General features: G+C 40.6%; 1 protein-coding gene across 1 annotated transcript; it reads left to right on the forward strand.

Annotated features, from left to right (window-relative positions):
* The first annotated feature begins 27,427 nt into the window (after positions 1 to 27,427).
* LOC127449623 (BMP/retinoic acid-inducible neural-specific protein 3-like) lies at positions 27,428 to 111,191 on the forward strand. Its single transcript, XM_051713145.1, has 8 exons — positions 27,428 to 27,902; positions 28,329 to 28,603; positions 61,479 to 61,666; positions 64,675 to 64,859; positions 102,417 to 102,522; positions 102,874 to 103,110; positions 105,376 to 105,598; positions 109,144 to 111,191. Exons 2-8 carry the CDS (start codon positions 28,374 to 28,376, stop codon positions 110,252 to 110,254), a joined length of 2,280 nt encoding a protein of 759 aa, XP_051569105.1. The 5' UTR covers positions 27,428 to 27,902; positions 28,329 to 28,373; the 3' UTR covers positions 110,255 to 111,191.
* Positions 111,192 to 144,179: the final 32,988 nt, after the last annotated feature.

Raw genomic sequence — 144,179 nt, forward strand, 5'->3', positions numbered from 1 at the left:
ACAGACCCCCTTTGATGCCCCCTGACTGCCTATTTTTGGGATTGGCCACCCCTCCAAGGACTTCGATTGGCTGACCACGGGAGTGGGTCCGGGAGGGGCGGGGCTGTCCATGAACAGCCTATTCTGCCCCCTTACCACCTAAGTGACACCAATGCCCCCCGAGGTCAGAAGACCATCCCCGACCACCCCCTGCATACACGGACACCTTAAGACGTATAATAACATATTTTTAATAAAATAACACATTTATATGACTCTACGAGTCCCCGTGAACAATATGCAACCTTTGTAACCTCAAAATTCCTCTGTCCATGAACAACTTAAATTTTTGAATGTGATAGGTTGTATATGGGATGTCCAGATCTCAGTTTCTGGATGACATTGGAAGCTGAAACTCACAGTCCTCTTCTTGTCTTGGTGTCCCCATTCCATGGTGTGAATTTCAAAAAGATTGGAGAAACTTGAAAATTCAGCAAAAAAAAAAAAAAAAAAAAAAAAAACCTCAAAAGAGTTTTTTTGGTCGAAATTTTTGACTTTCTCTAATCTTCTTCATATTTGCACCATGAATAGAGGATGATGTGACAAGCATAGAAATATAAGTTTCAGCCTCCTATGTTATCCAGAAGCTGAGATTTGGACATCCCATGTACAACCTATCCTATTAAAAAATGGACAGAGTAATTTTGAAGTTTTGATGGATGAACATGCAGCAGGATGAAGTGCAGAGCCACCTAAATAGGTTTTTTATTAGATTAAATGATTATGGAGCTTTAAAAACATCTGTCCACAGACCACCTACGTGGAGCCTGTAAAATCAGTTGCAGGTGGGATGCTGTTTTGGACAGAGTTTTTTAGCTATGGTCTCCCAAGTACAACTTATTTGATGGGCCTCAGATAGGTATTACATGTACAATGAAATTAACAAGAGACATTTAATTCATTTATTCATATTTATTGACAAAACAACATGTATAATGCTCAGGACACACCATTTAACATATTTATGCAATTTGCAACTCATAAAAATGCCTATTTTACATAAATGTGTTTGTTCACGGAGAGCCTATCTTGTGCCTGTCAAATAAGTTGTACCTGGGTTTGCCCTATGTGAATCAGTCAAAATGCACTTAAATGTGGTGCAAACATCTTGGGGCTTCGAATACCTCATTGATAGGCCTTCACCAACAACATATTAAAATTTCATTTCCCTCAGAGTTTGGCAAATACTTAAAAAAGTTCACCAAATATATTCATGAAAAATAATGTTCACATGTTGTTCACATTCCATCCAATTAAGCATTTATCAAGGTCCTACAGAATTCAAACTTAGCACACATGTTAATGGACCCCTGATGAGACATAGATTTCAAATTTGGGTTGTTTTGACCATTTAGAGTGCTGTACATGAAAAGCCTATGGAAATTAATGGAATAAGTTGCTCATGTAACTCGTTCCCGTCTCACACCCTGATGTCCGACGGACCCCAGAATTTTGCATGGAAAATGACTGTCCACGGACCACCTATGTGGTGGCCTTGAAATAGATTGCACGCAGGCACTTCCTGTGTGACCTGGTGACAATAACCTTAAATTTGATGCTAAGACCTAGGGGCTTTGAATACTTCATCTTTGGGCCCTCATAAACAAAGTATTAAAAATTTGTGTCTCTCACCGATTGGGAAGTACTTAAAAAAAATCAAGAAAAATATTCTGGAGAAATAAATGTCATTTTAGGTGTACAAGTCAGCCAGTTAAGCATTTACCGAACTCATTCAGACTTCAAACTTGCACACTGTCTAAGGGCCCCCTGAGAAGCTATAGATTTCAAATTGGAGTCATTTGGAGCTTTCTGAGGGGTGTCCACGAAACACCAATAGAAATGAATGGAATAAGTTGCTTGTGGGATGCACTGTAGCATTACTCCATGAGGTTCTACAGACCCCAAATTTCAAATGCTGACACGTCGAGTGCCCCTTATCGACATAATAAGAGGACTAAGGCCTAGGATGCAAAAAAGTATTTTTCATTATTTTCAATAGATCTCTCTGCCTGTCATAGAACTCTATGAGACAGACTGCCTGAGAGGCCTAAATGCACCAGTACATTCATCAGATAATTTATAGTTATTAGGATGAGTTTTGGGATTACACCACATGCAAGGTGCTCAGGGCTTCCCATTGAACACGTTTACATAACCCACAAGTCTTGAAAATGTTGATTTTTCATGAAAAATGACTGTCCACGGACCACCTATTTGGCGGCCTTGAAACAGATTGCACGTGGGCACTTACTGTTTGACTTGGTGAAAATAACCTTAAATTTAATGCTAAGACCTAGGTGCTTCGAATACTTCATCTTTGAGCCCTCATAAACAAAGTTTTAAAAATTCGTGTCTCTCACCATTTGGGAAGTACTTAAAAAAAATCAAGAAAAATATTCATTTTAGGTGCACAAGTCAGCCAATTAAGCACTTAACTCATTCAGACTTAAAACTTTACACACTGTCTAAAGGGCCCCTGAGAAGCTATAGATTTCAAATTGGAGTCATTTGGAGCTTTCTGAGGGGTGTCCATGAAACACCTATAGAAATGAATGGAATAAGTTGCTCATGGGATGCGCCCTGGCAGAGTGAAGATCACTGGGAAGACTAGTAGGTAAGGGGACAAAATGACACTCTGTGGACACTTATAATGGAGCTTATGGGGAGTGGACACTAGGAGACTGGTGGACACCCCCCGTATGCCCGTTCTAACTCCAGAGCACCTCTAGTGTTGTCCATACAGTGCCTTTGACCTCTTGGCCCTGCATTCCAAGAGTAAGGGGGAAGATGCCAACTCATAACTTATATAGCATGCATGGGGGATCCAAATCCAACCTATGATCCATCGCACCTACTATTCAACCAATGGCAGCTTAAACTAATGGGAAAATTTCCATGAACCACCTAGTTTCCCTTCCACTCGGCAGGGAATAAAACAGAGACCGCATGCTCACACAAAGACAGACATGGGCGGATAATGCCACAGTCCCATCAGACCAAAACCCAGGCAGACAAAGTGCCGGGAACCATGACACATACTTCGCTTAAGGTGTATGTGTGTGTGATTATTAATATCAGATGGCCCCTCCCTCATTCTCAGGGCACAACCTAAGGAGTTTCACCTTAACAGTAAAATAATTATCCAAATGCACCATTCAATAAATTAGAAATATGTAAATTGGAGGGAGCTGGTCATCTGATTAACCTGAAGGATTCACGAGTTTTGGAATCCATTTCCAAAACACAGTTGTAATAACATGAGTTTTATTTACAAAAAGATAAACAAGAATAATGAACAAAACCTACAAAATGGTACTGATATGCTAAAAGATCAAATAAATGAATAGGTAAATAAAGTGCATAGGATGGAAAGATGTAAGTGGTTGAATTGGATGTAGTAATGGCAAAGTTTGATTATTATCTTATGAAAGATAAATTGATGTTTCTCTGTTAATTAATAAGGTGAAAACCTTATTCCTAATTAAACAAATAATGCAAAGATTATTTGCAAAACATCTGATACATGTAATCTAAAGAACATTAGAAAATCATAAACTGATAGTATACACTAATGCCAAGGTCTCTAGAAAGAGGTTTAGTAATGATATTTACGTTCTCCTTGGTCGATTGATGAGTTCAGTGATAGCGATGTCTTCCACTGGAGCTCAGGGCCACGTTAACAGCCTTGGACACAAAGGAGCTGAGGAATGCTGATCTCCTGGAAGCGCCAAGAGGGTTCTTGCAATCTGGAACACACAGATATACAGGTGATTCATCACCTAGAACATGCAGATGCACGAAACTTGAAGAGAGGGTTTGCTCACCAGAGCTTAACCTAGTCACTGTAGTTATCTCCCTGGTATAGGGATTCTGAACTTGCCATTGCAATAGTCTCTTGTAGAGAGACTTGGTACTTGGTCAATCTTCTTCTGTCTCTTGGATGGAGACTAAGAACATTGGATGATCTGTTATCCTCTCTCTAATGGAGTGAGACTTAGCACGTTGGTTGGTTTGTATTCTGTTACATCTCCTACCACTCAGGCCAGAGATTCAGAATGTTCATTATTATTCTATTATTGCCTCTCTCGTAGAGTGAGACCAGAACGGAGAAGTGTTATTATTCTGTTATTGCTCCCAAACTCGAACAGCCGGGAATGAAGGTGTGGCTGTTGCAAGGATGGTTTATACCTTCCTGATGAGGAGGAGATTTCAGTTTGGTGCCTTCCTGTTTCAGGGTTATGATTGGCTGCTGACATTGGAGGGGGGCCACACAGTGTGGCTCACCTTCCCTTCTCTGTGTGGAACATTTGCATATTTTAAAGTACATAGTTAGAACAATGTATTTAATGTCTCATCTATGCATTGTTCTTTTTCCAAACCTCTTCAAAAATACTCTTGGCATTTTTCTGAAGATATAGAGACTAAACATGATATTGAAAGATTAAATATTATGCATGCATTAATTTATACCACCATAGTTCAGTTTGTGTGAATTATTGTGCTAATTGAACAACTGCAATTTACATAAACAGGTCTGTGAACAAACATGGAGTGGATATGTTGCAGCTGGTGTCCATGTTAGGAATAAAAGTTTGTGCATAAAGATTTGTCTTTGTGGCTTCTTTGTTTCAGCTCTTGCTACATGGTAAGTTAATGCTGCTTCTAGAGGTCTAGAAGAATTTTATGATCCTTCTCACCTCTGGCCTTAGGATGGGGGGTTTGAGAGGTTGCTAAGAAACCACTCATGGGCCAATGAAAAGTCTTTTCCAACGTGTTGGAAGGTCTTTCCTGCCTCGTGAGGGAGGTCTGGCAGTTGACCGAGCAGCTTATCTGATGGCTGTGCTTGACATTTGTTTGTGTTGGTCCTGCCACGATCCAATCAAAATGGAGCAAATTTTCTTTGCCTTGAAAGTTAGAGAGGGGCTCTGCCATAAACTGGCTCATGGAATGTCATCTGGTCCGACTGTTCACCACACAGTAATGACTCTTAAGACATATATGTTTGTAATTGTTTTATGAAACAGAAAGACAATTAGGGGCCGGTGTATAAGAGCCATTTTCAATGTGTCTAATTATTTGTGTTTATTTTATAATTACATTTGAAATTTTTAATCAAAGTAACAGGATAACAAGTGTAATTTGTTTTAAATTTATGTTTTTTGGTCTTTTTCTTTCAAGCTTATGTAAGTAATGACATTTCTGTTTCTCACTGGTCACTGCCTGTTTGAACTAACCAGTATATTGAAGTTGTAATGGATCTGTACAGTTGGTTTTTTGAAGTGATGATGAGATGTAGGGAAACAGTTTTCTTACAGTTAAGGTATTATATTAAGTTTTTAATTTTATTTTTTGGTACTTCGTTACCTCAGGTTTTTAATGTCATGGTACTTCGGAGCTTTTAAGTGCTCTGTGCCTTTGTATGAAATGTAAGGAGAAATTTGCAAGAACAAAAGAAAGAAGAACAGTTGCCTTACTCATTCGGTATTTGGGAGTACAGGTTACAAGGAATTATTGGATTTTCTTGTATATTCTTCTTTCTTTTTTTGTGTTTAATAAATATTTCAACTTTCGTTTTATGTACTTTGGCTTGTGCACTCTTTATGACCAGTAAGATATGTTTCGACATCAACCTAATAGTGGCAAGGAAAGGATGCTTTGGACCTTGGCACTACAATACATTCATCATGATATGATAACTTTATGGTACATTTCTGTGTACTATTTTGATGCTCTTTTTGATTGGAAATGTGTTTAACTGCAGTACAGTCATTCACAAGCTGCACATGCTGGCACTGAATTTCATAAAGACATTTTTTATCATTGGCCAATGATAAGATTCAATGTTGTTTCATTTGTTTGTGGGTGAAAATTCCATTTCATCCAGCTTTTTTGCTTTCTGTGTTGTAAAGCATCCCAAACTACCAACAGATAGTTTGATAATTACTGATTGCAGAGCCTTTTTTTGCTAGATGTACACTTGGTAGAAAACAGCATAGATGGTAGCCCCTAGAGTTTACTTAAGGTCCATTCTCACAGATAACTGGCTCTCAAACTTCATGTGCATCATTACGTGTTTACCTGAGCGATGAAGCATATTGTAATACAAAAGAGTATTCCAATGAGGATGAGTGTTATAAAACCTTTGGATCACCCTTGCAATATTGTGTGTTTTAAAATCACAATATGCACACAATCTGTTAAATATTCAATTGTTTTATTTTGTCTTTGGCTCCATGGTACACAATGTCGAGCTAAACATTGAAAGTGAATGCTGGCAGACTGTTTATTGACAGATATTTTTTTTTAAGACAGATGGCAAAGACAAACCAAGGTTCAAACTGAGATCTCTTTAAACCTTCATTTAATTAACAAGCCAGTCTTTTGGCATGCTTTCACAATTGTTTGAGAAGATTATGGTATTGTCAGGGTTTGTGTAGGGATGAGGCGAGAGAGAGGATCCAAATGCAGCTCTTTTAATGATCAACAAACCGAAGAAGGAGATAACTCATCAAAGAAGGTAAACATAAACTCAACAGCAGTATGCTGGCTTACAACACTCTACATACAAACAAGAACCAACCAGCGAACAAGAGGGCACATATACACACAAGGGCTAACAAGACGGAGAGGAACATCTGTGATACAATTAGGACAGGAGAACAGACAAAACAGAGGAAAAACTTCAAAATAAGAGTCTCTTGGGGGAAAACATAGGAATGATGTGACAGGTATTTACATTTTTATCTTTATTCAAGAAGAAATATTTGATCAGCTATTTAAAAATTTACTTATAATGTCATACAGTATGTATCCATTGCTTTATTTTAGTAAGAAGAAATTATAAATAAATAAGCAAATAATTAAATGAAACAAAGTGTCATTTATAAGATTGCACATCAACTGAATTGTGCATGGCAGAAAAGTAAAAACTAGGATCAGTCCGCAATCAAAGACTGCCTGGAAACTGGTAACAGGAACACAGATGGAGATAACACTCCAGCCGACACTCTTAGATTCAGTGTTCCTAACAAGGGCAGCAAAAACCTTAAATAAATATTCCTATGTCTACAGTATGTCACATGCCTGTATTCTAGTTTACTGTATGCCTAACAATACATATTAGTTATGTGGTGGTATAAATGAAATACATATATTAAATTACTGAGCTATTTTATATTTTCAGACTGCTGTCCACCAGGTTCACTGCTTGGACTGTGCCATTTATCAAGCAACTACTACAATCCATTGTGGTGTGATATGCCATTTTCCATCAATGACCTGTAAAATCTGTTCACTCCCCAGACACATGCCACAAAGTCCTTTTTAGTCCACCTTATTCAAGCAAAAAGTCACGCCATGAGTAAGGCGGAAAAATACTGTTGCCTCTGAACCATGACAGAATCTAATATCAAGATGGGTCTATTTTGAGGGCAAAACATCTCACAAATAATGCATCTCCTCATTGGTTTTATTACAAAAACATACCACTAGCAAATGACCTGAGGTCTGGAATCACAATGCTCCCCATTTTATTTTTATTACATTTATATACACCACCTGCCTAATATTGTGTAGGTCCCCCTTGTGCCGCCAAAACAGTGCCAACCCACATCTCAGAATAGCATTCTGAGATGCTATTATTCAAACCACAATTGTACGGGGCGGTTATCCAAGTTACCGTAGACTTTGTCAATTCGAACCAGTCTGGCCATTCTCTCATCAACAAAGCATTTCCGTCCACAGAACTGCCGCTCACTGGATGTTTTTTGTTTTTGCCACAATTCGGAGTAATTTCTAGAGACTGTTGTGTGTGAAAATCCCAGGAGATCAGCAATTACAGAAATACTCAAATCAGCCCATCTGGCACCAACGATCATGCCACGGTCCAAATCACTGAGATCACATTTTTCCTCATTCTGATGGTTGATGTGAACATTAACTGAAGCTCGTGACCCGTATCTGCATGATTTTAGGCACTGCACTGCTGCCACACGATTGGCTGATTAGATAATAGCATGGATAATTGTTGGTGCTAGACATGCTGGTTTGAGTATTTCTGTAACTGCTGATCTCCTGGGATTTTCTCATACAACAGTCTTTATAATTTACTCCAAATGGTGCCAAAAACAAAAAAACATCCAGTGAGCGGATATATGTGTATATATATATTTCCCACAAGAAATTGTTTTGTTAAAAGAATGAAGTTGTTTTCATTTCTTTCTTTAATTGTATTGCTTTCCATTAAGCTATCTTATTCAATATTAGTAAGATATTATATCATCTTAAACAAAGAGGGTTATATCATCAGATGCAGAGGTGGGCAGAGTAGCCAAAAACTGTACTCAAGTAAAAGTACAATTACTTTAAAAAATATTTACTCAAGTAGAAGTAAAAGTATTAACATAAATAATTACTTGAGTAAGAGTAAGAAAGTATCCAATTAAAAGAGTACTCAAGTAGTTAGTAACTCATTACTTTCACAAATGACATAATGGATGTTAACTCCCCTATATTATTACATGATACACATATAACATGTATTACAGAATTATTATTATTATTATTAATGAAAATTTTGTCATCATTTACCATCATGTTGTTCCAAACCCGTATGAGTTTCTTTCTTCCATGCAACACAATAAGGAGATATTAGAAAGTATGTTTGCCTGAGTCACTATTTACTTTCAGTGAATGTTTTTTTTCTCCATATTTTGAACATGAATGGTGACTGAGACTATCAGTCCCTAACATTCTGTCTAACATATTTTGTGTTCCACATAATACAAAGGGTCACACGGGTTTGGAACAACATGAGGGTAGGGAAATGATGACAGAATATTAAATTATGGCTGAGCTATCAATTTAAAGGGATAGTTCACCCAAAAATGAAAAGTCATATGTATGACTTCCTTTCTTCTGCAGAACACAAATTAAGATTTTTAGAAGAATATTTTAGCTCCGTAGGACAAAATTTTGATGTTCCAAAAAGCACATAAAGGTAGCATAAAAGTAATCCATAAGACTCCAGTAGTTAAATCCATATCTTCAGAGGTGATATGATAGGTGTGGGTGAGAAACAGATCAATATTTGTCATTTATTGCTAGACATTCTTCTGTGAATCACGAGAAAACACAAGAAGAAGAATGTGAAGGTGATCTGTTTCTCTGTTTCTCATCCACACCTATCACCTCGCTTCTAAAGATGCTGACTTATGTGATTTTGTTTAGCTTTAAAATGTTGCCACCCATTCACTTGAATTGTATGGACCTACAGAGCTGAGAAATTCTTCTAAAAATCTTCATTTGAGCTCAGCAGATGAAAGAAAGTCATACACATCTGGGATGGCATGAGGATGAGTAAATAATGAGAATATTTTAATTTTGGGGTGAACTATCCCTTTAAGGGCTCTTGTCAGATCTGGATGAATTTGTCAATAAGAAGAGAGGTTTGGAAACACTTCTAGTAATTATTACAGTGAAAATGTGAAAATGTCCCACAAGGACATTATATATAATGCTGAAATATAAACCAAAGCAAGATCATGCTTTATTAATGCCTACTTTCACTATTTCATAGCTTTTAAAGTCCTGCGTGGATTCTTATTTCAGTGTAGTTACAGTTTTCAGTATCTAAATAATATAGATCATTAGTTCTGTACAGCAGTACCACCGCTTTCTAAATGCAGAGTACACAGCCTAGTGTGTAGGGCACCAACCCCGGTCGTGGAACACTTGCTGTGTCTGAAACCACCCCCTATCCACTATATAATGCACTAATGTCCGCCACTTTGTAGGAGTGTCTGAATTCTGAGTGAGCCACTCATTCCCTACATTTGTTCACTCATTCTTACCCACAATGCACTCTAATTTCGAGTGTACATTTGATGTACACACGACCACAGTTAATTGCCCACAGTCCACAACGGGGAACACGTACCAGCTGGGAGTTTACTGCTTCCTTCACTCCAGCAATGTTTTATTTCATGCTGAATGTATTAAATAATTTTTTGACAAATCATTTCTTGATTTCTTGACATAATAACATCTAGAGAGGCAAAACATGTTTACTCTTTATATTAATATACAGTATATATTAAAAATGACAAATAGAATGAAGATTTATTTTATTAATATATTATTTAATAAGAATAACAAGTAAGGCCCAAGTATTTTAAAAGTTCATATGTGACGTTGTTTCTGTGACAGCCCCAGAGCTCCGACACTCGGTGTATACATCAGCATCCCAATTCACTCATTCATTTCATTCACTCACTGCTGAGATATAGTACACTAACTGCCATTCACTATATAGGAATTAGTGAATGAGTGAACGAGTAAACGATTTCGGACACAGCCACTCTCTTCGCCATATCATCGCCTCACGCCCACACATCTCTCACGCGTGTGCCTCGCGCCCCTCGCTGTGCAAATGCAGAAATTTGTCTGTTCGCACTCCAGTTGTCAATCACGCGAATGACAGAGCAAAAGGCATTTACACTTAACTTGTAATTTATACAGTTAATCTGCCCGAAGTAGCTGCAACAGTTTCCAGTAAATGCATAAATACTGCTCATGACATGCGGGACAAAGTGCACTGATATATTGCTGCATTGATTTTAAAATGTACACTTAAAAACTGATGTCATAAGAGCCCAGTTACATTATCACCCTGACAATGACAATCACATTACACAGAAAAGCCCGTGTTAGCATTAGAGCCAAAACTTACCTCAGCGTGCTGCCTTAAGCTGAAGCTGAGATTTTAATTTTGAAATATCAGCTTGTCTTGGTGTTAAATGAAGGCATTGCATGACAAAACTATTCTTTTTTTCACTGTGCGGAGCGAAGACATTGTTTCAATTTGAAGAGTTTGATGCTGCAGCAGTGATGACTTGAGTGACAGTCTGTGTCAGCAGAGCGCAGCTGTGTGAACTTTCGCTCTCGTAAAAGTCCCATTCAATAATCTCTCAATAAATTACACATTAACTAAAATTAAACCCATTAATGTAATGACAGGAACACCACCCATTGTAAAGAAGTAAAAGTAAAAAAATGTCATTAGAAATTTACTTGAGTGAGAGTAAAAAGCACCTACATTTAAACCTACTCTTAAAAGTACAAAAGTTTTTTTCAAAAAGTTACTCAAGTAAATGTAACAGAGTAAATGTAGCGCATTTCTACCCACCTCTGGGCAGATGGGAGAAAACAATAAAACAAACACATTGATAAAGAACATCTTGTTATCTCTTTTTTAATATGGGAATATTAAGTTGTTTGTAAATTATAGAACAATATAATATAATGAAATCAATTAGACATATAGGAGGGTTACCACAATTTGAGAGACAATATTATTGGCGTCACAAGGGGGACCTACACAATATTAGGCAGGTGGTGTCTTTTCCAGCCCAACATTAAAATATAATGTAGCCTATGCACTAATTAATTTTATGTGTTTTCTGTAAAAACATACTCATGCAACTCATAAAGGGATTTAACCCAAAGAACATAATTAAATTGAAAATAATGGAATAATAACTCTTTGGCTTTAAATGTGTATTATACGCTGAACAAAATGAAATATTATATTAAACACATTGGCACATTGGCATTTATACAAACCCATTATTTTTATCTTTATAGGAAACTTTACAGGAATCTAATGTTTGCAAGCTAGCTGTTAAACAAGCCACTTGCAAACTCCCAATGTTGTGGACTGATTTATGAGCCTGCACGTTGACCATGTGGCACTGAGGAAGTTAATGTTTTTTTTTTTTTTTTCAGACATCATCATTAGACATTTCTAACCATAGCAATGGTGCTTGTTTCTGTGGAACAAAGATCATATGTCAGAGTCATTAGAGAAGGAGAGCATGACTCTGGCTTGGTCTCATCACTATTCGGGTGATTCATACAGCCAGTACAGACTGACACTTCAGCTACACATGCAGTGGCCAAGACAAAAGCCTCACCTGCTGCTTATGGCACTTAATAGTACTTGATAGCTTTTTTTGCCAATATCCTACATTAATGACATAAACATCAGCTTTCACCTTGATCCACAAACACTGAATACGTAGCTAATATGTAATGCTCTTCTACAAGCAAATTATGAACGCAAGTGCAGAACTGTTTGCAGGAGTGCATTTTCCTTGCCTGCAATTATATTGTCCAAAGATCTCTCATGTTTTCACAGTCTAACATATTTACAGGAGACACATTGTAGGAGAGTGAGTAGGAGAGAGAGAGAGAAATGGGGAAAGAACAAATAAGCATTATGCATCCAACCAGATATGGACTGTGTGAGGAGAACGCAAAAATACTCTGCCATACTCAGCTGTCAAGATTCCATCGAATTAAAATATTAGCTTTAGTTTCCTTCCTAGATTAGTCTCCACCACAAAGACACATATTTGACACCATCCAGTCTGTGTTTAAAGTGAATATTTACCTGTTGTAATGACTTTCTGTCAATGTATTGATAAATGTGATCTCACACACTACCACAAAAGATCTCAGCTCCGCCTACAGCAGATTGGCTTTAAAGAGTGCTGTCTCAGCTTTGTCAGGCAGCTGTTTTCTACATGATCCACTGATGCACTGCTGGTCCTGTGGATGGCTCCTTACTATTCACAACATCTGAAAACATCTCGCCAGCAATGGCATCTCTCACCCTCTCACTGAGAGGACTTGTTTTGATTTTTTCTTTGATGTCTTCCCCTTTCTTCCAGAGACTGCCCATTTCCTCACACGGTCGATCACAGAGAACCAATTGGAAGCCAGTGCCTGACTGTTTCTGCTCGTTCTAGTCTTTAAAATAATTGTCAGCTTCATCAGTTCAATGCACTCCCTTTGACAATTGGTTTTGTGAAAAAAAGTGCCAGATTAATTGTAACAAGTTCACAAGGAGGGGAAAGGAGGAAGCGGGAGACGGTGAAATCCAACTCAACTCAAAAGGTAATTTTATTTTTCATTCAAAACTCACTTTTCAGGAGACTTTAATAAACATGCTTTCCAAAAATGATGGAGTATTTTAAGTTGTTTCCGCTGTTATTCAGAAAAAATCCAGCAGGACACGTCGGCGCATCTGTCGACCCCAGAGGGTTAATAATTCCCGAACAACTTTTTTTTTGTACTCAGGTAATCAGTAGGGATGACTGCATACCACTACCCCTGGGGTTGCTCTGCCCCATCCATTCATATAACCTCATAATCGACTTCCCCGACTCGCCGTGTGACCTCAAAGGGCCCTTGCCACTTTGCAAGTAATTTAGACCTTGATATAGGTAGTAATACAAGGACTTTATCTCCCTGTGTAAATTCCTATAGTCGAGCTCCCACTATATAGCCAGGACTGATGTTCTTGAGCCTGTAGCAAATTCTCCTGTTATAGCTGGCCCAATGTGTGGTGTTTTGCTCTCAGGTCAAGGGCGTATTAAATGTAGTTTTTGCTGTATGGTCCCTCCTCCCAATTTTCCCTCACTACATCTGACACCGCGAGGCTTATGCTCATACAATAATTCAAATGAGGTGAACCCCATGGAGACTTGCGGGACCTCTCAAACTGCGAATAACAGGGGTTCAAGCCACTTATCCCAATTCCAAGCATCTTCATGCACAAACATAGGAATCATGTCTTTCATGGTTTGATTAAACCGTTCGGCCATGCCATCCATTTGTGGGTGATACATGCTTGTCCAAATCGATTTAATACCCAATAATTCGTACAGCTCGTGTAGTGTACGTGACATAAATGTAGTGCCCTGTTCAGTGAGGATTTCTTTCGGAATCCCCACCAGGGAGGTGATTCTGAAGATATCGTGTTGCGTAATACACCAGGACCAACACAAAGCGATGCCCATGTGCCATCCGTTCTAATGGCCTGACGAGGTCCATGCCAATTCTTTCTATGGGAACCTTGATCAATGGAAGGGGGCGCAATGGCACTTTTGGGGTGGCCACAAGATTCACCAGCTGACAACCATGGCATGCTGCACACCACCTGCGAACATCCCTGTGAATGCCCGGCCAGTAGAAACGGGCCATCAGACGGTTTAGTGTTTTTTCCAGTCCCAAGTGACCCGCCATCATATTATAAAGAGCCGTCTGGAATAACATTCAGACTTCACACCCACACCCAGGGCAGCAGATTCACCAGCCTGTGGGGGAGAGCAGAGAGGGTTAGGGAATGCCAGCGGGATGAACGGTACACAGGACCGGGGAACCAGTTTGGGGAAAGAAATTCCCTTTTTCCAGGGAACAGGAACAGGATGGGAGGAAGGGGAGAGAAGAGAAGGAGGGGCAACAGGGGAGAGAGGGAAGGATCTTGGGGCTCACTGACTCCTGAATGCACCACCATATGATCCTCTGCCAGCTGGATGGCCATTTAGAATGATGCCGGGTGATGGCACTGGACCCACTCTGCAGTCCCTCTCGTAAGCCGAGCGATAAACTGCTCCAGTACCACCAGATCATTTACAGTGTCGGTGTTGTGTTGCTCAGCCAGCAACCACCTCTGGCAGGTGTCCCAGAGCTGCTGGGCAAAGGCAAACATGCGGCCATGCTCACCAAGGGTCAGTGATCAGAAGCATTGCTGCTGTTTCTCTGGTGTCCAGCCGACAGGAGGTTCTCTGCTGGTAACTACTGCACCATGAGTTGGGCCTCCCCAGACAGTAGTGGTAAAAAGTGGACCGCCCACTGGGTGCTTGGCCAACCTCTTGCCCCCACCGTCCGCTCAAAGATCTCCAAGAAGGCCTCCGGTTCATCTTGGGCCCCCATCTTGACAAGAGAACATGGGCCAGGGCGGTCGCGGGGTCCGGGGTTGCAGCAAGATCCAGAGCACCTGCCGGTCCTCCGCTTGGTCCTGGATAAGCGCAATGACCCGCTGCTCCTGCTCTGTGCGCAGCTCGAGGAGGGCCTGATGCTGTGACTGGTGGATACTGGCGAGGGTCTTGAAGACTTCCTCCAGTGGTGAGGCATCCATGGTGACGTTCTTCCTCCTTAAATCCAGAGTTTCGGAACCAGTGTAACAAGTTCACAAGGAGGGGAAAGGAGGAAGCAGGAGACCGTGAAATCCAACTCAAAAGGTAATTTTGTTTTTCAGTCAAAACTCGCTTTTCAGCGGACTTTAATAAACACACTCTCTGGGTGTGTGTGCATGTGCTCTCTCTCTCTCTGGCATATGGCTTGCTCTTAAATCCCTCTCCAACTCTCTCTGCAATGACAAGCAGCTGTTAGAATAATCAGTGACAGGTGATGATCCATTACATTCTCATCTCTCGCTCTCCATTCACAAGCTGGCGCTCAACCACGCCCCAACCTCCACATAAATATATTGAGTTTAACAAGAATTAGAACGTGGAATACAGCTGAGCTGCTTGCATTCAAAACAATATGCAAAATATTAAAGGGATAGTTCACCCAAAAATGAAAATTCTCTCATTATTTTCTCACCCTCATGATATCCCAGGTGTGCATGACTTTCTGTCTTCACCAGAACACATTTGAAGAAATATAGAAAAATATCTTTGCTCAGTAGGTCCTTATAATGCAAGTGAATATTGATTTCTCTTTTAAAGCTCCAACAATCACAGACAGTCAGCATAAACGTCATTGATACGATTCCAGTGGTTAAATTAATGTCTTCTAAAGCGATACGATCACTTTTGGTGTGAAAAAAAGATAAATATTTAAGTACTTTTTTACTATAATCCAACACTTCACGAGAGGGTGGAGCCCAAGCGGTCTCTCATGTGACATATTCATGTTGCCATGGATACAGATGTAATCTCACATTCTCCACTCGGTTGAGACGTCCAGGTGAGCACACAAATGCACCATTGTGAGTAAAGAAACAGATCAATACAGATCTAAACCAAAACCAACCAAAATACTGTGCAGCGTTCCACCTCACTTGTAAACAGCACTGCTCTTCCGGCTGTGATGCACTTGCATAGTTCTCATGTGTATAAAATGCCAGTGTGATTATGTCACACGTGTGTACTGTTGCTCACCGGAGGCATGATTTAGAGTTGAAAAAAAGTACTTAAATATTTATCTTTTTTTCACCATAAGTGATTATGTTGCTTTAGAAGACATTAATTTAACAGCTGGTGTCATATGGATGAAGTTTATGCTGACTGTCTGTGATTTTTGGAGCTTCAAAGGAGAAATCTCCATTCACTTACATTTTAAGGACCTACTGAGCTAAAATATTTTCTATTATATTATATTCTTCAAATGTGTTCTGGTGAAGAAAGAAAGTTGGGATATCATGAGGGTGAGTAAATAATGAAAGAATTTTCATTTTTGGGTGAAATATACTTTTAAGTCAACATCTATCTGGATTTATATTTTTTATTTTTGGGGTGGGTTTTGGAGGGGGGGGGTTCTGTTTTGTTTTTATGTAGATCTTAAACTAAAGTTTGGGAGGAGCTTGCTCATCTGATCTGTCAATCAACCTGTAGGCTACAGAAAACTGTAAGCCACCATTTACCTCACTCTAACGGCAATCTTTCTGGCATCCCTCCATCTCCCCATCTCCATCCTCAATCTTCCAAGAGTTCCTGCCCAAGAGTTCCTGCTGTATACTGTATATATATATATATATATATATATATATATATATATATATATATATATATATATATATATATATACAGTACTGTGCAAACGTCTTAAGACATAAGATAAACATAAGATGTTTCACAAAAGCATTTGTCTTAAGATGGTTATTTATATCTTCAGCTTTAGTGTGTCAATAGGAAATATAAATGTTAGACTCCCAAACATTACTTTTGCAAATAGAAAAGATTAGAATAGAAGAACAGGGAGCCCTGCAACAGATGTCATGGCCCCCACAAAGACCCCCACTGAACATCTGTAACGTTGGCTGGCAACAAGGTAAACGAAGAGATGATGATGAAGTGCGATGATCCCAAGTGCAGTTTATTTACATAAATGTGAAATGCAGAAACCGTGAACAGTAAACATAAACATGAACTAAACTAGACTTGACATAACTTGACTTGACTTGACATAACATAACTTGACATAACTTGACCTGACTTGACTTGACTACCAAACAACGTTACAACACACAATACTCAACAATGGACAATGGCAAACATGAGGGCTAAATACTTGGACTTGGGAGAACACATGACAGTGATAACCAATGAACACACAGAACTCTAAACAAGATAACGAGACTGCATAAAAGCTAATGAAACAATGAACCAATGGGGACAAGACACAAGAACATGGGAAACACATGACAAGGTCAAATGACAATGAAACAGGAACAAACATGGTATGGAACTATTTTACCATAATAAAAGACATGAACAAAAACACATAAAACCATGACATATCCCCCCCAATAAAAACAAAAACACAGAGTTCCAAAGGGAGCTGGGGGGGAGGGGGGGACCATGGCGACTTGACATGGTTACATGGCATGACATGGGAACATGGTATGGTAGGATCCTGACTTGGCCCTGGTAGGCGTGGATGCTGACTCGTTGGCCATGGCAGGCGTGAGTGCTGGATCGTGGAGCAGAGGCGGGCCTGGACCATTGAGCAAAGGCTTGCTAGTGACATGGCATGGAGCAGTCTGGGGCTTGGCTGAGATATGGCATGGAGCAGGCCGAGGCATGGCTGTGACATGGCACAGAGCAGGCTGAGGCGTGGCTGTGACATGGCATGGAGCAGACTCAGGCGTGGCTGTGACATGGCATGGAACTGACTCTGGAGTGGCTGTGACATGGCATGGAGCTCACTCTGGTGTGGCTGTGACATGGCATGGAGCTGACTCTGGCGTGGCTGTGACATGGCATGGAGCTGAATCTGGCATGGCTGTGACATGCATGGAGCTGAATCTGGCATGGCTGTGGCATGGCATGAAGCTGACACTGGCATGGCTGTGACATGGCGCAGACTCAGGTGTTCATGACGTGGGTCCCTGGCTCGTCGACCATGACGTGGGACCCTGGCTCGTCGACAATGACGTGGGACGCTGGCTCGTCGACCATGACGTGGGACCCTGGCTCATCGACAATGACGTGGGACGCTGGCTCGTCGACCATGACGTGGGACGCTGGCTCGGCGACCATGACGTGGGACGCTGGCTCGTCGGCCATGACGTGGGACGCTGGCTCGGCGGCCATGACATGGGACTCTGGCTCGGTGGCCATGACGTGGGACTCTGGCTCGGTGGCAATGACGTGGAACTCTGGCTCGGTAAATTGAGTCAAGCTGTAGGTATTCCGGCCATCTGGCATCAAGGAGGAGATTGGTTCATTCAGCCCAATGCGAAAACAGTCCTTGAGGACAATCTCATCAAAATCGACCCTGCTGGCCAGTGCACAAAAGACCTCAACATATTCCTCAATGAAAAGGCCTTCCTGACATAGACGAAGTAACCGAACCGCTGGGTTCATCTTGGTGGGTCGAGTATTCTGTAACGTTGGCTGGCAACAAGGTAAACGAAGAGACGATGATGAAGGGCGATGATCCTAAGTGCAGTTTATTTACATAAACGTGTAATACAGAAACTGTGAACAGTAAACATAAACTTGATCTAAACTAGACTTGACATAACTTGACTTGACTTGACTTGACATAACATAACTTGACCTGCCTTGACTTGACTACCAAACAATGTTACAACACACAATACTCAACAATGGACAATGGCAAACATGAGGGCTAAATTCTTGACACATGACAATTATAATGAACACACAGAACTCTAAACAAGAAAACGAGACTGCATACAAGCTAATGAAACAATGAACCAATGGCGACAAGACACAAGAACATGGGAAACACATGACAAGATCACATGACAATGAAACTGGAACAAACATGGCATGGAACTATTTTACCAAAATAAAAAACATGAACAAAAACACATAAAACCATGACAACATCGTGTCAGTCTGAGATTACATAAAGAGACAGAAGCAATTGAGACAGCCTAAAAAGATAGAAGAACTGTGGCAAATTCTAAAAAAGCTTGGAACATCCTATCTGCCAACAACCAAGAAAAACTGTGTCCAGGTGTACCTAGGAGAATTGGTGCTGTTTTAAATTCAAAGGTGGTCACACCGAATATTGATTTCGCTTTTTTTATGTTTACTGGACTTTGTATGACATTAGGTGATAAATGAAAACTATTTATGTCATTATTTTTTGAAGACATCCTCACTATGAAACATTTTTCACAAGTGCCTAAAACTTTTGCACAGTACTGTATATATAAATATATATATATATATATATATATATATATATATATATTAGTACTGTGCAAAAGTTTTAGGCACTTAAGATGTTTCACAAAAACATTTGTCTTAAGATGGTTATTTATATCTTCAGCTTTAGTGTGTCAACAGGATAAATATATTTTAGACTCCCAAACATTACTTTTGCAAATAGATAAGATTAGAATAGAAGAACAGGGCACTCTGCAAGAGATGGCACTGCCCCCACAGAGCTCCCCACTGAACATAGAGTCAGTCTGGGATTACATGAAGGAGACAGAAGCAATTGAGACAGCCTAAATAGATAGAAGAAATGTGGTGGATTCTCCAAGAAGCTTGGTATATCCTCTTTGCTAACAACCAAGAAAAACTGTGTCCAGGTGTACCTAGGAGAACTGGGGCTGTTTTAAAGGCAAAGGTGGCCTCACCAAATATTGATTTAGCTTTTTTATGTTTACTGAACTTTGTATGATGTTAACTGATAAATGAAAACTATTTATGGCATTATTTTTTGAAGACATCCTCACTATGCAACATTTTTCACAAGTACCTAAAACTTTTGGATAGTACTGTATATACATATATATATATATATATATATATATATATATATATATATATATCAGTGGCGATTTATCGGGGCCAGCAAAGCCTTCTCTGCTGGCCTAACATGCCAAATAAATAAATATTTTTCATCCTTTCATTCTCAATCACCTTTTTGCCTATGTATTTTTAATCGCTTTCCACTCTTAATTAATCTATAAACAAATAGAGAAAAACAAAAAGTTTATCCAGTCAGAATTTATTCCTTGATGATTACAAGCAAAGTGTGACAACTGTTTCACAAATCGCATGCCGGAAGCCAAGCTCGTTAGCAGAAGCAGCGCATGAGTTTGAGCTCCACCCACTCAGGCCTTCAGAATTTCTACAGAATCCCTCAACACTGCAAATGAATGAGCAACTAAAGTCAGATTGTCAGATTCGTCAGCCAATCAGATTGATTTATTTGTTCTTGGTGTGTGTGACCTTTAGGATATGTCCCTGTCAAGGCCTTCTAGCTGTATGTAATTCAAGAGCAAAAAACACGAGATCTTACTGAGTAGTTATGAGTAAATCCATGATCCTTATGGATTTAAAAACACAAGATGTTCTGCATGACCGTGTGATTGTTCGTGCCTGACGGGCTGGGTTGAGTATATCTGTAACTGCTGATCTCCTGGGATTTTCACACACAACAGTCTCTAGAATTTACTCTGAATGGTGCCAAAAACAAAAAAAACATCCAGTGGGTGGCAGTCCTGTGGATGGAAATGCCTTGTTGATGAGAGAGGTCAACAGAGGATGGCCAGACTGGTTCAAACTGACAAAGTCTATGGCGCTGTTTTGGCGGCACGAAGGGAACCTACTGTGATGAGACAAGAGAGGAATGAGGATCTAAATGCAGCCTTTTAATAAAATAAAGGTAAACCAGGTAACTCAGAACATAATGAAACAAAACACAGGGAACAAAGCACAGCATAATACAGATGAAGACTGACAAAAAAAACAGGGGAAAACTAGGGCTTAAATACACAAGGGAACGAGGAACACCTGGGGAAACAATCAGGGGAAAACCAATCATGAAAAGAAAATACAAAGGACTACAAAACTAACAGGAAACAGGAACAGGGAACTAAACCAGAATTTCAACATAAGTCAAAACAAACAACAGGGAATATGTGACAGAGCCCCCCTTTTAAGGAGTGGATTCCAGACCCTCCAAAAAACAAAACAAAAACAAATTGTCCATGGGGTGTGGGGGAAAAAACAGGTAGTTCTGGGGTGGCACAAGGGGAGCAGAGGAACAAGGCAAAGTCAGGGAGGCTTGAAACCAAGGCGGAGCCGGAGGGATGGAGAGCCAGGGCGACGCTGCAAGCTCGGAGGACCAAGTAGACCAGAGCAGATCAGGCGGGTGGCCAGGAGACCAGAGCAGATCAGATCAGATCAGGCGGATGGCCAGGAGACCAGAGCAGATCAGGCGGACGGCCAGGAGACCAAGGAAATGACCTCAAGATGGGGACTGGGTCAGGAGTCCTGGGAGGCGGCTGCAGGACAGGGACAGGCGGTGTAGGAGGAGTCTCTGGGGGAGTGGGAGGAGCCACTGGGGAAATAGTCTCTGGGGGCAGAGCTGCTGGGGAAATAGTCTCTGGGGGCGGAGCTGTGGAAGACTCTGGGGGCAGAGCGAGGCTGGCAATGCTGGCTCTGGGACGGTTGAGGCTGGCAACTCATTGGCCGTGGCAGGCGTGGGCGTTGGCTCATTGATCGTGGCAGGCGTGGGCACTGGCTCGTTGACCGTGGCAGGCGGTCTGTCGGTCTGTGGAGGCAGGGGTGTGATTGAGCGCCGATCTGTGAAGAGTGAGGTCCGGGAAAGCTGAGTGGTTAAGGATTTACACCTGTGCTAACACCTGTTTGTGTTCCCAGTGAGCTGTGACACGGAGATAAAAGGGGATGAGACAGCAGCAGATGAGAGAGAGAGACGAGCTTCAAGCTGTGTGTGTGATTTGGGAAGTGTTCTGCTGAAAAGCGAGGATTTTTGTTAAATAAAGACTATCTTATTAGAACAAAGTACGCCGTCTCCTGCTTCCTAATTCCCTGGAATTAAGGGATTTGCTACAATGGTGCTGAAACCGGGAATGAGGAAGATCGCCATCATGGAGTCCTCACCGCTCGCCAAGATCGTCAAAACCCTCGCTTGCATCCACCAGATACAACATCAGGCCCTCCTGGAGCTGCGGTTGAAACAGAAAAATGGTTCCAGGCCCTGATGCAAGCCCAGGCGGAGGACCGACAGGTCCAGATCCAGAGCTTGCTGCCACAGGGGTGTACTCCAGCAGTGACCTGACCACGCTTGCTGTGCCTCAGATCATGCTGGCGAAAATGGGACCACAGGATGACACTGAAGCCTTCATAGAATTTTCGAGCATGCCGCAGAGGGGTCGAGGTGGTCCCGTGCGCAGTGGGTGGTCCGTCTGTTGCCACTGTTGTTGGGGGAGGTTCAGCTTGCGGCACAACAGTTACCTGTCACAAGTCTGATGGAGTACTCGGACCTGAAACGAGCCATCCTGCAATAGCACTGTCAGTGCTTCTGGGCGCTCGGTGAGTTTGGCCACCTGTTTGCCTTCGCCCAACAGCTCCGTGATGCATGTCAGAGGTGGTTGCTGGCTGAGAATGGTGGCACCGATGGAATCGGTGCTGGAGCAGTTTGTCAACTGTCATCCAAATGGAACAGCGGAGTGGGTCCAGTGCCATCGTCCGGCATCGCTGGAAGAGGCCATCCAGCTGGCAGAGGACCACTTGGTGGCATACCTGGGAAACAGCAAATCCTTTTCTTTCTCTTCCTCTCTCTCTTCCCGTTCCCCATCCCATACTGTTCCTGTCCCTACCTCCCAGCGACAGGGGGCCATTTTCCTGAAGCCGGCTCCCCGGACCTGGGGGGTTTATTTTACTCCTAACCCCTTTGTTTCTGTTCCCCCTCCCTGCCAGGTTGGTAAATCCGGGGCTGCAGCTGTGCAGGTAAGATCTGGGACACATCCAGGATCAATGTCTGTTGATGGATGTGGGGCCATGGGTCCAGGTTCCTGACACATCACAAGCCACCCCTGATTGAGCAGGGACGTACCGTATACCAGTGAATATCCAAGGGGGTACATATCAAAGCCTTGGTTGATTTGGGTTGTAATCAGACTTTGATTCACCAAAGCTTGGCTCAAGGTGAGGCTTTGGATATAGCAAAATGAGGTGTGTGCATGGGGACATACATGAATACCCTTTAGTGCCCCTCTGCCCTTTCCTCCCTCCTGCTGAAGCAAACATGAGACAAGTCTCTCAGGCACATTATTAATGAAATTAATTGATGGTCAAAAGCTTTAGCTCAGTGTTGCGCTCTCCTATCCCTACTTTTCAATTATTAAAGATAGGTTGTATCAAGTGACGTAGCATGCTCAATCAAAAGCAGATACAACCCAGTTGTTAATCCCGAAAAGCTGCCGGGAAATGGTCTTCCAGGCGGCTCATTATAATACAATGGTGGGACATTTAGGGCAAGATAAGACACTGAACCATCTCATGGCCCATTTGTATTGGCCGGGAATTCGGGGGGATGTACGCAGGTGGTGTGCTGCATGTCACGAATTTCAGTTGGTGAATCCACCAGCCACTCCAAAAGCACCATTGCGCCCTCTTCCGTTGATCGAGGTCCCCTTCGAAAGAATTGCCATGGACCTTGTCAGGCCATTAGAACGGACGGCACAGGGCATCGCTTTGTATTAGTCTTGGTGGATTATACAATGCGATACCCTGAAGCAGTGCCCCTGCGCAACATTTCAGCACACAGTGTTGCAGAGGCACTCTTTAACATTATCTCCCAAGTTGGGATCCCGAAGAGATCCTAACTGATCTGGGCACCTCATTAATGTCACGTACACTCCGCGAACTTTATGAACTACTGGGGATTATGTCGATCCGCACCAGTTTACCATCCTCAGATGGATGGCCTGGTCGAGCAATTTAATTGGACCCTTAAAAATATGGTTCTGATGTTCGTACATGAAGACGCATTAAATTGGGAGAAGTGGCTAGAACCACTGTTATTTGCAGTACAAGAGGTCCCACAAGCCTCCACGGGTGTTCCCACTTTGAATTACTTTACGGCCACAAGCCTCGGGTCATCCTAGATCTTCTGAGGGAAAATTGGGAGGAGGGACCTTCAGAGAGTAAGAATGAAATTCAATATGTTCTGGACCTGAGAGCAAAACTCCACACATTGAGGCAACTAACACAGGAGAATTTGCTTCAGGCCCAGGAACGACAGTCCAGGTTGTATAACAGGGGCACTCAGCTATGGGAATTCTCACCGGGAGATAAGGTCCAAGTCAATGAGGCTGCCAGGTTGCAAAAGGAGTTTTCTGACCACCACATTGAGATGACTCCAGGAGTGTTGGTACATTCCCACCCCTATCGGTTACCAGAACACAAGAAAAAAGTGGCCCAGGAAGAACTCACGTCCATGCTCGATATGGGTGTGACCGAGGAGTCCCACAGTGACTGGGCCAGCCCAGTGGTTTTGGTACTGAAGTCTGACGGGATGGTCTGGTTTTGTGTGGACTGTAGAAAAGTTATTGTGGTGTCTAAATTCGACGCATACCGAATGTCTCGTATTGACAAACTGTTGATCGGTTAGGTGCTGCTCACTTTTATTCGACACTGGATTTAACAAAGGGATATTGGCAGACCCCCTTGACTCCCATGTCCTGAGAAACAGCATTTTCCACTCTGTTTGGATTACAACTAATTCATTACCCTTCCGTTCGGTTTGTTTGGGGCCCCAACTATGTTTCAGTGACTCATGGACAAAATTCTCTGCCCGCACACTGCATATGCTGCTGCCTACCTGGATGATATTATTATTTATAGCAATGATTGGCAGAGGCATATCCAGCATCTGAAGGCCATCCTGAGATCGCTGAGATGGGCAGGACTCAAAGCGAATCCTAGGAAGTGTGCAATTGGATGGGTGCAAGTACGGTATCTAGGTTTCTACATGGGTCATGGACAAGTTCATCCCCAAATTGATAAAACAGCAGCTATTGTGGCTTGTCCAAGACGCATGATCAAAATGGAGGTGAGACAGTTCCTGGGGCTGGCTTGCTATTAACATAGGTTTGTACCTAAATATTCGGATGTCATCTGCCAGCTGACTGATCTCACTTAAAAGGGAACACCAGACCTGGTCCAGTGGATGAAGCCGTGCCAACAGGTGTTTACACAAGTGAAAGTAGCACTCTGTGGCAGACCACTCTTGCATTCCCCTGACTTCTCTCTCCATTTTTTGTTACAGACGGACGCATCAAACAGGGGGTTGGGGGCTGTATTATCCCAGGTAGTGGAGGGGGAGAAGAGCCCCGTGCTGTACATTAGTCTGAAGCTCTCGGTGCGAGAGATGAAGTACAGCACGATAGAGAAAGAGTGCTTGGCCATCAAATTGGCGGTCCTCACCCTCCAGTACTACCTGCTTGGGAGGGCCTTCACCCTCTGTTCGGATCACTCCCTGCTGCAATGGCTCCACCGCATGAAGGATACCAGCGTGTGGATCACTCGTTGGTATCTGACACTTCAGCCCTTTAAATTTGAGGTGGTCCACAGGCTGGGGGCGCAGATGGCTGTGGCCAATTTTCTCTCTCGGAATGGGAGGGAAGTCGGTAGCAGGCCGGACGGGCCCCAGCCTGAGTCGGGCAGTGGGGGTATGTGGAGGTGGGGGTGAGATCGAGTACCAATCTGTGGAGAGTGTGGTCCGGGAAAGCTGAGTGGTGAAGGATTTACACCTGTGCTAACACCTGTTTGTATTCCCAGTGAGCTGTGACACAGAGATAAAAGGGGAGGAGACAGCGGCAGACAAGAGAGAGAGAGCCGAGCTTCAAGCTGTGAGTGTGATTTGGGAAGTGTTCCACTAAAAAGCGAGGATGTTTGTTAAATAAAGACTGTCTTATTGGAACAAAGTACATCGTCTCCAGCTCCCTCATTCCCTGGAACTAAGGAATTTGCTACACGGCCATATCTGGAATGCTCTTGGGAGGCTATTTCCAGTCATGCCAGTGCAGCTCCCATCTACTTGAATGGGGGAACACCGAAATCTCAAAAACGGTTGGTCAAGATTACGATCAAAGAACATATTTCAAATTAGCAACAAAATTTGATAATATTGGAATCATAAATTGTGCTTCTTTACCTCAGATTACGTTAAAACATATGCGCATGCCATTCTCGAGTTGATTGACAGGTGATGTCTTTATCTAAAAGGTGATTGGCTCTTTTACCTGTAAGGTGGGACTTCCTTTCTACATCTGTTGGCCGTTGGGCACTAGAGCTTCTTGGTTAGGAGTTCCAATTTCTCACATTCATTTAAATAGAAGTGGCCCATCTCTGCTAAATAGTCTCTTGACTGTATCGAGACAACATCATATATACTGTGTTTCAGAAAATATGAGGGGAGAAAAAAAGCCCTGCATCTCTGATCTTCAGGGAAGTTCACCTGGGTACAGCAGGAAGACTAAAAAGTTTTTGAGGCTATCAAACAAAATATTTTTATGTGCACTTGAGGTAAATGAGACTTAAAGTGGTTATACTGTATATTCACAACAGTTTTTTAAATAAATTATATTTAATTACATTTTCTTTTCTTTTTTTTTGTTTCTGTTATATATTTACTGTTATAGGCCTATATACTTTATATAGTTTTCACATAAACTCATGAAAACTGATGTGCAGTTATGTATATGTCTGGCCCTCAATGAAGAACACCACCTGGCTAGTGGCCCCTGGGTAATTTGAGTCTGTGACACCTGCTATAGTTTGAAAAACCATACAATGATATAAAATGTGGTTCTTTATGTCTGAAATGTTGATTTCTGCATGCTTTGTCTAAAAGACAATGACTTTTAACCAGTGTCAGAAAGAAGCATTAATCTTGATGATTTTTGATTATTGATGATCTTAAATGATTTTCAGTGGCATTATATACCTTTGTAAGGGCAGTTGTTCTCATAAAGGTAAACATACTGTACTGTATGCCACAAAATGTTTTGTAAGTTTGTGTCAGATACTTATTTAAAATAATAATAATAAATATTAAATGTTAATAAAAACATACAAACAGGAATTTTTGCTTCAACATTTGAAATATCTGGAGCATTTTATTTTATTTTTTTTTGTCCCAAGCCAGGTTAATTTCTAACCCTGTTTTTAACCATTCATCATGATCAGTGATCCTGGAGTGCTTTAAGTATGTTATAATCTAATTAACCACTGATATTGGTGTCAAACACGAGCCTTCTAAGGATATTGCTGTTCCAATATTATTTCTGATTCATAAAGATACTGCTTTATTCACATCATCCTTCAAATAAGTTTCAATTGATTTTCTTAACCAGCACAATATGTGCAAACACATTTTGACCCTGACAAAGTACATTCTCTCATCACCGAAACCCCGCCCAATCTCGCTCTCGAACAGGAGTGGAGGAGGTTTGTCTCTGAAATATATTGGATATTTTTATGGTGTATGGGAAGTGTCGGGTTTGAGCATCTGACATACGCGCAGTTGTACGGAGTGGACCTCTGGAGTCTACAGTTATTTAGTGTTTCTTGGACGCCGGGTTAAATTAATATAACGACCGAGAGGGAAAATGCACTTAAATCTCGCCGTTAAATGGGAATGCTTCACCGTAACTTCCAAATCATAAGAAACATACCTGCCTTGAGAGAAAAGAGTGAAGACAGAGCGACCGCTTCTCCTCGTGTTAGTTTTTCCCGCTGTACACCGGGATTATATGGCACTAGACATTTGGAAATATCCTTGGTTGTAGAGGCAGAGTTGGATGCTGTTTCCAGATGCTGTTCTCGCTTCTGCGATGATGTTTAAAACAAGTTGAACTGAACCAAACCAAACCCTCAGAAGTCACCCTCACTAATATCAGCTTATTGTTTGCGTTTACGGTCAGTTATCTTTCATTGCAAAACAGTAAACGTTGACCGACGTGGTAAAACATCGGACACCTGGACCAGGTAAACTAACTATAATTCAAGTACAAATAGTCAAACGCATCTCTATGTTACTATAGTCGAAGAGCCGCGTGAAACTCAGTTGTGTTGATAAGAAGAATATGTTTCTGACCAGTTTAGAAAGAAAATTGAGTTTTTACTTGAATAAAGCCAATTAATTTAGATGTTGTGAAATGAAACACATTTTTATGTTACCTGTCAAAACATTTAAAAATATAGTTTAATATGCCTACACATAATATATATATATATATATATATATATATATATATATATATATATATATATATATATATATATATAAAATATTATTATTATTATTATTATTTTGGTCTGTTTTTATAAATTAAACCATTAACTGTGTTCAGCTGTGTTGGCTGAAAAGAAGCGACTTCACTTCTATTCACTGTATTGTTTTTGCTATTTCAGAGGGCGAGGAAAGTTTGGAGAGAATGTCGAGTCGCAGGGTGAAGCATGAGCTGCCAATGTACTGATTTGAGACTGCCGTATCTGATGATTCAATGGGTGTGTGTTGTACTATCCCTTCACTGCTGGGTTGTAGCCCCTGTGGCAGCCTCTCACAATGCCGCTGGTCCATTTGGGTGGCTCCTTTCAGATAAAGGGCCTTTTCATCACTCACAGGAATTCGCTGAATTCGTGGAGCGCTATCAACAAGGCTTCACAACCAAATACAAGATTTACAGGTGAGTTGCTTAATGAATTCTGTCATTCATCACCAGTGATGTGCTGAATGTGTTGTACATTTGCATGGTGTGTAGAATATATGATGGTTTTTCATTTACTTGCACACAGGATTCTGTGTGACAAGAAGTCGATGGGTAACTTTAATGGAGGCTGGTTCATTTGTTTTCAGGTGTGATGCAAAGAATAGAATAGAATTGCTTAGTTGCCTAATGGCTTGAATGGTTGAAATTGTTGTAGCTACAGCTATGCAACATACATGAGACAGTGTGTGAATATACAAAGGTGCAGATATAAAATATGCAATATATATATATATATATATATATATATATATATATATATATTAGTGTGTGTGTGTGTGTGTGTGTGTGTGTGTGTGTGTGTATTTATTTGGGCTGTCAATCGATTTAAATATTTAATCAAATTAATTACATGGTGTGCAGATGAGTAAATCATTGAAAAGACAATACAAAAATTGGCATTAGAAAACAATATAATGTTTATTCCCATATTATCGAACATAAGCTTATTATTGGCCTACAGGCCACAGCAATCCATTTTGCAATTGAATTTGTCAATCTGTCCGAGATAGATTTATTATAAGGGCTTGTCAAAGGACACGTCAGTGTACACGTGTCAGACGTAAGCTTTTGGAGCGTCTCGCTTTGGTTGTGTTGCGTCATAGACAATGTTTTTTAGGTCGCAGTGTCAAGTTTAACGTAGTTTGAAACTTAGAAAAACATATCTTGAGATCCCTGCATTCGAATTTGCACTCCATCAAGCTGTGTTTGAACACCAAAAACTTGTTCTCATTTTGGGCTGTCTCTTCGCTGTCTGCTGTGCGTTTGTTCTCTGTATAAGAGAAACAGCTGGAGTTTCGCTTACTGCCTCCTGGAGAAAACAGGTGACACTTCAAGCTTTAATTGCTCCGATGGTAGAAATATTCCTTATTACTTTCTGGGGACATGATTAATTGCTTTAAATATTTGAACGCGTTATTTTTTATATAATTAATTGCACTGAATTAACGCGTTAAATCGACAGCCCTAATATATACAGATATATACAGTACATGCATAGACAGATAGACAGACTCCAGACAATTATGGACCAATTGTTAGAATGTTTCTAATATTCTAGCATGCTACTGATATGCTGTGTAAACATGGACAATATACCTACCTGGTCTCCTTTATACACATTCCTATTCCAACATTTTTGCTAAATTATATTTGCATGGCTCGTTGTACATTTAATACGTCCATACGGCAGTTTTCTGGGGAAATAAGCACAAGAGGTGCTACCAAATTGCAAGTAAAGTTAAATCAGTTAAAAATCACTTACTTCTTGCCCTGTTCTTCAGCTTGTGACATCCAAACACTTTTACTATAGTGCATGACTTGTAAGGTGATACAGTTTAATGTTTTCATTACATAGTCAACTACATTTACAAGCTGTTTCAAGTGCAATCATATTGTGCGATAGCTTTACCGATAGAGCTTTGCACTTGCGACACAAATGTTTGTGATGTCCTGAAGAGTGTGCGAGTCAACAACACGTGAGCAGAAAGTGTCATAGAAGCACCACAAAATGATGTGGTTGCTTCAGCAATTGCGTTTTTTACGGGTATGTTGCATTTGCATTTTAATGACACTATCGGTTAGGTTTAAGTTTTTGGGTAGGGAGGTCGGTTTTGTTGATTTAAAACTCAATAGAGCATTAACCTTAACAACCCCATCTGTTTGGGAGAAAATATGACTCGCATTTCACTTTGGAACTCCCAGAATAAAAAGTAAACACGTAATATCATATTGCAAAAATGTCGCCACAGTCATGTAATTTGACAGCATGCTAGCTTTTGGAAAGAAGTAACAAGTTCAAAGTGTAGAAACTTTTAATGCCAGGTTATTACTTGCAGCTCAAGTGAGGTGAGGTGTTGAGACAGATTGTGCTGAGTTAGAGCTGCGGGTTAGATGAAGTGATAAGTGGCCCAAAAGGGGAGGAGAGAAAACAGGGAAGGAGTTGGCTGAACTGAGCCTGACTGACATGCTCATTTGGCAGGGCCGTTGGACCATGCTGCCAGGCACAGATGGAGATGGCAACATTGGGGTTAGTCAGACGCTCTCTCCTCAACATACGTGTGGATCTGTGAATGCTCCACTGGCTCTGTTTTTTCTAGAGACAGTCAGACAGAGGATAGGAGTCAAAAAGAAGTGCAGTTGTGCTTTCTCAATGTCAGATCTCCCCCTGCTGGTGGAATTTGGCAGCCTATGTGCATGTGTGTGCGTGTGCGTTGATGTGTGTGTTGGTACATGATTTCACTTTGCATGCTAGGCAGGAATGCTCTCACAACATCCCTTGTGCCTGAATGATTTTAAGTGCGTTGCTCTCATACTGGCAGTACGGAGAGGGACAGGTTTGCTTCTAGATCTGAGTTGAGAGAGAATCAATTCTGCTTCCTGGCCCCTTAACACACTTTGCCTTGTAAGAGAGACATTTGAGAAAAGATAATGATGTGTGACATTGGAACAGTTATATACACCGATCAGCCACAACATTAAAACCACCTGCCTAATATTGTGTAGGTCCCCCTCGTGCCAAAACTCGTATGATATTACTGGTAAAGGTGTCAGAATGGGCAATTTAAAAGAATAGTTCACAATGATATTCTTCTCACCACAGTTGTACAGAGCTGCTATCTGAGTTACCATAGACTTTGTCAGTTTGAACCAGTCTGGCCATTCTCTGTTGACCTCTCTCATCAACAAGGCATTTCCATCTGCAGAACTGCCCCTCACTGGATGTTTTTTTTGTTTTTGGCACCATTCGGAGAACATTCTAGAGAACTGACAAAGTCTACGGTAACTCAGATAACTGCTCTGTACAATTGTGGTGAGAAGAATAGCATCTGAGAATGCTATTCTGAGATGAGGGTTGGTGCAGTTTTGGCAGCACGAGGGGGACCTACACAATATTAGGCAGGTAGTTTTAATGTTGTGGCTGATTGGTGTATGTCAGGTGTCAGATATTCATAATCTCTGCTCGGGTTTTTTTATAGACTTATTTGAAAACAGTAATGCACTGTGGTATTGGTTTGCACCTTTTGCTTTTATATTCATTAAGTCAGACTTGAGTATCAGCTGCTCTATTGGGTGAATCTACTAGATTCTTTATATGTCTGCTATGCATATTGAGCTGGTGTACATCCCATCTGCAGTGTGGTTGTAACATTTGTCAGGGTAATCAATTCTGCAAAAATTATTCTTGCTGAATTTCTTGCTGCAAAATTGGACATCATCAACACCTGCAATATGTGTTCCTGTAACTCAACTGTAGAGCCTGTCACTGTAGCTATGCCTAAGGTGGGTTTGGTTTTCAAGGAATACACATACAAATAAAATGTATTCCTTGAATGCATTGCAATTTTTTGGTGCATTTGTGGAAACGCACCTCTCTTTTTAAGAATACAGAACTTAGAATATTTGTGGTAATAGGAAAGTTGGGTAGGCAGTGACATACATTGAAGGTACATTTGTGTCAGATGTTACATTCTCATTCTCCCCATTTACCATCGCCAAAGGTTGAACAGAGCCGAAGGGTGTAGTGAAAACTGAGTAGTGTCTATCCTCCCTGTCAGATGCATGAAAGAAATCTCATAAAACACCAGACATATGCTGCCTGACAAGTGTGCTATGAGAGGGTTTTGCACGGGAGGATGGGTGGGTGAGGCGGACAAGTCGATGGCAGCAGAAAGGTTGCCGGTGCAGAGACGTTCTCGCTTACAAGCGGTGCTGTTCCTCCCGGAGATGCTAATGGCAAAGCTCCTCGAGCACAAGGTGACAGCAATTGTCGGCTTAGCGAAAGCTGTGTGAGTAACAATGAGGATAAGCTGTAATTCTCCCACGCAAACCTTGCCTTGCTGAAGTTTTCCTGTGCTCTGGAATGTGCGGTGATGTATAAACCTGCAAGTTAAAGGGCTCTGTGATACTTTTCACATAAGAATTAGGCAGGACAAGTGTACTTGCATTTCTTCAAAGAATTAACAGTTTTATGCAAATGTGAATACATTTTACTTTAGCTGCTCTCATGTCAGAGACCCCAATGATGTTTATGTTAAAACAACAATTGTGAAATTAAACTGTTATTTCCATTTTTATTATAAGTCTTTTAATATAATCCTCTGACCAAATCAAAAGCTCTAACATTCTGTTGTCACAAAATAGACATGCATTTTTCAGAAGTGTAACTGGTATCCATTCTATTGATGTTGTTTTCTTTTTGGGATCAATTTGACCCCACCTTTGTAAAACAAATACAATAAAAACATATTAAACAACTGGCAGGAGTGTACTGCTCCAGTGTGAACACTGTAAAAAAAAAGAAAAAAAAAGAAAAGTAAAACAAAACGTAAAATGTCCAGCAGCAAAAGTTGCCAAACAGTCACCATAAAATTACAGTAAAATACTATACTTAATTCAACAATGAATTACTGTAAAATTACAGCTTTTCCCTGTATATATTCTTTGTAATTTTATGGCCAAATTTTAGTAGAATTACACATTTTTATTGTTAGAAAACATCTCTAAAATGTAATAAAATCAAGGAAATACTGCATAAATACAATTAAAGCCCACAATTTGAAGGTTGCTATCTTTTAAATAACAGCAGAATTATGTTGTTTCATATAATTATTCAATCAATCTACAACATGCGCCTGTCAAAGTACACAGGTTCATAAAATAGAGAAATATTATTTAAATTAACAGTCTGTTTTTTTAAATCTTATTAAAAAAAATTCAAGAGAGGTAATCTGTCAATAAATGTTCTAAACCTATAAATTTACAGTGGATAACCGTTAAATATTGGTTGACCTGCCTACAAACTATTACGATGTACTGTTTATCCATGAGATCTCACTGTTACAGCACTGGTTTCTATTGGTTAAATACAGAAAAATAATGTAAAATTACATGTAATTAACCATATATAAAAGTTTATGGTTGGTGTGTTCACAGATCTAAGCTTTTATTTTATGTGATCATTCAGTATATTCACAGAAATTCATAGAAAATAATCCATTAAATATGCAACATTACTTCAAATTACATCTTCAAATTATAGGTTTTATACAGGAATCAATATGCTTAATTATGTGAACATTTTACTTCAGCAGATAAAAGAATGGTGTACTTTAATTTTACATAAATACATACCAACCAATACACTATTGCTCTTTTAAAGCAATGTGAAGCTATTGGCCAGAACAATAAAAGCGCAACAACAATACATGCTTTCAATCTTTTATTTTGACAGTTGAAATTCAACAATCATGACAACTGAACCTACCATTCAAAATAAACACCAAACGGAAGCAAAGAAATGGTTACTGTGGATCTTTACAATCGTGCTTCTAAGGTTTTAAAGATTTATAATAATGTGTATCTAAAATATAAACAATAATGTGAATAACGGCACTAATTACCTTCTATATAATTCTCAATTTATCTGTAGTATGGACTGTATCAGTATACATTTATTAAAAGATTCAGATTAGGATTGCATGGGGAAAATATTATTTGGACATGGTGGTACTGCCATGTAGGGGTGGGAATTTGGGGCAATCTCAAGATTCAGTTTGATTCCGATTCTTGGTGTTACAATTAGATTTAAATCGATTCTTAATTCACAACTCAAAACAATTCGATTAAATAAAAAGAGCACTGTGTGTCAAACCCGACTCCCTCTGCCCACTGAGCTGCAAATGAAGCATTAAGCTGCTCTTGATGAGAGACATTGTCTGACTAACAGAAAAAAATAGCGTAGTTACATACATACACACACACACATATACATATATATATATAGTTGTGCTCAAAAGTTTACATACCCTGGCAGAAATTGTGAAATTTTGGCATTGATTTTGAAAATATGACTGATCATGTAAAACATTTTTTTTAAAGTATATTCTATAGTCTTTTATTTAAGGATAGTGATCATATGAAGCCATATATTATCACATAGTTGTTTGGCTCCTTTTTAAATCATAATGAAAACAGAAATCACCCAAATGGCCCTGATCAAAAGTTTACATACCCTTGAATGTTTGGCCTTGTTATACAGACACACAAGGTGACACACACAGGTTTAAATGGCAATTAAAGGTTAATTTCCCCTCAACTGTGGCTTTTTAAATTGCAATTAGTGTCTGTGTATAAATAGTCAATGAGTTTCTTAGCTCTCACGTGGATGCACTGAGCAGGCTAGATACTGAGCAATGGGGAGCAGAAAAGAACTGTCAAAAGATTAACAAGGTAATGGAACTTTATAAAGATGGAAAAGGATATAAAAAGTTATCCAAAGCCTTGAAAATGCCAGTCAGTACAGTACTGTTCAATCACCTATTAAGAAGTGGAAAATTCGGGGATCTCTTGATACCAAGCCAAGGTCAGGTAGACCAAGAAAGATTTCAGCCACAGCTGCCAGAAGAATTGTTCAGGATACAAAGAAAAACCCACAGGTAACCTCAGGAGAAATACAGGCTGCTCTGGAAAAAAGATGGTGTGGTTGTTTCAAGGAGCACAATACGACGATACTTGAACAAAAATGAGCTGCATGGTTGAGCTGCCAGAAAGAAGCCTTTACTGTGCCAATGCAACAAAAAAGCCCCGTTACAATATGCCTGACAACACCTTGACACGCCTCACAGATTCTTGCACACTGTAATTTGGAGTGACGAGACCAAAATAGAGCTTTATGGTCATAACCATAAGCTGTGTTGGACAACGACAATTTTGTCCAATCACAACACAACTGTTTGCTGACCTCATTTTCTGTGGTTTACAATAAAGTTGTATTCTGCCAAATATAAGATGATATTACAATTTACCACATTTTTTTTAGAGAGGGGTAACTAATTACTTAAAGCTAGGGTGTGTAATCCAGAGAGGCTAGCAGTTAGCAAACTAGATTTGAAAGCATAGAGCCCGCCCTCGCTTCAGAGGTGTCTCCAAAGCCACGCCTCCTCTATCACACATGAACACATACACACACACAGAGCAGAGTCTAAGCGCCAGGAGGAGAGATGTGTTGGTGGAATCGATCACAACGGTTTCAGATTACCTCGTGTAAAAAAAAATTAAAAAATCATTTTACACCGTAGCTGCTGTTAGCGTTGAGAGAATTCGTAAATGTACACAAACTACATGAGCTAAATACTTCATTACATTAACAAAATATATAAAAAACAAATCAAACCATGTAATTACCTGTCCAAAAGAAAAACAGCAACCATGGCATCATTTTCAGACCCTTTGAGTCCCGCAGTTGCCTCCAGCATGGAAAAGCAATGCCAATGTTAATTCTGCTTTTAGCATGCTCTTGATCCAGACATTTTTTCATTGTAGAAGTTTCTAACACTGTCTTTCTTTTCTTGTTTCCTTTTACTGGTGGTTAAGGAGGAATATGAGGTAGCTGTGGTTCGCCTTCCATTCTCGCGCTTGCTCTGCACAGCGTCAAGGAACCCAAGCTGATGACATGTGATTGTCTGCGCGAGCAAGTTGCGCGGCGGTATACAAATATAGATTGACAGACAGGAAGGACATCCTATCATTACATTCGGACCGAATGCAATGATTGGTCACTCATTTTTTTAGTCCTGTCCCTTCCACAGAATATATATATATATATATATATATATATATATATATATATATATATATATATATATATATATTTATTTATTTATTATTATTATTTTTTAATTATTGATTGCTATCAGGATGTGAAGAGACTTTCAACCAGTATAACAAAAAAAATTCTGGAAAAGATTGCACACCCTTGCTTTAACAGTTTGATATTATAAAATTATTTGAATCAAAATATCCTTTATTATTTTATTCCCGGTGGGTGTTTCTGTGTGCGTATGAAGGACCAGTGCATTATAATAAAAACAAGTATTGTGCTAGAGTGTAGAGATTAAAATATCCCTGTCCAAATATATTTTTACTTTTAAATCATTGATATTTGACCATAAATCCAGGTTTGGTCAAATGCAGATGTTAAGCTACTGTTTTTGGTTAAATGTAATGTCTTTGTTTATGTGGAACTTAAATTTACCATGCATTTAATGTTAGAAAACGGAAAATTACTAAGTTGCAGTTGTCGTATTTTTTTATTACACTGTAATGGTAGTCATTTTATAGAACAGTTCTGTAAAATTGATTTTCATCAATTTTTATTATGTGTTTATTACTTAAAATTTACAGCAAACATGCGTAAAAAACAAAAATTCTGTGTTTTTAAATAAATGCGCACAGAGCAGGAAAAATTTAAAAAAATTATTTATTGGTCAGTGTTTTTACACTGATATCTACTAAATTAACATAAAAAAAATTGTACAGTCATGTTATAAAACAGTGGATTCTTATAATTTAAATTTACATACTTTGTACTTTTACAGCAGATTTATTGAAAAACTTGGTTTTTATGTATTTTACAGGTATATTCTCTTATTATGAAAAAGAATTGCTTAATTAGTAATTATCTCGGTGTACAAGTCTGTACATATCTGGACTGTAAAAAGAAGACATTGTTTTTATAGGCCAATGATAAAAGATCTGATTGTACAATTATTACTGCTTTTTTTGTATCAAACATATATACAACCATAGCCCATACCCAGGCTATGTAATACCTGATAAAGCCTATATACCGGATGTGAAATAAATTAAGTTCTAAATTGAGAAAGCTTTCAAAGGGGTTAAACATTTTTTTAATTTAATTATTAAGTATTCTTTAAAAATTATAAGTCATATGTGTTTTTTTTTTTTATTTTTTATGCTTGAAGCATTAAAGGTTAGCTATTAGCCTCCGGCCTCTCCAGCATTCTAATAGCATTATACAGAAAAATGTTTAGCATAATGACAGTAATGTCTGAAGATTTTCCATAAAAGCCTCAGACCAGTGATTGCTCAATTAGTGACACTAATTTGTGCAATTTTAGAGGGATATTTAACTTAATGCAGTCATGTGTGTATTGTGTACAGGACATTGCTGACAGCTGGGTTCTGTATAAATTCTTTGAACTGCTCTTATCAAACAGATATCTCAGTGTTGGCCTGGAAATCAAACCAGAGCAAAGACTGTGACGTTCACTGGTGTGGAATTTCAAATTAAACACATGAAGGGCTTCCGGTATGGCATATTTGACAAGTTTTCCTATTCATGGCATAAAAAGGTTGCATTGCACACCACTTCTTTGCTGTTTTATTCCTTTTGCCCTCATTATATTTTACCAATAATATGCTATAAATGTCAGTGTCAAGGACAATTTAATGTAAAGGAATGAAAATTCTGTCATTATTAACTCACCTTGTAATCCAAGTCCAAATGCTGTTGTAGGATCTTCACAAAGATCTTTTCCATACAACAACAGTTATATGAAGCTGCGGCTTCATAAAGCTGTGGTTTTCAAAGTGCACACACGTTATATGGACTACTTCTATGTTCCTTTTATAGTGTTTTTTTGTCCGTTTTGGAACTTGACAGCCTGTGATCATTATGATCTATGTGAAGAGCCTTCAAAATTATCCATATTTTTACCACACACACATACACACACACACAAAAAAGAAGAACGGCATATTTGGAATGATATAAGGATGAGAAACTAATGACAGAATTGTTTGGGTGAACTATTCTTTTAAATTGCCCATTCTGACACCGTTACCAGTAAAGTAAAAAGAAGTAAATCTTATGACACTCGGTTGACATCCAAATTAAGAAAAGTTTTGACTATACAATAAATAAAGCTATTAAAATTAGAGTTCTTATATCGGTAGACTACTTTTACTGTACAAACTGTCTTTTAAATGAGCATTGAACCATCTTTACTGTCTTAAAATTATGCATTTAGAACTAGTAACCTTAGGCAAAACCAGGCCAGATCACACATAGTGGAATAAAAGAGTTAGAGATGGTGGGAAATAGCAAAGAGAGGGGGAGAGAGAGATTGGTAGAGGGAAAGGGAGAGAGAGATATCAGGGTTGTGGCATCAGGCCCTAGCTAATCGTCTCATTATTTATGTTTCAAGACATTCATATCCCCAGAGTATGCTTGCACTTGCATTGGAAACAAAACCAAGGACAAAACACCTACTGGCTGCTCGGTCATTGCTATGGTAGATTGTTTTCCTGGTTCAGTTTATCAGGGCCTGGGCTCGAATCTGAGAGATGAGCTGTTTGACTTCCTTATGGTAATTGAATGATGAAAGCATGCAGAAGTGCTTGTGTTCAGTCATATCTCACAACTGACAGGAGTGATGATAACTTGGGCTCTGATGACTCAATGTTCTAATATGAAGAAATAGTCTTTAAATAAATAGTAAGTGCCCTCTGTTGACCAGTTATTTCTAATTTTAGGTCCTGAAAGATTCTCAAAGTCCTGCAGTAAATAACTCTTGCAGTGGAGTGAGACCCTAATGAGCATTTTTATATCAGAATACTGTTGGCATGAAGATGTGTTTGATAAGCACGACTAATTAGGTGTAGCCTGAGCTGTCAATTTGCTTCAGGTTAGTCCTAAATTGATAATCAAGTTAAGACCACAATATAAAAACAGCTGGTTGCTGGCAGTATCACCCTGAGATTTTTTATGAAAAACAATATTGAAAAGCAGGTTTTCTTTCTTAATACTATTAATTTAAAATGACTTAATTGTATTATATTAAGATGGAATAAAATCTTAATTGCTGAAGTTGTAATACTGCTGTTGCCCCAGACACACATGGCTTGAAATCAAAGCAATGTGTTTAACTCCAAAAACCCTTTGACCCACTTTTTGTAAACTTGTGAAATCTCCACATAAATCTCATTGTTAATTCTTGAAATCTGTCAATTTTATTTCATTGAAATTCAAACATGTTTCCTAAAACGTTGCCTAAACCTGATTCATTCTTATTAAAGGGATAGTTCTGTCATATGTTACTCACTCTTATATTGTTCCAAACCTTTATTACTTTCTTTCTTCCATGGATCACAGAAGGAAATGTTAGGCAGAATGCCAGTCACCAGTCACTTTTATGGCATCAATTGTATGTACAATGAAAGTGAATTGTAAATAAAGTTTATTCTGCCTAACCTCCTTTTATGTTCCATGGAAGAAAGAAAGTCATAAGGGTCTGGAACAACATGAGGGTGAGTAAATGAAAATGTTCACTTTTGGGTGAACTATTCCTTTAAGGAAGATTGAATGAAACCGTAACCTGGATGTTTCATAGATAATGTTTCCTCCTAGAGTACAGTATAATGTAACTGGTCTCATTTGCTTTTTGATTGACACTCTTGGTCTCCCTTTGGCTTCAGACTGTTCTACTGGAGCATGTTTTCACTGCTGACTCCGTGTAGCCGTACGTCTCTGTGGGGAAGCCTGGCAGGTAGTTCTTCAATATGCCTTCTCCTGCTGTGAGGCTCCAGCTTGGGCCCAGTGGTGGATTAGCCTCCAGCTCCATCCATAACTGTCCATCAAGAACTTTTGCTCTAACACTTTGTCTCTTTTCCCCTCAGTTTGTCTCTCTGTCTACGTTTACACGCAACAAAATTATCCATTAATAATCTGATTGATAGCTCAATCGGATTTAAAAGTCTTAAACACATCAATCAAAATGATCAGATTAAGGTCAATCCGAATTAATTTTCTATCTGATTGATAGGGGTGTAGACCCATAATAATCCATTAAATAGAAGAATATTAGCCATGTAAACTTTTGTATCTGAATACTTTCTCAATCAGATTCCAAGATACCTTGTGCTCATTTACAGTGCAGTGGTGTGCTTGTTAATTACACTATACTCATTGCAGGAACTAATTTATACAAACCAACAACAACACACATTATTAAGGGTATGGTGATCACCCTGAATATTCCGCAGAGCACATATTTTCTTTCATGGCATCGCATAAAGCAAAAAAAGGATGTTGTGTTATTCTTAATAAACTATTTAAACGGAGTTCACGTGACGCCATGCTAGAGACAGACGTGTGAGACACGAGCTCTGCGAACTCTGCAAGTTTTTTCATTATTTTCATGTTGTGAAATCATATAGTTGGTGCCTTAATGTATCCCTTTTGCAAAATCCTGATTTCCAACAAATGTTAAAGACTGAAATCAATGTTTATATGGAGAACAACTGGTCCTCAGTATCCTCTGTGGGCATGGCTTGGGAGGCACTTAAGGCGGTTCTTAGGGGTCGGATCATACAGTATGCCTCCTTTATCAAAAAATCCAAAGCACGAGAACTTGTGGAGTTGGAAGGAAATATTAAAAGTGCCGAGGCAGAGCTGAAGCGCCATATGTCATCTGATGGTCTCAGAGAATTGACCCGATTGAAATACAGGTATAATACTATTTTGTCGCAGAAAGTGGAGTTTTGGTTGTTCAGGGCAAGACAGTCATACTTTGAGTCAGGGGACAAAGCAGGGAAGCTTTTGGCTAGATATATAAACAGAGAGAGTCTTTTTCTACCATTCCCTCAGTGAAATCTGCTGGTGGTGAAATATTTACCTCAGCCATTGATATTAATAATGCTTTTAAAGAATTCTATCTTGATCTCTATAGTTCCACGTCCACTGATGAAGATATTAGAAACTTTGTGGAACCATTAAAACTCCCTAAACTGACGAATGAGCAAAAACTCTTGATTCTGAGATAACCTTGGAGGAACTTGACGAGGTAATTAAGTCCTTACCTACAGGAAAGGCACCGGGGCCAGATGGTTTTGCACTGAATTTTTTAGATCTTATGCTACAGAACTGGCTCCACTTTTGTTAGAAGTTTATACTGAATCATTAAAGAATGGAAAGCTTCCGCCAACCATGACACAAGCCCGGATCAGTCTGATTCTTAAAAAGGACAAGGATCCAAGCGAGTGTAAAAGTTACCGTCCAATTTCCCTGATCCAGCTAGATGTTAAAATTCTGGCTAAAATTTTGGCTAACCGATTAAGTAAGGTTATGACATCTCTTACACATATAGATCATGTGGTCAGTAGCGAATGATCAGTCTCCGGTCGCTGCCATCTCACTTGACGCCGAAAAGACGTTTGATATGGTAGAATGGGATTATCTTTTTAAGATTTTGGAAATGTATGGGTTTGGGAGTACTTTTATTGGTTGGATCAAGTTACTTTATAGACACCCTGTAGCAGTGGTACAAACAAATGGATTAATTTCAGATTATTTTACTCTGGATAGGGGCACCCGTCAGGGTTGCCCTCTTTCCCCATTATTGTTCTGTCTTGCCCTGGAACCATTAGCAGCCGCAATAAGAAAAGATGATGATTTTCCAGGGGTGATTGCGGGAGGTGTGGCGCATAAGCTTCTGCTTTATGCAGATGATATTTTATTATACGTCTCTGACCCCACTAGATCTATGCCTTGCCTCCACAGAATTATTAATTCCTTTTCCAAGTTCTCAGGATACAAAGTCAACTGGTCTAAATCCGAAGCTTTGGCTTTGACAGCGTACTGTCCAGTAACGGCCTTCCAGCCAGGCGCCTTCCAGTGGCCCAAACAGGGCATTAAGTATTTGGGCATTTTATTCCCAACAAATTTGTCTGATTTAGTCAGGATTAATTTTGACCCTTTAATAAAACGGTTTTCGAGTGATGTAGTCAGGTGGGCTTGCTACAGTCTCTCCCGGTAGATGTCCCCCTCTCTTATTTCAAGCAATTTGATAGCATAGCGAAGTCTTTCATTTGGAGTGGTAAGCGCCCCAGACTACATTTCAATAAATTACATAGGCCGATTGACAAAGGTGGGCTAGGCCTACCCAAGATTCTGTTTTATTATTATGCATTCGGTCTCAGACATTTGGCTCATTGGTCGCTTCCACCTGAAAGAACCCCTCCCTGGTTCTGCATTGAACAAGAACTTCTTGCCCCTATTTTGCCATTGCACAGACTTTCCATCAAACTGAATAGAGAACTTCACACCCCATTATTTCACATTTACACTCAGTATGGACAAAAGTGTCCGGAGTGTTTAATTCAGATATTTATCTAAATGTTGTCTCGAGCCTATGGCTAAACCCCAAACTATGCATTAATAAGTCCCCTTTTTGTTGGTCTGAGTGGATTGTGAGGGGGGTTAATACACTCGGTGATCTTTACGAGAGTGGTGTGATGAGATCCTTTGAAAATCTGGTTCAATATTTTGGGATCCCCAGATCTCAGTTTTTTAGGTATCGTCAGTTACGCCATTTGCTCTGTACTATTTTTGGGAATAGCATACACCCCCCTAAAGCAGCAGAAACTCTAGGAGAGTTGATTTCTGCTTTTGGAAAGGGCCATGAGGCATCAGTGTATTACTCCTTATTAATTCAGAGTCTGGGGGAAAGAGTCTCAACCACTCTCAAGAGATTATGGGAGAAAGATTTAAACCTGGAATTGGAGGAGAGAGAATGGGCTAGGATTTTAAAAAACATAAAAACTACATCGAGAGATGCAAGGGTGCGCCTTATACAATTCAAGATTTTACATCGGTTCTATTGGACCCCCTCTAAATTGTATAGGCTTGGTCTTAAAGACTCACCCACCTGCTGGCGATGCCAATCAGAGGAAGGAGACATGGCCCATGTTTTTTGGTGGTGCGCTGAGATTCAGGAATTTTGGTTGAAGGTACAGAGTGTTCTGTGTGATGTGTTGGGCATTCGGATTTCGTTTTGTCCCAGACTTTGTGTTTTGGGTGATGGGGTGGTCATCGACGTAGGTGATAAATACATAAAAAATTGGGTCCTCACCAGTGCGATGATAGGCAGGCAGATTGTTTTAAGGGGTTGGAAGTCGGTGGGAGCACCCTCAATTCGGGAGTGATGCGAGGAGATGGGAAGGGTGGCAGCCTTCGAAGAGGTAACATGTAGGAGGCTGGGGATATGGGAGTCTTTTATTGGGAAATGGGGTGGATATTTGACGTTTTTGGGGGGCTCTCGCAGTGGGTCTGTGGAGAGAGAAGTATAGTTTAGAGTTGTATTTTTATTATAGGTGTGTATGTATGTGTGTATATATATATATATATGTATATGTATGTATGTATGTATATGTGTATGTATGTATATATGTATGTGTATGTATGTGTGTGTGTGTATGTATATATATATATATATATATATATATATATATATATATATATATATATATATATATATATATTATTCTCTATAAATGTGTGTACTTATGTAAGACCACTGGGATGTTCATTTGGGGTCGGGTTCTTGATTGGGGAGGGGAAGTAGTGGGAGTTAATGTTGAATCATTATATATATGTTTTGTTTTTCTTTGTTTTGAAAATTAATAAAAACGTTAATCACTAATAAACTATTTAAACAGCAGGTGCGGCTTTACTGCGTTTTGTGTTCCATTGCATGTACACAACTTTATTTACTTCCTGACATCGTAATCATCATTTCTAAAGAATTTCTACTTTGCCGTTGTAAAAGTTGATACTGCATGATAGATAAGGAAATTAAATGTTATGTTTAACAAGAGATGATGCAACACTGTAAAAAAAAATGTAGACCTCTTCAACTCAAAATTTTTTAGTGACTTGTTGCATCTAAATTTTTTAATTGGCTCAATGACAGTTCTATGAATTTAATGTTCTCTATTGCGGCAACAGTCTTTTAACATTGGCTCAATCCGAAAGTATCTGTTGAGCCAATGGAAAACATCTTATTTTGGTCCAGTTACATATTTTGAGTTGAAGTAGCCATATTTTTTTTGGTTCACCTAATCATAAAATTAATAATATTGATATCAAATTGTTTCATTCTCACTGTACCAATGGAAAAAATAAATAAATAAAAAAATGCAATCTATGAAAAACAATATCTCCTTTTAACAAACACTTTATTAACATATCACCTGCATAATAGAATAATGTTTGGGGACAATAATTCACCTTAGATTATAGAAAGAGAAAAAACACTTGAAAGAAAATTTTTTTACAATTATTGCAATTATGTTGTTTACATTCAAGACGGAATATATGAGCAGCTTATGAGAGGTAGGTGCATCAAATTGCTCCATACACTTTAAACATAATATACATTTGAAAACATTGGACAAATACTTGCAGAACTGCTGGCAGCGCATCTTACCAAAGAAATTGCAGCATAATCATGAAACTGAAATAACTGCGACCAAAAAAAAAAAAAAAAAAAGAATACATAGTACATATATTTTAAGTCCTTGTTATCCTCTATCCAAAGAAGATAATGAACGCATTGGTAAAGTCTCAAAAATAGTACTTAACCATCTGTTATTCCCAATGCAACATTGACCGCATTGGAGAATGATCTTGATGTTGATGGAAATGTTGTTGTTCACCACTTCAAGTATTGCCATTTTTGTGCTGCTTGTGTGGTTCTTCCATGCCTCAGTACTCTGTAGAATGCATAAAAATCTGTGTTAATACTGAGTCTACATAATGAATAAAGCCAGAAAAGCCAGTCTTAAGTAACACAGTACACACACACACACACACACACACACACACACTGTAACACTTGGGACATTTGCCCTAACGGCCACTAGAGGTCGCTAGGAGGAATAAGACTTTTAGTTTGAAGTTTTGTTTTGGTTGTGTCTCTGTTCTCTGTGTTCCCGTGATTAATGCCAGCTGTGTCTTGTTACCCTTGTTAAGTGTTGTGTATATAATGCCCTCATGTTACCTTTGTCTTGGTTAGTTCTTTTCCTTCATGGATGTAACTGTTTGTTCTGTGGTCGTGTTTTGAGTTCATTGTTTATTTCTTTGTTTATTTTTATTAAAAAGCCTGCACAGAGATCCTCCTCTCGCCTCGTTCCTGCAGATGTTACAGACACACACGCATGCATGCATGTATGTGTGTGTGTATATATATATATATATATATATATATATAAGTAACGATCCGACCATAGAGCTCATGACTCAGTGTTTTAAACGGTCTCAACGCGGCTCTGATTGACCCACTCCACACGTGCTCCATGTCAAATTTGATCTCAATTTGGTTTGCTTATTTTTTGCAGACTTAACAATATTTAACACAGATGTGGAATGAGACCAAAACCAATGCTTGACAACTCACTGAAACTAAAAATTGCTTCCGATTTACTCAAAAAAGAAGCCTCGATAGTTTAAATTGGACCACAGATGGCGCATCAAATTGAAGAAACTATGACAGAAATGCCTATTGCGGGGTAAATTTGAACATTTGATGAAAACATTTAATCACAGGCTCCTGGCAGAAGACAATGGGATTCATTTAGCGATGAAAATGCTACCATGAAACCATTGAGAGGATGAAATCATCGTAATTATGCAAAATATAATGTCAAATGTATGCACTGGGTGAGTATAAAATGTTTGGAGAGCGAACCACACGAAAATTCAGCAGGCCTACAGATGTTTTTTTTTCAGAGGATTTCTCTGGTCTGCCTAACTTATGTTAAAGGTACAGAATGAGAACTGCAGTTAGATCAAACAAGGTACTCAATACTTAACGCTCATTTTATGAAACTCGGGATGATGTTCTTTCTTTTCTTTTGGGACCGATGTTCGTTTTCGGCCTTCGGCACTGCTCACCCTCTCCACCCAGCACCAGTCTCCACCGACCGCGCCATTTCCAATGTACAAATGTTGTTTTCTCAGGCGCATACGTAGACTTTTTTTAAGCATTCTATGATTTGCTCGGCCAAAATAACATTTTCAGTTCAACTTGACATATTAACTGAACACATTTAAATGTTTACGGTGAATATATATTTATCATTTTAATGGACAATTTTAAGCTGCTATCACCATAATACATATTTCTGTTTTGGGGCAATTATTTGCATGTCTTTTATTGAGCCAACATTTATTTTTCCATTTTTTCCATTTTTTACAGTGAAACTGAACACATTAGTAGCCTAAAATCCTCCTCAAAACTCATGTGTTAAATTATTTACCCCTGGTTGGTAAGACATAGGGTTCAATTTTCATGAGTGCACAAAGCGCAGAGATGCACACTACGACCATATGCAATGTCTTATCCAATTATCTTGAGAGCGCTAATTCAAAGTGCAATTTTCGTGCCTATGCAAAGCGGGCTTGGTTGGGAGTGTTTGCGCAATCTGTGGGTGCATGCGAGCAAACTGTGGGTGTATTGTTTGGTAATGAAGTGGCGCAAAGCACAATTTGCTATTTTCCTGAGAAATAGGTCATAACGCTAAGACCACGTCTCATTTCAGCAAAAAGTTTAAACTCAGTTGCTGCATTTGCAGTTTGGAGTATAAAAATATAGTGGAACATCAAATTAGTTCCCTGACATTCATTGTCATAGCCTTTTAATGAAACAAAAATGTATGAGAATTGTGTTATCTATAGGGCTATCTATATGTTTCTACAATAATGAAAACAATTAATAATACTTCTCTATCATTTAATGGAACCTACATCCAAATTCTGATGAGAATCATATTTTCTATGTGTATAAAAGGAGCATGTCACTGTCATATAAATATGACAGTGACATTGTCATATTTATATGACTGTGGATGTAGTTCATCATGGATGCAGTTAATGCACAAAATAACCTATTAACCTATATCAATAGCCTGTTAACAGTAATAATTTTAGACTAAGTTTTAGACATATTGATATCATACAATAGTAGAATTGACTTAAGTAAAAGTTAAAGTAGTTCATGAGAAAAATACATAAGTAAAAGTAATATTACTTAAGTATTAAAAGTACAGTAAATTGCAACAATTACGGCACAGCTAATTATACCCATGGCAACTTAGTTGAATGCCGGTGCCATGCTGGAGTCTATATTAGGAGGAGTTAACTCAAGAACTGCTGTGACCAATTCAGTCAGCAAGTAAATGTACTACTCATCTGGCACAAAATAGCAAAGTAAGCAATAAGAATTAATGATGCGTTTATAACATGAATGATTGTATTTATAAGATGAGCGCAAATGAATGGCACCACAAAGTTTTAATTATCATTGGGATTTTCTTGGAGCCCCAGAGTTGAGGGTGTGTCAATTAAAAAAATCATGGAAAGAATCAATCAAATATAATACATATTTTACTTGTGGATTTTTACTGTATAGTTTAGATTGTGCATTTTTCTACCATTGATGAAGAATAAAGCTTGCCAGACAATAAGACTTATTTAGCTGGTTTATGAGGTGACAGGCTTGTGCAAAAAAGCAACATTCCCTATCTGTCACTCACTCGACGTTGGTGTCGATGTAGTGACACTAGGGGTCACTCTTGGGAGCCCGAGACACCTCTGGTCTTTGATAAAAGGCCAATGAAAATTGGCGAGTGGTATTTGCATGCCACTCCCCCGAACATACGGGTATAAAAGGAGCTGGTATGCAACCACTCATTCAGATTTTCTCTTCGGAGCCGAACGGTCATGCTCATTGAGCTGAATAGCACTGTTCATTCACCTCTGCTGGATCTGACGGCGCATTTCAGCGGCTTCTCCCTCCTCTGCACTGGTGCACTGCAGAGAACGCCCCTGGGCGCTTCGGCAGAAAAACTAGAGAGTATATTTTCTGAAAGAGCATTTTTCTCCTCTAAAAGAGTATATATTTCTCTAAAAGAGCGCACACACGGAACGTTTTTTTAAAGACGCGTCTTTTTAAAGATGCCTTTCCGTTCGTGTGTTATTCCTGGTTGCGGTCGATTTCTCTCAACTTCGGATGGTCATGATCGCTGTCTTTCGTGTCTGGGCGCGACCCACACGGAGGCAGCGTTTATGAATGGCTCATGTTCTCACTGCGAGAACATGACCATGGCAACGTTGCGGTCGCGGCTTGCTTTTGTAAGAAAGCAAGCCACCCCAGCGGCTCCCCGCCTTGGTCCTCCTACCTACGGGTTTGAGGTCAGCGCGGCTGGCGCTGGGGGCGATTTGGGGACCTCAATGGGATCGCCTCCGCCGGGTATCCCCCGCGGACCTCCCATTCCCCAGCACGCTCGTCTGCCCCAATCGGGCTTCCGGATGAGTTCGCCGGCTCGTCGCACGGCGAGTCTGGCTTCTCGTTCGAGGCCCGCGAAGATGATGAGCTTTCGAGCGCAGCGTCGGAGAGCGGGCTTGTCCAGTCGGACGCAGAAGCCTCAGCTGGGCTTCCCCCTTCGGGGACGGTCGCCCAGTTACAGGCCGACGCCGAAATGACGGACATGCTTTCCCGGGCGGCTGCGAGCGTCGGGCTAGAGTGGAACCCTCCGCTCTCCCCTGAACCCTCGCGGCTTGATGATTGGTTTCTGGGCTCGCGGCGCCGCTCAGACCGGCCGCGCCCCGCTCCAGTGCCATTCTTCCCGGAGGTGCATGAGGAGCTGACGAAGTCGTGGGAGGCACCTTTTACTGCCCGAACCCGACTCCGCAGTTCCCCCGCTCTCACTACCCTCGATGGCGGGGCGGCCAGGGGCTATACGGCGATTCCCCCGGTGGATAAGGCGCTCGCAGTGCACTTATGCCCGCAGAGCGCCGCCACCTGGCGTGGACGCCCTAAGCTCCCCTCCAAGCCCTGTAGGCTCACGTCATCCCTGACGGCCAAGGCCTACAGTGCTGCTGGACAAGCCGCCTCTGCCCTGCACGCCATGGCTCTCCTGCAGGTCCACCAAGCCAAGGCACTGAAAGAACTGCACGAGGGTAGTTCCGCCCCAGATTTGATGCAGGAACTGCGCTCGGCGACCGACCTCGCCCTCCGGGCGACGAAGGTCACAGCGCGGTCTCTTGGGCGGACGATGGCCACACTAGTGGTCCAGGAGCGCCACCTGTGGCTCAACCTGGTCGAGATGGGCGAGGCCGACAAGACACGGTTCATTGCTGCCCCCATTTCCCAGGCGGGCCTATTTGGCGACACCGTTGAGGACTTTGCCCAGCAGTTCTCGACGGTAAAGCAGCAGACGGAGGCAATCCGGCACATCCTGCCCAGGCGCGGCTCAAGACCCCGCACCCCGTCTGCTCGTCGCCAAGGGCGTCCCCCTGCGGTGACTGCACTGGCTCCGCCGCAGCCCGCCCCTCCGGCCCAGCCCCGGCGTGGAGCCCACCGCAGGAAGCCGACGCCACCCGTCTCTCAGCCGGCACCGAAGAACCCACGGAGGTCTTCGAGGCGCCCCTGAGACGGACAACCCAGGGACGAGGGAACCCACTCACCTGGAGCTGGTAGAAAGACCACTCCATCCCCCGGTGGAGGGCCGGGTGGAAAATCTTTTGTTGCCTTTTCGTTTGATTTCGCCGTACGCCCAAGTGGCTGCGGTACCCAACAGTTCAACAAAAGAGCGGCTTCCTTCCTCCCTGGGTCACATACCCGCTGTGTATGGTCGTCACCACGACTACTGTCCACGGGCTTTGTCTTGCAGGATTGGCGCTCCAGCGGTGCCCTTTTCGCCCCTGAGCGCCCAGCTGTGGCACAAATCCACCCCCGATGTGACAGCCTCCACGGGTCGCGAGGACAGGCCTCTTCCTCCCCCGTCCCAGGCTGTTCCGGGGGTGGTCACAAGGAGCCAGGTAAGTGCTTCGATGTCCCTAGACTCAGCACGGCCACGGCGTGCTGTGGCACCTCGCGCTCCGCCCCGCCGCGAGGCCCCACCTGCCGGTACGTCCGACGACGTTGTCCCCTTGGTTCCCCTCGCACGGAATTTGGACGCATGGCTTGCACTTCCCAATCCGTCGCGGTGGTTGATCCGGACCGTCCGACTCGGCTACGCGATTCAGTTCGCCAGGCGCCCGCCCAGGTTCAGCGGTACTCACTTCACCTTCGTCAAGGGCGAAAACGCTGTTACTCTGCGCGCGGAAATCGCTACCCTCCTACGGAAGGGCGCGATAGAACCTGTCCCTCCAGCCGAGGTGAAGAAAGGGTTTTACAGCCCCTACTTCATCGTACCGAAGAAAGGCGGTGGGTTGCGGCCAATCTTGGACCTGCGAGTACTGAACCGGGCTTTACACAGACTCCCGTTTTTAGATGCTGATGCAAAGACTCATTTTGGCGAGCGTCCGGCATCAGGATTGGTTCGCAGCGGTAGACCTGAAGGACGCGTACTTTCACGTCTCGATCCTTCCTCGACACAGACCCTTCCTGCGGTTCGCGTTCGAGGGTTGGGCGTATCAGTACAAAGTCCTCCCTTTCGGCCTGTCCCTGTCTCCTCGCGTCTTTACGAAGATCGCAGAGGCTGCCCTTGCCCCGTTAAGGGAGGTAGGCATTCGCATTCTCAATTATCTCGACGACTGGCTAATCTTAGCTCACTCTCGAGACGTGTTATGCGCATACAGGGACCTGGTGCTCTCGCACCTCAGCCGACTAGGGCTTCGGGTCAACTGGGAAAAGAGCAAGCTCCTCCCGGTTCAGAGCATCTCTTTTCTCGGTTTGGAGTTGGACTCAGTCTCTCTGACGGCGCGCCTTACGAACGAGCGTGCCCAGTCGGTGCTGGCCTGTTTGAAGGCATTCAAACAGAAAACAGCGGTTCCACTGAAACTTTTTCAGAGGCTCCTGGGGCATATGGCATCCTCGGCGGTGGCCACCCCGCTCGGGTTGATGCATATGAGGCCGCTTCAGCACTGGCTCCAGTCTCGAGTCCCGAGATGGGCATGGCGCCACGGGACACACCGCGTGGCCATTACACCGGTCTGTCACCGTCTTTTTAGCCCTTGGACCGACATCTCATTTCTACGAGCAGGTGTTCCTCTAGAACTGGTCTCCAGGTGCATCGTGGTCACGACAGACGCCTCCAAGACGGGCTGGGGCGCTGTTTGCAACGGGCACGCAGCCACCGGCCTCTGGACGGGTCCGCGGCTGCGTTGGCACATCAACTGCCTCGAGTTACTGGCAATTCTGCTCGCCCTGCGGAGGTTCCGGCCGTTGATCCAGGGCAAGCACGTGCTAGTTCGGACAGACAGCACGGCAGCGGTAGCATATGTCAACCGCCAAGGCGGTCTGCGCTCCCGCTGTATGTCACAACTCGCCCGCCGTCTCCTCCTCCGGAGTCAGCAGCACCTCAAGTCGCTGCGAGCCACTCATATCCCGGGCAACCTCAACGTTACGGCGGACGTGCTGTCACGGCAGGTTTCCCGCAGGGGAGAGTGGAGACTCCACCCCCAGGTGGTCCAGCTGATTTGGAGTCGATTCGGTCAGGCTCAGGTGGACCTGTTCGCCTCCCAAGAATCCTCCCACTGCCCGCTCTGGTACGCCCTCACCGAGGCTCCTCTCGGCATAGACGCATTGGCACACAGCTGGCCCCCTGGCATTCGCAAATACGCATTTCCCCCAGTGAGCCTACTTGCACAGACACTGTGCAAAGTCAGGGAGGACGAGGAGCAGGTCATCCTGGTAGCGCCCTACTGGCCCACCCAGACATGGTTCTCGGACCTCACGCTCCTTGCGACAGCTCCCCCCTGGCAAATTCCCCTGAGGAAGGACCTTCTTTCTCAGGGACAGGGCACCCTCTGGCACCCGCGCCCAGACCTCTGGGATCTCCATGTCTGGCCCCTGGACGGGACGCGGAAGACCTAGGTGGCCTACCACCCGCGGTGGTAGACACGATCACTCAGTCTAGGGCCCCCTCTACGAGGCGCCTGTATGCCTTGAAGTGGTCTCTGTTCGCTAAGTGGTGTTCTTCTCGACACGAAGACCCCCAGAGATGCGCAGTCGGATCAGTGCTTTCCTTCCTGCAGGAGAGGTTGGAAGGGAGGCTGTCCCCTTCCACTTTGAAGGTGTACGTTGCTGCCATAGCAGCACACCACGATGCAGTTGATGGTAGGTCCTTAGGGAAGCACGATCTGATCATCAGGTTCCTAAGAGGCGCTAGGAGGCTGAATCCCTCCAGATCGCTCTTCGTTCCCTCATGGGACCTCTCCGTAGTTCTTCAGGGCCTACAGAGAGCCCCCTTTGAGCCTTTGCAGTCAGTCGAGCTGAAGGCACTCTCCCTGAAGACTGCCCTCCTGACTGCGCTCACTTCCATCAAGAGGGTAGGTGACCTGCAAGCGTTCTCTATCAGCGAAACGTGCCTAGAGTTCGGTCTGGGTTATTCTCACGTAATCCTGAGACCCCGACCGGGTTATGTGCCCAAGGTTCCCACCACTCCTTTTAGGGACCAGGTGGTGAACCTGCAAGCGCTGCCCCAGGAGGAGGCAGACCCAGCCCTGGCGTTGCTGTGTCCGGTGCGCGCTTTGCGCATCTATTTGGATCGCACGCAGAGCTTTAGACTCTCTGAGCAGCTCTTTGTCTGCTTCGGTGCACAGCGGAAAGGAAGCGCTGTCTCCAAGCAGAGGATCGCCCACTGGCTCGTTGATGCCATATCTATGGCATATCTCGCCCAAGACATGCCGCCCCCGGTAGGGCTACGGGCCCATTCTACCAGGGGTGTAGCGGCTTCTTGGGCCCTGGCCAGAGGTGCCTCTCTAACAGACATTTGTAGAGCAGCGGGCTGGGCAACACCCAACACTTTTGCAAGGTTCTACAACCTCCGGGTGGAACCGGTTTCGTCCCAGGTAGTGGCACGCAACACAAGCGGATAAGCCCGGGATAGCCGGCCGGGTGTATCGCTTGCACATAGCGCCTCCCACCTCCTTTTGAGCTGAAGACGTGCACTGTTAATTCCCAGTAGTGTTCACAAAAGTTGTTCCCTGGTTGATTTCCTCCGAGCCCTGTGGCAGTCGAGTCTTCGGAGAAACTCACTGCCGGCCCAGTACACGCGCTATCTAAGAGCCCGGTGCTGGGGTAGGTGCTCCGCATGTGGCGGTTCCCTGTAAGGCTAACCCCATGCGATCTATATCTTCCGCTAGCTCGTTTCCCTGCTGGCAAACGGCGTCTTCCTTGGGCAGAGCCCCTCTGCCCCAGTCTCCATGTTGTAGTACCTCCTCCCCCATTGGGCAGGATCTACCTTGAAGGCTCTCCACATGGTTGGAAAGACCATGTGATGTATTCTTCCACTTAAATATCCCCCCCTCTTGGGGCGAGGTGTGGTCTCCGCGGTGTCCTCCCCTTGGGAGGGACACCCCCCGACTAGTGACAGATAGGGAACGTCATGGTTACTGGTGTAACCTCCGTTCCCTGATGGAGGGAACGAGACGTTGGTCCCTCCTGCCACAACGCTGAACTACCCGCTGAAATGGCCGGACCTTATATCGGCTCCTCAGCGTAAAACCTGAATGAGTGGTTGCATACCAGCTCCTTTTATACCCGTATGTTCGGGGGAGTGGCATGCAAATACCACTCGCCAATTTTCATTGGCCTTTTATCAAAGACCAGAGGTGTCTCGGGCTCCCAAGAGTGACCCCTAGTGTCACTACATCGACACCAACGTCTCGTTCCCTCCATCAGGGAACGGAGGTTACACCAGTAACCATGACGTTTACCATCAGTATATGTGGCCACACAACAATGATAAAATGAGATATATAAAGCATAAATTAAGAGTATTAAACTACATGAATACTCGTTATCTTGTTGCATTGGTGCTAAAAAAGTGAAAAAGACAAATTTAGGAAATTTCAAAATGAGCCTATTCTTTTTTTTTTTTTTTACTAAAATCACTTTGAACACAAATTATATTGCAATTCTAACCACGTTAGTATGAATTTCCCGGGGTGGCTTGAACGCAGAATAACCCACAATATAACTGAAACAATCTTTATACTTGTTGTGTTTAACATACAGTTGAAGCCAGAAGTTTACATACACCTTAGCCAAATACATTTAAACTCAGTTATTCATAATTCCTGACATTTAATCGTAGATAACATTCCCTGTCTTAGGTCAGTTAGGATCACTACTTTATTTTAAGAATGTGACATGTCAGAATGATTGTGGAGAGAATTATTTATTTCAGCTTTTATATCTTTCATCACATTCCCAGTGGGTCAGAAGTTTACATTCACTTTGTTAGTATTTGGTAGCATTGCCTTTGAATTGTTTAACTTGGGTCAAAGATTTTAGGTAGCCTTCCACAAGCTTCTCACAACAAGTTGCTGGAATTTTGGCCCATTCCTCCAGACAGAACTGGTGTAACTGAGTCACGTTTGTAGGCCTCCTTGCTCGCACACACTTTTTCAGTTCTGCCCAGAAATCGGATTGAGGTCAGGGCTTTGTGATGGCCACTCCAATACCTTGACTTTGTTGTCCATAAGCCATTTTGCCACAACTTTGGAGGTATGCTTGGGGTCATTGTCCATTTGGAAGACCCATTTGCGACCGAGCTTTAACTTCCTGGCTGATGTCTTGAGATGTTGCTTCAATATATCCACAGAATTTTCCTTCCTCATAATGCCATCTATTTTGTGAAGTGTACCAGTCCCTCCTGCAGCAAAGCACCCCCACAACATGATGCTGCCACCCCCATGCTTCACGGTTGGGATGGTATTCTTCGGCTTGCAAGCTTCACCATTTTTCCTCCAAGCATAACGATGGTCATTATGGCCAAACAGTTCAATTTTTGTTTCATCAGACCAGAGGACATTTCTCCAAAAAGTATGATCTTTGTCCCCATGTGTACTTGCAAACTGCAGTCTTGCTATGGAAGTTATGGAGCAGTGGCTTCTTCCTTGCTGTGCAGCCTTTCAGGTTATATCGACATAGGACTCGTTTTACTGTGGATATAGGTACTTGTCTACCTGTTTCCTCCGGCATCTTCACAAGGTCCTTTTGCTGTTGTTCTGGGATTGATTTGCACTTTTCGCACCAAACTACGTTCATCTCTAGGAGAAAGAATGCGTCTCCTTCCTGAGCGGTATGATGGCTGCGTGTTCCCATGGTGTTTATAGTCACGTACTATTGTTTGTACAGATGAACGTGGTACCTTCAGGTGTTTGGAAATTGCTTCCAAGAATGAACCAGACTTGTGGGGGTCTTGGCTGATTTCTTTTGATTTTCCCATGATGTCAAGCAAAGAGGCACTGAGTTTGAAGGTAGGCCTTAAAATACATCCACAGGTACACCTCCAGTTGACTTCAATTAGCCTATCAGAAGCTAACTGCCTAAAGGCATGCCATCATTTTCTGGAATTTTCCAAGCTGCTTAAAGGCACAGTTAGTGTATTTAAACCTCTGACAAACTGGAATTGTGAAATAATCAATTAAAAGTGAAACAATCTGTCTGTAAACAATTGTTGGAAAAAGTACAGGTGTCATGCACAAAGTAGATGTCCTAAACGACTTGCCAAAACTATAGTTTGCTAATATGAAATCTGTGGAGTGGTTAAAAAATGAGTTTTAATGACTTCAACCTAAGTGTATGTAAACTTCTGACTTCAACAGTATGTGAATTTGACATATGATTGATATGAAAAAAAATAAATAAAAACGGTCCATAACATTGAAACTTTGGAACATTGAAGGAGGAACCTGAGCTATATAAGGAACCAGAATAGAGACTTGTGGGTGGGCTCTTTTCATTTGGGCCAGTAAGCAACCACCTGGTAACCAGCCACCCTAGCAACTGCATAGCAGTGTTCTAAAAACACAGAGAACAACTTAGCAACAGCATAGCAACAACTTGGCAACCTTCCAGAACACACTAGCAAACACATATATTGTAGGAATGCGCTAAAGCGCAGATCACCTTGGCAACTGCGTAGCATACACCAGCAACCACCCAGAACACCCTAGTAACCATGCAATAGCAAAAAGCACTGAGAGCACCTTAGCAACCACCCAGAAACATCCTTGTTTTGCTTAGGAAAGCACCATTCACATCTTCTTGAGAAAATTATTCTCCTGTTACTATCTGTTTCAGGTAAAACGAGTTTCTTAAATGTTATTGTTAAACAATTTCATGAGCACATATGATCATTATATAATACACATCATACCTTGGTTAAATATAAAAGGTAACCGCATTGGTGGGAAATGGCCAAGAAAGGCGGAAGACTAATCACATAATTTCATTATGTAACAACGTTCGTAATGTTTAAGCCAAAATGCATCAAATTAATTCAAAATCAAAACACAGAGTAAAACTTATGTGAGCGTTTTCTCCTCTCCTGTGAAGACGTTGCAACAAGCGTTCCTTGTGATTTTGATTCAGATTCATGATTCATAAAATGAATCATTCAGATCACTTTTTGAATCTTTTTGACCTATTCAAAGGAATCCAATGAAAAAGATTAGACTCAAATGATTTTTTTCACAAATCAGACAGCACTATTGCGGATCCACATGCAATTTACACGTACAGCTGTATTATTATTATTATTTTTTTTTTTGCTGTGTTCAGTCGTAAAAGTAATGAAAGGCTCAGGAGGAATTTATTATTATAGTAAAATTATTAGTTTTCTCTTTAAAACAAAAAGTACAGTAACAAAGTACATGTACTTCATTACTATACACCTCTGATCCAGATATGCCTGTGGTTATATTGGAGGAGGAATGGGCAGGAGGCAAATATGGTTAAGCCAGACAGGATGTTAGATGCTGCTCTTTGTTTGCAGAGTAAAGTGAGTAACAAAAGAAAAACACTTATTTTTAGATATCTCAACAAAGCAAAAATGGCAATTATGCACTGGTGGCGTGCTCGCGGTGGATTTCTCAGCCTTTCTCAGCCTTTTTTTCAGAAAACAATGACTGACTCTCTTCGCATGTGCAGAAATTTTGTTCGGAATACATGTAATGCACATGTAAACCAATATTTATATCTGTTGGCAAAGTTTAGGCTAAATATAAACAGTACATTTGGAATCTGCAGTTTTTTGCTTTTCAAATTATTTCTTAAATGGCCTTGCGGGCCATTATAATGGTATTGCGGGCCTTATACGGCCCTGAGGTGTGATGTTCCCCACCCCTGATTTAGATAAATACACATTTTTAGATAGATAAATAATAAAAGTCATCCTTTATTATTTAGATAAATAATGATTTGTAGTTAATACACACATTTACATTCTGAACCAGATAGATAGATTACAGTATACAGTTACAATGTCGGATTCAGTTCATATTTTGAACTGTGTAACATTGAATCAGATTAAGAATCAAAATGAGCTTTATTGCCAAGTGTTCTCACGTACACAAGGAATTTTTTTTGGTGATAGGAGAAACAAGTTCACACAGAACATTACAGTGAGACACAGAATATAAAACAAAGTAAGAGTATAAATAGACATACAAATAATAGGACATTTAGCAGAATGGCGTATGTACATGTGCAAGTGGTAATGTATGTGCCAAGGTAGGGATATGTATAGTTATTGAATTAAATATGTGAATTTACATATGTACATGAGATATTATTTACATTATTGCACTATGGGGGAGTCCTGAGGCAGTTTAATTGTTCATGAGGAAAATGGCCTGAGGGTAAAAACTTGTTGTGCCAGGATGTCCTGACACTCAGTGCTCTGTAGTGCTGACCATAGGGCAACAGTTCTAAGAGGGATTGGGTAGGGTGTGTGGGGTCCAGAGTGATTATACCTGCACGTTTCCTCACTCTGGAGATGTACAGGTATTGGAGGGTGGGCAGGGGGGCACCAATAATCCACTCAGCAGTCCTGACTGTTCATTGTAGTTTCCTTCTGTCTGATTTGGTGGCTGAACCAAACCAGACAGTTATTGATGTACACAGGACAGACTCAATGATGGCCGAGTACAACTGTCAGCAGCTCCTGTGCCAGGTTGAACTTCCTCAGCTGGCAAAGGAAGTACAACCTCTGCTGAGCCTTCTTCACAATGGAGTCTATATGGGTGTCCCACTTCAGGTCCTGAGAGATGGGGGGGGGGATTTCTTCTGAAGTCCACTATCATCTCCACTGTTTTGAGTGTGTTCAGCTCAAGGTTGTTGTTACTGCACCAGACAACCAGCTGATCAACCTGCCGTATGTATGCAGACTCGTCACCCGTCGCGGATGAGGCCGATGATCGTGGTGTCATCTGCAAACTTCAGGAGCTTGACATTGGGGTCTTTTGCAGTGCAGTCATTCATGTACAGGGAGAAGAGCAGTGGAGATAGAACACATCCCTGAGGAGCACCAGTGCTAATAGTGAGGGTCCCGGATGTAAGTTTCCCCAGTCTCACTAGCTGCTGCCTATCTGTCATAAAGCTGGTGATCCATCGACAGATTGGGGTGGGCACAGAGAGCTGGGTCAGTTTGTTGAGAGATCAGGCATGATGGTATTGAAGGCTGAACTGAAGTCCACAAATAGGATCCTTGCATAAGTCCCAGGTCTGTCGAGGTGTTGCAGGATATAATGCAGTCTCATATTGACAGCATCATCCACTGACCTGTTTGCTTGGTAAGCAAACTGAAGGGGGTCCAGCAGGGGTCCAGTGATGTCCTTCAGATAGGCCAAAACCAGTCTCTCAAACAACTTCATGACCACAGACGTGAGAGTGACAGGTCTGTAGTCATTAAGTCCTGTGATTTTATGTTTTTTGGGGACCGGAATGATGGTGGAGCATTTGAAGCAGCAGGGAACTTCACACTGCTCCAGTGATCTATTGAAGATCTGTGCCTACTTTCAGACAGGCAGGTGGAACACCGTCTGGGCCTGAAGCTTTCCTAGTCTTTTGTTTCCCAGATCATAAGTGCAGATTGAGTAGCAGGAGGGTGGTTCCAGGAGGTGTTAGTGTGTGTGAGAAGTGAAGATCAGAGCGGGGGAGGGGTGTGAGACTGGGCTTTTCAAACCTGCAGTAAAACACATTCAGTTCATTAGCCATTAGTTGACTCTCTGTGAGGTGTCTTGTACTTGGTGATGCTTTTTAGGCCTTTCCACACAGATGCAGGATCGTTGGCTGGATTTTTTTTTGTTTTTTTGGCTTTTCAGAGTAGCTTCTTTTAGCCACTCTGATTTCCTTAGTAAGTGTGTTCCTGGCCTGGTTGTACAATATTTTATCCCCACTTCTGTAAGCATCCTCTTTGGTATGATGAAGCTGTCAACCATGGTTTATCATAATTTAAAAAAAAAAATTCCTAGTAGGGATGCACATATCCTCACAGAAACTGATATATGATGTCACAGTATCTGTGAGCTCGTTTAGCTCTGTGTCTGCAGCCTCAAAAACACTCCAATCAGTGCAGTCAAAGCAGGCTTGTAGTTCCAGCTCTGCTTCATTGGTCCATGTCTTAATCCTTAAAACAGGCTTAGCTGATTTTAGTTTCTGCTTGTAGATTGGGAGGAGATGAACCAGACACTGATTAGTGAGTCCTAAAGCTGCACATGGGTAGAGTGATAAGCATCCTTTACAGTGGTGTAGCAGTGGTCCAATATATTTATTTCTCTGGTGGGGTATGTGATTTGTTGTTTGTATTTTAGCAATTCACGGGTGAGGTTAGCTTTATTAAAATCTCCCAGAATAATAATAAGTGAGTCGGGGTGTTGTTGCTCCATGTCTGTGATCTGATCAGCCAGCTGTTGCAGTGCTGCATTCATGCACGTTTGTGGCGGGATGTACACACTCACCAGAATAAATGAAGAAAACATCTGTGGTGAGTAGAAATGCTTACAGTTGATGAAGAGCGCCTCTATATTAGCACAGCACATCTTCTTCAACGCTGTTACATCTGTACACCAACATTCGTTGATGTAAAGGCATGTTCCACTGCCTCTCATTTTCCCTGATAACTCCACGATGCGATCCGCTCTGTACAGCTGAAAACCTGGCAGATGTAACGTGCTGTCTGGTATGACTTCATTCAGCCAGGTTTCTGTTAAACACAGAGCAGCAGAGTTAGAAAAGTCCTTATTTGTTTGAGTGAGCAGAAGCAGTTCATCTGTTTTGTTGGCGAGGGAGCGGACATTCGCCAGATGAATACTCGGCAGTGAAGTCCTAAAGCCGCACTGACGAAGCTTCACAAGTGCGCCGGTGCACTACCCTCGCTTGCTTCTCTTGGAGCACTTGTAGAGCACCGCTGTGCCTCCAAATAAGATGTCTAATAAAACGTCTGAATTATCAAACACCGGAAAAAAATTATCAGGTATGCTCTGCCGAATATTCAGCAGTTCATCCCTGGTGAAACTGATCGGGAAAGAGTGACAAAAAATATGACAAACAAACAAAAGTAACAAAAATGCTAGAGAGCTCCACACCGAAGCAACCACCTGCAGCACCATCTTGCTTTCCATTGTAACATAAATGTAATGTTTTTAATGTAATTAATGGCGTGTTAACTTTGGAAGCCCTAATATACTTACATGTTATACACACTGGTGAATGTGACAATCCATCATTTAGAACTTTTATTACTTTATCAAGTTCAGTTCAGAATGTTAAAGGTTAAATAAGGAACATGTCATTGTATTGTGCTGAGCAGCTGTTACTGTAAATGGAAGACAGAAAAGAGATACTGGCAGCTTGATTTTCTCAAACAAAATTACAGCTGTTCTCATGTAACAGACGCCTCTTTCCTTTTGTCCATGAAAGTAGCATGCCATTGCCCCTTATTACTCCCAGTCAACCGTTTTTCAATGCAAAATTCACTCAAAATAACCTCAGATTTCACCATTATGCACAGGACAAGAGCTTTGACAGCAGGCCAGATAAATTCATAAAGCTAAAGTTGAAAATGTGTGAAAAAAAAAAAAAGGGATGCAAAACATTATTTGAATTGAAGACACAGGGGTCATGCAGTCATCGCATTTTATCCTCAGCAGGTCTTAACTGAATATGCGCCTTCACGCACTCAAGCTGCATGAAGGTTTCACAGACCTCTCTTTAAACTGAGGTTTTTTTGTTTTGTTTGGGGAATACAGAACACCAATTTCAGAGGCTCTAAATTTACAGCATCTAGCACTGGACCAGACTTTGATACAAACTCTCCCAGCAGTTCAGGATTCACCCTCCTGTGCCCATTGTGGCTGAGATAAAGGACATTTCCAAATAGAGTGTATGTGTGTGTTTTTGTTGTGACCTTGCAGAGAGTTTGGGCGCTGGAAAGTGAACAGCTTGGCTCTGGAGAGAGAGGACAATGGCGTGGTTCTACCGCTCGATCCAGAGTTCATGCAGGCCATTAGACATCTGGGCCACCGACCCACCCTCAGTGCCATTACCGAGAACATCATCAGAAAATATGGCACACACTTTCTGCTTACAGCTACACTTGGAGGTACTTGAGTAGAACTGCTTGTTTATTTCTAAGAATATAATTTACATAGTAGAGTTTTGATTATTTAGGATGAACTTCCAGTTTAAATTGTATAATTGGTGTACAAACTATGAAATTTTTATTTATACATACACATATACTGTGTGTATATATACTGTATATATTAGGCATGTAATATCTAAATGTCTATTAATATATATATATATATATATATATATATATAGTATATTTATAGTACATAAATGCCAATGCAGAGCTCTAAGTAACTTAAACAACAGCACTACATTTATTTTGTTTGATTGTTGAGAAAAAATAGTATGAACTCACAATTTTATGTTTTTTTGAGAAAATAAGTTTGTCTACACTCGTCATTTATATTTGTATAGCACTTTCACAATACACATATTTTTAAAGCAGCTTTATAGAAAATCATGTCTTGTCTGAAAGCCCACTGTGAACAAGCTGAAGTGACTATAACAAGGAAAAAATTCCTTTCAATGTTATTAGTGGTAAAAAAAAAAATAAAAATAAAAAAAAAAAAACTGGAGAGGACCCTGACCTCTGGTTTTACGATGTATGCACATAATCCAATATTATTTTGCAGCTAAAGCAAAAACCGATCGGCACACGTAATTTGTTTTGCCCTCTTCCCCGTGTCACTTTGCATGCAAACTTTACCAGCATTATTACCGGCTTATAACATGTGCGCAAGTGTGGTTTTTAAAGCTGTTTACATTTCTAAGTCATAACCAGATAATTATAAGTCTTATGTAATCATGGGTTTCTTACATTGTCGGTTTTTTGATAAGCTTTTTTTTTTTATAGTCATGACTCATAACTTATGAGCGTCTTGCTGTGCATGTCACGCTCAAGTGTCGGCTGGGAGAGGCGGCTGTTAAACTCACTGCTGCTGTTTCTGCTTCACAAATCCACAGATTTGTGCTGTGTTGTCGGTGTAAATAAAATGACATGTTTGATGTTCTGTAGCACTGACACTGTTGTTTGGCAAATTCGACAAGCTGTACTGCTAAAGTACAATCTACTTGCCGTTTGTCTTCGATCTGCTCGATCAGCGCCACCCCTCTGGGGAGGAGACTGTTCTGCAGCTCTCAATACTGCACTGCTTAGTTTTAGTTAAACAAACACATAATAGTGTGTGTATCATACGATACATATATTATTGTATAGTGAGCGTCGTATCGAACGATACAATACGATACAATATATTTTTTACACCCCTAATATATATACACTGATCAGCCACAACATTAAAACCACCTGCCTAATATTGTGTAGGTCCCACTCATGCCACCAAAACAGCGCCAACCAGCATCTCAGAATAGCATTCTGAGATTATATTCTTCTCACCACAATTGTGCAGAACGGTTATCTGAGTTACCACAGACTTTGTCAGTTCAAACCAGTCTGGCCATTTTCTTTTGATCTCTCTCATCAACTAGGCATTTCCATCTACAGAACTGCCGCTCACTGGATGTTTTTTGGTTTTGGCACCATCCTGAGTGAACTCTAGAGCAGGGGTCGGCAACTTGTTTGACATGGAGTGCCATTTTTTGTTTTCCTGGTAAATGGAATCTTAAATATTTCTTATATTATGTCTTTGTAATCATGTAATCACTACTACGCAAGCAACAGCGAGAGAGGAGCAGGCTATTTTATTTATATGATGTTTTTTGCACCTGCATTCCAATCTACATCTTGATGTAATCCTTCCTCATGATCACGCAGCATTTTCATCAGCTGAATGGGAGTGTGACGAGATTCGTGCTGTGCGTGCAAGCCATTCGCTCATCACAAGCCGATCAACTATTTTAGCCCTTTTCAGTGAATTGCACCTGCAAAACGTGTGACATTAGATTTCCAACCCCTGTTCTAGAGACTGTTGTGCATGAAAATCACAGGAGATCAGCAGTTACAAAAATACTCAAACCAGCCTGTCTGGCACCAACAATCATCCATGCGATTATCTAATCAGCCAATAGTGTGGCAGCAGTGCAGTGCATAAAATCATGCAGATATGGGTCAGGAGCTTCAGTTAATGTTCACATCAACCATCTCAATGGGGAAAAAATGTGATCTTAGTGATTTGGACCGTGGCAAGATAGTCGGTGCCAGATATGCTGGTTTGAGTATTTCTGTAACTGCTGATCTCCTGGGATTTTTATGCACAACAGTCTCTAGAACAGTCTTTATAATTTACAGCAATTCTATGGATGGAAATGCCTTGTTGATGAGAAAGGTCAGCAGAGAATGGCCAGACTGGTTCGAACTGACAAAGTCTACAGTAACTCAGATAACAGCTATGTACTTCTGTGGTGAGAAGAATGCTATTCTGAGATGCGGGTTGGCGCTGTTTTGGTGGCACGAGGGGGACCTACACAATATTATGCAGGTGGTTTTAATGTTGTGGCTGATATATATATTAGTTTTCATGCACCATTGCTGTTTTAGAAATATCTGCAGTCAGCCATGATTACTTTACTTTGTATTACTTTGAGTCTTTTTATGAGTGTGTGTGATATTAACTTATTTTTCAAAAGTACTATTCATTTTTCAATGTGTAAAATGTTTTTAATATGGGAAAAACAAATTCTGAGTGCACCTTTAATTGGGCAATTAACTCTAATGCATATTCATAGTTAGAAACATAATGAAAATATCCACATTGCATAAATGTTCATGAATGTACATGTATTACTGATCTGTTAAGCATTAAATGTAAAGTTTGTTAATGAACTATTAATGGCAATTTTTTTCATAATATATTTCACTATAAGTGTTAATGATTAATTTATAGAATATGAAAAAAAAATATTCTTTGCTTTATTAATTTTCCCTCTTTTATTCACACCATCTATCCTGTATTCCAGAATTCTACTAAATATATAAACCCCTTGCTTTGCTCGTCTTATCATAATCACAAAGAGCACTGTTTTTTTCCCGAGCATTCCTTCCCCTCACCCTGTTATGTTGCATTGGCCTGGTTACAGGTGAAGAAGCTTTGACTATATTTGTGGACAAGAGGAGGCTAAGCCGGACGGCAGACCTGACTAACTCAAATGGTACGGCTGTGACTCTGGAGGCCCTCCACCAGCTGGCTGCCTCCTACTTCATAGACAGAGAGAGCACTCTGCGAAAACTGCACCACCTCCAGATCGCTTCCACTGCCATCAAGGTAACCCTGTGGCCTAGATGCGCACAGACCTGGGGACCTGACCCCGCATTTGAGTGCTTATTTATGGAAAGGAGCTTGAGTGGAACTTGGCTGTTTCTATTGTTTTGCAGCTGCATCATTTGGAGATATAGAGAAGCTGGGTTAAATGTATAGTATGAGAGTCACAGCAGTATTTTTCCCTTCACATTTGTTCATGTACGTTTTGGTAGTGTGATGATGAGGTATTAATGATGAATAACAGGTTTGAATAGTGTGTATGTGCATGGAGAAACATACAGTATATCATATACTGTGGGGAGCAAAATCTGAGACCATTGTTTTCTAGAATTTAACACCAGCCCCCTACATAGCGATTAAATCACTTGGATAGGCGACCAAATTTCACGCTATGCGAATAAAATATGTATTTTATTAGCCACTGGTGAGTAAGTATTCAGATTATACTAGCCAGAGCTTGAGTTGTGTAGCGATGAAGAAGAACGTGAGTGCCGCAATTCTTTTACTGAATAAGAAGCCGGTGATTAGGTAATTGTATGCAATAAAAAATCTATGAAATTCTAAACAGTGACAACAGCCTGTTAGGGGTTCAAGCCCGAAGGGCTGAAACCCTATTGTATTTGTCAGGATTTTTATTGTTATTAGGGGTCCAAGCACCGCTGGAACCCTAGTGTAATTGTACTGATTTTCTTCTTCTTCTTCTTCTTCTTTTTCTTCTTTTTTTTCTGCCATAAATGTGTCTGGGCGTCAGAGATCGTAAGTCGTGGAGACACTAAACTTGGCAGGATGATCCCAAATCACCCCCCCCCCCCCCCCCCCACACACACTACTCAGGTGCACAAACACACACCCATCTACACACGACCCTAGGCGTCGCTATAATAAACATTTTTAAGTTTTGACTCATATCTCTGCTACCCTAAGGGTTAGAATCAAAATTATTTTTCCTCTGACTCCTTGAGTCAGAACAGGGTCAGAACAAAACCTATATTTGGGCCTATTTGTCTCTTGGTCAAAGAGGTCTGTGAAAAAAAAAACAAACAAAAAAAACAGCCACCGGGTGACGCTATCGCGTTTTACATGAATGTAAATTGTTGAGTATTGTGCGGTTTGTCCCAAAGACAAACATTGTTCATATTATATGATACATCTCTTTCTGAACAACTTTGCCTCAAGAACCATTGTTGTAAATGAAATAATTCATAAAATATTTGAGTTTATTTGAAAAAACTATTTTTGCGAACTGTTCCTAGGTTTTTCAGCCGACAGCAACAAAACCTGTACAGGAAGACTCTTTGCACAGCCAAGATCAATCATTATAAAACATTTTTGAACTGTTTGTTTGTCATGGCTATGACAAGGTAATTAAAAAACGAAAACTTATAAACGAGAAACACGATTATCATCAAGCTTTGTACACATATACAACATGTTATTCTTTAGATGTGTGCAAAACTTGGTTGGACAGTAGGTGGCGCTATAACAGTTATGAATGTTATAAAGCCCATATATTTATGGTTCCGTACCTGATGGTTATGAACATAATGACATTTTATCACTGTTTTTGGTGATATCTGACAATAGGCACATATGTAATTGATTTATTCATTAATTATTAATCTGCTTCAGTGGCTTGAACCCTGAGAATTGCTGCTTGCAGCTATATTTATCATTATTATTATTATTATTATTATTATTATTGTGCCTTAAAAGTGTCAGTAAGTCATAACTACTCATGCACTCACACACACATCCGCCAAACACTGGGTGACGCTAAAATAAGCACAGCATTTGTGTTCATATCTCTGCAACCGTAAGGACTAGAATCTAAATTCCTTTTATTCCTTGAGTCAAGCCCTAAAAAACATATATCCAATTTAATTTCCGTCTACAATTTTTTTTCCGGCAATTTGAATTTTTTGAAAAACATACTTTTTTGAACTCCTCCTAGACCATTAGTCCGATTGACACGAAATTTGGTATACATCATCTGAAGACCCCCCCTGACAAAAAGTTATCAAAAGAATCTTGATACCTGAAATCGTGTAAAAGATATTAACGATACAATTCCTTCAGTTTAACGCGATTTGAGTAACGTGACGTAAACGAAAGTGGCTGCCAACAGCCAATCAAATTTCAGCACTTTATAACTTGTATTGAGAATGGCCGAGGATTATGGAAATTACTATACACAAGCAAGGTGTCAACTTGAAGCAGTATATCAAATGGTGGTGCTATAATTAGCTAATTCGCGTTTTTGCTCATAACTCTGTAACCATATAGGCTACAATACAATTTGTAGCTTCTCTGAATCCACCAGTGCCCCCTAAAGATATGGTCACATTGATTTCCATTCCCGCAAGAAAATGTATTTATAAAAAATATTTTTTTGAAAAACCTACTTTTTCGAACTCGCTGTAGGCCATTTGTCTGATTTGCACAAAACTTGGTATAAAAAATCTACAGAACCTCCAGCCAAAAAATTATAAAAGGAATTTTGATTTGTCAGATCATTCTGAAGATATAATCGAATACATTTTGGGCTGTGGCCCATAATAACTAATTGGCCTGCATCTAATTTTCAAACTTAGCAAAACTTAAAAACATGGAAAAAGGAACATTCTGAGGTCAACTGCAAAACTTCATCAATTTGGCAGTGCTATAACAGAAGAAATAGCTATTTTTGCAACTACATTTTTAATCAATTAAAAATATGGAGAAAGACTGTTTTACTGTTTGTCCACCAGAGGGAGCCACAGGACAAAAAATGTCTTTAAAGAATACTTACAGTTATATTGTGCCATTCAGCCACTCCTTGTAAATCAGATAAATAAATTATTAAATTAACAGCTTTTTTCTTAATTTCCTCTTTGGAAGATTAGCTTCTGTTGTTCTTATTTGTCAGTCGCTTTGGATAAAAGCATCTGCTTAATGAAGATAGAAAGGTAATAAGCATACATAAGGCTATAGATATTCTTGAAAACAAAGGCTGAGGGATAGATTTAAACCCTATTCGGACAGGATTTGTTTTATATGTGGATATGGGGGAATTTAATAATTACCAGAGCTTCAATAATTTAAATTTCTTGTCATGTCACCAATTTTATTTAGACTTATTACAGTGTGCGCGTTCACGCGCAAAAATACAACATGTTTTTTCTACTATAAAACGGCCTGTAATTATAAGCCTTGGTGATATTAATAGCCTGTGAATTGACACGTTGGTAAAAAGTCTGTAAATCAGCACTTTTCAGGTATGTTGGTTAACATACAGAAAAAGACACCAGAAAATGAAAGATGCTGCTGAGTTCACTCCACAGACATACGTAAGATTCCGAGTTGGGCTTTCTGTGTCATTATTCAAAACTGTTTGCATGCATATGACCAAAGTAAGTTCATAGTTGTTGCTTCTACCCCGAATACAATTTAAAGGAGTAGTTCACCCAAAAATGAAAAATTTTGGCCATCCAAGATGTATCTGAGTTTCTTTCTTCATCAAACAGAATTTAGGATTTTTAGGATTTCATTTCAGGCCTCCTCCTTTAAACAATGCAAGTGAATGTACTCCATTTTTTGTCAGTCCAAAATGCATATTTAGGGTGCATCAAAATAATCCACACGACTCCAGCTGACAAATAATATTCTTCTGAACTCAAACAATTGATTATTTTTAGAAACAAAACAATACTTATATACTTTTTAACTACAAATGTTCGCTTCCGTACATATCTGTGATGCGCGCTCATGAGAGGGATGACGTAAGCTCGTTGGTAAAGTCACGCATCACGTGGAGGAGGAGGCAGGAAGCGTGTCATTGTTTACAAGAGGAGCGCTGTACAAAAGTTTAATTGTCTTTGCTGTAGATTTGTATTTTTATAAGTGTATTGTTCAAAATGGTCATTGTATCCTGGATGCTTCAACCTTCAGAAACCCCAAAGAAAATGCACAGTGGGAAAAATATAAACTTTTCATCGATTGCTTATATGATCTTGAGCGTTTGAAGCTCTGGCTTATCACGCTGAACCTGGATATCAGTACACCCCTACATTCTCTCAAATATTGGAGGGTGTGCAGTGAACATTTTACCCCTGAGGATTTCAGACCATCGAAAGAAACAAAGGGTCGATATCTGAATTCATTGGCTGTGCCCGTACAGTTTTTCCAGCGAACTCGGGTATGTGTGAAAACGTTGTCATTGTCACGCCTCCCTCGGGCTCTGCACCTCCCTCAGCGCTCCGCTTCTCATCACCCGATTTCTAATTCACCACACCTGCACTCAATTCACTCGCTCATCACTGCCTGCATAGATACTGTAACTCACCTTCACGCCACTTCACTGTTTCACTGTGTAAACCCTGTAAATCTCAGTAAACGCTCTTGCACTTGGTATCACTAACTACAACTTATGTGGCTTGAATTCCTGACAGTCATATAGCCTATATATTTCTGCTAAAGAAAAAGCACAAGTAGATAACGCAACGGCATTGCTCCAAATTAAAGGATGGTTATTTACTGCAGTAATGTTTTTTTTTTATTTATTATTATTTGGAAATTATTATTATTTTTATTTTTTATTTTATATTGTTTTGAAATTGTTTTGGACTGTTTTGGTTTGTAAACGGTGCTTGGTCTGTGCAAGTTTCTCTTGTAAACAATGATGCGCTTCCTGCCATCTCCTCCACGTAATGCGTGACTTACCAACAAGCTTACGTCATCCCTCTCATGAGCGCGCGTCACAGAGATGTACGGAAGTGAACATTTGTAGTTAAAAAGTATATAAGTATTGTTTTGTTTCTAAACATAATCAGTCGTTTGGGTTCAGAAGAAATGTATTTGTTGACTGGAGTTGTGTGGATTATTTTGATGCACCCTAAATATGCATTTTGGAGTACATTCACTTGCATTGTTTAAAGGAGGAGGCCTGAAATGAAATCCTAAAAATGTTTAATTCTGTTTTGATGAAGAAAGAAACTCAGGGGCCTGGGTAGCTCAGTGGTAAAGATGCTGGCTTCCACCCCTGGAGTTCACTAGTTTGCTTGTTTGAATCCCAGGGTGTGCTGAGTGACTCCAGCCAGGTCTCCTAAGCAATCAAATTGGCCCGGTTGCTAGGGAGGGTAGAGTCACATGGGGTAACCTCCTCGTGGTCGCTATAATGTGGTTCGTTCTCAGTGGGGCGCATGGTGAGTTGAGGCATGAAGCCTCCACATGCGCTATGTCTCCGTGGCAACACGCTCAACAAACCATGTGATAAGATGTGCATGTTGACGGTCTCAGATGCGGAGGCAGCTGGGATTTGTCCTCCACCACCCGGATTAAGGTGAATCACTACGCGACCACAAGGACTTAAAAAGCACATTGGGAATTGGGCATTCCAAATTGGGAGAAAAAAAAAAAAAGAAAGAAACTCAGATACATCTTGGATGGCCTGAGGGTGAGTAAATTACCAGCAAATTTTTATTTTTGGGTGAACTATTCCTTTAATATTTTAATATTGCGATTGTAGACTGTGTGTATCAACCACATGCCATTCGGCTTCTAATGAAACTAATTCGTTCACAAACTCACGCATTTAGGCATAGTAACGGGAGAGTTTATTCGTAATATGTCAACAAACGGCATGAAAGATTGCACTGATTTACACAACAGGGAAAAACAGCTGAAAATACAATGAGACAGTGGTTCGGGAGACGTGGGTGATGTTTTTATTTTCTAATAAGTTTTTGTCTGCTTCTTCCCAATGTCTTTCAGTCCTCTTTCACTCTCTGTTTCATTGGCTGTTGTTTGTTGCAGATCTCTCGCTTGTCGGCATGAGTGCGCACATCTGACGTCTCGTCAGACAAATTTCAAGTAGCGCCCGGCCGATTTATCGGTCGGCCGGTATTAGCCTTTTACAGATATATTGGTATCGGCGTACATGTTTACCGATATGCACAGATATGAAAACATTTTTTCAGAACATATAATGCAGAAAACACTGCTTTAGAATTGGTGTCATAATGTAGTTTGTCCAGCAGAGTGCGCTCCGACTCCACTGTTTACAGAGCTGAGCTGACGGTGGTTCTGGTGACGGTGGTTCTGCAGACAGTTCGGAGTTAAGCAGTGCGGTTTTAAGCGGTGTGGAGTTAAGTGGTGTCTTCATGATAAGTTGCTAACTAGTTTGTGAAATACATACTAGAAAGTTAATAAACAATGACCCCATCATTTTCCCTTTTCATTATAACTAATATAACATTAACCCTGTCCCTGACAACCATGTCACTCATGTTTATCACATCTGTTTGTTATGTTAGCCAGCTATAGTTTGTCAGAGCATCTTTTTGCAGCTCAGCAGACAATGGTTTGGTGGTGGATTGAGTCTGCTGAGTGTTGATTTCAGGCTACTTTGGTGAGACACAATGCTGGAAAGTAAATAAAGTCCATCTTTTGCTCTCCGTGACAACGAGCTTACAGCTAACTAGCTAACCACGTAGCTACTTTCATTGCTTGTCAGCTGAGTGGAAGCTAATGTGTAAACATGTATTCACCAAACTGTTTTGTTCAGGATTCGCAGTTTGGTACCCCCTTCAACCGAACAATTCCAGTCGTTGCATTTACAAAATGTAATATTTAAAAGTCTGGTTTTCCACCGTTGAAAGTTTCCCCTGAACATGTATAGCAGAATATGGTGTAACACCACTGCTGCTGTTTATCTGTTGACACGGCAGGTGTAAATGCTTCTTGTTTTACAGCCTGCCCCTAATTGACTGGCAGTATTAAAATAGTCAGCATTTGACTGATACTAAACAGTACTACTGATGTTTCTTTAGCTATTTATTTTATTTTTATTTATTCTTTATTTAAATGGTCAGCAACTGACTGATACTGAACATACAGTACTGATGTTTATTTAGCTATTTATTTTATTTAAATTTATTCTTTATTTAAATGGTCAGCAACTGAATAATACTAAACAGTACTGATGTTTATTTAGCTATAATTTTAATTGATTCTTTATTTAAATGGTCAGCCATTGACTGATACTAAAAATACAGTACTGATTTTTATTTAGCTATTTGTTGTATTTTAATTGATTATTTAAATGATCAGCAACTGACTGATGCTGAACATACAGTACTGATGTTTATTTAGCTATTTATAGTATTTTTATTTATTCTTTATTTAAATGGTCAGCAACTGACTGATACTAAACATACCGTACTGATTTTTATTTAGCTATAATTTTAATTTATTCTTTATTTAAATGGTCAGCAACTGACTGATACTGAACATACAGTATTGATTTTTATTTAGCTATAATTTTAATTTATTCTTTATATGGTCAGCAACTGACTGATACTGAACATACAGTACTGATGTTTATTTAGCTATTTATTGTATTTTTATTTATTCTTTATTTTCTCAGTGTTCATTTCTAGAATTTGTTGACAGTGTATAATATTAATGTCAAATATTTGAATATTTGTAAAAATATTTGTTTAAGAAAGCAGCCTTCTGAGTACCTTTGCATAGTCATATCAGTGCAAAATCGGTGCACAATCCACATAGAAAAGGACTGTTTTCATTCCAGCTCAAAAATTTGCTATATCGGCCACCATATCGGTAATCAGTGAATTTTTCCCCTCTAAAATCGGTATCAGTCTCAAAAATCCCATATCGGTCGGGCTCTAATTTCAAGCAGGTGATACTTATACTAGCAGAGTAAACAGATGGACCAGCGCATACGAGATGCTTGATAGATCTTTTTCAAATAATAATCCCACTATTTGTGCCGCTTTTCCATCACCTGTGGTGAAGATAAGAGTAACTGACATCTGTACTCTCACAGAAGCAGATATCTCATGGACCAACAACCTCTAGTTATAGTTAAAATACATTTTACATTCTGAGGAAACATGTTAAATATCATGAATTTCTGATGAAAAGGGGGCTAACAGCAAATTTTAAATGATCAGGCATTTCAACTGACAGATGATGGCTGTAATACTACAGGATATGAAGTCCTTTAGATGGCTGAATAACTTGTATTTATTTGAAAAACTATGGTACACTGAAAATGTCTTCTGAGTTTTATATAATTAGTTTACAAAGAAATCTGCCATCTCCAAAATGCTTGTAGATAATCAAATGTCCCCTTAATTTTAATAAATGCTAAAAATATTGAAAACATATTTGTCAAGTTGCCAGACATAATTAAATATATTGTTGTCCAATTAAAATGAAGAGACAATATTATATGTTTATTTGAATAAAATACATAAATTATATATATATATATATATATATATATATATATATATATATATATATTATATTTCTATAAAGACACTTATTTAGTGTTGTGATAAGAATAATAAAAAACACATATGTGCCTAAGTACAAGCATATAAGTGTTCACGAAAAGAGCAAATTATCATGTAACCTCACCAGCCCATAAGCAGCGGCAGTCACTTGCTTTATCATTATATGTACTATTTGTGTATCTGTGTGGTAATGTTTGATGCTTTTGTGATGCGTTTTTTTTTCTCTTATTTTGTCTATGCAGCAACATGAAGTCCACAACAAATTTCCCTTCGGGGACAATAAATTGTACTTTAATTTTAATTGCTGCACTGACCTTTGAGTAGTAGGCTAATCCTAGTTTACTGTACTCTTTCTAGCACGTTGTCTGCAGTATTATGACTCTTTGGTACTATTGTTGCACTGTCATATTACTGTACTATTATTTGCACAAATGTTATTATACGAGTAAAATAATTTTTGCAGGCCCACATAACATGTAAGCATTCTGCAACAATCAACATTTCATTATGTTCTTCTTAATCTGATGTATGTTACCTTTTCTGTTTTTAAATATTTTCCAACATTTGCAATATTGTGAGATAACACCTAGAAGTGAGCTGTATGCAATGATTATATCAATATGTAAATTGCTTTCTATATAGCTATGCTTATGATGCTTAATTCTTGCTGAGTTTTGCTGAATTCTTGCTGATTCTTGAATTCAATTTATGGTGCCTAAATTATCTACTGGATTACAGGGCCGGAACCCCCAATTATCGGATATGGCCAAATTGTCCCCCTCAATAATTGATATCCTTGTAATGGAAAATGTACTTTTACTCACTCATTTACTCACCCTTATGTTGTTCAAAACCCATATGCTGTTACTTTTTCTGGGAACATAAAAATAGATATTTTAAGCAGCTTTATTCCATATAATAACAGTTTATAGTGAGCAGGAGCTGTCAAGCTTCATAAAGGACAAACACTATAAATCGTTATTAAAGGTTCAGTGTAAAGACATCACAACAGTAATCCATATGACTTGTGCACTTTATTCCAAGCATTCTGGGGCCATAGAAAAGCTTAGTGTTGTATGGACTACTTTTATGGTATTTTCATGATGATTTTTTTCCTCTTTGGATCTTGACAGCAGTGGTCAATATGAAGTGTTTTTATATGTAAAAGAGCTTCATTAGGATTCTTGAAGAAAAGATTGTGTTAAGATTCTATGGGGGAAAAACAATGAGGGACAACTTGAGGACAGTAAATAATTTTGTGTAATTTCTTTTTGCTAGCCAGCTGATGTCATGTCATTTTATAAATACATCTGTCAGAGCCACGAATTGAACTTGGGTCTCTGGCACAAGAGTCTTAATTTCTACCACTGAGCCACAGAAGGGAGTTGAACCCAATAGTCAGACGTGCTCTTAAAAGAACTCAGAAGAGTTTATTAACAAAAATAGCAAAAGAGTACAAAAGCAATTTCTTACTGACAATCACAAAAAACAGAAAAATCTTTAGTCCAGAAAAGGATCCGAAAGGAGGAAAAAATAATCTCCAAAAAACTCAGGAAAAAGACATCAAAAAACAGCAAAAAATAAACACGGGGTAAGAACAAACCAAAAGGCTTACAAAATTTAGTACTTGGAACTAGAGCAGACTTACGGCAGTAACTGGCTAGGAACATCAATAACCAAGCAAAGAAACAAAGGAAGTGATGAACTTAAATACACAGTCCAGAACGAGGCACAGGTGAAAACAATAACACATGATAAAATGGTGGGAAACTGAAATGAAACACAATGAGGGCCTCTAGTGGCCAAAATAAAACATTAAAGCAAAAAACTCTGACAACATCAGTGATGAAAATAAATTAAATTATACTTGTATTTTCTTTGATACAGCACAAAAAAGTAAGAAAAGATGACTGAAACAACACCGTGTCTGCTAGTAATGCAGACACGGTGTTTGTCTTGTACTGTGTGAACTTAAAACATAATTTAAGACCAAAAATTATCAAATGTTGGTCGCATTTAAAAAAACTTTAACGCCTTTATTCAGAAAATTATTACATTTTACCGCATTTACTATTTTAAAGGACCGAGGACACCCGCGACCCCCCCACCCCCAAAATGGTTTGGTCCCCCCCAATGTTCAAGACATGGTTACGGCCTTGCTGCATTATCTGTTCATGTCTCTAAGACTATCTATTTGGTGTTTTATGCACAACAGTAAGCAGTTTCATATGTTTAACCAATGTACAAAAACACAAATGCTGTGTACCCAGTTGAGCTGATAATATATTTGTTAAAGTGTTTACATGGTTGTAGTTTCAGTTCTATAAAAATGTTGCACATTAGAGATTAAACACAACAGTTCACAAAAACACATAGTTTTATAAGTTAGAGGGCCACATATGTTTATTATAAAAATACATATTTGTCTAAAAAGAAGTGCTTGTGGACTTACAAAGTTTTGAACTGCAGATTGGAAATTCACATTTGATTGAAATGGACCTATTGGATCATATAACTGGACGTTGGAGAGCGAGAGCATTCTACCCTGCTCCGTTTGAATTTCTACTGCAATCTGTCACACACAGCATTAAAGAGCATGAACAAAACATTTATTGTTTGATTTCATGATAAAAGTGACAAATTGAAAACTGAAACTAAAATTGTGTTTCTAAAAAATCTACTTCTCACTCAAATGATGGAGCATATCACATTTGTGGAAATGTTACTGTATCTGGTGCTGTTCAGTGCTTCAATTCTGCATCAATTGTCTGCAGAAAATAATGAGACCAGATACTGGTTTCTAAAGTCAAATTTGGCTTGTTTATTGGCTGCTGCGGATCTGTGTGGGTTTCTATTAATGTATTGTCCTGTGAACAGTCTGAAGTTCAACGCAGACTGACAACAAGCAAAACCAAAGAAGAAAGCGAATGGCTTCAGCAAGTGCTTTTGAACATCTGTTGTCAACATAATTTTTTTTAAATAAAAGTCCCACATTGAATAAACTAATTTTGAAATTAATATGAACATGAATTACATTGTTAAAATAAAGAAAAGTAAATAAATTAAAAGTAATACAAAATAAAATATTTTACTACACTTTTAGGATATCAAATAATGTGGTGAAATTGGCTTTATATTCATATGCTCAGAAAAAATAAATTTTAAAATCTGCTACATAGCTAATGGTAAAACTGTTTATACACAGTCTATATGCAATTTGGAGCAAAACACATTTATATTTGTGATCTCTGGGATAGATGGTCCTTTTTTATTCTATTAAACACCAGTTTATTTGGGAAGTGGGGGTTCCGGTGTTCTTCATGCTTCTATGACATCATCATAGCAATATTGTATCGCATATCACATTTTTCAACAACTTATCGCATTTTTCCTCAATATTGTGCTGCCCTAGAGCTAAGGATTTTTTATATACGATTTTTCATCATACAGTAAATACAATGTCTTATCACCTGTTCTTGTCTTTTGATTTTCAAACTATTTTTTGTCTGGCTTGTCAGGACCAAGTTGTTTGATGGCCAATTTGTCTGAATTTGCAATAGAAATGACACAGTGTTACAAGTTTATCAATAGCGGTTGCCATGTTTGCAATCTGTGAGACTGTTGGTTTGATACTTAATTATGGGCAGACTCATTTCTGGCCCATTGCATCTCAATGAGGGCTTGTTGCAATATCATACAAAATGTAACAGAGTTTTCAGATAAATTATTTCCGACTTTAAAAAATTATTCGAGGCCTGATTTTCAATTCATATTTCAGCATTTTGAACACGTTGTGGGTTAAAAAATTCCATTATTGGAAATTTATAGTATGGATCTAGGTTTTCAAATGGATGAATATTTAGGTGGCCTACCTGCCTATATGGATGAGCCACGCCTGTGTATACAGTAATAAAAGACCCTCTCCTCGATTCACATTCATTGTGCATATCATAAGAGAATTTATAGTGAAACAAGACTTAAACATTGATCTGTTTCTCACCCACATCTATCATTTTGCTTCTAAAGATATGGATTTAACCACTTGAGTCCTATGGATTAATTTTATGCTGCCTTTATGTGCTTTTTGCAGCTTCAGAATTTTGGTACGCAATTCACTTTTCAACAAATTTAATTTAGGCGCGATCTATTCTGTCAATACGTATTATTTGGCATCCACTGAATAATTTCTGTCAATTCTGATTATTTTGGTCATCTCTCCACATGTGCTTGGACCCCGATGATTGCCGCTTGCGGATATATTTATTATTATTATTATTATTCTCCCCTTAAACTGATCTTGCAGACCAAACCGCGAGGCCAAGAGACATGAACCTTTGGGGAATGGTAGTAGTCACACAACTTAGACATACACATGTTCTTACCCTGATCGACCAATAGGTGGTGCTATAACAAAGGCAAAAACTCTGGCCACAACTCTGCAACCGAAAGGGCTAGAATCAAAATTCCTTTTTTCCTCTGAATCTTTGAGTCAAGCCCTAAAAAATGTATATCTCCGATTTCATTTCCGTTTAGAATTTTAGACCGTTAGTCCGATCAGCACGAAATTTGGTATACATCATCTACAGATTCCCCTGACAAAAATATATCAAAATAATTTTGATACATTAAGTCTTTCCAAAGATATTAACGATACAATTCCTTCGGTTTAACGCGATTTGAGTAATTGATCAATATTTACTCAACGCAAACACCAAACTTAACCAAATTCAATATACCTAGTCAACAGGACGTTTAGAAGATGTCAGCAAAGTTTTGTACAATTCCTCCAATAGGGGGCGATACAACTAAAAAACTGTTATAACTTTGCAGCAGTTTGAGCGACAAAGTTCAAATTAAATATGCATCTTCTGTGGTTCAAATGCTAACATATTCTTAAAAAAATCAATTCGTCAAATGAACAAAAATGGCCACCAACAGCCAATCAAATTTCAGCACCTTATAACTTATTTTGTGAATGGCCGAGGTTTATGGAAATCACTATACACAAGCAGGGTGTCAACTCGAAGCCACATATACAATTTTGTGACAATCGGCCACATGGTGGCACTAATTTGTGTTTTTGCTAATAACTCCGGAACGGTATAGACTACTGTTGAGCCTCATGTACTCAGATAAGAGACAAAGGCAGGCCTATACACAGTCATAAAGCCTGACTGCGGCCTGTAGGAACACTAGAAGCCTCACAGCCACAACAACGGTGCCAAAATAAAACAAAGGGAGTCCGAAACAGACTACAGATCCCATGAAGCCTTGCTCACTTTACACCTATGTGTGAAATAGGATCGAACTCTCAACTCCTACTGGATGAAACGCATGACAGAACACGTCCCCCAGCCATGATGTCATCGAGAGTATAAAAACCTCTGAGATCTTAATAAGCTTTGCTTCCATCGACAGTATTCATCTAGTTGCATCCTTGCTGCTCTCAGGTGTAGCCTCGCTGCCCAAGGAAGTAACGTACGTACCAGAACTTTGGCCATACAATCTCCGTCTCGCTGAATGAGCTGACATTTTTCCGTGTTCCACCGAGCACGCTAATGGGTCTGAAGGAGACCGCTGAGCAATCCGCGTCTCACCCATTTGCCTGCAGAAATGAAGAAAGAAGATATCTCTTCCCTCTTCAACCAATGCGACTTTCTGATTTATCCGCCAGCCTGCCAAGAATCAGCCACCGTACCGCCCGCTGACAGAGCGAGTAAACGGCCTCCTGTCATCACCCAAGCCTCGAGGAACCGAGTCGGAGTCAAACGATGGACGAACACACATTCTACCCGTGTCCTCACACGACTCAAGTAAGAGGTTTACGTCTGGGCAGAGATATATTATTATAGTGTGTTATTCTTGTGTATCAATGTTATTGCTTGTACAGTTTATGGACTGCCGAGTCTGCTCATTGCTGCTAATTATACTCAAGGTATTATTGTAACTTACTGTTACCATGAATGAGATTTGCTGTGTCGTCATCCAACCACGTTGGACTCTTTGTACATTTCCGCCATCGTGGGTGAGACCGGCACACTGAGTTTATCCATTAAAGAACCAACCACCATGGCGGATGGACTACGAGCCGCTCACTGCGTCTCTGAGTGATAAAATACCAGTTGCCTTCTCTCCCACGATCGCTAAAACCTTCTTCGGTGCCGTCACTCTGTTCTCTCTCTCTCGTACTAACCACACACAACCCCTCACAAACACACCCGCACACACATTTGGTGAGCAGATAACTTGGCGATAGAGCCCAGCTTTGTCCCTATGTTCTTGTACCAGCAAAGAATCGTTAAATGGGCAGACACCATTAACCAGCCTCTCCGCCCACATTCCCGGCCACATTCTCTGGCCGGAAACCCCACGTGACACACACTCCACGAGAGCCATGTCTGCCAATTTGTACACCCCCCTTCTTTCCTTACGCACACACATACACCCATTCTCACACATACACACACACATACACACTCTCATGCATTATAGGCTTATTTGTTACCATATCTAATCATGTTACTGTTTAGTTTGTAGTTGTAAGTCGGAAGTTTATCGACTGCATTGTATTATTATTAATTGATAATCTTTAAAGAGAAGTGTTTAGGTATTGTTCTGCATGCACTTGTGTCAAGGGCTGGCAGGGGATGTCAGTGCTCGGATTCAAGCCTTCATTGTTTACCTTTTGAATGTCGATGTTCTCCGGACGTCAACTTTCCTAAGAGAACTATCCTATATCGAGACTGCTATACTGTCTGGTTATTAGTCCCTGATTCCAGGGTGGTGTCCTGGCGATATTAATCCTTATTAATATGCTATTGATTTTGATAATTGATAGTTAACTTTGATGACTGTTGATTTGAAGGATTAATAAGCTAATGTTAATTATAATTAATGTTCTATTGATTTTAATAATTAATAATTATCTTTGATAATAATTAATATTCTATTGATTTTGATAATTGATAGTTATCTTTGATGACTGTTGATTTAAATGATTAAAAAGCTAATGTTAATTCTAATCAATGTTCTATTGATTTTAATAATTAATAATTATCTTTGATAATTATAAATTATTGCTAATAACCAAACCCGCTCCTGAACGAAGTGCCCAAAAACTACAATAAAATTTTGTAGCTGAATCCACCAGTGCCCTCCAATGATATGGTCACATGGATTTCCATTTTCTCAAGAAAACTTTATCATATATATTTTTTGGAAAATCTGACTTCCTCTAACTCGTCCTAGGCCGTTTTCCCAATTTGCACGAAACTTGGCATACATAATCTACAGACCCTCCTTACAAAAATGTATCAAAAGGATTTTGATATGTTGAATCATTCCGAAGATTTAAACAAATATATTTTGGGGCTTAGCTTACAATGACTAATTAGCTTGTGTCTTGTGAGTGCAATTTTCAAACTTAACAAAACTTTGTACACGTAGACAAGAGAACACTCTGAGATTACATGCCGAGTAACATTCAGTTTCAAAGATAGGGGGCGCTATAACTTAAGAAAATAATTATGCAACTGTGTTCAAAGCAGTTGAATAAACTCCAGAACAGTATATGGTAAAAAAAAAAAAATATATATATATATATATATATATATATATATATATATATATATATATATATATGTATATGTGTGTGTGTGTGAATCCATCAGTGCTAGGCTGTTTGCCCAATTCACATAAATTACACAAAAGGTTATCAAAATAATTTTGATATGTCAAATCATTCAGAAGATATTAGCTGATAGGTTTTTGCATGTGGCCTGTTATGACTAATTGACTCATATCTTGTGAGCACAATTTTTAAATTTAACAAAACTTAATATTCTTGCACAAAAGAACATGTTGAGGTAACATGCAAAACTTCATCAATTTGCCAGCACTATAACAGAAGAAATAGCTATTTTTACTACTGCATGTTTAGCAGTTAGAAATATAGACAGGCTGTTTTACTGTTTGTCCACCAGAATTCCACAGAAATTCTAACATACTGTATTTTGCCACAGCCCCTGTAAATCAGATAATCTTTTGAAGACCATTATGTGCCGCCATCTGACTGTCATTAAATTGTTGCAGGGATTACATAATGGGTAAACATTCCGTGCATCTTAATTCAGCTCATTTTTAACATGCTTAGTGATTTATCACTGATTTAACATGTAAATCTCAGTTATGGATTAACTTGCAGCTGAGGTCATATAAATATTAAATTGACCTACAATTAAACATGAATAGCTTTGTAAGAGAACAGTGAATATGCCGTCAGCCCTCTGAGAAACATTTATCATATTATTTATATTTATTTTGAACTGATTTATCTTTAATATCAGTTGTTTCTCCTAGACAACAATGAGATTAATTGGAGAGCAAATGGAGACTTTCTTTAAAGTCTTCTGCTTCTCTGGTGTTTCTCTTGAGAAAAAGACCCTAGCAATATTACGTGTCTCCTCTAGAGTATTAGACGATATCTCAGCAACATCTCAAACTGTGCACAGATTTGCAAAGATGTCAAAGTCTGCAATCAAAATTGAAAGATTTCAGCATGAACTCAAGCATTTCTAATCAAAGACTAAATTATCTGAGCTTTGCTGTACACATAAGCTTTATAGCTCTTTGCCCTTACTTTTTGTCAGTGATCATTTGTGTCTGTTTATTTCTCCTAAGGAATTTTAAGAGAAACAAATGAAAAAAAAAGTTGATACATAAAATTAAGTGAAGGTTCGGGAGGAACCTGCCCATCTAATCAACTAATTAGCTGTAGAATATATATGCCACTGCTTACCTCTCCCTGGTGACAGTCAAGTCATTTTTATTTGTATAGCGCTTTTCACAACACAAATTGTTTCAAAGCAGCTTTACAGAAAATCATGCATTAACAGAAAATTAAACTGTAATATCTATTAAGTCATAGAGTCATCATTGTGTAATTGTAAATTGTGTATAAAACAAATTAAATAATAATTGTATTTAGAACCCCAGTGAACAAGCCGAAGGCGACTGTGGCAAGGAACAAAAAACTCCATAAGATGTTGGTTAATGGAGAAAACCTTGGGAGAAACCAGGCTCACTGTGGGGGCCAGTTCACCATGAATATAATGCCAGTATTACTTATTTATGTGCAGTGCAAGTCATGGTTTAAAATTAGTAAAATAAGTAAGTGCAAAGGGCCAGTGTTTAAACAAAGATTTTGTATGAACTGTAAGATTAATGAGTAATGTCTTTGAAGTCCATTCTGGATTAACTGCAGAAGTTTATATAGATGCATTGTCCTTTGTTAGTTGGCTGATGAAGGCTTTTGTTGGCAATTAATTGATAGTCTATGTATTCCATTTCAGGGGTGTATTCCATCATTAGACCAACGTGATTCAGGCAGAAATGTGTGAGTTGCATTGCAGTTCGACCGGCTGGTCATTTCGGTGAGGTCTATCCTAAGTCAAAGGTTCAGGCAGTGGCATATGAAGTATCCCATGTCTTATGGTTGGAGTTGGCATAAGTTCATCCTCTGAAGTCCATTGTAATAGAACGAAGTGATGTCTGTCTGGCATCGGCTGCATTTAGTCATCATCACTCAGAGACACGTAGCAGTGGAGTCTGACACCAAGCAGAAATGGAGCTGGATCTGGCCGGTTCTGGTGACCTCGGAATAGGAATCCCGAGGTTGAGACAGGGATACAAATAGAATAATATTAGCGTAGATGCCATTCAATTTTATAGTAAAAGTTATAGATCATGATAAATGTTTCTGGTTCCGGCAAACCTAACTAAAGCAGCCTAACTGTGAGTTGATGGATAAATTAGGTGTATGCCTGGCTAAATAGATGAGTTTTTAGTCTATACTTTAACTCAGTGAGTGTGTCTGCATCCTGAACAGTGTTAGGGAGACTATTCCATAGTTTAGGAGCCAAACAGGAAAAGGATCTACCTCCTTTTGTGGATTTTGATATTCTAGGAACTATTAACAGGCCAGAATTTAGGAGCAAGTAATTTGTAACTCTGATAAGTGCAGTCTCTGTGGTGCGGCCTAAATCCTGACTGAAATTTTTCATATATACAATTTCTCTGTAGAAATGAACATAGTTGAGAGGACTCTACCTTTTCTAGTATTTCTCACATAAATGGGTGATTTGCAATCGGTCTATAATTAGCCAATTCTCCAGGATCAAACTGTGGCTTCTTAATAAGCGGTTTGATAACTGCCATTTTAAGTTTCTTGGGATATGTCCTAAGGATAGCGAGGAGTTAATAATATTAAGAAGCGGTTCTGAGATTACAGGGAATACCTCTTTTGAGAACTTAGTTGGTATTGGACCTATCATACATGTTGTGGCTTTTGATGTTTCAATAAATTTTGTTAGCTCTTCATGACCTATGACAGCGAAGGATTGAAGGTGTTCGTGAGGAAAATTATGAGACTGTTTTCTGAGGTACTGTGACAGACAATTGAATAATTTCAATTTTTTCTGATTATTTCAATTTTATCAGTAAAGAAATTCATAAAGTCATTACTATTGTGCTGTGACTGAATGTCTGGTTCAATTGAGGCTTTATTCCTAACCAATTTAGCCACAGTAATGAATAAACACCTAGAATTGTTGTGGTTATTTTCTTTGATTTTGCTAAAATATGCTGACCTGGCAGCTTTTAGTGCCTGTCTGTAGCTACAGACACTATCCTTCCATGCACCGCAAAATACCTCTAATTTTGTATTTTTCCACTTGCTCTCCATTTTCCGAGCTGCTCTCTTTAGAGCATGAGTGTGGTCATTGTACCAGGGTGCAGGGCTTTTTTTCTTTAATTTTCTTTAATCGAAGGGGGCGACACTATCTAGAGAAGACTGTATTTACATTTTCTGTTATTACATCAAGTTCTTCTAGACTTTGTGGCTTACTGAGTATATGAGATAGATCTGGAAGATTATTAGTGAAGCTATCTTTAGTGGTCGAAAGAATAGTTCTACCTAAATGATAGCGTGGTGTAGATTAAGTAACATTAGCTGATTACAGCATACAAGAGACAAGGTAATGATATGTGATGTCATCACTCCATGGCAGAATTTCTATAGTATCAACATCAACTCCATATGACAGAATTAAATCTAGCATATGATTATAGCAATGAGTTGGTCCTGTCATATTTTGTCTGACTCCAAGATTGTTGAGAATATCGATAAATGCTAATCCCAATGTGTCATTTTCATTATCTATGTGAATGTTGAAGTCACCTACAATTAAAGCTATATCCACAGTAACTATTAGATCTGATAGAAAATGTGCAAATTCACCAAGGAAATCAGAATATGGCCCGGGTGATCTATATACTGTAGCAAGGGCAAAAGAAGACACATTTTTTTATTTGTATCTGATGGTGTCATATTAAGCATTATTAGTTCAATAGACTTAGTCTTATATCCTGTCCTCTGAGTAACACCAAAAACTTCACTGTAAATTGTAGCAACATCTCCTCCTCGGCCCTTCAGACAAGGCTCATGTTTATTACAATAACATGGGGGAGTAGATTCATTATAATGAATATATTCATCCGGTTTAAGCAAGGTTTCAGTCAAACAGAGCACATCCAAGCTATGATTTGTAATAATTTCATTTACAATTAGTGCTTTGGTTGAAAGAGATCTAATGTTTAGTAGCCTTACCTTTATATGATGTTTATCTTAATTGTTTTTGTTATTTTCAAGTTTTACCTTAATCACATTTTTTCTAAATAATTTAGTGAGAGATTTGTGTTTGGTAGTTCAGAGAACAGACACAGTCTCTATATGCTATCTAGGTGATACAGTCTCTATGTGTTCTAGTTTATGTGACCTGTGTGACGTCTCAAGGCAGCTAGCAGATGTTCGGATTAGCCAGTTTGTCTGCTTCTTGACCTAGGCCCCAGTTAGTCAAATACTATCACTATTAAGACTATGAGCCAAATTACTAGAGAGGAGAGCGGCACCTTCCCTGGAGGGATAGAGTCCATCTCTCTGGGTGGTGTGGTGCAGAAGTGGAAGCTGCACCACACCACCAAGGCACTGCCAAGAAAAGGCCGTCCCTCAAAACTCAGCACTCTAACAAAAACGAGACTTGTGAGAGAAGCCACAGGGAGGCCAACAGTCACTTTGAAGGAGCTATAGAGGTCAGTGGCTGGGAGTGGAGTAATGGTGCACAAGTCAACCTTGTCAAGAGCACTGCATAAAGCTGGACTGTATGGGAGGGTGGCAAGAAAGAAGCCGTTACTCAAAAAGTACCACCTGAAAGCACACCTGGAGTTTGCCAGAAAGCATGTGAGTGATCCAGCTGCGATGGGTTTTGTGGTCAGATGTGGGAGAAGGTTTTGTGGTCAGATGAGACCAAGATAGAGCTTTTTGGCCAACAATATATATATATATATACATATATATATATATATATATATATATATATATATATATATATATATATATATATCAGAATGAAATTTCAGTGGACCATTTGTAATTCGGTAATCTGAGAGAATTGGTCAGGGGTCTGAATACTTTTGCAAGGCACTGAGATATATATATATATATATATATATATATATATATATATATATATGTATATAAAACTCAGCAAAAAAAGAAACGTCCCTTTTTCAGGACACTGTATTTTAAAGATAATTTTGCAAAAATCCAAATAACTTTACAAATCTTTATTGTAAACAGTTTAAACAATGTTTTCCATGCTTGTTCAATGAACCATAAACAATTAATGAACATGCACCTGTGGAACGGTCATTAAGACACTAACAGCTTACAGACAGTAGGCAATTAAGGTCACAGTTATAAAAACTTAGGACACTAAAGAGACCTTTCTACTGACTTTGAAAAACACCAAAAGAAAGATGCCCAGGGTCTCTGCTCATCTGCGTGAACATGCTTTAGGCATGCTTCATGGAGGCATGAGGACTGCAGATGTGGCCAGGGCAATACATTGCAATGTCCGTACTGTGAGACACCTAAAAAAGCGCTACAGGGAGACTGGAAGGACAGCTGATCATCCTCACAGTGGCAGACCACATGTAACAACACCTGCACAGGATCGGTACATCCGAATATCACACCTGCGGGACAGGTACAGGATGGCTACAACAACTGCCCGAGTTACTCCAGGAATGCACAATCACTTCATGAGTGCTCAGACTGTCCGCAGTAGGCTGAGAGAGGCTGGACTGAGGGCTTGTAGGCCTGTTGTAAGGCAGGTCCATACCAGACATCGCCCACAAAAACGTTGCCTATGGGCACAAACCCACCTTCACTGGACCAGACAGGACTGGCAAAAAGTGCTCTTCACTGACAAGTCGCGGTTTTGTCTCACCATGGGTGATGGTCGGACTCGTGTTTATCGTCGAAAGAATGAGCGTTACACCAAGGCCTGTACTCTGGAGCAGGATCGATTTGGAGGGTCCATCATTGTCTGGGGCGTTGTGTCAAAGCATCATCGAACTGTGGTTGTTGTCATTGCAGGCAATCTCAACACTGTGCGTTACAGGGAAGACATCCTTCTCCCTCATGTGGTACCCTTCCTGCAGGATCAACCTGACATGACCCTCCAGCATGACAATGCCACCAGCCATACTGCTCGTTCTGTGCGTGATTTCCTGCAAGACAGGAATGTCAGTGTTCTGCCATGGCCAGCGAAGAACTGAGCAATCCCATTGAGCACGTCTGGGACCTGTTGGATCGGAGGGTGAGGGCTAGGGCCATTCCCCCCAGAAATGTCCGGGAACTTGCAAATGCCTTGGTGGATGAGTGGGGTAACATCTCACAACAAGAACTGGCCAATCTGGTGTAGTCCATGAGGAGGATGCACTGCAGTACTTAATGCAGCTGGTGGCCACACCAGATACTGACTGTTACTTTTGATTTTGACCCTCCCTTTGTTCAGGGACACATTATTCCATTTCTGTTAGTCACATGTCTGTGAAACTTGTTCAGTTCATGTCTTAGTTGTTGAATCTTTTTATGTTCATACAAATATTTACACATGTTAAGTTTGCTGAAAATAAAAGCAGTTAAAAGTGAGAGGATGTTCCTTTTTTTGCTGAGTTTATATATATATATATATATATATATATATATATATATATATATATATATATATATATATATATGTACACTATATTGCCAAAAGTATTCGCTCATCTGCCTTTAGACGCATATGAACTAAAGTGACATCCCATTCTTAATCCATAGGGTTTAATATGACATCGGCCCACCCTTTGCAGCTATCAACTCTTCTGGGAAGGCTTTCCACAAGGTTTAGGTGTTTTTAGTGTGTTTATGGGAATTTATGACCATTCTTCCAGAAGCGCATTTGTGAGGTCAGACACTGATGTTGGACGAGTAGGCCTGGCTCTCAGTCTTCACTCTAATTCATCCCAAAGGTGCTCTATCGGGTTGAGGTCAGGACTCTGTGCAGGCCAGTCAAGTTCTTCCACACCAAACTCGCTCATCCATGTCTTTATGGACCTTGCTTTGTGCACTGGTGCGCAGTCATGTTGGAACAGGAAGGGGCCATCCCCAAACTGTTCCCACAAAGTTGGGAGCATGGAATTGTCCAAAATCTCTTGGTATGCTGAAGCATTCAGAGTTCCTTTCACTGGAACTAAGGGGCCAAGCCCAGCTCCTGAAAAACAACCCCACACCATAATCCCCCCTCCACCAAACTTCACAGTTGGCACAATGCAGTCAGACAAGTACCATTCTCCTGGCAACCGCCAAACCCAGACTCGTCCATCAGATTGCCAGATGGAGAAGCGTGATTCGTCACTCCAGAGAACGAGTCTCCACTGCTCTAGAGTCCAGTGGCGGCATGCTTTACACCACTGCATCCGACGCTTTGCATTGCACTTGGTGATGTATGGCTTGGATGCAGCTGCTCGGCCATGGAAACCCATTCCATGAAGCTCTCTACGCACTGTTCTTGAGCTAATCTGAAGGCCACATGAACTTTGGAGGTCTGTAGCGATTGACTCTGCAGAAAGTTGGCGACCTCTGCACACTATGCGCCTCAGCATCCGCTGACCCCGCTCTGTCATTTTACGTGGCCTACCACTTCGTGGCTGAGTTGCTGTCATTCCCAATTGCTTCCACTTTGTTATAATACCACTGACAGTTGACTGTGGAATATTTAGTAGCGAGGAAATTTCACGACTGGACTTGTTGCACAGGTGGCATCCTATCACAGTACAACGCTGGAATTCACTGAGCTCCTGAGAGCGGCCCATTCTTTCACAAATGTTTGTAGAAGCAGTCTGCATGCCTAGGTGCTTCATTTTATACACCTGTGGCCATGGAAGTGATTGGAACACCTGAATTCAATTATTTGGATGGGTGAGCGAATACTTTTGGCAATATAGTGTAGGTGTATGTGTGTGTGTACAATATACAAATACAATTAGTTATATACAGAAGCAAGCGAATGTAATGGCAGAAGAGGTATGGTATGTTGGATGAATATAAATAGACTAAGCTGTGTATTACACATTAATTATTGCTCAATGGGGCAATTTTAACTGTTCATGAGATGGATAGCCTGAGGGAAAAAACTGTTCCTGTGCCTGATGGTTCTGGTGCTCAGTGCTCTGTAGCGCCTACCAGAAGGCAACAGTTCAAAAAAGTAGTGGGCAGGGTGAATGGGGTCCAGAGTGATTTTTCCAGCCTTTTTCCTCACTCTGGAAGTGTACAGTTCTTGAAGGGAGGGCAGAGGGCAACCAATAATCCTCTCAGCAGTCCGAACTGTCCTTTTGTAGTCTTCTGATATCCGATTCCGTAGCTGCACCAAACCAGACAGTTACTGAAGTTCAGAGGACAGACTCAGTGACTGCTGAGTAGAACTGTATCAGCAGTGCCTGTGGTAGGTTGAACTTCCTCAACTGTTGAGGACGTACAACCTCTGCTGGGCCTTTTTCACAATGGAGTCAATGTGGGTCTCCCACTTCAGGTCCTGTGAAATGGTAGTGCCCTGGAACCTGAATGACTCCACTGCTGCCACAGTGCTGTTTAGAATGGTGAGGGGGTCAATGTCTGCAAACTTCAGTAGCTTGACAGAGATGTACGTGGTGGTGCAGTCATTTGTATACAGGGAGAAGAGTAGTGGGGATAGCACACATTCCTGGGGGGCACCAGTGCTGATTGTACAGGTGCTGGAAGTGAATTTCCCCTGTTTCACTAGCTGCTGCCTGTCCGTCAGAAAGCTGGTGATCCACTGACAGACAGACATGGGAACAGAGAGTTGGTGTAATTTGGTCTGGAGAATAGCTGGGATGATGGTGTTGAAAGCTGAACTGAAGTCCACAAAAAGGATCCTTGCATATGTCCCTGGTCTGTCCAGATGTTGCAGGATATGATGCAGTCCCATGTTAACTGTATCATCCACAGACATCCAAATTGTCAGCCAGTTGTTGGTTCCCTACGGTTTTGGGGGAAGGTCTCTTGAAGTTAGTAATGTCTTTCAGGCCGCTCCACACTGATGCAGGGTCATTAGCTGAAAACTTGTTTTACAGCTTATCAGGATAGCTTCTTTTATCCACTCTAATTTCCTTATTCAGTGTGTTCCTGGCTTGATTGTACAAGGCTTTATTCCCACCTCTGTAAGCATCCTCTTTGGCCTGACGAAGCTGCCTGAGTTCTGCTGTAAACCACGGTTTGTTGTTGTTGTATGTTAAATAAGTCCTAGTAGGAATGCACAATTCCTTACAGAAACTGATATATGAGCTCATTCAGATTGGTGTCTGCAGCCTTTGATTAAATCCAGTAGTTTAATTATGTTTCCAGATGGGCATGTATGTATCCTGATTACTACATGATGGTCCAGAAACTTAATGCATTAAACTATAAAACTGACCCATCAAGTCAAGTCAACTTTATTTACAAAGCACATTTAAAAACAACAAAAGTTGAACCAAAGTGCTGTACAATTAGATATAAAAGTGTAAGAGAGTACACAAATATATAAAAATATTCCAACAATATAAAAAAATAAATAAACACCAATTAACTTTTGTTGAGGTAACATTTTATCATCTCCATATTCCAATTAGGAACTCTGACCATGACAGCACAACAGCTTTCCCTAAATGGATATTCAATAAACAAGTTTTTCATCAGATCAGAGAACTGTTGACAAGCAGAGTCTGGTATGGGCAGCAATCCGGAAATAACCATGACTGGGGACAAATGCAGTCACATTAGTATAAACACTCTCCCGTTCGAATGTAGTGTGGACCCCCCCACCTCGGGGCCTCTCATTCGAATAACAACATAAGCCCATGCGAACAAAGGCCATTTTGGATATTTTCAATTTACTTACTTAAATAAAAGATCCCAAATAAAATCTCTAAATGACCCTGACAACTGACAACAACCAGGCTGTTTAGGTCACCTGATTGGATTTCCATAAAACCGGCATCGTAGTTAACCTCTTACGTCACTTTTCTATATACGGGTAGCAACTACAGTCAAAAGGTTTTCCCTAGCAACTAATTGATTCTCTCGTCAAATGCTGGGCGGCCCATGTTCGAGGTTTCAACCCATTCATATCGCATAGAGGGGGCTTGTTTTTAAATCCTCGTGTGTCAAACTTCTTTTAATTGAGCACAATTGGCTCTTACCTCTAATCAAAATCTAGGGGCGTGACTTTTGAACATGCAGCTGTCGCAAACCTCAGTTCATTAGGGCTCTTCCCTCGGCACCACCCCATCATTTGAATACAGCGTGGGCTCTCCCGTTCAGATGCAGTGCAAGCTTCTGCACATTGGTTGTGGGCTCTCCCATCCAAATTGCAGTGTGAGCTCTCCCGTTCAAATGCAATGCATGTTCGAATCGCAGTATGGACTCTCCCATTCGGATGCAGTGAGAGCTTTGCACATGGCGCGGGTGTAACCCAGGTCACTAAGGGTTAAAATTAGTATCCTATGAAAAGAAATGTGATAAACTTAACATCTAGACAGGCCCCATTTCCAGCAGCCATCACTCCAACACCTTATCCTTGAGTAATCATGCTAAATTGCTAATTTGGTACTAGAAATTCCGTTGCCATTATATCAAACACAGTTGAAAGCTATTTGGTTTGTTAAATGAAGCTTAACATTGTGTTTGCTTTTGAGTTGCCACAGTATGCAATAGACTGACATGTCTTAAGGTCAATATAAGGTCAAAAATGGCAAAAAAGAAACCGCTTTCTCTAGAAACTCATCAGTCAATAATTGTTTTGAGGAATGAAGGCTATACAATGCTTGAAATTGCCAAAAAACTGAAGATTTCATACAAAGGTGTACACTACAGTCACAAAGAAAGAATGAGATGTGGAAGGCCAGATGTATAACTAAACAAGAGGATAAGTATATCAGAGTCTCTAGTTTGAGAAATAGATGCCTCGCATGTCCTCAGCTGACAGCTTCATTGAATTCTACCCACTTAACACCAGTTTCATGTACAACAGTAAAGAGAAGACTCAGGGGTGCAGGCCTTATGGGAAGAATTGCAAAGAAAAAGCCACTTTTGAAACAGAAATCAAAAAGAAAAGGTTAGAGTGGGCAAAGAAACACAGACATTGGACAACAGATAATTGGAAAAGAGTGTTATAGATCTTAACCCCATTGAGATTTTTTGGGATCAGCTAGACTGTAAGGTGGGTGAGAAGTGCCCGACAAGACAGCCACATCTATGGCAAGTGTTACAGGAAGCGTGAGTATCTGGACAAACTGACAGCTAGAATGCCAAGGATCTGCAAAGCTGTCATTGTTGCATGTGGAGGATTTTTTGATGAGAACTCTTTGAAGTAGTTTAAGTTCAGATTTTTTTTTTTTTTTTCAAATTGCAATAGTAATATTTCATGTTATTAATGTCCTGACTATACATTGTGATCAGTTGAATGCAACTTTGCTGAATAAAAGTACAAATTTCTTTCCATAAGAGCAAAATCTGTATATTATTCCAAACTTTTGGCCGCCAGTGTGTGTATATATATATATATATATATATATATATATATAGATGTAGCCACACTAATATTACTATAAATGTGATTAATAAAAATACAATTTATATTTTCATGTTGGCTAAAATAAAGGATTTATGTGTAAAAAACAAAAAAAAAAATGAAACGAGAATGCTCATTGGATGAAACCGGAGGTGAGGGGGAAGCTTCCAGAAGTTGAAAGAGAGTGGTCACTTTTTTTTTTTGTGCTCTGATGCAAAAAGAGTTTAAACTGAGAAATTGAATATAGACATCTTTGAATGTAGACGCTACTGAATGTAGAAACCTTTGACTGTAGACATCTTAAACCGGAGAAACTTGAGTAGAGAAACTTTGATGGAGAACTTTGAACGGAGAAACAGAGCCTCTAACTAAACGTTCGCTTTGTGAAAGCGATTTTCTTCATTGTGATATCTTTTATATCCTCCTTGGTGAGTAGCACTTTACCATTAAGAGTTATATAAACATGTTGTGAATATATATATATACCTGAAGAGTGAAATATATGCGTACTGACAACATAATTGCTGTTTAGTTGATAAACTATGATGATTTGGTGCAATATAAGAGAAAAGTATGTTTCAATACTATGTTAAACTCGGAAAAGGGTGGTGAGGTATTATTAAAATAAATGTACATATTAGCTGAAGTTTCTTCATATTGCTGCAACTTATGCCGCCATGAGAAGCTAGCCTGGCTAGTGCTGTATGTCCAGTTGAGTCTATTAGCCACACATGGGCTTGGTCACACGTGTTGCTCAGTAAGTTAGAAAATGCTAAAGTAATTAGACAAACAATAAGGTTAGGCTGAAAGTCATTTATTTGAATGAAAATTTGATATATTGACAATATACCCAGTGGAAATGTGATTTTGTATGTTATACATGTTTTTTTCAAGTGTTAATGAGTTATAAGGTATATGTTATATTGGTATACATGTCTTACTGAAATGTTTAATGAGTTGTAAGTTGAATGTTATGAAGTTGTGAGTTGATATTTGAGAAAGAATAGTAATTAATGATGATTGGCTTTGTGTTTGCAAGGCCGGTGTTTTTTTCCTCTATTCCCCTTTCTCTCTTCTCCTCTCCTTCTGCCTTGAGAGAGAGAGAGAGAGTCCCATCGAGTATCTGGATAAACCTTGCCTTGTGGGTATCCAAATACTGGTGCAGTGCTTGGACTGGCGAGTCAACCAATTGGATTTTTTTCTGGTGAAATTGAGAGAAAGCTTTGAGTGTGTTAATCACATATCGGTAGGACAAATGATTTTCCTGATTGCTTATTGTGTTCTCCCCATTGGATAAATTCCGCCGTAACAACTGGACCAAGATACCACTTTTATTTTTTTTTCTCTTCTATTTTTTTTTTCCTTCTGTGAACTGTGACCACTATTCATATCTGGAGTGACGGTCTCTCATTAGTTTTGTTGAACTGATCAAAACACTGATTGTAAATTGGTGAAACCGAGACTGAACTAAGAAACTAAAGTTGATAGCGGAACAAGATTTATTTTTGTAACCACTCTGTGAACTGTGAAATTTGTTCTTGCTTTTACTTTGCCAGATTGTTTTATTTAGGTGGATGTAATTTAATTTCTTTATTTCTGGGTGTTTCAAGAGAAGAAAAAGGGTTATAAGGAGATATAAGAATTTAAACACTTGGTGAAAGGGATTTAACTAAAACAATAGAAGATACATATTCTAACAATTAAATTGAAATCTTAAACTTGAAAGTTATACTACAGGTTCAAATTATGACTCAAAACTCATTGAACTATAATATCATATTGAATGTTAATTTCTGATTTATGCTCTAGCCAAACAACCAAATTAGGGTCTTATTAGAAGTTGAGAACTAAACATTCATAAAACCTTGGAGAACAGAAATATGGAAACAGTGTGAACTCTAAAGATAAAACTAAACACCTGGGAAATGTGAATCCTTTTTGGGTCTGCAACAGGAGAACACAATTTTTTCTGTCATTACTGTGAATTGTTGAATTTCTGAAGTAATTGAACTATTGTTGTTACATTGTTGTTTATTTTGTTTTTTCTTTACCATCTTTTCACAAAGTTGCACAAAAGCCTAAGCAAAGAATAGAACAATACATACTTCCATGTCTTTTCAACGTTACTTAGTGATTCTTTCCCCTTTTTGCTGTTGCTGCCACTTTCTTCAGAGAGCCGATTCTAGTCTTCTGTGATCTGGTCCTAAATCAAGTTGTTACAGTGTTCCGTAGCCATTACTCTATTGACGTGTGGGCTACAGGGACTCTCCCGTCCGAATTGCAGTGTGAGCTCTCCCGTTTGAATGCAACGCGGGTTCTCATGTTCGAATTGCAGTGTGAGCTCTCCCGTTTGAACGCAACACAGGCTCTCCCTTTCGGATTGCTGTGTGGGCTCTCCCATTTGAATTCAGTGTGAGCTCCGTGTTATTTCCATCATGGGCTCTCCCGTTAGAAATGCAGTGTTGGATCTACCGTCCGATTGCAGTGTGAGCCTCCGTTCTGATGCAGCATGGGCTCTCCCTTTCAGATCACAGTGTGGGCTCTACCTTTCGAATGTAGTGGGAGCTCCATGTTATCTTCATCATGGGCTCCCCCGTTCGAATTGCAGTGTGGGCCCTCCCGTCCAATTGCAGCGTGAGCTCCGTTTGGATACAGTGAGGTCTCTCCCATTCGGATGCAGCGTGAGCCTCTATGCATGACGGCAGGCTCTCTCATCCGAATTGCAGTGTGAACTCTCCCATCTGAATGCAACACAGGTTCTCACGTTCAAATCGCAGTGTGGGCTCTCCTGTTCAGATGCAGTGAGAGCTTTGCGTATGGCGCAGGCTCTCCCAACCAAATCGCAGTGTGAGCTCTCCCATTCGAACGCAAAGCAGGCTCTCCCTTTCGGATCGCAGTGTGGGCTCTCCTGTTTGAATGCAGTGTGAGCTTCATGCTATTTCCATCTTGGGCTCTCCCGTTCGAGCACAGTGTGGGCCCTCCCATCCGATTGTAGTGTAAGCCTCCGTTCGGATGCAGTGTGGGCTCTCCCTTTCGGACCACAGTGTGGGCTCTCCCATTCGAATGCAGTCGGAGCTCCATGTTATCTTCATCATGGGCTCCCCCCTTCGAATTGCAGTATGGGCCCTCCCATCCGATCGTAGCGTGAGCTCCGTTTGGATACAGTGCGGGCTCTCCTGTTCGAATGCAGAGTGAGTCTCTATGCATCGTCGCAGGCTCTCTCATCCAAATAGCAGTGTGAGCTCTCCCATCTGAACGCAACACAGGTTCTCACGTTCGAATCACAGTGTGGGCTCTCCCGTTCAGATGCAGTGAGAGCTTTGCGTATGGCACGGGCTCTCCCATCCGATTCGCAGTGTGAGCTCTTCCATTCGAACGCAACGGATCACGGTGTGGGCTCTCCTGTTTGAATGCAGTATAAGCTCCATGTTATTTCCACCATGGGCTTTCTCATTCGAACGCAGTGTGAGCCTCCGTTTGGATGCAGCGTGGGCTCTCCCTTTCAGATCGCAGTTTGGGCTCTCTCGTTCAAATGCAGCGTGAGATCCATGTTATTTCCACTATGAGCTCTCCCGTTCGAATTGCAGAGTGGTCTCTCTCATCCGTTTGCCATTCGTTTGCAAATGGATGGGAGAGAAATTAGTGCTCAAGTCGAGCCTCATCCTCGAGCCCCTTTAACCTACATCACTCAAAGATTATATGGGCAGGCGAACTTGTGAATCTAATATAACTGAGATCTCGTATACAGTAAGTCTACTGAGCTTTGAAAGAGCAACCTATGAGCAATACAGTTCTTGGTCTGGTGACTAAATTGAAGTTGATTTGTAGCTACAGGCAGCCTGACACTCACTTCCTGACAGTAAGTGTCTTAGCCAAAGAGCTTGCTAGCCATTTGATGGAAATGAGTAGATGAAGGTCCTTTTAGATGCTTTTATTTGTCTGCCATTTTAGGTGATTGATGTTAAATATTCTTAACATAAGCAGTCTTTAGCCAATGAATTTTTACCTCTCATGGATGAAGACAGATGTGAATGCAAAGGCTTCCTATACCGAATTGCTGATTCTCTCTGTATTAAACATGCACCATTGATTCAGAGAGAGTGGTCTGCTCAAATGGAAGAGATATCTTCTTAGGGGGAAGAGTATAAAGGGAATATATCAAATAAATAAATATAAAGGTGCTGGTAGAATTATGCATCAGTGTGACAAATTATCTGTTCCATTTCAATAATTTCTTTGAGACCCCGGCCCATTTGTAAGCCATTTTGAATATAAGTGAGGTGTCAGGCTCTAATGAATAAGAGACTTATGAGGAGGATTTTCTGCACTGCAGAGAATAAATGGATCTTTAACCTCAACAGTAAGGCATGACGACGGACAGGAAATGCAGAGATTGCCAGTTGACATCAATCATGGTGTTTACTTTAGATTTACAGATGGGAGGAGTAAGAGCTGAGGTTTGTAACAATCAGGGCAAATTTAAATTCGTCTGGACAGTCAGGGGAGTGCAGTTTAATGCCTGACTGCATGATTTAATGAAATGTAGCCTAGCATGCCTTCTACAATCAGGCATGAGTTCTCAAGGTGATATACTTGCAAGCCATCATAGTAAGTGCCCAGAATTTATGATGAACATGAACATGGACAATGAACATGGAGTCATTAAAACATTAATTCTACACAAAAATAAATACAAAATAAATTTGACATTTTTTCATTTTATATTAAACACATAAACGTTATACAGTATATACCCAAAATGTGTAACATACTTAATGTGCACAGAGTTTCCACTGGATTCACAACAAACAGGTGCAAAACACATAAATTTGTTCTTACCCTTGTTCCAATGTTGAAGGATCTATCTATCTACAGTATAAACTATATATATATATATATATATATATATATATATATATATATATATATATATATATATATGTGTGTGTGTGTGTGTGTGTGTGTGTGTGTGTGTGTGTGTGTGTGTGTGTGTCAAAAACACATTCAGCGGGAGACGCGGATATAAACACGGAGACAGCATGCAAAGTGAAAGCCGCAGGGGCAGTGTGCACGTTGATGAAAGAACTGTCCACAGTAAAACTGTCCTCATCTGAATATGACACCATTTTATTGCTTTTGGTGCCCCCAGCTGGACATTTCACTGGAAACCTGCAGCTAAATGTGTTATACAGCACGCAGATTTTGAATTGCAAAAATGTTGTCATGTTCACGTAAATTTCATGAGATCAGACTGCATGTTCCATGCATTTAGGGCTTCGAGAGACTGGGGTTGCCAACTGCCCATTTTTTGGCTGAAATGAAGACATTCCAGACAGGATGCCTGTTGTCCTGTAATTTAAAAATGTAACTTGGCAACCATACAGAAGACTAATATTTGTGTATGTGTGCTTCTTAATTTTATTGTACATTTTAGGGGTGTAATGATTCACTAGTTTGTATCAATTACTGATCCTGCCGATTTATATGCATATGAAATGCAATATGATTTTTGAATCGAGAATCATTAGTGTTGGTCAGTAATCCATTTAAAATGCAAAAAATTTAATTAATCGACAAAATAGTGTACAATATTTTAAAATAAATAAATAATGAAATTTAGTTTCATGTGCAATTTAATAGAGACAAGTGGCATTGTTTTTTAGTGCCCTCATAGCTCTCCCTTCACAGATATGTGCTGCACTCTTCTGTCGCACAACACGGGATCACGCTCAGTTCTATCCGTAACTGTCATTGAAAAATTTTTGAACAGCTTTTGTGCACCTCGTGTCTGATCTCTCCTCCAAAATGACCACGGATTATCACATCCTGACAGCTCACGCTCAAAACGCACTCAAAGCAGTGCCAACTACTGGTTCTTTGGCCACTATTGAAATAAAATGCTTTCATTGCCAGGAAACTTAGCAGTTATTTTCTATAAGATAAATAGTGCCATTTTACTGGTTTCATTGTTTAGTTGGGTACTTCGTTTAGTTGAAGTCATCTTGATGTTGCTTTTTTTTATTTTTTATTTTATTTTATTTTTTTTTATTATTTGTAAATGAGGCCTTGAGAAAACTGAATGTTACTTTAATGCTGTAATATTTGGATTGTTTTACTGATTCAGAGTTCCCATATTCATGGCAAACCTGGAAATATCAGGGAATTTTTATATCAGTTTTTTTACAGTGAAATATATAATATGGAATACTTTTGTAGTTATGCTTGGCTCTAAAATATTTTATTGGCACATTGCATTTTGTTGTATTCCAAGTCACCTGTATGTGCTTGCATTTAATGTTTTATTTCAAGCTGCTTTTGGTTCAATAAACAATCTTAAGTATTTTGTCTTTTTCTTGCCTAACACCCTGTCTACACCAGACGTGAGCGGCGCATCACATTGCGTCAAAAGGAATACCCATTATAATCAGTGATGGTGTCTACACTGGAAGCATCCAGTAAACAGGTGTCCCATTTCATTTTGCACATTATGCGCTGGTGCCAATGCCAATACCAAATAAACGGTTTAGAACGTTTGCGTCCACGCGTCCAGTGTAAACAGCCTTAAACCACTGCGGTGCGTCACATCACATAGCATCAACGGACGCAGAATCCTGATATCTCTGTGAAAACATTCATGCAAAGGTTTTACACACAAATATGTGTGCACGTACAATTAGGAAATGTGACCCAATGTCCCATTTGACCTTCTTTTTTTTATGTCTGAGGAAAAAATTTAACATTTTGAATGCTATGATAACTCTAGCTGACTCTTATGGCAGAATGTGTGATCTGTGGAAAATGTTCTAAAAGATTATGATAGAGAGAAAGAGTTGGACTTTTTGCCATTGGTGGTGCTTTGACGTTTGCTTGGGTCATCAGTCAAGCATCTCAAACACAAGCTGGGAGGCATGAAAACTCTGTCAGCACCTCTACATCTCCTCCAGTCTCTGTCTCTTAACTTCCGAATCTGTCTGGGAGGAATGAGCGCTTGAAAATCAAAAAGAATTTCCAGTTAATGCTCGCAGATGGAGCTCTCTTGTAAAGAGCAAGCCTTTGTGTTTCATTCTAAGATTTCACAAGCTGAAGCTGAGAGCATTAACCACGACTAGCTGCACTGAGGATTCCTGCTGCTTTCAATAAGGTCCCATTTACAATAGAGTATAATTCTGTTCTAATGCATACTCTCCTATGATGACAAGCTTTCCCTTAGTGCACACTGACATGAGGGGGTAAGCTAACCCATTGGAAAGTGACAAAAAAAACAAACAAAAAAACAGCTGCATGAAATTGCAAAGATTGTTGCAGTGTATTTAAAAAACATGCCTTATGCAAACAGGAATACTGTATGCCTAATGACTAAAACTCAGTGATTAAAAACAGGCCCTGTTTTATCCAGTAAAAGCAATAAGTGCCATTTGATAATAAGTGCCAATCCTTATGAAACTTTAATGACATTTCAGATGTATTAAACAGCTTGGATAGGCATCTTAAAATCCATTATTATTCAAATATGTGACTGCAGCTCGCTCAGTGATATTTTCCTCAGCTTTTGTTGGGTAAATCACAAGTGGAAATAAAATTTCCTATTTTCTATTTTTCCTCATTTTCTGTGCAATGGATGCATGGATGACACATATTGGTTTATTTATTAAGCCTTAAATAAACAGGCCTTTTATGTTATTAATTTTCCAGTCATAGTTTCAGTGCAATGCTTCTAGTAGATTTTAGCACTGAACAATAAGATAGAAGAACGGCATGAGCTTAACGACAGTGATCATGGGAGCCAGGTCATCTTTAATAAAGATATAGGAGACAGTCTTATGAACTGGCGAATAATTAAGAAATAATGACACAACTGACCTATTACCTTTAATGCATCCCATATACTAAGACAATGGAACTGACCATTATAGTGGTTACTGATCTCATTAAATCTGCTGCTGAAAGCTCGGATGTTGTCAGCACAAATAAAACACTGCAGATAATAAAAAAATAAATGTAAAGATAATACACATTATTCGATTCACATAATTTTTGCTTGCCTTGTACTCAGCATCTGTAATAACTACCACATAGTGCATACTCAGGTACATTCTGATTTTTCATATACAGTGGCATCAGCAACAGTTCTCCATTTTTCTCTACTTAATAATATAAAAAGCCCAAGTTCTGCACATGCTCCGCTCCATCGGGCTCTAGTTACAGGCTCATTGTTATGCATGAAAAAAAAAAAAACATCTTTATATTTGCATTTGGTCAATTTTCCCTTTAAGTCAGACATCTATCTCAGGACATCTTTCTGTTAGAAATTAATCTGCTGATCCCCATAGAGGCTCCTTGGATTTTAATTAAATGTGTGGAAGTGTCAATAAGAGGAATGGAAATGCCAGCATTAGGATTGCTGAACTTGCTTTTCCAACTGACTCGCATTTGCTTGAATGTTATTTCAACACATTGAATAGAAATTAAATAAAACAGCTCTCGATAATGGGTATTTGCTGCTTGTGTAACACATTAGAAATGCTTCCTTGGCTTTTCCAGGTCCTCAGTCATTTCCAGTGGTTCACTCGCATGACAAATGCATTCTGCTCGGAGAGTTCACTGTAGTGTTTACTTCATCTAATTTTATCCACTTACTGTGTGTCTGGTGACCCTTGAGTATATGTTGAACAAAGGCAACTTTCTTACACAGAAGAAGTTAGCAGTGTTTTGCCTGACAAAAATCTTGGGTCACCATTAATCTACAAATACAATGTGAATACCTCTATTCCCTCACTGGGGAAATATGAAAGAAGACAGAGAACAATTTGTAAGTGACAGGTTGGGAGATATATTTGCCCACAGGCAGTGAGTATTCTTCCCATGTGTCAGTGAAGCTTTGATGTACAGTGACTACAAATCAAGCTTTTGTCAGAAGTGATTGAGCTGCGATTGTACGTCAAACCCTTGGACAAGAACAAAGATCCAGTGTCGATATGATTTTCTCAGCAAGATGTCAGTGAGTGATATGGCTGGGATGTTTACTTGTATTGCGCTGTTTTATTGTAATGAATATACTGGCTGGCAAGTTTGGAAATAATCCAACTAGTAAAATATGTACATGTTTATATAAAATAGCATGTCAGCTAATGTAAATAAAGACTTACTCATCGTCGGAGTCCCGCTCTTCTTCTTCTGAGGAAAATGTAAACTCTTTGTCACTATCCAGGACCATCTGTAGAGCTTCCTCACCTGTGTAGCGTGCCATCTTCCAAATGTGCAGGAAATTGAATGAATTGGATGATGAACTTGATGTTTTTTATTTTGATTATTTTGATAACTTGATTGTTGGGGGCGTTTACCATTTGCATTGATTGCCTCAGCACATTACTGTATGAATAGCACGCACTGCTGGTGGGTGTGATCTCATTAGGGATAATTAGCTGAGCCAGGAGAAACTGTACATCACTTTGTTTCATACAGATTACATTGCAGGAAAATATTTGTTTTAAATTTGAATTGTTTTATTTTAAAAGTAGGCATTTTAAGCTTTCTTTAGACATATGTTTCATGTTTGTGTGATAAATATTCGCGGAGTTTCACTGAGGCTATCATTCTGCCAAACATCTACCTTTGTGTTCCACAGGAGAGAGAAAGTCATACAGGTCTGGAAGAACATGAGGTTGAGTAAATTATGACGGAATAATCATTCTCTTTAATGTAATACATTGATTTGGTACTTTATGTGCCACATTGATTGTGAAATTCAAGTCGTATTCAGCCATTCACTTCCACAACAAGTCCATTAACCTTCACCAAGGCTACAATTGCATCTACTATAAGTGAAAGTACATTACTGTGAAATATTGTCCTTCACTACATTAGAACAATTGAACAGTCACAAGTGAATTGGTCGAAAAGATAGCATTCTCAGTAATACCAATACCCTTGGCATAACAGTGGAACCATTGAATTGCTCTAAACAGACAAGTTTGAGCCCTTTTAAGACCATTACTGTATGTACTTATACAACTCATATTCTAACTGCAGTCCTGTGTAGATTTTTTTTTTTTTTTTTTTTTTTTTAAATGCATGTCCAAAGCAGTATGCCTGTTTGTGAGCTTGTAGAAGCAGTGCATAAATCTTTTCTTTATCTGATTTCACAGGACAGTAATCTGTCAGTTCTGCATATTTAATGACTTGAGTGTAATTTCTGCCTCTGTTTTGCATAGAGTATTGTCATGTGCCTTCCCTTGTCTTCCCTTAAGGTGACTGAAACAAGGACAGGCCCTCTTGGATGCAGTAACTATGACAACCTCGATTCTGTCAGTTCTGTTTTGGTTCAGAGTCCTGAGAACAAGATTCATCTACAAGGTAGCGCATTCATAATTGAACCATATCCAAGGCTTTCAAATGAAATTGTCACTTGTTTAATTGTTTTCTTTTATGTTGATATTGAAACAGGCAGCAGAATGTTTGTAAAAAATAAAATATATAATAATTATAAAAATCCACAGCTATCTTTTGTGTTTTTAAAGCATGCCTGAAAAATATTCCACTCAGTCTGTAAAGGTTTCTAGGGAATCGATTTCCAAGAAATGAGTTTATGAAAAGTATTAAAATTTAGTAGCTTAAGTAAAGCAGATGATTCATTTAAAACTACTTATTTTTCTCTAAATATGTAGATTATATTTGTATGAAAGCATTTTTTTTCTATTCCTTTAGGGCTTCAGACCATTCTGCCAGAGTACCTAAGGAGCCGCTTTGTGGTGGCAGCTCTCAGCTACATTGGATGCCACTCAGAGGGCGAGTTTGTGTGCAGGGATAACGACTGCTGGTGCAAATGCACTATTGATTATCCCCAGTGCAACTGTCCCAGTGAAGACCTGACAGCCATGCAGGACAGTCTGAAACTCATCAGAGAATCCTGGGTACAAACCAACCATGAGTTTGAAGAATCTGGTAAGAATTTACTATTTCCCTCCATGGGGATAAAAAAAAAAAAAAGTTTAATTTTCTTGTCAAGTCACTATTTAGGGAATATGGTGAACAGGTAAACTTTAAAAGCAGTTGCTAACAGTGGTTTAGTCTTGCATGAACTTTCATTGTTGGTCAGTATTTTTGGTTCGCACAGTCAGGGAAAATATCAAGGAATTTTAAAACTGCTATTTCCAGGCCTGGACAATGGGGAATGTGGGTGGGGGCAGTGTGATATCAACTTGTCGAGCGGGGTTGTCCCCTTCTGAATATCGCGGCCCCCTTCGACATATCACAGGCCCACTTTGGCATATCGCGACCCCATTTCGTGGCCGGCCCACCGGGTAAAGTTCCGGTTCTCCCAATGATCAGTTCGCCTCTGCTTCGGCACATGCTATAGAAAGTTTGTCAAATACAATTGCATTTTTGATGGACATATTGAGTTAAATGTTTATGTGCATTGTTTTTGTTTTGTTAATAGCATTTGTATTCATTTATTTAGTGTTTTTGTTTAGTTTTTTTTTTTTTTTTTTTTGTCGTAAGTGTTCGTGAAAAGTTTGTGTGTTTTGTTATGTGTTCAAAATCAATAAAAATGTTGGAAAAAAAAAGGCAGGGAAATTTAGTGGGAAAGATGGTAAATGTAACATTACATCTCTCTAAAGTATTTCACAGGCTAGGTATTGTTTCTTGTGACTGAGTAAAAATTGCATATCAGTGTGTCCATTGAGAGTCTTACTGGAGACAGTAGATAGTTGGTTAAAAATGCTATTGATATTGTGAAGTTGAATGTTTATGTACATTGCTTTTGTTTTGTTGATATCATTTGTGTTTAGTGAATTTATTTATTGTTAGTGCATTTTATTATTTATGTATCTATTTATTTTGTAAAAATTAGCCACAGCATGATAACATCAGTGTGTCCATTGAGGATATTATTGGAGACAGTATAATAATAATAGTAAGTACTGTATAATTATTTATCTATTAATTCAGTAACACTTTACAATAAGGTTCCGTTTGTTAACATCAGTTAACTCATTAGATGTCAAGAATTAACAATGAACAATCTTTTAAAGCAGTGTTTAATTAATAAAAACACAAATAATTGTTAGTTGATTTGTTCATTGTTAGTTCATATTGCATTAACTAATGTAAATGGATCAACTTTTAATTTTGAAAATGTATATGAGGAAGTCATGGAAATTCATTGGTCAAAAAGTGACCAAAGAGTTGGGAACCCTGAGGCTAATTAAGCAAGTATAAGTAAATGACATTAAACAGGGATTGTTGTCACCTTGTTACATTTGATGCCCAACAAGTAAATAGTGGGAAGTGCTTCCTGGGATCTAGTGTCATTGTCAGTGTGGTAAAGCAGCGTTTTGGACTTGGCAGGCTTACTTGTCACCGAGCTAGGCACAGAGCCAGCACTGAGCAGGTTTTAGTGTGCATCACAGCCATGTTGGAGCTCTGCCTCCTGCAGTATCAGCAGGGAGTGAAAACTTCTGCCTAATGACTGTAAACCAAATAAATAAACAACAATCATCAGCTGGAGCAAGATGATCTACTAGTCACTTTCTCTATTCAGTTGGGGCATCATGCTTTTTTTGTTTGGGTAATCAAATTGGTGATTAAAACAAAACTTGATGGCTTGTAGAGATCAGTGAATGTCTGAAAATATTTAATATTTTCAATTTCCTATGTCTCATGGCATGAAAAATCTAATTCTGTGCAGACTCATATTGTCAGGTTATGATGAGGATCTGTGTTGTTAATTATAGAAACTGAGATAATGCCTTGTTAGATTTTAGGTAGCATTGATTGGAGTGTTCAGTGCTATAACACGGCTATTGATTTTTCTTGTCACGAATGAAAATGAACTTCCCTCTGCTGAAAGACATTTGTGTGGCTTTGCTTTTCTTTAACAACTTGCCATCCTGCCAGAACTTAATTTTTTCATTGTTGAAGCTGAACTCTCTGTGCTCCTTCAAAATCAGCTTGTCCTTCATAGAGACGGCTTAGTATTCATTGAAAATACCCCGCTGTCCTCGCCTATCAGTGTTCAATCACACAGGACAATTTAACATTTTCATCAAAGGAATGAAAAAAAAAAAAAAAAAATTCCACCTGCTCCCCATCCACCACCCCCACTTTCATTGTTGACTCATTTTATCAGACATGACTGATTTATTTTTCCCAACATGAGGCAAAGTCATTCAAATAATTTATTCTCAACACTTGTCTGCTTTCTAGAGGAGTTCCAAAATTTTGTGAAGAGATTACCAACATTCTACGCTCTGAACACATCTGCTGTGCTGTACTTCTGGAAGATGGATGCTGGCATTCAGCAACGTTTTCAGCTCTTGGAGACTAGCACTCAACAGATGCTCAGCAAAGCACAGCGGATTGTCAGCAAACTCTTCAAACTCAGCAAAAGGTGTCGAACTCAACCCAAAATATCTGTGCCCAGGCATAGGTAAGAGTCACACCATTTTCCTAGTGCATTATGCATAGAAATGTGCTCTTATTTATAACTGATTTTGAGATCATGAAAGGTCATTAATTAATTATGAATTAAGAATTGAGGTTTGTCGATTTTTTTTTTTTTTTTTCACAACCCTGGTAAAAAGACCAACTTATATAAGCATGAATTTCCTTGCTGGTTCAGACTGGACCCTGGTGGTTTTGTGCTGGCCTAGCTGGTGGACCACCATAGCCAAGAAGTTAACCAAAAAACCATAGATGATGAAGACGATTGACCAGCTTGGACTTCTGACCAGGTTGATCTGCTGGTCATATAGTTAAAATAAAAGGTTACCCAAAAGTGACCATTCTGTCATCATTTACTTACTGTCATGTCATTCCAAACCCATATATGTTTTGTTTTTGTTTTTTGTTTTCTTCTGCGAAACACAAAAGGAGGAATTTTTATGAATATTTTGGTCCATCTTTAAAAAAAAAAAAGAAAAAAGAAAAAAAAAAAAAGCAGTTGATAGGGATTCATTATAAAACTTTAAAAAAGAACCGGAAAGTATCAAATAAATAAATAAATAAATTGTCTATCCAACTCATGGGTCATATTCCAAGTCTTCTGAAGGCATAAAATGGTGAGAAACAATGAGAATTTTAAGTCATTTTACAGCGAAAATCCATCCGTTTCGTGTTCATGAGACTATGAAAGAAGCTTGTTCATAGTTATTTAGCGCTCATGAATGCCCAAAATACTGACCAGCTATGCTGGATTTTTCAGCAGGGAAAATATAAAAATGCAGATTTTTATTAAATCAAAATGCTTGTATTGCCATGATGTTTACATATGACATCATGCTTCACTGGATCTTCATTTTTGATGGGTTTCCAATTGAATTGACTAATAAGAGATTTGAAATCCATGTCCCCTGAACTAATTAATTAAGAAATGCCTTTAACACGCAACTCAGTCCATATCTGAGGGCAATTGTGGCAAGCATAATAGTGTTAAGTCTAGTGTCTTGGCTGAAGTCCCAGCCACTCTAAAATTATAGAGAATGTCACATCTAATCATTTTAGGAGTTAGTGGATGAACAGGTTTTATCTTCCCATCTATAGGCTACACTGCAGGATGTGTTTTAATGGAAGGCACGAGAAAGGTAATTTATGGGCTCTGATCTTGCATGATAATGCAGTGCCTTTGATTAGGGTTGTGGAAGGAGAAAGTTCTGAACTAAGGGCTAAAAACGAGTGTTTAAAGAATGTAGAGGGTCAAGGCCATGCAAAAAAGAAAATTATGCAAGCCACATAGGCAACCCAGTCAAGTGGAAACTGCTTGAGCCAGATGAGGTGAATGTGAAGCCGAAAGTGATGATCAGCTTCACAGTTGAAAGTTCTTGGTTCATTAATATTCATATTGACATCTCAAAGACATATTTTATTAGACTGCTTCCGAGTTCCCGATTTACTGTTTTGTTTTCTCTGTCTTTTCATCATTCACTATTGAATAATTAGAATTTCACACCTTTAGGAATATTCTTTTTTTTTTTTTTTTCATTCCTTTCATTTATCAAGCAGGTGTAAAAACTACAGCTTGGTGAATTCATTCATGAAATGCATTCACACATTCGTTAAAGTTTACTTTGCGTGGGCTTTTTGCACTCATCTTGTCTTTCACTATACAATAGAAGCTGTCCTCCTAATAATAATCATATACATAAACTGTTTGAATTTGATATGCAGATTTAAAAGCCAGTGCAACTGCCAGACAAATACCTATTCCATCATGGGTGTAGTTTTAGTAATAAAAAAATGCTTATTTAAGCTTTTTTTGTTCACTCATCATATTTTTATAAAGTCTAAGAATATGGACATTCTCAAGAAATTGTTTTCTTTTGGAATAAATGGGCATAAGCATGTTTTATCTCTGGTGTGAATTTCCGTTTCGCTGTCAGTGAAATATGCTGACAGGCTGCTGAGATTTCCTCCATTGCCAACCACCTGCATACTGACTGTCTCTCAGGCAGTCTGGCGCCATGAATATTTATACATTCTGTTGCCATCACTGGTGTTTTAATCCAGAGTAAACTGTTTTTCTCTGAGAAAGTGTAAATTTTCATAGCAGAGAAAGTCTTAGGCTATCTCTTAGGATAGCGTAACAAAAGGCACGGGGCAATTGTTGAAATAGATTTTTGCACTATAAAAGGAAAGTGTTACCATACACAGCAAAAGCCTTGCAAAAGCTCTGAGTTATGTAGCTATAAGGCAGTTCAGAGGGGAATTAAGAATGATAAGACTTACTTTACAGTGAGGTTGTATACATTAATAATGCACAACATTTGTACAGCATTTATTAATGTTGGTTAATGTTAATTACACACAAACTAATATATTATTAACATTAAAAGTTGTATACATAAGTGCATTCATAAGGCATTATGAACTAACATGAACTAACAATCAACTATAGTATATTTCTAAATAAATATGAATGAAGATTAAGAAATGCTGTAAATTATTCATTGTTAGTTCATGATGCCTAATGAATTAACTAACATTAAAGAGTTAGTTTGACCCAAAATGAAAATTCTGTCATAATTATCGTCACTTTTTTGTTTATTATTATTTGTATTTTTTTATACATTAAAAGTGAATGGTGACTGAGGCTAACATTTTGCCTAACATTTTCTTTTATGTTCCATGGAAGAGAGAAAGTCATGTTTGGATGAACTATCCCTTTAATGTAAACAACTTTCTGTAATGTGTTACCTTAAGAATTCACCTGACTAAACTGATGTTTAAACTAGAAAAAAAAAATATGCACAAATATTATGCTGTTCAGGTTGATTATAATTTGTGTCTCCTAGTGAGAATTGTTTATCAATGGCATTTATACTGGGCAATAATTACATTAAACATAGCTAAAATATTTCATAGACTTTTTGCACTTGGGCATGGGTAGACACTTAATTTACTTTAAAAGTAGGTTTTACCTCACAGCTGTATAAATTGAATTTTTACCCTGTTATTGTGCTCGGAGCAAAGCGTAATGGAAAATGATTACATTTTAGCTGATGTTTACAATTTGACTCTACGTGACAGATCGTGCTGATCCACTCCACTGGGTTCATTTGCCAGTGGCTGCAAAAAGAATCATTACAGTATCTGAATATGCATGTTATGTTAATTTCTGCAAGATGGGCTTTTTAATGCCGTAAAATGGATGTAATTATTTGGAAATAATTCAGTATCTCACTGTTTTTTAAGTATTGATTTTTCCATATTTTCTAGTTGGCATCATCTAGAATTTTGATGAAAACCTTGTGTTGTGTACTTTTCTAAGAATATTTTTTCATAACACCTCCTCGTTTCAAGCTCAATCCTAACAGCCTGAGACTAAAAGCTAATGTAATGTAAGCTAATGTGGATGTCCCCATGAGCTTACAGTACCTTGATTAATTCTTATGACATCTTTGATATAACTACTTTATTTATCTTCTTAATCTATGATGAAATACTGTGTCATTTACAACTTTCATTCCTTCAACATAGGCCTCTCAGCTATTGGCTGAGGTATGTCCTCTCCATCATGTACTGCAGTGAGAACAATCAGATAGGCTCCTACAAGGAGGAAATGCGGACCTGTTCCTGTCATTATGAGCACCCATCCTGTCAGGGTATTATCCCGTGCTCTGTCGGCGACGGACCTCACTGCGCCTCCTGTTCCTATGAGAATCGCTCCCGCTGTGCTAGCTGCAATCCCGGCTTCATGCTGAGCCAAGGGACCTGTAGGAATACAATCCCGGATTCTACTGACAACTACATCGGTTTCGAAACAGACCTCCAAGACCTGGAGCTGCGCTACCTCTTGCAAAAGAAAGACGGGCGAATTAGTATTCACGCCATGTTCATAAGCAATGATGTCAGACTCAACAACTGGTTTGATCCCAGCTGGAGAAAGAGAATACTGTTGACGCTCAAGAGCAACAAGTTCAAGTCCACTCATGTTCACATGCTCCTAGGGATCTCCCTGCAGATATGCCTTACTAAGAACAGCACCCTGGAACCTGTGCTGTCCGTCTACATCAACCCATTTGGAGGTAGTCATTCAGAGAGCTGGATCATGCCCATTGACCAGAACAGTTACCCTGACTGGGAAAGGACCAAGTTAGACATCCCGCTTGACTGTTATAATTGGACCCTGACTCTGGGTAACAAGTGGAAGACCTTTTTTGAGACTGTACACATTTACCTGAGGAGCCGGGTTAAATCAGCTCAGGGGAATGGCACTGCCCAGTTTGAGTCATTGAAATACATGGACTCCTCACGGAACCTCGGCTACATGAAAATAAACAGTATGCAGGTGTTTGGTTACAGTATGCAGTTTGATCCAGATGCCATCCAGGACTTGATCCTGCAGCTGGACTATCCATACACGCAAGGTTCTCAGGACTCTGCCTTGCTACAGCTGCTGGAAATCCGAGACCGGGTGAACAGACTGTCTCCACCGGGACAGCAGCCTCTGGACCTGTTCTCCTGCTTATTGCGCCACCGTCTCAAACTCTCCACCACTGAAGTGGTCCGTATCCAGGCTGCTCTTCAGGTCTTCAGCGCCAAGCAGCCCAATTCAGTGGAGTATGAAACTACCAAACTATGTAGCTAGTAAGGCACTTCAAAGTAACAGTACATTTGTAGTTGTTTCATTAACTGTAGTAAATGGCCTAGTATTCCTTCGGAAGGAACAACAGACTGCTGCTGGGATAGTGTTGATGGTCCAGATTTTTTTTTTTATTTTTATTTATTTATTTATTTTTTGTTAGTTTGAAGCACTGATGTAATGCAATGTGTTGTGTTATGACTCAATAGCGTGGGGAGCCTTTATTTTTTTCATTTTCATGTTGCACTTCTGAAAATAGAATCACCACCAGTCCTGATAAACAATGCATAGAACACATGAACATGTGTGAATTAAATTTTTCATCTCTTCATTCTTTGCGAGCTAAACAGAGGAAGTAAACATGTGGTGAGCCAAACCTTGTTAGTGTAATCAGGCATCCCCACTGTGTCTGGGCAAAATTCTGACATGTTTATTGTCATTGTTTTCTTTTGTATGCCTGTCAACACTTTAACTCAAAAATATCAGAATCGTAATCAACAATAGATGGTTTTGTTGATGCATTAAGCTATTTTCAAGGTGTTTATTGAAATATGAATGTAAATCACACAATATATTCTGTTTCATGTAAATTTATTTTTATAAAAATCAATTATTTGTGACAAGCTACAGAAGAAAATGTCCATAAAATGTATAGAACATGAATTTGTTAACACTCTAAATAAAAGTCATTTTTATGTGCCATCTATAAATACCTGTTATTACTTGAATTCCACATCTCTTAACTGATTGTTTTATTCAGAAACTCTCTTACAGTATGTGATTGTCTTAAATTATACAGAGAATATACTATTTTCTTCATTCTCAGATTTATACTTTAGCATAATGTATGTTTACCATGCTATACTTATGAACCAGTTGACACATTTTTGTGTATTTTGCTGGCAAATATTTTTATACAGTTATAAGTGTTGTTAGAGTTCATTTTGACCTAGAAAATAAAGTTTTTATTGTCTTAGTGAATGCCAGTTCATCTCATTAGACAAACATATTATTGTGCTTTTTAAAGAGCTTGAAGAGTCGAAGACAAGTCTCTCTAAAAAACTGTTTCTTAAGAGAGCCTTCACAATTCATCTACGTGAAAAGCTTTTGACAACTCACATCATGTTAGAATGAAAACACATTAGTACAAAGGCCCACGCAGGAATCTATTTGGCTGCTTTTTGTCATCAATGTTCCTCAGTTTTTCTCCTTGTATCACCTTGAGACGAAGTGAGACATATCATTAGGGAACAAACTTCTAAAATTGCCACAAGGGAGAAAAGTTAGGTAGATTTTTTTTTTTCACCATAGTAGATAGCTAAAAGTTAAATGAGTTATTGATTGGTCAGCTGTGGTATGTTTCAAAGAAGGGCCCTACAAAAACATCTACAGAAGGGCCAAGCTAATCAGCATATGGGAAGCTGTCGCCACTAGTGCAGTTTACAGATATGATAACTGAATTCTGGTGATCAACGACTGGGACACACTGCATATAAGGTTCTGCATATGGAGTGACATTGTGTTCTATATTACCAGTTCTACAACTCTAGTTCACAGTGACAGGAAAGTAATGTCTGCCCAGCCAAATGTCTTACACATTTTAACTGATGAATGTCAGCTGAGAGACAAACAGACATCAAAGCCCATTATCTTAGATGGTTCTCTTACCATCTGCACCATTCCTTTTACCATCAAGACTGCAATCTGTTTAACTGTTATGTATTACTGACTTCTTTGAAATGAATGGATTTTGTATCACAATTATTCAGTCCTGACATCATCACATATTAAACAGGAAAGGTGTGTGTGGTTATTGTGATTTATGGCTGACATCATACCAGTTCTGTAAACTTACTTTAAGGAGCCGTTTACACGACAACGTTTTCAATTAAAAACGGAAAACTTTTTATGCGTTTTGGCTGTTCGTTTACACGACAACGACGTTTTGGGGCCTGAAAACGCAAACTTTTGAAAATGGGTTTCAAAGTGCAAGTTTTTGAAAATGATGTCGTTATCTTCTCCATGTAAACATACAAAAACACGAATTTGTGAAAACGATGACGTCATGCACATGCGTATTATGTGTTATATAAAGAATGATGGATTGATAGGCATCGATTTGAGATGTATAATTATCAGTATGAATACTGGTGTCTGTGCAAATAATAATCAACAATTTATACTTTTGGAGTGTTTTGTATGGAGTGTGAACATTGTACAGTAGGCAGAATCTGCAATTTGAAAATCTTTAAATTAATGTATGGATTCAGATGGGAAAAATGTATTTGTATTTTAAATGTTATTTATTTATTTACTTAATTTTATTTGATGTACCTTTACCCTGCAATTCATTCACCCACTGCTTATGTATATAGCCTATAGACAGAGATGTGATGCCATGTACAGTATTCAATGATATGCTTAGAATATGAAAACATGAGGCAGTGAAAATGCATGTTAGATCCAGTGTACACAAGACCTCTCTCTCGGTCAGAAAATATCCATATATCAGAGTTCTGTCTGATATCCAAAACCAGTCAACATCAACAGCTTATGTTAACTACCTCTCCTACCAGCCCAAGAGTCAGCAGGGGGAATACAGAAGAAGGCAGGAGACGAAGTGATGGTAAAAATGAGCAGAGTTTATTGAATAATCTTGAGAGTTCAGCCTATAGGCATGCGCGCGAGTACTTCAAATCAACGCGCGAGACATTAAAAACTACAATGGCGGACTACAGGACTGTGTTTGTGCTGCTCAAGGTTTTGAGTTTATTGACGCTTCTCCAGCAAAGTAATTGTAGTAATAAACAACCTCATCGTCCGTCCAGACAAAATTGCTCGATGCTTTCGCCATCTTCATTGTTTGTATTCACCGCTCTGTGGTTGTGCGCAGGCGCGTAGTGTTTCTTTACAAAGTGACATTGCCAACTATTGGCCTGGCATGCATAATACAGTGTTTTCAGTTGTTTTTGCGGATCCGCGTGAACGGGGATCGTTTTGACAACGTCGTCTGTACGCGAAACTTTTCAAAAACGCAAAGAATTTTCTTTTCCGTTTTTAGAACATCGTTGTCATGTAAACGTACCCTAAATTAATTTCAAGCCTCAGATCCACAACATGCACTTTAAACAACTTTAATTATAATTTCTACACTGTTTGCAAAATATATAAATAAATAAATAAAATGCTTGCAAAATTGTGTAAGATAAGACTTAGAGAGAATATAACTTAAATTAAGTTTCTTTTTCTTAACCCATTGGGAAATATTTTTTTCACATTAAGTGTAAACCACACATTGGTAACACTTTATTTTGATGGTCCCAAATTGATATTTAACTGACTATAAGTGACTTATCAACTGACTTGCTATAGCTAGTAAACAGTGTTCAACAAACATTCAGTAGACTTTCAGATGACCTTTTAATGAACTGATGTTTTCAACAATAACGTAAGTAGGTCATTAATAGAGATCAATATACAGGCTTATATATTAGTTGTTGAATCTTTTTATGTTCATACAAATATTTACACGTTAAGTTTGCTGAAAATAAAAGCTGTTGAAAGTGAGAGGACGTTTTTATATACTGTATATATATATATATATATATATATATATATATATATATAAGAATTGTTCGGGATACAAAGAAAAACCCACAGGTAACCTCAGGAGAAATACAGGCTGCTCTGGATAAAGACGGTGTGGTTATTTCAAGGAGCACAATACGATGATACTTGAACAAAAATGAGCTGCATGGTCGAGTTGCCAGAAAGAAGCCTTTACTGTGCCAATGTCACAAAAAAGGCCGGTTACAATATGCTCAACAACACCTTGACATGCCTCACAGCTTCTGACACACTGTAATTTGGAGTGACGAGACCAAAATAGAGCTTTATGGTCACAACCATAAGCGCTATGTATGGAGAGGGGTCAACAAGGCCTATAGTGAAAAGAATACCATCCCCACTGTGAAGCATGGTGGTGGCTCACTAATGTTTTGGGGGTGTGTGAGCTCTAAAGGCACGGGGAATCTTGTGAAAATTGATGGCAAGATGAATGCAGCATGTTAACAGAAAATACTGGCAGACAATTTGCATTCTTCTGCACAAAAGCTGCGCATGGGACGCTCTTGGACTTTCCAGCACGACAATGACCCTAAGCACAAGGCCAAGTTGACCCTCCAGTGGTTACAGCAGAAAAAGGTGAAGGTTCTGGAGTGGCCATCACAGTCTCCTGACCTTAATATCATTGAGCTACTCTGGGGAAATCTCAAATGTGCAGTTCATGCAAGATGACCAAAGATTTTGCATGACCTGGAGGCATATTGCCAAGACGAATGGGTAGCTATACCACCTGCAAGAATTTGGGGCCTCATAGACAACTATTACAAAAGACTGCACGCTGTCATTGATGCTAAAGGGGGCAATACACAGTATTAAGAACTAAGGGTATGCAGACTTTTGAACAGGGGTCATTTCATTTTTTTCTTTGTTGCCATGTTTTATTTTATGATTGTGCCATCCTGTTATAACCTACAGTTGAATATGAATCCCATAAGAAATAAAAGAAATGTATTTTGCCAGCTCACTCATGTTTTCTTTAAAAAAAATGGTACATATATTATCAATTCTCCAAGGGTATGCAAACTTTTGAGCACAACTGAATATATATATATATATATATATATATATATATATATATATATATTCACATACATATACACACACACACACAAACACACATATATATATACACATACACTACCGGTCAAAAGTTTTGAAACACTCATTGAAGTATGTGGCAGGGAATTAACATCATCACGGACTTTAAAGGGAATAAAAACTCCACCATGAACACCGCTGCCTCTCTCCCGGATGAGCTAAATATTTTTTATGCTCGTTTTGAGGGAAATAACACCGCCCTCGTGGAGAGAGCTCTCGCAGCCGAAGCTACAGAGGTTAGTTCACTCTCCGTCTCTGTAGCGGATGTAACCTGATCCTTCCAACGGGTGAATATCCGCAAAGCCGCGGGCCCAGACGGCATTCCGGGCCGCGTCATCAGAGCGTGCGGGAACCAGCTGGCTGGTTTTTTAACAGACGTTTTCAATCTTTCCCTCTCTTTGTCTGTAGTCCCCACATGCTTTAAAACAACCACCATTGTGCCTGTTCCAAAGCAATCCAAAATAACTTGCTTAAATGACTGGCGTCCTGTTGCTCTGACCCCCATCATCAGCAAATGCTTTGAGAGACTAATCAGAGATTACATCTGCTCTGTGCTGCCTCTCTCTCTTGACCCATTGCAGTTTGCTTACCGCAACAACCGCTCCACTGATGATGCCATTGCATCTACACTACACACTGCTCTCTCCCACCTGGAAAAAAGAACACTTATGTGAGAATGCTGTTTGTAGACTACAGCTCAGCATTCAACACCATAGTGCCCTCCAAGCTTGATGTGAAACTCCGGGCTCTGGGCTTAAACAGATCGCTGTGCAGCTGGATCCTGGACTTCCTGTCAAGCAGACGCCAGGTGGTTAGAATAGGCAGCAACATCTCCTCATCACTGACCCTCAACACTGGAGCCCCACAGGGCTGTGTTCTCAGCCCACTCCTGTATTCCCTGTACACGCATGACTGTGTGGCAACACATAGCTCCAATGCCATCATTAAGTTTGCTGATGACACGACGGTGGTAGGTCTGATCACTGACAATGATGAAACAGCCTACAGAGAGGAGGTGCACACTCTGACACACTGGTGTCAGGAGCACAACCTCTCCCTCAACGTCAGTAAGACAAAGGAGCTTATGGTGGACTTCAGAAGAAAAGACAGAGAACACAGTCCCATCACCATCAATGGAGCACCAGTGGAGAGAGTCAGCAGCTTCAAGTTCCTGGGTGTCCACATCACTGAGGAACTCACATGGTCCATCCACACTGAAGTCGTTGTGAAGAAGGCTCATCAGCGCCTCTTCTTCCTGAGACAGCTCAGGAAGTTTGGAATGAACTGCCACATCCTCACACGGTTCTACACCTGCACTGTAGAGAGCATCCTGACTGGCTGCATCTCCAACTGGTACGGCAATAGCACAGCCCACAACCGCAAAGCACTGCAAAGTGTGGTGCGAACTGCCAGACACATCATCGGAGGTGAGCTTCCCTCCCTCCAGGAAATATATACAAGGTGGTGTGTGAAAAAAGCTCAGAGGATCATCAGAGACTCCAGCCACCCGAGCCATGGGCTGTTCTCACTGCTACCATCAGGCAGGCGATATCGCAGCATCAGGACCCACACCAGCCGACTTCATGATAGCTGCTTCCCCCAAGCAATCAGACTTTTGAACTCTTGATCTCCCACGATCAAAATACATCAGCACTGCACTTTATTACTCTTACTCTTATATCTCACACTGGACTGTCATAAATTATATTATTATTATATATATTCTCTCTAAACAACTTACTATCAACCGACAGCCTGAATGTCAATACAGTACAATACAGCCTACTGTACATTCTATATATACTACTATATATACTTTTTTTATTTTTATTGAATAATGTGTATCTATATTGTGCGTATTGTATACTGTACACTGTATGTTATTATTTGTATATTGTTGTGTGTAATTATGTGTATATTAGACTATAAATTGTGTTGTGTTAATTTGATGTTATTGTAAATTGGTATATGTCTCATCACTGTCACGACTGCTATACTGATCGGAACTGCACCCAAGAATTTCACACACTGTTGCACTTGTGTATATGGCTGTGTGACAATAAATGTGATTTGATTTGATTTCATTCTTTATTATCATTTTTTTTCTTTTTTTTTTTCTTTTCACATTTTAGAATAATAGTAAAGTCATTAAAACTATGGAGTAACATAAATGGAACTATGGGAATTATGTTGTGACTAAACAAATTCCAAAATAAATCAAAACTGTGTTATATTTTAGCATCTTCAAAGTAGTCACCCTTTGCCTAGAATTTTCAGAAATGTACTGTTCACACTTTTTGAGGTATCACCCTGGGATGCTTTTTAAACAGTATTGAAGGAGTTCCCATCTGTATGCTGGGCACATATTGGCTGCTTTTCTTTATTATTTGTCATCAATTTCAAAAACTTTTTTTTTTTTATTTATTTTTCTATTATTATTAAATTTTAGATTTATAATGAAATAAATTAATATGGTGGCACAATTATATTTTTGTCTACAAAACTAATTTCAAACATTTAATCATACGCCTTCAGATCAAAAGATTTTTAAGATCATGAGAAACATTTCGGTCAAGTGTTTCAAAACTTTTGACCGGTAGTGTATATACACACACACATACATACATACAGACATACATATACGTAGTGCAAATCTAAATACAAATCGGTTATATACAGTGCAAGGGGATGTAATGGCAGAAGAGGTTGGATGTGTTGGATAATATAAAAAGACTAAGCTGTGTATTGCACATTAATTATTGCTCAATGGGGCAGTTTTAACTGTTCATGAGAAGGATAGCCTGAGGGAAAAAACTGTTCCTGTGCCTGATGGTTCTGGTGCTCAGAGCTCTGAAGCGTCAGCCAGAAGGCAACAGTTCAAAAAGGAATGTGAAAATCATCACATTTTTGTTATACTATAGCTCTTTGGTAAACAAGTGAACAAAATCAAACCACACTGGCATTTACAGTACAGTAAGGATCAACTCTTTTATACAAGCAGATTTTTTCAGAAAGGTTTAAAAGATTTTTTTCTTTCTTTTTTTTTTTTTTTTTAAACTGTAATTTTCATGAAAGTCAGATTGGGGCATGTTGTCACATGTGTTTTAAATGTCATATATTTATACAATTTATCAATCACAATATTTGTTAGCCAAAACAATGTTCTGTTATTTTTGTACATTTCCCTTTTCATTTTTATTGTTTCATTAATCATTGTGTGCCTTATAATTGACCACTTAGACAGGTCAATGTCTATTCACAAGCACAATCAAGAAACACTCCCAAAGTGACACCAACTCCTTACTGCACCCCAGCCTGTCCAAAAGGAATATGTGGTCTCATTTGAACATAATGGTTTCGCTAAACAATAATATTAATGCATGAAAGTGAAGATCTTTTTTTAGGTGAAGGTCACTAAAAAAAATCTCCCAAAAAAATGGTTTCCTATGTAACTTTATATTATCTAGTACAAGGTGCCCTGGCAGTGTGGGACTGGTTCTAACGAGAATAACTCCCCCTAAACTCGAAATGGGCAAAGTGCATCCATTTTATATGAGTGGGGTGCACATGGCAGGTAATTGACATTTGTGTGAGATGAATATTTGTAGTGCAAATGTTTAGGGGCATAAATTAAATTTATGCGCATTCCATTTTGCTGCCTGAGGGGGTAAGTGAAACTAATTTAGTGGCAATAAAACTAAATTAATGGACTACAAGCATCTGAGCACATAAAGGAGTAATTTTGCCTGAAAGTTATATTAACATCTAGAGTGCATAACTGTGGAAAGGGCCTCATAAAAAGTTATGATTTTACATGCCAAAAATAAATGCATGTCTCGCAGGAATTATCCAAGCTTCAATCAAAGCTCATCAGTTCCATTTGGATCGAGAAACATGGATCTGGCCCAATGCTAAAATCGTTTCAGCATCTTTAATGAAATGGAAGCAGGTTGTTCAGATGTGGTGATTTAGGCTCTGGAGAAAATCGCTCAGGAATGATGAAAATCAGAAGTATTCACATTGATCTGCAGCCCTGTCATATATCAATAAATGCTTTCCTACAATTAGATTACATACTATATCTGATTAATGTAAATAAATAAATAAATCTGCCCAATGTACTATTCTGTTTAATGTGCTTTATCTATAGAGTCTTGTCTGTGCTCCACTGGACACTTAAGAAATAACACACAAGCAAGAGCACTGTTTTCTGTATACGGCGTATCACAGTTGTGCTGATATTAAGTATAAAAGCACGATATGGCAAGTTGTTTTGTATATTTTTGCTCCGCTAACTAAAATGTGAAATGTCGCTTGTCAAATCAGATTGGTGAACCGGAACTAACTTGGAATGTGGTTTGTTGCTTCTGATCTTGAGAGATGTGGCAGAGTAAAATACATAACAAGGTTATATACAGAAGCAGGCAAAAGCAGCAAAAACAATAAGTTCCCTATCTGTCACTCACTCGACGTTGTGTCGATGTAGTGACACTAGGGGTCATTCTTGGGAGCCCCAAACACCTCTGCTTTTTTGAAAAAAGGCCAATGGGAATTGGCAAGTGGAATTTGCATGCCACTCCCCCGGACATATGGGTATAAAAGGAGCTGGTATGCAACCACTCATTCAGATTTTCTCTTCGGAGCCGAGCGGTTGTATTCAGTGCACTGAGTTCAATTACCTCCAAAGACGCACCTCAAAACTGCTGGATTTATGGCACATTTCAGTGGCTTCTCCCCCTCTGCACCCGTGGAGTGCAGAGAACGCCCCTGGGCGCTTCGGCAGAGCGTAAATAAGAGAGTATATTCTAAAAGAGTATATTTTCATTCACAAAAAGAGCAGCACACACGGATCGTCTTTTTAAAGATGCCTTTCCATTTGTGTGTTATTCCTGGTTGCGGTCGTTATCTCTCTGCTTCTGATGGCCACCATCGCTGTCTTACATGTCTGGGCACTGCCCACGTGGAGACATCATTCGTGGATGAGAACAAGACCATGGCAACGTTGCGGTCGTTGCTTGCTTTCGTAAGTCACCCCAGCGGCTCCCCACACCAGTCCTTCTACCTACGGGTTTGTGGCCGTGTCGGTTAGCACTGGGGGCGATTTGGGGACATCCATGGGACCACCTCCGCCAGGTATACCCCCACGGACATCCCATTCCCCAGCAAGCTTGCTTGCCCCGTCAGGCTTTCGCATGAGACTGCCGGCTCGTCTCAGTGAGAGTTCGACTTCTCGTTCAGAGCTCGGGAAGACGATGAGTTATCGAGCGTAGCATCGGAGAGTGGGCTCGTCCAGTCTGACACAGAGGCTTTGGCTGGGCTTCCTCCTTCGGGAATGGTCGCCCAGTCTCACGCCGACACGGAAATGATGGACATGCTTTCCCGGGCGGCTGTGAGCATTGGGCTAGAGTAGAACCCTCCACTCTCCCCTGAACCCTCGCAGTTCGACGATTGGTTCCTGGGCTCAGGGCGCCACCCACGGCCACGCACCGCCCCCGTTCCCGGAAGTGCATCAGGAGCTCACAAGATCGTGGGAGGCACATTTTACTGCCCAGTCTCAGTCTTTCAGCTCCCCCGCTCTCACAACCCTTGATGGTGGAGTGGCAAGGGGGTATTCGGTGATCCCCCAGATGGATAAAGCGCTTGCGCAGAGCGCCGACACCTGGCACGGGCGCCTGAAGCTCCCGTCCAGGGCCTGTAGGTTTACGTCATCCCTTACGACTGTGGCCTGTGGTGCTACTGGACAAGCTACCTCCACCCTGCATGCCATGGCTGTCCTGCAAGTACACCAAGCAGAGGCGCTAAAAGAACTGCACGAGAGTAGTTCTGACCCGGGATTGATGTAGGAACTGTGCTTGGTGACTGACCTTGCTCTCCAGGTGACGAAGGTCACGGCGCTGTCTCTCGGGCAGGTGATGTCCACCCTGGTGGTCCAGGAGTGCCACCTTTGGCTCAACTTGGTTGAGATGGGAGAGGCAGACAAGGCACCATTCCTTGACGCCCCCATTTCCCAGGTTTGCCTGTTTGGCGACACCGTCGAGGACTTTGCCCAGCAGTTCTTGGTGGTGAAGAAGCAGACAGAGGCCTTACAACATATCCTGCCCCAGCACGGCTTAAGACCCCACCCCGTGGCCCGGCTCCGGCGTGGAGCCCTCCGCAGGAAACAGATGCCACCCGTCTCGCGGCCGGCCGCTAAGAACCCGAGGAAGGCTTCGAAGACGGATGACCCTGGGGTGAGGAGACCCGCTTCTCTGGAGCTGGTTGACAGACCACTCCATCTCCCGGTGGAGGGCCGGGAGGAGAATCTTTTGCCACCGCATGCCCAGGAGGCTGCGGCACCCAAAAGCCTGACAAAAGAATGGTTTCCTCGTCTCCTGGGTCACATGTCCGGTGCGCACGGCCGTAATCACGACCACCGTCCACCATCCCATTTTGGCAGGTATGGCGTTCCAGCGGCAGACCCCTCACCCCTGTGCACCCAGCTGTGGCACAAACACGCCCACACGAGATTGGGTCCGGTGGACTATGGGGACGAGATCCCTCCTCGGCCAATCTTATGGTGGGTGGTAGGAGCCAAGTAAGTGCTTCGATGTCCCTGGACTCAGCACAGTCACGGGGCTCGAGTCCCCTCGACGTGGCACCTCGAGCTCTGCCCCGCTGCGAGGCCCCACCCGCTGGTACGTCCGATGTGATCATTCCCTTGGTCCCCCTCACCCGGAGTTTGGGCGCGTGGCTCGTGCTTTCCAACCAGTCGCGATGGCTGACCTGGACCATCCGACTCGGCTACGCGATTCAGTTCGCCAGGTGCCCGCCCAGGTTTAGCGGTGTCCACCTCACCTCGGTGAAGGGCAAGATAGAGTCTGTCCCTCCATCCGAGATGAAGAAAGGGTTCTACAGCCCTTACTTCATCGTACCGAAGAAAGGCAATGGGTTCGACCAATCCTGGACCTGTGAGTACTGAACCGGGCTTTGCACAGACACCCGTCCAAGATGCTGATGCAAAAAGGCATTCTAATGAGCGTCCGGCATCAAGATTGGTTCGCGGCGGTAGACCTGAAGGACGTGTACTTCCACATCTTGGTCTTACCTCGACACAGACCCTTCCTGCAGTTTGCCTTCAAAGGCCAGGCATACCAGTACAAGGTCCTCCCCTTTGACCTGTCATTGTCCCCTCACGTCTTCACAAAGGTCGCAGAGGCAGCTCTTGCCCCGCTAAGGGAAGTGGGCGTCCGCATCCTCAACTATCTCGACGACTGGCTAATCCTAGCTCACTCTCGAGAGTTGCTGTGCACACACAGGGACCTCGTACTCCGGCACCTCAGCCAACTGGGGCTTCGGGTCAACTGGGAAAAGAGCAAGCTCTCCCCGGTTCAGAGCATCTCTTTTCTCAGTTTAGAGTTGGACTCAGTCTTGATGACATCGTGCCTCACGAACGAGCGTGCACAGTCAGTGCTGAACTGTCTGAAGGCACTCAGATGGAGGACAGCATTTCCACTGAAACCTTTTCAGAGGCTCCTGGGGCATATGGCATCCTCAGCAGCAGTCACACCACTCAGGTTGATGCATATGAGACCGCTTCAGCACTGGCTTCAGACTCGAGTCCCGAGATGGGCATGGTGCCGCGGGACACATTGCGTGGCCATCATGCCGATCTGTCACTGCCTCTTCAATCCTTGGACCAACCTTCCATTTCTACGGGCAGGGGTTCCCCTAGAGCAGGTCTCCAGGCATGTCGTGGTTACAACAGACACCTCCAAGACAGGCTAGGGCACCGTATGCAATGGGCACACAGCCGCCGGCTACTGGACTGGCCCACGGCTGCGTTAGCACATCAACTGCCTAGAGTTGTTGGCAGTACTGCTTGCCCTGCGGAGGTTCCGGCCGTTGATCCAGGGCAAGCACATGTTGGTCTGGACGGACAACACAGCGACGGTAGCATACATCAACCATCAAGGCGGTTTACGCTCCCGTTGCATGTCACAACTCGCCCGCCGTCTCCTCCTCTGGAGCACCTTAAGTCGCTACGAGCCACTCACATCCCAGGTGACCTCAACACCACAGCGGACACGCTGTCACGTCAGGTTACCCTCAGGGGAGAGTGGAGACTCCACCCTCAGCTGGTCCAGCTGATTTGGAGTCGATTCGGTTGAGCACAGGTAGACTCCCACTGCCCGCTTCGGTACGCCCTGACCGCAGCACCCCTCGGTATAGATGTGCTGGCACACAGCTGGCCCCCTGGACTATGCAAATATGTGTTTCCCCCAGTGAGCCTACTTGCACAGACCCTGTGCAAGGTCAGGGAGGACGAGGAGCAGGTCATCCTAGTAGAAACCTACTGGCCAACCCAGATGTGGTTCTCGGATCTCACGCTCCATGCGACAGCCAACCCATAACCCCCCCCCCACTCCCCCACCCCACCCCCTCTGGCGAATTACCCTGAGGAAGGACCTTCTTTCTCAGGGATGGGGCACCATCTGACACCTATGACAAGACCACCGGAATCTCCATGTCTAGCCCCTGGACGGGACGTGGAAGACCTAAGACCTGCAGTGGTAGACACGATCACTCAGGCTAGGGTGCCCTCTACGTGGCGCCTGTATGCCTTGAAGTGCCGTCTGTTCGCTAAGTGGTGTTCTTCCCGATGCGAAGACCCCCAGAGATGCACAGTCGGATCGGTGCTTTCCTTCCTGCAGGACAGGCTGGAGGGGCGGCTGTCCCCCTCCATCCTGTATGTAGCCGCTATTTCGGCTCAAAATGATGCAGTAGATTGTACATACTTGTGGAAGCACAACTTGATCATCAGGTTCCTGAGAGGCGCGAGGAGGTTGAATCCCTCCAGACCGTGCCTCGTCCCCTCGTCGGACCTTTCTGTAGTCCTTCGGGGTCTACAGGGAGCTCGCTTTGAGCCCTTGGAATCAGCTGAGCTTAAGGCACTCTCTTTGAAGACTGCCCTCATTTCCATCAAAAGGGTAGGGGACCTGCAGGCGTTCTCTGTCAGTGAATCGTGCCTGGAGTTCAGTCCGGGTTACTCTCACATGATCCTGAGACCCCGACCGGGCTATGTGGCCAAGGTTCCCATGACCCCATTTAGGGATCAGGTGGTGAACCTGCAAGCACTGCCCAAGGAGGAGGCAGACCCAGCCTTGGCGTTGCTGTGTCCGGTGCGAGCTTTACGCATCTATTTGGATCGCACGCAGAGCTTTAGAAGCTCCGAGCAGCTCTTTGTCTGCTTTGGTGGACAGCAAAAAGGAAGCGCTGTCTCCAAACAGAGGATCGCCCACTGGGTCATTGACGCCATCATGATGGCCTATCAGGCTCAGAACGTGCCACCCCCTGTGGGGTTATGAGCCCACTCTACCAGGAGTGTGACGGCCTCCTGGGCCCTTGCCAGTGGCACCTCTCTGGCAGACATCTGCAGAGCAGCGGGCTGGGCAGCACCCAACACCTTTGCGAGGTTCTACAATCTCCAGGTTTAGCTGGTCTTGTCCTGTGTATTGGCAGGCACGAGCAGGTAAGTTCCGGGACAGCTGGCCGGGTGTACCGCTTGCGCATAGTGCCTTTCCCCTCCCTTGAGGTGAAGACGTGTGCTCTTGACTCCCAGTCGTGTTCACAGACTGTGATCCCTGGATGACTTTCCTCCTTAGCCCTCTGGCAGTTGAGTTTGCGGAGAAACTCGCTGTCATCCCAGTACGTGCGCTAATGAGACCCTGTACTGAGGTAGGTGCTCCACATGTGCTGGTTCCCCCAAGGTGACCCCATGTGATATCTTCCGCAAAATCATTTCCCTGTCGTTAAACTGTGTCTTCCTTGGGCAGAGACCCCTCTGCCCCCGGTCTCCATGCTCTGTAGAAACTCCTCCCCCTTCAGGTAGGACCTACCATGGGACCTTTCCACATGACACACTTCCGACAAGAAAAGAGAGGAAAAGAGGCCTCGGCTGGGCTAGCCTGTCCCTATCGTTGGGCAGTCGACTTGTTCCTGAAGGACCGTTCGATGCTCATAAGAGTGTTGGGGGAGGTTACGTGACGGCCTGGTGCTCTGGCTACGAGGCACACAGCGGTCTGCCCATCACACACCGTAAGTTCACATAACACAGTTCAGATAGTTGTGGCATTTTGTATAGGGACCCCTAGTGTCACTACATCGACACAACATCAAGTGAGTGACAGATATGGAACGTCATGGTTACTTTCGTAACCTCCGTTCCCTGATGGAGGGAACAAGATGTTGTGTCCCTCTTGCCACAACGCTGAACTACCCGCTGAAATGGCCGGGACCTGGTCTCGGCTCCTCAGCACAAAACCTGAATGAGTGGTTGCATACCAGCTCCTTTTATACCCGTATGTCCAGGGGAGTGGCATGCAAATTCCACTCACCAATTCCCATTGGCCTTTTTTCAAAAAAGCAGAGGTGTTTAGGGCTCCCAAGAGTGACCCCTAGTGTCACTACATTGACACAACTTCTCATTCCCTCCATCAGGGAACAGAGGTTACGAAAGTAACCATGATGTTATCTTCACAAAATGTCCATAAACTTTTTTTAGCTGGTTTTGCTCTCCCAGATGTACATTTAAGGAATCTTCCAAAATAAATCTCATGGTTGACAGCCTTAATTTCTAAAACTAAAGTGTTCATTTTTGCATACCTCTAAGACCATGGGTCTAAGAGTGCTACAGAAGTAATTAGTTGGGCTCTCCCTTTCCTGTCAGACCGGTCCCATTCTGTACAACATGCACCAGCCTGCACAGAAGGCAATTAAACAGGACAATCCCCATTAACTTTATAAAAGCACAAGGAGTTATGCACAGACCTTAAAATCTGTCCTCATTTGTAATTAGTTGGTTCCCTGAGAGGTATTTAACTTTTGCAGTTTTAGTGTTTATTTATACAGTAATAACAATGCTTTGATATTTTATTTCATATTCTGAATATTTGCTGAAGGTAATAATATGACCATATACAAAGTACTGCAATATCATTTATTTCAGGATAGCAGTCTGCACTTTGCACTCATTTTCAGATGCACATTTTATGGAAATGGAAATATTTAATTTGTGTTCATGTTATGAGAAAAATGTATTCGATGTACTTTGTAATTTGCTGTAGCTAGAGCAGAGGTGGGGAACCTTTTTCCTATTAAGGGCCATTCAAATATTTACAAAGTTATTCGCTAGCCATAAAATTGCTTGCAATTTCTGTCTGTGGGATGAACACACCAAGAAAAAAAAAGAAAAAAAGGTCTTTATATTATACAATATTTTGCATCATTATTTTTAATCATTGTTACAATTATATATATATATATATATATATATATATATATATATATATATATATATATATATATTTTTTTTTTTTTTTTTTTTTTTACAGTTAATGGAATCCAGGCATTTTTTTGCTTTTCAAATTGTTTCTCGAATGGCCTCAGGCCGGCTAAAATGGTCTCACGGGCCTTATACGGCCCAGAGGTCTGACGTTCCCCATCCCTGCTGTGGAGCTTCTATGAAAGCAGCATTGCACTGGGTAAGTCAAACCTTATGTGTTACAAAATGCATACTGCACATTCAGTATAGTTTTTGCAATGGTTAAGCTGCTTGTGTCCTCTGTGATAATTGCCATGATTTTACACACAACTATTCAACAGAGAGTTACCAATGCAATATAGAGAAATCCTTGAAAATACACTGAAAATTGCCTGTTTCCCTCCCAAGAGAATGTGGCAGACAAAATCAACAGAGCAGAAAAATACTTATTTGTACTGAATGTCATTATCTCACCATACAGTAAACAAAATTAAAGAGATTTCTGTTAAAACGTGGACATGAATGGGAAATGTTAATGACAAACTCTTTCCCAGTCTTTTGTCACTGTCTAATTCCCATCATTGGCAAGGGGGACATTATATGGTGACTGGCACATTGTGCAGGGAGCAAAGCAACTGCTATTTTCATTGAAAATGAAGGCATGTGGCTTGTCACCACGCTCCCCTGCAGTTAGTGCATGTAGGAGTATTCCCCTGGGTATTTTCTCATTTATGATTGCTTTTCACTCTTGGCACTTCCTGGACTCCCAATCCCCTTCTTTTCCTCTCGTATATACTGTATGTAATTTGACTGGCAGGCAGTTCCTCATTATTTGCATTGTGATACCTGCCAGCACTAATGAGAGGAGGGACTGGTGCTGCCGTGACAGAGCGGGTGAATTAATGCCTATGTAGCTGCAAGGGAAGTTAGGGAATAGTTCATTATGGCAGATATATGACATTTTAACACTGTGATGCTCTCTGTAATAATATGGCATAATAAGAAACACTCGAACCATGGAGACCCAACCCGAGGGACCGTTTCTGCCAGTGGGGACCAGACTTTCTTTTTCAGAGGAATGTGCATTTAAAACAGTGTCACCCCTACTCTTTATTAATTGATTAAAGAGTGTGTTTGTGGCAACTTCTTATGCTGTAGAATAAATATATTTATTGCTCCATAGTGGTAAAACTGTTTTATGTGGAATGCCTATGACAATTTTTTGCCTTCTAGTTTAGATTTCCAATGCAGGTGTATTGATTTTGCAATGCAAACACTTGAGTTGGTTATGAGGACTTATTTGAATTGCATTGATCATTTTTAGTCTCCTTGCACTATTATTAGGATCAACATTGCATTGCAAGAATAAGTTACAGTATATTTTATCACTATTGAGTCTAACTTCATTCTGTTGCTGGGGAAAAATAAAGGCAGAGGCTATTTGCACTAAGTGCAAATAGCAATAGATACTATTTACACTATGTGCAAATAGCGATTAGATACTATTTACACTAAGTGCAAATAGCGATAGATACTATTTACACAGTACAAATAGCGATAGATGCTATTTACACTAAATGCAAATAGTGACAGATGCAATTTTCACTAAGTCTAAAAAGCAACAAAAAACATCTTGTGTTAGATGCTATTTGCACACTAGTGTAAATAGTGGCAGATACTCTTACACCCCTGTTTATATGACATACAGTGTAAGGGCATCACTGCAGCATTTGTATTGTGTTTATTTGGAGTCCCACAGACACCCTACACTAGCACCTACCCCTAACTCTACCTTACAAAAATTAACCATGGTTTTACTACAGTAATCCTAGTATCACCATGGTATTTTTCTATAAAATCATAGTAACCACAAAATTAAACATGGTTACTATTAACTACTATTAACAACATGTTACTGTAGTAACACCTTGGTTAGTACATCAGAATTATATAGTTTCCACCAAAACACATGGTTATTACCAGTGTTGGGTAACGTTACTTTTAAAAGTAACTTGTTAGAATATTGTGTTACTCCTTAAAAAGTAATATTAATTAAAAAGTTACTTTTTATATAAAGCATTACAATGATGCTGTAGAGCTTTACTGGTTTAGATCAGTGTTACTATCAGAAATAATTGGTAATTATTTCTTTAGTTATTAACTAATATTTAAATTAATTAATTGAATCTAACTCATATGGGGCTCCAGTAAATGTAGTGTGCTACATTTAGAAGCGGGTTTGGTTATTAGCAATAATTAATAATTATCAAAGATAATTATTAATTATTAAAATCAATAGAACATTGATGAGAATCAATGTTAGTTTTTTTTAACCTTTAAATCAACAATTATCAAAGATAATCACTAATCATTAACATCGATGAAACATTAATTAAAATTAACACTAGCTTATTGATCCTTCAAATTCAACAATCATCAAAGATAATTATCAATTATCAAAAATCAATAGAATATTAATAAGGATTAATATTGACGGGGCACCACCCTGGAATCAGGGACTAATAACCAGATAGTATAACAGTCTCAATATTAGATTGTTTTCTTAGGAAAATCGACATCCGAAGAATATCGATTTTCGGGAAAAAACAATGAATGAAGGCTTGAATCTGAGCACTGACATCCCGTCAGCGTGACACAGGTGTATGCAAAACAAACCAAAACACTTCTCTTTGTAATATAACAATGTTTATTTATGCAGTAATATCAATTAATAATTAATACAATGCAGTCAATAAACTTCCGACTTACAACTACAAACTAAACAGTGATATGATTAGATATGGAAATCAAAATAATCCTATAACACATGAGGATGTGTGTGTGTGTGTGTGAGAGCGAGTGTGTGTGTGTGTGTGTAAGGAGGGACGTGCACAAAATGGCGGACCTGACTCTCATGGAGAGTATGTCACGCAAGACTTCCGGCCAGAGAATATGGCCGCGAATGTGGGCAGAGAGAAACCAGTCAATGGCGTCTACCAGTTACCGTGTGTATCTGCTTGTACGATTGCTTAGGGACAAAGCTGAGCTTTATCACGAAGCTATCTACTAGCCAAAAATGTGTCTGAGAATGTTTGTGAGGGATCGTGCACGTGTGTGTGTGTGTGGTTAGTACGAGAGAGAGAGAGAATTAAGTGACGGCCCCAAAGCCGGTTTCGCGATCGTGGGAGAGAAAGCAGCTGCTAGTTTATCACTCAGAGACGTGGTGGATGGCTCGTAAACCGTCCCGCGGTCTTTGATTCTTTAATGGATAAACTCAGTGTGCCAGTCTCACCCGCGATGGCGGAAATGCACAACATTCCAATGTGTTTGGACTACAATACAGCAAATCTCATTCGTGATAATTAAATACCTTGTGTATTAGAAATGAGCGGACATGGTGGTCCGTAAACTGTATAAGCAATAACGTTGATACACAAGAATAACACACTATAATATTCTATCTCTGCCCAGACGTAAACATCTTACATGAATCGCATGAGGACACAGGTAGAATGTGTGTTCATCCGTCCTTTAACTCCGACTGGGTTCCTCGAGGCTCGGTTGATGAAGGGAGGTCGTTTCCTCGGCGGGCTGGCGGAGAAATCAGCGATGTCGACTTGAAGATGGAAGAGAAATCTTTTATCTCTTCACTTCTGCAGGCAAATGGATGAAGGTGTGGATTGCTCAGCGGTCTCCTTCGGATCCGTTAGTGTTCGGTGGAACACAGAGTAATCTAAACTCGTCCAGCGAAATGGAGATTGTATGGCCACAGTTTCAAGTCGGACGTTACTTCCTTGTGCCACGAGGCTACACCTGAGAGCAGCGAAGAGCTGCATCTACACACGGCGAGCAAAGTTGCTGGAAGCAAATCCCGGAAGCATTTCAGAGGTATTTCTACTCCTGATGATGTCATGGTTGAGGTGCGTTCTGTCGTGTGCCTCGTCCAATAGGAGTTAAGAGTTCGATCCTTTAGTGAGCAAGGCTTCATGGGATTTGTAGTCTGTTTTGGACTCCTTTTGTTTGATTTTGGCGCGATTTTTATCAGTAAAATTTATGACGGTATGTGGGCCTGAGTTAGGTTTTACGACTGTGTTAGGCCTGCCTTTGTCTTCTATCTGAATACATGAGACCCAACAATGCGCTTCCTGACTCCTCCACATGACGCGTGACCTTACCAACGAGCTTACATCATCCCTCTCATGAGCGCACGTCACAGAGATGTATGGAAGCGAACATTTGTAGTTAAAAAGTATATAAGTATTGTTCTGTTTCTCAAAATAATCAAATGTTTGCATTCAGAGGAACTTTATTTGTCAACTGGAGTTGTGTGGATTATTCTAATGCACCTTAAATATGCATTTTGGACCGTCAAAAATGGAGTACATTCACTTGCATTTTTTTAGAGGAGGAGGCCTGAAATGAAATCCTAAAAGTCTTAAATTCTGTTTTGATGAAGAAAGAAACTCAGATACATCGTGGATGGCCTGAAGGTGAGTAAATTATCAGCAAATTTTCATTTTTAGGTGAACTAATCCTTTAAGTCATCTCAGTGCAAGCTTGTTTTGAGTTGATCCACGGTGCATACTGCGGACCACCTACTGCAAACACGCATGTTGATACAACTTGAATGGGATCATTTTTAAATCTACCAAAATGTCATACAAACGGTATGTTTTACAAATCACATTACTTGTTTATTATTGTTGTATTAAATGTATAATATTTTAAGAAATTAAGACATTTTCTCTGCGTACACAATCGATGTAGAACGTTGCTCGGAGCCACTGATCCAGAGTAAGAATCTTTTCTCATTCCATTCTCCCAGTTATGAGGAGCTGTAACACGGAGCAGCTCGGCTGCATAAGTCAGTGACTTGAGCGAGTATTTCACCCTGTGTATCATGTCATGGCCAGTGGAAGACTAGTCTTATAATCTCTCTGCCTAAATGCGTTTACTGATTTTTTAATGCAGCATGTATTTACACATGAATCAATCATGTTTCACTCAAACGAATGTTGAATGTTAAATGCTTTAACACAGAGCAGTTCGGATGCAAACTGATCCTAGAGAAGTAGTTACAGGCAGCTTTGATACAATGCAATTCGGGTGCACAAACAGTCAGCGATCATTCCACGTTGTATGTAACTTTACAATCATGCCTTACCCGAATGTTACATATTTGACTAAATGTTGCCTTATGAGGACACATTTCTTAACTCTTGCTGTGATTGTCATGACAATGGCAACGTTTATGACAGCTGCTCATGTAAGCTCCAGTGCACAAAACAATCAACCACTGCAAATGATGAGTACAACTGGATTCCACTGAAGTGTTCAGATTTACATTCCTTTACCAGCAATATTTTGCAGTTTTTAAAACATAAATCTCAGGGTGGGCTAAAAGAAGACTTGTTGTGCTCTGCCCATTGCTGATAAGCATGGCTCATACTCTCCAGAACTACAATACCCATCATGAGCACACTACAATGTCCATTATGCACTACGTCTCCTCCCCGAAGTTTGCACACTTTTACTTCTGATTTCTCGCAATATGGAGAAAGGAGAGGTGTACAAAAGCAATGCGTTACTTATTAAAAAAGTAACTCAGATATTATTGTCTAAAATAAAAAATATTGCATTACTTGTTACTAATAAAAGTAATCTGATTACGTAACACACATTACTTATAACATGTTACCCCCAACACTGTTTACTACAATATTACTACAGTAAAACCATAGTTAATTTTATCCAGATAAAATCCTTCTCTCAACTCCCCGACCTTCACTGTGACCAAATCACTGCAAGGAATCTCTTTTATTTATTAATATAAGTAGTATTATAGGAAATATTAAGAGTAGGCATGGGAAAAAGTATGTCAAGGGGTGAGATACTAACCCGGATCTCCAGCATGACAACACATACACATACCATCGTTACACACAGAGCTACTACAGCTGCACATGGGGGAGCAGTTTGTCATAAAATCCTGTGTTTCCACCAGACTATTGGAGCACAAATAGTCACTTGGTTATCAAATCTCTTAATCCACTAAATGTCTAGCACGTTAACCAGTTTAATGTCTCTGCCCCATCGTGAAAAATTCAAATATGCCCGTCTTCATTTGATCAACAGCTGACCCCAAATAAATCTGTCGTGGCTGTCTTGAGTTTGGTCTGAGCAGTGGAGGGTGGAGTTAGTGTAAATAGCCTCTGCCAACAAGATGGGCTATTTGCACTTAGTGTAAATAGACACTCTGAGAAAGAAAAAAAAAGAAAGAGAAAGAAAAGCTCTCAGCATTACAAAATGACTTGCGTATTTGGGGATACAATATACAGCTAGTTCCATAGAAATATTTATTAAATGTCAAATTGATGGTGTCAACAGCACCAGCCTACAGTCTCCCAATGCCACTGGTGCTGACGACGCACAGCCATCCCTCAAAAAGAGCCCCGTGGTTTGCCACAAAGACAAATTATCCTTTCATTTGAAACAGAGTGTTTCCTTAAATACCTGCTGTGCTAACAAGGCCCTCATGTTGTGTTTGAGTCTCACTTGTCGCTCTTATTAGCATCCAGGGCCCGAGCGCAGGCCTGATCTCACTGAGTTATTAACCAAACCTTGGGGCTGACAGGCCTGCAAGCCTCTACGGAGGCAGAAGCCGGACTAATGTGGGGCTCTGTTTAACAAACCTGGTGCAGATAGGAGCGATAGGAAGAAAGGGATGGAGGAAGGTGGGGAGGAGGGTGTTGCTGGATGATTGTGTGATGGCTGGTTGACATCACAGAAAGACTCCTGGGCTGACAGTCGTCAGGCAAACCTCTAATGAGCAGGCCCTGTCTGTTGCCTGAAAGCTGGAGTGCATGTAAAGGTAACGCACTAAAGGATTGAATGTTTCAGTAACTAGCTTTTAACAGCAAATGGCAGAAAATGCCAACACTCTTCTGTTTCTCTTGTATTTTACATTTGTTAGAGGGCACTGCCTTCTATTACAAATAATAAATCTTGCTCTAACGATTTCTTATTACATGAATAGACAAATCATATCTATAGAAGCTCAACCAAAACCAATTTTGTTTTGTCACTTCTCGAGAGTCATTAGTGTTTGAAATAAATGAAACAAGTTAAAGTGATTATGTATGTTGATATACAGAAAGTCGAATCTTGCTGGGAAAGGGGCTTCGTGCACTGAAATACAGGCTGATTGCAATGTAAAAAAAGAGCTTAGACCAGCAGGAATGTAAATTCTGGTCCATACTTGTTAATGCTCATTTTGAATGATGACTTGACTTGACTTGCTGCAGCCACACTACTAGGTGTCATTGTAAGTCCAGATGACATGAGCAAAAAGTTACTGAGTGCACTTTTAAAGCAAGTTAAGATGTCTGGTAGGGCAGCTAAAATTGGTCTGTGCTTACCGAAATTTGAACCAATGTTCCCAGTAGCTGAAGCTGTAAATGTTGTTGAACGTATGGGCACATGTGAGCCTTCTAGTTTCATGGTAAAATGTACACAGAGTGGTGCCAAAAGAGAGTTGTGTTTAGTTGTATATGATGTAATACAGTAAACAGGAATGCAGGTAACACTTTAAAATATGGTTCCATTTGTTAACATTAGTTAACAACATTAGTTAACATGAACTAACAATGAACAATACTTATTTGGCATTTATTAATATTAATTACAGTATTGTTACTTTCAACATATACTAATACATATTTAAAATCAAAGGTTGTATAAGTCAACATTAGTTAAAGCACTATGAACTAACATTAACTAACAATGAACAATTGTATTTGTATTAACTAACATTAACAAAGATTAATAAATGATGTAACAAATATATTGTTAATTGTTTGTTCATGATACCTAATGCATTAGCTAATGTTGAAATTTATAAACCTAACTGTCAGCTGAGTAAAAATGTAATCTTTCATAACCTCCACCATAACTTCCCCTTTCCCAAGGGGAAGACACCGCAGAGACCACACCCTGCCCGAAGGGGAGGCAATTGTGTGGAAATACGTCACATGGTCTTACTGAGTCTTGTCGGCAGTGTCACATGTGGAGAAGTCCCCATGGTAGGTCCTACCCAGAGGAGCTGGAGCTCTACAAACACGGCGATTGGTGGCAGAGGGGGACTCTGCTCAAGAAAGACGTGGGTTTACCAATGGGGAAACAGTCTCACGGAAGATACCTCGCAAAGGTATTGGGTGTTGCCCAGCCCGCTGCTAGTGGAGTGTGCCCGAAGTCCTAAGGGGGGTGGCACGTCCTGGGCATGATATGCCAAAGCGATGGCATCAACGACCCAGTGGGTGATCCTCTGTTTGGAGACAGCGCTCCCATTCCGCTGTCCTCTGAAGCAGACAAAGAGCTGCTCATAGTGTCTAAAGCTCTGCATGCGATCCAAGTAGATGCGCATGCACCGGACACAGCAACGAAAAGGCTGAGTCTGCCTTCTACTGGGGAAGCTTCGCTTGCAGGTTCACCACCTGATCCCTAAATGGGGTCGTGGGAACCTTGGGCATTTAGCTTGGTCGGGGACTCAGGACCACGTGAGAGTATTCTGGACCAAACTCCAGGCACGTGTCGCTGACAGAGAATGCCTACAGGTCCCCTACCCTCTTGATGGATGTGAGCTCAGTCAGGAGGGCAGACTTCAAGAGACCGACTTTAGCTCAACTTACTCCAGGGCTCAAATGGGGCTCCACGCAGGACCACAGAGAGATCTCATGAGGGAACGAGGCGCAGTCTGGGAGGACTCAGCCTCCTCGTGCCTCTAAGGAACCTGATGATCAGGTTGTGCTTCCCGAGAGACCTGCCGTCAACTGCATTGTGGTGCGCCGCCATAGCAGCCACATACACCCTCAAGGTGGGGGGAACAGCTGCCAAGGAAAGCACTGACCCAACTGCACATCTCTGGGGGTCTTCGTGTCAGGAAGAACACCACTTAGCGAACAGACGCCACTGCAAGGCATACAGGTGCCTCGTAGAGGGAGCCCTAGCCTGAGTGATCATGTCTACCACTGCGGGTGGTAGGCCACTTAGGTCTTCCGCGTCCCGTCCAAGGGCCAGACATGGAGATAGAGAACGTCTCTAGAGGTCTGGTCACAGGTGCCCGATGGTGCCCCTTCCTTGAGAAAGGAGAACCCTCCTCAGGGGAATTCACCAGGAAGGGGCTGTCGCGAGGAGTGTGAGGTCCGAGACCCAAGTCTGGGTGGGCCAGTAGGGTGCCACTAGGATGACCTGCTCCTCGTCCTCCCTGACCTTGCACAGGGTCTGTACAAGTAGGTTCACTGGGGGAACGCATACTAGCATGGCCCCCGGGGCCAGCTGTGTGCCAGTGCATCTGTGCTGAGGGGAGCCTTGGTCAGGGCGTACCAGAGCGGGCAGTGGGAGGATTCCCGGGAAGCGAACAGGCCTACCTGCGCTTGACCGAATCGACTCCAAACCAGTTGGACCACCTGGGGGTAGAGTCTCCACTTTCCCAAGCGTGACTTGTCGCGACGGTGCGTCTGCGGGCAGGAGTCCCCTTAGACGGAGACAGTTGAGGATGCGGATGCCCATTTCCCTTAGCGGGGCAGGACTGCCTCTGCGACTTCCGTGAAAATGCGAGGCGACAGGGACAGACTGAAAGGGAGGAACTTGTATTGATACACCCAGCCCTCGAAGGCAAACCGCAGAAAGGGCCTGTGCCGAGATAAAACTGAGACGTGGAATTACGCGTCCTTCAGGTCTACCGTCATGAACCAATCTTGATGCCGTGAACCAATCTTGATGCCGATTGCTCGCTAAAATGCGTTTCTGCATCAGCATCTTGAACGGGAGTCTGTGCAAGGCCCGGTTCAGTACTCGCAGGTCCAAAATTGGCCGCAACCCACCGCCTTACTTTGGTACGATGAAGTAGGGGCTGTAGAACCCCTTCTTCATCCCGGCTGGAGGGACAGGCTCTATCGTGTCCTTCCGAAGAAGGGCTGTAATCTCCGCATGCAGGGCAGTGACGTTATCGCCCTTCACGGAGATAAAACAAACACCGCTGAACCCGGGCGGGCGCCTGGTGAACTGAATCGCATAGGACGGTCCTGGTCAGCCATCGCAATAAGTTGGGAAGCGCAAGCCACGCCTCCAAGCTCCGGGCGAGGGGAACCAAGGGGACAATCGTGTCGGATCTAGCAGCGGGTGGGGCCTCGCGAGCCGGAGGCACCACATTTTGGACATCGAAGCACTTACCTGGCTCCGGGTACCCACTGTAGGACTGTTAGTGATGGGGGAGGAGGGGAACCATCCTCGTAATCCGTCACAACCGCCCAGGCGTGGGTGTGTTTGTGCCGCAGCTGGGCGTGTGGTGTCCACCTCCACAGCACTGTGCCTGCAATAAATGTGCGGTGTCCGGTGATTGTGATAACGATGGCCGTAAACACCGGGTGTGTGACCCAGGGAATGAGGAAACCACTCTTTCTCAAAATGTGGTTACTGCAGCCCCCCGGGCATGTGGAAAAATTAAAGGAAAAGGCAACAAAAGATTCTCCTCCCAGCCCTCCACCGGGGGACGTGGAGACCCTCCAGGCCTGTAGCGGGTCTCCACATCCCCGGTTCGCCTGTCTCAGGGGCGCTTAGAAGTCTTCCTTGTGTTCTTGGTGGCGGGCCGTGAGACAGGGGGACATCTGCTTCCTATGGGGGGCTCTATGCCAGGGCCGGGCCGCTGAATAGGCCGACCTGGGAGACGGGGGCGTCACGGAACCGTACCTTGTCAGCCTCCCTCAATCGACCAAGTTGAGCCATAGGTGGTGCTCCTGGACCACCAAGGTGGACATTGCCTGCCCGAGACTCCACAACGTGACCTTCCTCGCCCAGAGGGTGAGATGGGTCACCAAGCGCAGCTCCTGCATCAATCCCGGGTCAGAACTACCCTCGTGTGGTTCTTTCAGTGCCTTGGTTTAGTGCACTTGCAGGAGAGCCATGGCATACAGGGTGGAGGCGGCCTGTCCAGCGGCACTATAAGCCCTAGTCGCCAGTGACGATGTAAACCTACATGCCCTGGATGGGAGTCTTGGGCGGTTCTGTCAGGTGGCAGCGCTTTGCGGGCACAGGTGCACTGCAACTGCCTTGTCCACCTGGGGAATCGCAGAGTACCCCCTGGCAGCAGAGGAGCTCAGAGATCGGGTCCGGGCAGTGAAAGGTGCCCGCCATGACTTCGTGAGCTCCTCATGCACCTCCGGGAAGAAAGGGACCAGGGCGGGGGGTGGCTGTGAGCGGAGCTCCAAGCCCAGGAACCAATCGTCAAGCCGTGAGGGTTCAGGGCAGCATGGAGGGTTCCACTCCAGCCCGACGCTCGCAGCTGCCTGGGCAAGCATGGCCGCCAGCTCCGCATCTGCCTCAGACTGGGCGACCACACCCAAAGGTGAGAGCCCAGATGAGGAGTTCATCCTCTTCGCGAGCCCTGAATGAGACCGCGAGCTCGCCCTGAGGCGAGCCGCCGGTCTCATCCCAGAACTCGACCGGGGCGAACAAGCGTATGGGGGAATGGGAGGTCCGTGTGGGGTTACCCGGTGGAACGGCTCCCATTGGGGTCCCCAACCGCCCCCAGCACTAACCGACGTGGCCGCATACCCATAGGTAGAAGGACCGGGGCGGGGAGCGGCTGTCTCAGCATGGGCAGCGCCCAAGCACATGAGACCGCGATCATGGCCGTTGGAAGCAGAGAGGTAATGACCGCAACCACGAATTAAATACAGATAGAAAAGCAATTTTAAAAAGACGCTCTCTGTCAGTGCCACTCTTTTAGTATGGAAAATACACTCTTTTATTGCAAGAATATATGCTCATTTAGACTGTTGAAGTGCCCAGAGACGTTCTCTGCACTCCACCGGTGCACGAGGGGGAGGAACCGCTGTAATGCGCCATAAATCCAACAGCTTTTTTTTTTTAGAGGTGAATGGAACGGCAGAGGGATTCAGCTCGCTGAACACAACCGCTCGGCTCCAAAGAAAAAATCTGAATGAGTGGTTGCGAGCCAGCTCCTTTTATACCTGTATGTCTGGGGGAGTGGCATGCAAATTCCACTTGCCAATTCCCATTGGCCTTTTCTCAAAGATCAGAGGTGTTTGGGGCTCCCAAGGGCGACCCCTAGTGTCACTACATCTACACAACATCGAGTGAGTGACAGATAGTGACAGATAGTGAACACAATATATGCTGGTGATAAACACTGCTGGTCTTGTCAGCAGGGTATATTCATACCTTCCTGTAAAAAGGTGATTTATCACCTGTCTTTATGAAGATGGGCGAAGAAGACAGAAAGCAAAAGAGCATTTAATTGGCACTAAACAATGGCTTTACATGACGTGATTATAGTTATTATGGTGGAAGTAAATTGACAGCTGTGCTGATGTCCTGGAGGTATTGCAAATGGCTGAATGTGTTATGTAGTTGACAGTCTCTCCTGAGAGTGTCAAATTGTTTGAAAATAGCTTAATTAGCAGCTAGATCCATTTATCGTTACAGATGAAAGCTCCCTGTGTTGACTTCCGTACACATGTTTCAAAACAGCATGGTCTGGAGAGAGAGTGAGTGGCAGTTGAAATAAAATTTCAGTTAGTACACTAAATATAGTGCCTAAATAAATACAATTACAACCTGCAAGTATAAGAGATACCCAATGTTTGCTTGGATAGGGAGTCATATCTTCAATGACAAAACCTCATTTGAATTCGTTTCAAGGAAGTGGGAAAAAGGCCAAGGTTGGTTCAGTCTGTTTCTCATTATCTCTCAAGAATGTAAAAAATATAGTGAAGAAATTAATCAAATGACAAAACCAGTGCCAGAGACCAGTCTCCATCATTCAACTTTGCAAACCACTGCAGTCTCTTTGTATACTCAAGTCAGCATATTATCAGCTTATTAAAACAAGTCTGAGCTGTCACTGCAGAAAGCCCATTTCTCCATTTCTTTGTGACATACTCAAAAGCTTTCTGGGAATATTATTTGTAGGTATGAGGCTATGTCAGGATAATGTAGGTATAAGAGAACTGCATGCTCTTAAGACGTGCTCGAGATTATCTCTTTGCTAAATTCTGAATTAATAATCTATGAGAAATACAGTTTCTGACACTCCACAGTGAACGGGTGGAGCATGGGACAGGTGTTTTTTTGCTGTCTGATTTCTGTGATTTCTGAGATCAGTTGCACGGCTCAGGGTAATAGAGTAAATTCAGATTCTATTTCTAACACGTTTGATTAAGATGAGTGGGCCAAATTAAACCAATATTCTAAAGAACGCTTTGACTTAAGTCACAAAAATCCGTGATGCAAAGTGCATTTGTCAAAGGTGTCAAAACATTTGGAACAATATACCATTCTATTACATAGCAAGTAGGAGATAATGATGTGCTGATGTTGATGGAGTAGTTTTACAACATTAACAAGGATTTACTGTAATTAATGGCATTAATGCAACAAATAGAATATAAAAATATATGTCTTCCAAAGGATACGTACAAATATGGAAAATCCTTTTAGACTCCAGAAAATGGCCAGTAGGGATTAAAATATTGCAACCAGCCACTTTCTTTTCTCAGAACTTTCTGTATCTTGAGCTTTGAAGTCTCTTCAGAAGCGTTAAACCACAGTTAATTAGCATAATAGAAACGTTAACAGAGGAAAGCACACAAATCACAGCATGCAAACAGGGACAGCCACCAGGGGAAAAAGTTGCAGATGTAGGCGTAGAAAAATTAGATTCTTCACCCACATGACCGCAATATCTCATATAGGTGAATATCAAGTCATTAAATATGGATGCATACTTTATCAACACATTGCAGGTTCAAAAGATAGTCATCTTCCTTGTCTCTTTCATGTCTTCATGTACATCACTCCTGTATCGCTTACCAGACCTGACATGTATACCTCACACAATGCAGCCAATTATTTCTTCACCCTCAGAGAAACATATTGCAATGTGTACGCTAAAGCAGACAAAGACTCCCAGGCTGGCTTTGAAGATATCTTACATTTTCCTGTCAAGAGGAACTAAATTAGCAGTTGTATCCCTAACTTCAGATGAGTGTTCTGGCGGCAATCAATATTTCTCACCCTCACAACTTTTTGATTTGATTTACTGTGTTCTTTGATAGTAAGCGTTTCACTAAAGGGACTGTAGAGTTAAATTAATTTAGAAAAAAAAACAAAAAAAAACAGGGATGCTCTCCACCATCCCTTACCTCGTAGTTCCACCTAAATCATTCGTTATCAGCAGCAAAAGGGCAAAAACGTGGAATATGCAAGAAAAGAAGTTCAAAGATAGCTTGAAATCCATGGAATGACAAAAGACAGTGACAGTATGCTGGGAATGCAAATCGTTTGCATAATTTTCCCCAAAGGGGGCCTATGTGGATTGCTTTCCAAATAGGGGTGTGACAATTTGCTCTGACAATGATTCGATTCGATTACGATTCTCTACCTGACAATTAAGTTGCATCGCGATACATCATGAAATCTGACACCAATTATTACAGGTGAAATGTCACGTGCAGGCAGATACAATCCAGGTTTTAATCGAGCAGGGTCACAGAATGAAAAGCTGTCTATTAGTAGCATGTAAAGGCAGAAACACGGGATGTGGTAACCGTGAGTTACCTATTCATTTTGGTATAGGGAAAGAGGCGCAGGCAGCTAAACAGAGCCGCCTCCGCTTGACAAGCCCGTGCACGAGAATTCAATCACATTTTCATGCAGAACTGTTTGTGGCACACTGAGAAAGATACAAATGTTGGTAACACTTTACATTAAGGTTCCCTTTGTAAAGGGTTTATAAAGGGATTCATTAATGACAAATAACTAATCTACAAATGCATTATTAATCATTTATGTGCAGCTATAACAACATTAATAAAAAGGGTGAATTTCATGCAATACCTGCCAAATAGTGAACCAAATTTAACTCACATGTTATAAATACTTAATAAAGGCACTTATTCGTGAGTATTTTAATCAAAATCATGAAATATCAAAATTCGTGGTTTATGTCATGATCCAGCAAAAATTGACTAGTATAGAGATTAAAAGGTGTTGTGCTTATATTCATACTGTAATGCCTTGACTTATGTCACTTTCCTGGTTATTTTAATGTAAAAAGAATGCTGCTACACCTTACATATCTTACCCAGTCCTCTGTGGGTCTTCATGCTCACCCAGTGCATTGTTTGATAGTTCTGATTTCTCTATTGTTTATAAAAAGTTTGTTAACAAAAACTTTAAATTTATGGGATATTTAAATTGTAATCGTACATTATAAAGCTTTAAGATGAATTTATCAACCTTCATAACCTCAAAATGTGTACCTTCATGCAAAATGGACACTCATGTTGTTTATTCATGAGTTAACCATGAACCATTTATTATTCACATTATCAACCTATGAAAATTTACCTTAAATTGGAACCCTGTGAACCAATTATTGAATTACCAACATTAATAAGCTATGAAAGTATTCCTTAATGTAAAGTGAACACCTATGAACCATTTTATGAATGAGTTATGAATGTTAGTAAGCTATAAAACTGTGTCTTAATGTAAAGTGACACCTATGAACCATTTATTGAGTTACGAATGTTAGTAAGCTATAAAAGTATACCTTAATGTTAAGTGAACACCTGTGAACCATTTATTAATGAGTTATGAATGTTAGTAAGCTATTAAAGTGTACCTTAATGTAAAGTGAACACCTGTGAATCATTTACTGTATTTATGAGTTATGAATGTTAGTCATCTATGAAAGCATACATTAATGTAAAGTGACCACCTGTGAGCCATATAGTAATGACTTTTCCAACATTAGAAACCTTAAGTGTACCTTAATAAAAAGTGGGCAATTAAGAAACATTTATTAAAAGAGTTACCAACTCTTGCACTTTATTTATTAATGAGTGACTTTTAATGCTTCAAGATTACATAATTTATAATAAATATTATTCAATGAATAAATAAACATATCATGTAATATACTGTAGTCTGATAAACATTAAACCAATCTGAACGTTAATGGCTCCAGACTAAAACAATGACTTAGGAGCCATTGGGTCCTAAACTGAAACATTAAGGAGCCAAATGGCTGTTTCTGGTCACCAAATCACAGAATTGCTCGATTTAGAGTGCTGTTCAGAAACAAGATAGAAAGCCGAAGAAAAGGAAGACAGCTGATAACCCATTAATTGGAGGTTTAATAAACAGTATATATAGTTGAGAAGATAAGTTTGCATTCCCATTTGTCTTATAAATGTTCACACCTCTTTCAGTAATTTATACAAATATAAGAGATAAAAGATTTTTTTTAATTATTTAATACTGCTCTTCAGAATCTACATTACAGATATTTACATATAGTATGCATATAGTAGTGTGTTGTCTTCTTGAGCATCAATGGCCCAGACACAGAGACTACAACAGTGCAAATTGAATGAAATTCCAGATGCAGTTTATTGTGCTATTCCAATCCCAATCAAAAATTACCAGAAGAGAAAAAAATGGTCCACAATATGGGACTTTTAATTATAAAGAGGCCCGAAATACACATGGGACTCTTATTTTGAAATGTCTGCTCTCCCAGTGTGAGCTCAGTGATGGCTGATTCGCTGAGAAAGTGAATCTGATTCAAACTGCTTACCTGAGCTCCTGAGTTCAAACCCTCAGTTCTTTTCAGGTGATTCATGAAAAAGACCCGGTTCAAAAGAGTCATTTGTTCACAACTCTCGCGCTGGGTTTGCTGTTGCGTGCAGGTGCGAGCTTGTCAGAAACAGAACGGGTGAAAAGTGGCTCAAGACACACTGGTACGTGCTCTGAAGATGTATTCAATAACTCACATGATGATATCTGAGGAAACCGCATATGAACGCACACAACATGACTGTCGCCAGTGGCTACTAGATTTTTAAATATTGTCGCAATCAATTATTTTTGGTCGCATTTGCGACCATTTTAGTTGCAGTCTGGAACCCTGACTTTACATAAAGCAAATAAACAGTATAACAGACATTCATTAGCATTAACACTCAATATAGAAAAATAGACACTCAATACTTACACTATCATTAGAAAAAAAGAAACACATTAATGTGTATATATACTAAGACTTTATTGTTACATTAGCCTAGCCCATATTTACTATAAATAGTAACATGTTAGTAATAACTAATATGAGCAAAAATATATAAAATCATAAATAAATAACGTTCAGAACACATTTCAATCAGGTCATTATTTATCTAATATATAATTAACAAACCCCATTTTTACAACTTTTATAGGATACATTAGGTAAATAAAAAAATAAAAACACCCCAAGTTAACTACTGACCCAAGTTAATCCATTAACTACCTGCTCCCTATTAGCATTGCTCTTTCCAGTGCAGCAGTTCCGTTTGCACACATAATTGTGTTTTCAATCTTTTTCACAATGTGAGCACTGCCATATTAAAATAAACATTCTGCAAAGTATTACATTTCACCAAGTTCGTTCATGCACACCGCATGTCTTTCCCAACTTTTCATGCTTCAAGTTGCAGCTCCAAAATTTCTTGATGTACTTTAACACTTTACAGAAATTGTATTTTGATATGTCAGTGCTCACATTGCGACAGTAAGAGAATGTGAATTTACATAAAGTTTACTATGGGTTATTGCCACCCATCAGGCTTTATTAAATAAGTTAATTCTCTCACCTAACCTTGTTTCTAATTTATTCTGAGAAAATAAATTGTACTAATATATATATATATATATATATATATATATATATATATATATATATATATATATATATATATATATATATATAAGTAAAGTTATTAATAAATTGCACTTGTACATGTTATATTAGGTACATTAAAGTGTAAGAAAAGAATACCTATGTTT

The sequence above is a fragment of the Myxocyprinus asiaticus genome, chromosome 12 (genome assembly GCF_019703515.2).
Source record: "Myxocyprinus asiaticus isolate MX2 ecotype Aquarium Trade chromosome 12, UBuf_Myxa_2, whole genome shotgun sequence".
In the NCBI taxonomy this organism is placed as follows: Eukaryota; Metazoa; Chordata; class Actinopteri; order Cypriniformes; family Catostomidae; genus Myxocyprinus; species Myxocyprinus asiaticus.

Coding starts and splice junctions, on each gene's coding strand:
- LOC127449623 (XM_051713145.1), top strand. CDS start 28,374: ATGAGCTGCCAATGTACTGATTTGAGACTGCCGTATCTGATGATTCAA. Junction 61,667..64,674: donor GCTTACAGCTACACTTGGAG/GTACTTGAGTAG, acceptor GCCTGGTTACAG/GTGAAGAAGCTTTGACTATA. Junction 105,599..109,143: donor ATATCTGTGCCCAGGCATAG/GTAAGAGTCACA, acceptor CCTTCAACATAG/GCCTCTCAGCTATTGGCTGA.